The 121896-nt window shown below is 41.4% G+C and overlaps 4 protein-coding genes across 6 annotated transcripts; all 4 read right to left on the bottom strand.

The window, feature by feature from the left end:
• Positions 1 to 15631: 15631 nt before the first annotated feature.
• Positions 15632 to 34979, bottom strand: nfatc2a (nuclear factor of activated T cells 2a). Of its 3 annotated transcripts, none has more exons than XM_026368945.2 (10): positions 34620 to 34979; positions 31893 to 32826; positions 31600 to 31768; positions 29050 to 29252; positions 28779 to 28951; positions 26605 to 26745; positions 24558 to 24613; positions 24311 to 24443; positions 23437 to 24150; positions 15632 to 17488 (listed from the first exon to the last, which is right to left on the bottom strand). In XM_026368945.2, the coding sequence occupies exons 1-10, from the start codon at positions 34675 to 34677 to the stop codon at positions 17433 to 17435; spliced, it is 2637 nt and encodes an 878-aa protein (XP_026224730.1). In that variant the 5' UTR covers positions 34678 to 34979; the 3' UTR covers positions 15632 to 17432. The 3 variants fall into 3 exon arrangements, with proteins under 3 accessions (XP_026224730.1, XP_026224728.1, XP_026224729.1); XM_026368943.2 differs by lacking the exon at positions 34620 to 34979 and adding an exon at positions 33188 to 33442; XM_026368944.2 differs by lacking the exon at positions 34620 to 34979 and adding an exon at positions 33188 to 33441 and having other exon boundaries at positions 23443 to 24150.
• Positions 34980 to 40604: 5625 nt separating this feature from the next.
• LOC113167954 (probable phospholipid-transporting ATPase IIA) lies at positions 40605 to 69694 on the bottom strand. The gene is made up of 28 exons (XM_026368942.1): positions 69544 to 69694; positions 67748 to 67892; positions 64994 to 65107; positions 64689 to 64797; positions 63701 to 63759; positions 62688 to 62739; positions 61492 to 61586; positions 60521 to 60601; positions 59897 to 59972; positions 59387 to 59463; positions 59034 to 59194; positions 58804 to 58946; positions 58076 to 58188; positions 57341 to 57550; positions 54654 to 54815; positions 53998 to 54090; positions 53790 to 53873; positions 52774 to 52944; positions 51305 to 51403; positions 49640 to 49729; positions 49254 to 49398; positions 48763 to 48827; positions 47288 to 47443; positions 45855 to 45919; positions 45510 to 45618; positions 45335 to 45392; positions 43529 to 43732; positions 40605 to 42318 (listed from the first exon to the last, which is right to left on the bottom strand). Exons 1-28 carry the CDS (start codon positions 69609 to 69611, stop codon positions 42182 to 42184), a joined length of 3141 nt encoding a protein of 1046 aa, XP_026224727.1. The 5' UTR covers positions 69612 to 69694; the 3' UTR covers positions 40605 to 42181.
• Positions 69695 to 71742: 2048 nt separating this feature from the next.
• On the bottom strand, positions 71743 to 79106 carry sall4 (spalt-like transcription factor 4). Its single transcript, XM_026368870.1, has 4 exons — positions 78873 to 79106; positions 74185 to 76641; positions 73786 to 74090; positions 71743 to 73669 (listed from the first exon to the last, which is right to left on the bottom strand). The coding sequence occupies exons 1-4, from the start codon at positions 78937 to 78939 to the stop codon at positions 73235 to 73237; spliced, it is 3264 nt and encodes a 1087-aa protein (XP_026224655.1). The 5' UTR covers positions 78940 to 79106; the 3' UTR covers positions 71743 to 73234.
• An 18528-nt stretch (positions 79107 to 97634) lies between these two features.
• Positions 97635 to 104256, bottom strand: zfp64 (zinc finger protein 64 homolog (mouse)). The gene is made up of 6 exons (XM_026369033.1): positions 104035 to 104256; positions 103702 to 103869; positions 103465 to 103611; positions 103211 to 103273; positions 102862 to 103113; positions 97635 to 102764 (listed from the first exon to the last, which is right to left on the bottom strand). Exons 1-6 carry the CDS (start codon positions 104054 to 104056, stop codon positions 101338 to 101340), a joined length of 2079 nt encoding a protein of 692 aa, XP_026224818.1. The 5' UTR covers positions 104057 to 104256; the 3' UTR covers positions 97635 to 101337.
• Positions 104257 to 121896: the final 17640 nt, after the last annotated feature.

Below are 121896 nucleotides of genomic sequence, written 5' to 3'. Positions count from 1 at the left end.
TAATCATTTACAGACTGTGACAAAATGAAATCTTTTTGGACACATTCTGTCCCTTAATGAGACAGACTTTGTCTCTGAAGGATTTCTGTGTCCTATTCAATGTTCCCTGTCACTTTGTGCTTGTTTGATAGCTCCATCATCAGAGGTGGAAAGTAGCTAATCAATTGTACTCAAGTACTGTACTTGAGTACAATTTTATGGAACTACATTACAAGACTTGTACATTTACTTTTTTCTTAGTAGCATTTTATACTTCAAGGAGGTTTAGAGAGTGCACATAGAACTTTTACTTATTTAGAAAATTTGAAGTGGTACGTCTACTTGAAACACTCAGCACTGAGTTTGTGTTCTCAGATTTGTACATTGCATTTGCCTGAAGTCATGTTGTGTCCTTTAACCTAGTCAAAAATAATAGGTGTCACTTCATTCAGATGCTTTGGCTCAGGGCCCCCATGCCTGTGCCATGTAGACCCATTGGGTAATCCATCAATGATGCCATTACGATTATGCATGAATGACACATGATTAACGCGCCCATTCAAGGCTCAGTGTAATTTTACACCCCATCAATCACCGAAGTGTTTTCATACTTGTAGTGTGAACAGGGGAATGTAGGCCTATTCTTGGATTACAGTGTATGGTATAGATATCAGTTAAATATACAATAACACACTGAGCCACAGGGATTGGAAGCTCATGCACACTGACAATGAAAGGGGATATCTGAAGACCGACTTTTGTAAAGATTTCTAAAAGAATATTGTTATAGTACAGAAAACACCCACAGTCAGAATCAGCACCTCTGCTCTTTAGTTTCACAGTATGACTAAGCACACCTTTGTCTCCTCGCACCAACGCTGGTACATTTGTTAGACAGGTGAACAGACCTCCTTGGGTTCAAAGAGGAAGTTTACAAGTTTATTCCTTTTCTGAGACACTTTTGTCGACATTTCAAAATGACATCAATGAAGGGATCAGAACAGTACAGTTGCAACTGAACAACAAAAAGTGGTAAGCTGGAGATAGCAGCATCAAAAGCATGAGAAGAAGAAGGTTGACTATTCAGTCAAATGAGAAAACACTGAGTGCTGTCTGTGTAACTTTGAGTTAATAATATGAACCACACACAACTACAAGACAGTCAAAGAACACATCCAAAGTCCAAGTTCTTAAAACACTTCACATAACCAGCCAGCAAGCTGAAACTAGCTGAAAAAATCCTCCAGACAGCATCATGTGGAGGAAATCTCCAGTTGACCTGATCTCATGTAGTTGATGATAAAATGGAGTTTTTGTCTTGGGCCCACAAGATCCCAAAAAGTGAGTTAATAACATGTGAAACTTGTGCATGACATTTATGGGCATTATGGGGGTGCTCTAGTGAGAAAAACTGTGTGACTGACAACAGGTGTAAACAAAGAAGAGGGGGCCATATTCAAATGAAGTTTCACTGGTGTCCGCCATAAAGATTTTGAAGCGTGACCAGTGTAAACAAGAGACAATTAGATTCAGAGGAATTAAAGCTGTTAGTGGGAGAGGCTAATAATCACTCTAATGAACTGCAGGAATATTGCTATAACTCTCAGGAAATCACTAACCGCATTAAAATTACATTTGGCCTCATTCAGTGTATCCTGGACACACATGAAGCAGAGCCGGCAGATTGTATCAGGGGCATACCATGTGCATGCAATCACATATGCACATATCCACTCTTACATCGAGTTAATTAAACATACAGTGGCAAAAATAAATACTGGAACTGGAATTTCCTGGTTCTCTGCATTAATTTAATAAAATGTGATCTGATCTTTATCTAAAACAAGAGTATTAACAAATGTAATGTGCCTAAAATAATAAAACAAATGTTAAGGTGTGATGATGTGCTGTGGTTAATACAAGTTCAGCGCCAAATGCTCAGCTTGTGGTTGAGGGGGCACAGTAACTCATTCAGGAATATGGTCTGAGAATGTCCCCAACCCATGATGCTGTGGCCCATAGCACAACTCTAAAACTGGATCATTAGACAGATGATCCTTGTATACATTTGAATGATTTGAATGAGCTAGAGCTGAAAGCCTCTCATAAAACCGGTAGAAAACACAGTTGGCATGGTAATATCATATCATATCATATCATATCATATCATATCATATTATATCATATCATATCATATCATATCATATCATATCATATCATATCATATCATATCATATCATATCATCAGTATGTGCAGCTCCAGTATGGCACATTCATATGAGGTGTTTGTGTGAATTGATACCAAAAATAGCAAAAGGTCTTAGCCTAGCATATGGTTTTGTCAAGTTGATGCTGAATAATGATGTCTGTGTTTGTCCTGGTGTCATTAGTTGTGTTGTCATGGACAAAATATCTCTTCTCTGCTTCCTCTCCAGAGGCTGCATGTTCAGTTTGACCTGCACGACTTTACCCTTAATTCCCCAAGCAGGCTGATCTTAGCTCTTAGATTGTTGTTAAAGCTCACAATGCCATTAACAGACCGACGGTCAGACTGAGAATTCAGAACATGTCAGTGTTATTTTATCTTTCTGATTTTGGTTCTCTCATAAAGGATTTATAGGGCTGTTTCACAAATATTGCTGAATGCCTAATCAAGGAAGTAGAAATCTCCCACTGCTGTCCCATGCAGTTTTTCATTGTCATCAGCATTGATATATTTTGACACGTTCTCTTGCTATCTCCCAGTGATCAACACAACACTTAACTGTCACATTAGGGACACATACACCCAGCAACACATAATTACACCAAATACGCTATTTCTGCATTACTACTATCCTTGAAATAATAAAAAAAGGGTATTAAAATGAACTTTAGGAAGCGCTAAAGGCTAATTTTCATTTTCCATTCCTCAGGGAAATTAACTTTCTTGTGAAGAAACTGCCTTCCGCAGGAGAAGTGAGGATTCCAACTGTGCAGCCACCTTTTGAGCTTCTCATCGTGCTGACGGTGAGCAGCTGATGACCTTTGGCTTCACAGAGAGCAGCAGGAGTCATCCCTGTGGAAACACTGTCATCTGATGTTTGGGGGAGTTGTGAAAATGAGACTCACACGCATGCTGTACTGCACCTTCTTGAAAATGACATGTTACTGCAGGTCACTCTGGTGTCGAGGTTCGCGACCAGGATGATAGGATCTGTTTTTTGTAAAAGTTAAAGTTGAAGAACGAGTTCCAGCATAAAGCAACACAAAGTGCACTTTACATGGTGTCTGTGACAATCAGGAGCAGCCTATTAGTCCATGTAGTGGCTGTTTTGATTAATATTGAAATGTATGACTTTATTCTGATGTAATTATGCAAATGTCATTCTTCACATGTGTGATCCAGCTCGGTCCATGACTGGATTAGAGCAGCAGCTTCCAGCTGCATCCTAAATCCCGAGGATCAGTTTAGAAGGCCACTGGAAGAAACTTCATATATTCGGGCTCTGAAGATTAATTTGGTGGGCACTTCATATGACATCTCTGCTTTAATTGGTTTGTATTGTGTGTTTGTGTGTGTGTGAGAGAGAGAGGGAGAATGAATAACACTGTAAAGCATTCTGGGAATCAACAAGGTGGAAAGGTACAGTATAAAGTAAGCTATATAAGGGAGTGCTGACCATTTACATTTACTACAAAACACATATCAAACACAGGACAACAACACCTGAGTGGTTTACACCTTGACTCCAGTCGGTGGTTAGGTTTAGGAAACAAAAGTACTTTGGTTAGGGGAAGAGAAAGATTATGGTTGTAAAAAGAGTTTTGAATATGCAATTTTCTTCTGTATTATTAAACCAGACCCCAGTCCTTTCCTAACCTTAAACAAATGCTATGCATGCAAATATAATTGCATGAAGGCATAAAAAGGAGATGATGTGTCATTTTCACAGCTTGTTTACTACTGTAAATGTCTACTGCTGCCACAAGGCAAAAAATTCAGTGATTGAGGGGTTTTAAGTTCTCAGGTGTATGGCAGTGTGAATATTTGACCTTTTCATGCCGACTGTAAAAAACACAGCTGAGATCATCTGATATGGGTAAAAACACCATGACTCAGTTAGACCTTGTAAAGAGATTATTTGGTCAGCTGCTGTTTCCGGATAAAGAACGGTCTTTACTTCCTTTTACTACTTTATGATAATGTGTCACAGAAGCGCACCCGTCAGGAAGAGACCACAGTTACAAATCTTCCTTTAATATAAAAGTAAAACAGACGATGTAGGAAGAAGTGAATAGGCAAACACATGGAATTAGCTTTGGGAAAAAAAATCCATTCTTATTTAGAGAATTAGAGTCCCAGAGGGTAAGATAAAAATATCCTTTGTTTTAAGTTTATTCAGTTTCTATGGCAACCACATTGTTGCTATGAGCTGCGTTTGGAGAGTGTATGTGGTAAAGACATGTGATACAGACATACAGTATAAATATTAATGACAAAGAGGAAACTGCTGCTTCTTGCTCGGTATGTTCTATATAATCAATCTGAACATCATGTCAGTCTTTGGATGCTCAGTTCAGATGGGGCAGATTTCAGTGTTTGTCCTTCCTGTTAAGTAAGGCAAGTCAGTAATATGTTATCGACCAAATGCAAATACAACTGTTTTACACCTGAGATCTCATTTCTAATTAGACTGAAGTCAATAGTGAGGTGAAGTCATTCCCTGTTGGTTCAACACTGAATGTGAGCTCTTTGTCAGAGGCTTTAGATTCACTGAACACCCAATTAGCATGGGTTCATGAGCTCATTAAAGCCAGTTCCTGCTTACCTCTTGTTTTCTGTATTATTTGGAGCTTCTTTGTTTTCGTGATTAGTCTTTACAGAAGGAAAAAAAACATAAAAAAGACAAATATACTCAGAAGTCTTTTCCCTCACTCACTCACCCTCCCCCCCTTCGGTTTGGCTTCTCTGTAGACTCTAAAATTTGAGAAGTGTGAGAAGTCAGCGTCTGCTGTCAAAGAGATGTCAGCTTATAACTCAGCAGGTTTGTTAATCATTATGGCTTTGATTATAGCTGTGCAAAACAACAGTTCCCTTCTCAGTGTGCAGGCCTTCCTCTCACACTCTGTGCCATTTAATGGGGCCTCTTTGTGTGTGATAATGCATGATTATAGTGATAAATTATTGTGACTGTCAGTAAAAAATGACTTCATAGGTCGTTTGTAACAGCAGAAAAAAATTAGGAGCTAGCAGTTTATACCATCAGAATTTCTCAGGGGGAGGATAGGGTAAGTAGATGGCACAATAAAATACAAGACTTTCTGAGGGCTTTGCTGTTATTGTGACCAGTCAAGAGATGAATGTTCATTTTTAGTAACAAAGTTCATTTAGTCAACCAAATCACTTTTCTTGCACAATTGATGTCCAGTGATTAGGGTGAAAATTAGAGTTATACCAGCTGCCAATTTGGTGCCACTGCACAAAACCAGGAGATTTTGGTGCCTGATACCAAAAGAGGTGCAATTTCAAGAGATGCCTTTTTATATGTGTGCTTTTACAACAGATGCTCATATAGGTTGTATGAGTGGGTTGGGGTGAACAACCTACAGTGACAAGACAAACACATTTCTATTGGGGTGAGTTCTGGGCTCTGATCATTGTCACTCCAAAAGGTTTGTTTGTCTGAAACCATTCTGTTTTGGTCATTGTCCTGTAGCATCACCCAACTTCTACAGAGTTTCAGCTGACATACAGACGTTCTCACATTATCCTGAAGACATTTTTTAATACAGTTTCCCTTCATCTTCCCCTTCAAGCTGGCCAGGTCCTGATGCAGCAAAGCAGGCCCAAATCATGATGTTCCCTCCACCATACTTGATTATGTTTTTATGATGATATGCTGTGACCTTTTTACACCAGATGTAGTGCTGTGTGTTCTTTCTAAAAGGTTCAATCTTAGTTTTATCAGTCCACAAAACATTTTGCCCATACTGCTGTGCAGTATCAAATGTGTTCTTTCGCAAACTTCATTGTACTTCTATGTTGTTCTAAGCAATGTTCTTTTTAGTAAGCAGCAGCTTCCTGGTGTCCTGCCATACACACCCTGCTTGTTAAATGTTTCACCTACTGTAGACTAATGAACACAGATGTTAGCAAGTTCCAATGATGCCTACAAATCTTTGGCTGTCTCTCGGGTTTGTTTCTTTCCCTCATTAAAGTGTTTGTTGTGCTCTTGGGTTCATTTTGACTGGCCGCCCACTTCTTAGTAGAGTAGCCACAGTCCCAAAGTGCAGATTGTTTGCCTAACTGAAGACTGGTGAATTTCTAAAGTCTTTGAAATCTTTCCAGCTTTATTTAAATCAACAATTCTTGATCGTAGATCCTATGAAAGCTCCTTTTGACGAGGCATGGCTCACATAAGTGTATTCTTCTTGTGCAGCGCAAACTCAAAAGGTTTTTGAGTGTTTTTTGTCAGCAAAACACTTGACTCCACTTAGCTTTTTTGAGGTCATTATTCAAAGGGTCCACATACTTCTTTCACTAGCACTGTGAGGTTTTTATGGTTGTTCTCAATAAAGACATGAAAGACCATAATTTTTTTGTGTTGTTATTTTAGACACATTATATTTTTTACTCTTCATTTAGATAAAGATCAGATCACATTTTGTGACAAATGTATGCAGAGAACCATGAAATTCCAAAAGCTTTTTCCAATGTATGTGGGTGAGCGTTCTTCTCGAAGCCCAGTAGTTACGTTAAATGATTTTTGGACCTGTCACTGGGCCTTCACTCACTGGGTATCAGGTGGTGCTGTTCTAAATATTCTGGATCCCATGACACGACAAGTGACACCATCAGCCCTGACTTACAGCTACCTTTAAAGTGACCCAACATACTTTAAAGTTGTTTCTGACACGTACCTCAACCAAGCGAAGAGTAAATACTCAGATGCTTGACTCATCCTCATATCTTCTTTGTATCTGCTTCTAAGCTGGCAGTAAGTAAAATAGCAAACTGACTGAGCCACCCACCAGACCAAACGATAACTAGTGCTAAGCTAGCTAGCATGTTAGCAGTATACTGTGCTAACCAGCTTGAGCTACGATATACTATATAGATATAGATATACAGATATAGGTATAGATTACTAAGAATACAATCTTCGTAATCTACCAAATTGAGTTCAGTTCAAGTTCTGATTTTGTGTTCAACCACAAGCTATTTGCTTTCTTTCCAAACTTGGAGGTTCTGACAGTCATTATAATGTGCTATTTCCTCATGTACAAAGTTACATCCTCTGGATGTAAATTAGGTCTTAAACTCAATGTATGAGTGAGATGACTGAACAGGAGGCCGTTGGTTTCTCTTCGCAAGTGGGCAGATGGATTTTTTTCAGCCCAGTTTTTTCTGAAAGGCGATATAGACGAGCATGGTCAGCTGGATTCCTAATGAGGACAAAGGCTGAAACACAGGTATATGTTCACAATTATGATACAAATAAACACTGAGAGTTTACCTCTTTATATTATCATATATATTATTATTCTCAGTTTTCAAATGTCTTTCAGATGAATTTCTCAAATTTGAATGTTGTAAAAATGAACTATTATTTCTCATGTGCTGGACAAATTTCAGTGTAGTTATCTAAAAGATGCGCCTCCAGGTTTGGTGTTCAGTCCTTTTGAACATCCAAGTACAACAATATTACAAGATCACATGGGTGGCTGCATGTGGCCCTGTTGTCATGACAGGAAGTGACCTGTCATTGTGAATACAATTTCACATCCACTATATTAGTGTAGTAAGGCAGATCCAGTGTTGAGCCTTCTTCTGAACAGACACATCAAGATTCAAAAACAGACTTCTTTCTGTACCTCATCCACCTGACTGACTCAGGATTTGGCTCATCTGTGTGTGTGGGCAGCAATCTGTGGAGCATGTCCAGGTGAGGACGAAACCAGACTAGAGAAGGACAAAGAGAAAAGGTTAGATGCTTTTGATCAGGGATCCAGGGATGTTATTCTGTTTTGCCATTTACCAAACCTGCTAAACAAAAAGTACAGCTGAGACTAGCTTTGCAGGTATTTGATTAATTACTACACTTACATTTTATGCATTGCCACTGGTCCCAAAACATGTTTTTGAATTTTTCATTTTTCTTTTATATATATATGTATAGAATTGTCTTTTGGTTAAGTGACTGTATGATTAAATACTAGTTTAAGAATTCATAAACTGATGTTTTAGCCTGATGATGGTGTTACAGTAAAACAAATTCAGTCATTTCAGTTCTTGAACGATTTCATACTGATCCAATCAAGAATCTCGGAGATCGGTGTTCAGTGTCTTGTCCAGGGACACTACGACATGTGGCCAGGAATCATGTGCTGAAAGTAGCAGAAATATAGCACAACATTAGAAGTCACTGACACTTCTAACATGGTGGCCAGGGTGCAACTGAAAACCATTGAGTCATTTTGACAGTTTCTATTTATGTAGCCAACTAATTTTCTATGTTTTACAGGCACCTTTTTCTCCAAGTTTGAAACATTTCTGTGTGGCGGTGATGTGTGTTGAGTGTTACTTCGAGGCAGACACAGTGTTGGTCTGCAGATGGGAAAAAAGGAGTTGGTAAATGGTTTTATTTCTGAGATGAAACCACTGATGCCACTTTCTTTCTCCTCTGAGACGCCCCTGGAGCTGAGTGCATGTGAAATGTGATAGGCCATCATCAGGACGCAGTCCTGCGTGACTTGACTCCCTAGAAGCACACTGGAAACACTCTCTCAATGATAACAATTAAAAAACAGCCTATTGTGAGCAAATGCTTTCATACATTTTACACAATATTTCATCTGTGATGGTCAGAAACTAATTGTATGATTGTAGACATACAACAAAAAATACATTGGTTTCAGATAACCACTAACATACTGCTGATTTACAGCTGTACTGGCTGCATTGCGTTCTCAGAATTACTTCTGAGTGGTGTAATTTGATGAATGTTCACATAAGAGTGGACAGAAAAGTCATGGAAAGGAAATTAAATTAGTTGTGTGTGCCACAGTCATCTCCTTCTACTCTCCCACAAAAAAAAAAAGAAGCTGATGGGTGCACTTCACCTCCACCTGATCTTATGATGCTCTTCAGTTATTTGTCAATGTCAGCATATACATACAGCATGAACTGCATGGCATCATCTATTTACAGCTCAAATGGTACTTGATTTTTGTTTTTGTCACCAAGGACGGTGACTGTAACCACTAGGTTTTGCTTTAATCTAGGCACCTGGATGCTGTGACCTAAGTACAAACATGCTAACTGATATCTATCAGGTCTGTTAACTCTTGGTTTAGTGTTGCATACAATGCACACACATCAATGCATACCAGCGCAGGCCTCAAAGTACAGCCATCAACATGAAAACATGTCACACCACTCATCAAGATGCAACCAGACCAACATGCCATCTCATAGATACCATATCTTTGAATCACCCTTTAAAAAAACATTATTAGAACTCATCATTATCTCCTGTTACCATCAATAAATGCTGCTTAAATGCTGTAGATTAAGAAGAAATATATTCCACTGGACAGAATTCTTTCTGTAGTTTGTACATGTAAAATAACTGGAACCAGTGATGTTTTGTAATATGGTGACATGTTGATCACGTGATTATATACACTGCCCGTCCAAAAGACCCTAACCCTACCTGATACAATATGTCGGTGAAGCTCCTCAGTCATCCTGGTGAAGTTATCTGGAAGTTGAGTCATGGCAACTGGACTTCCATCTTGTTAGGTTGAAACATGCATCAAGCAAAGAAAACATCTAAGAAGATTGTTGAAACTACTAAAACTGGATTAAGAACTGTCCAACGCATTATTAAAAACTTGAAGAATAGTGGAAACCATCTAAACCACTGTGTAGCCTTAAGATAACCACTTGTCAGTGAGGTTAATTGGAAAAAAAGGCTTAAATTTGCTGGGGAGCATAAAGGTTTGACTATGAAGCAATGGAAGAAGGTCATGTGGTCTGATAAATCTAGATTTACCCTGTTCCAGAGTGATGGGTGCATCAGACATGAATTAAATGATGCACAATTCTTAGTGCCTACCGTACAAGCCTGTGGGGGCAGTGCTATGATCTGGGGTTGCTGCAGTTGGTCAGGTCTAGGTTCAGCAAAGTTTTTCAGTTCAATTCAATTAAATTCAATTTAATTTTATTTGTATAGTGCCAAATCACAACAGAAATCATCTCAAGGCACTTTACAGTGTAAGGTTTAAGACCCTACAGAGTATAATTGTATAAAAAATGATATAGAAAACCCAACAATCCCATTTATGTATCCCAGTTATGTACCCAAAGAATGAGGTCAGCTGACTACCTGAATATACTGAATGACCAGGTTATTCCATCAATGGATTTTTTCTTCCCTGACGGCACAGGTATATTCCAAGATGACAATGCCAGGATTCATCAGGCTCAAATTGTGAAAGAATTGTTCAGGGAGCATGACACATAAAATGCACACATGGATAGACCAGACCTTAACCCCATTGAAAATCTTTGGGATGTTTCTGTGAGAAGACTTTGTGCAGTGATCTGACTCTCCCATCATCAGTAGAAGATCCTGGTGAAAAGTTAATACAACTCTGGACTGGAATAAATGTTGTGACATTGCAGAAACTTATTGAAACAATGCCACCCCGAATGTGTACAGTAATCAAAGCTAAAAGGCGGTCCAACTCAAAATTAGTATGCGAGTTTCTTTATTTTCTTTATTGGACAGGCAGTAAAAAAGGAAACCAGAAACAGAAAGCCAAGATAGCAGAAATGAGACTGTAAAATAAGACTGTATAGGTTGTTTGTACCAGCACTCTAAAATGGCCAGTAGACGTGTACTGCGATTTTTCAACAAACTCTTCAGTGGGTTAAAGGAGAATGTAGGGATGACACGTGTTGTTAAGCTGGGAGGACTCAAAATGTTGGGTGATATTTGGTGCACTGGAAAACAGTTGTTTTGATTTTAATAGGTTTGCTAAAACTTTATTTAATTAATTGGTACATCTGAGATTAAGAGCTGTTGTTTTTGTTGTTGTTGTTGTTGTTTTGTTTTGTTTTGTTTTTTTGCAGCCATTTTAACAAAATTTAAACTGCTCAACAGAGGAAACTGGCCTGATGATGACACTAGCTGAAAAGTAAAGATCATAAAGTTACGTCTGGGGGGTACAAATATATATAAATAAGATAATAAGTATCTTAAAGCAATGTGTCCAGTTGGCCTAATTGTTGAGATATGTCACTTAAGCACACAAAGGTCTCTTTGGAACTAGAGGCAAAGTCATTGGATTTCTACATTCATTAGGAATATGAATCACATTAATAGATGTTGACATATGTGGACAAACTGACTGCAGACATATAAACCTGCCCGAGGCACTAAAACAGGGGATTACCATACTAAATGAATTCTGTGTGTTTCCATCCAATAGCGTTTGAGGTGTTTCTGTCTGGAGCAAAGTGGTGGAACAACCAACACATCCTGTCCTTAATGGCTCATCAAAGTCAGGCTAAAAAGAACAAGCTACAGACTGGGCAACATGGGCGGGTCCCAGGGGGCCAGGCCCACCCATCCAGAAGATTGGCCCTCCCACAAAGATCAGCATTATTATGGATATTATGATTAATTTAACGGTTATTATTCTAAACTTTCTGCTGCTGCATTTATGGAGGCTGTACAGTAGGATGAGGGCGGCCACTCAGCAGCAGCAGTAGCCACAAAACCAGACTCAGCTATCGTTAATAGTTCTCTGTAGACTCTAATGGAATAGAAACTCGTGTTAATGTCATTGGTAGGCCAGCAACCGCAACTTTCTTTCCCCCAACCCACATCCTGGTGGAGCTGCATATTTCCAGATGAATCGGAATGGATGAAGCTAAACTTTTCAGACCAACTCTTCTCAAGGGAGAAACACACTTTTGCCAGTGAACGGTACCAAACAAGCCATAGCTGGGTATCTCTGAAGGTGAAAGTGATGTCATGGATCATCTGTTTAAGTGAAAGCCTTCAGATTGGAAATATACCTTATAAAAAGGAAATGGCTGTTAATTAATAAAGTGAATCATATCCTATCATATTGTTAGCTTGTGAATAAATGAAGTCTTAAATTAAGCGCCACAACACATTAACCTATTCTCCTCTTTTGTTTCATTAACAAGTCAGAAAACAGACCTATGGATTTGAAGTTTCTGACACTGACACGTTATTTTCTCCACTGACAATGCAAAGCAACTACAGGATATTGTAAGTTATGAGCAAGGGCTAAGATTATTATCATTGTTGACAAACTATAGCGTATTATCACACCTGCACCCACACATTCGCCCACGTTCGACTGAAAGCCCACACCCACTGGCGGTTGCTGAAAGTCATTGTGGGAAACAGAGGAAGTGATAGTAGAAAGTGAAGACGAACATGAGGCCTGTTAAGGGGAAGTCTGTACAGCAAGCAAGAAAAAGAAAATCGAAATAACTCAGAGAAGGCACATTTATGATATATCTGAATCTGACGGCTTTACTTTAATAAAACACCACACAGCCTTTGCATTTGTCAGGGCAGCAGCTTTACAAATTCCAATATTCAACTAAGCCATACAAACAGATGAGGCTCTTATCATGTATTTGCCTTAAAATCATATTTTTGAAATTCACAGACAAGCTATGAATATCCACTCAATTACTCTCCTGTCAGAACTGGACTGCAGCGAGAAGGAAGCATTATGTAAACGCAGGAACTCTGACACTATAGAAGTTAACTATGGATCAGCATGCAGCAGCTTGGGTTGTTGGGTGGTGGGCGGCAGCTGTATTTACCACTGGAGCCTGTTGTTTCCTCTGATTTAATGAGCACCGGGGCCACTTCAGAGCTGATGTCACTGTTCACCTCGGAGCCAAGAGTGGGATTTCACCAACTGGTGATAGGAGATAATGATGCTTGGCTCTCCTCACCTTTGCTTGTGTAAAACGGAAAGTTTTTTCTGCATGAGGATATTTATCACTAAACACATTAATGTGTATATATACACTAAGATGAGTTACTCTTACTTCACAGAGATTCAGATCACTTTGCAGTGGAGGGCAGTAACCAATTACATTTACTAATGTATTATAGTGTACTGATTAGTACCAGTGTATAATAGTGGCATATTTGCACATATTTGTACTTCTCTTGATTATTTCTATTTGTGCTACTACATTACTAGATACTGCTTAGTACAGTATAATTCATTTGGAAAGTTACCTGATTTATGGAAACAGATTATTGTATCAATAATAATAATCCAGTAATACCACAATCACTAATGGGAAACTTTTTAAAATGCAGGACCTTAACTTGTCACACAATATTTTTTATATTGTGTATTGGTACTTTTACCTGTGTAAATGATCTTACTTCTACTTCTTTGTACTTGATCCATCACTTTGAATGTGCACTACCTGAGGCGCTAGTTTCTGTCGCTCTGCTTTTTCATATCTGCTTCTTTAAATTACTTTCATACTTGTTGTGCTGAGGAAGTTCTTTCCCTTTCTCTTTTTAATATGTTAATGATTTGCTCTTAAGGTGATTATGTGCTGACTTAAAGGAAATCTATTTCAGGATTTTATTACAACTTTTAAAATTAAGTAGTCAAATATGCTGCAGTTGTGCTCCATAGTGTCTTTAGAAAGCTGAATAAAGCGTGCAGCTGCTTTGTCAAAGAGGCTTTTGCAAGCTGCTGATGTGTGATTCAACCTGCAGTTCTAAAGTGACTGAATTTGCCAGTTGAGTGGTAAAACATACACTGTGTTGAAGTATTCTCATTACTCTGCAGAGGCAGCTCTTGTGTTCCATAATGCACAGCAGTAATTGCCTCTTGCTTCCAGTCGAGTGCTGTTGAACAGCTCCTTGTGCTTCTGAATTCTACGCATGACTTCTTGTCTCCCTCTGCAGGACACCAGCAGAGCTCACCACGTGCGTCTACTCTCTTCTAGCTACTCTAGTTGTCACTGTAACACAGCACATGAACATGCAGTGGACAGAACAGTCCGGCATGTGCAGCTGTTCGTCATTCATATTCATTGGGCAGGATATGTAGTGATCATCACGCTGCATTGATTTCATGCTCTGACAACATGAAGTTAGGCTTAAAATAAGGTTTCCAGCTCCATTGAACAATTGCTCCATTGTTTCATATGTGTTTTAATTTGAAAGCTAACCTTTGGCACAAAGACAACTAATTTAATTAAATAAAAAATTTTTGTAGCATTTGAAAACGTGTTGAAAACAACACAGAAAGTTGCATATTTGTCTGCTATTATTTGCACGTAATATCTTTTTATTATTTTTCCAAATGTGACCCCACCTGTCACTTTAGTTCAAATCTTTCCAGACCAGCCCCTGAAAATAGCAGATTAACAATAACATCGTACTCTACTGCTGCTTTTATTCAGGTGACATTTTCATGCGTCTGAGTGCCACGTAGTTAAATACCTACTTTAGCATTCAGAGGAGCATTTATGCACCTGAGGACCAGGAAACTGACTCATGTCTCTGAGAAAATGATGTTGAGTTTTCAGTAGTGTCTGCAAACAGACAAAGTCATGTTTATTCCACACAGACAGGCCATTATACTGCTGCTCTGCATCTGACCTTGTCACTTCTTAATATTCTGTTTTAACACAGACAACACACACAAGAAAAAGCATGCTCTAAATCTGCAGTGATGTGTGGGATCATGAAAGCAGTGCTAATGATGCGGTCAGTTAAGCTTGATGCTCTTTGTATGAGGATGATCTCAGTTCCTCTGTATTTCTTTTTTGATGAAATGACACAAAAGTGAGCTGAATGAAAGAAATGCCAGGCTCATCATGTATTACATTCTTGCTCGATTCCGCACAGTGAATCTGTACGCGGTCCGAACTCATTACACCACCGAGCGCTAAAGGGCACGTGAGTCACTGTGGCATATCTGCCACAGTGCGCTGGAGACGGCTCATGCAGAGGAGCCCACGTGCTGCTTTTTTCACCCATGGTGATGTCATAACCAGAGACTTCCTGAACACAAGGTCCATTCACAAAGACCACGGGGACCAAGTTCCAAACAAGCTGTCTCCATAGCAACTGCAGCCTCCAGGCATAGGAGTCCTCTTTCTTTTTTGTTATTTGAGGGAGGACCAGAGTTTAAAACTGTGTGTACCGTCCACGAGCACATGCACCTATGTAAATAGAACAATATTACAAGGTTTAACTTGAAGTTTTGAATATTTTATGTTGTAAAATTATAAACAAACATTGGCCTTTCCTGGCCCAGGACAGGAGGGGAGCGCTTGATGAGTCACTGTCTGCTACAAGTCGACAAATGTTCCTCTCACACCACAGGCAGAGAAGAGCCTCTACTGTACACACTGACAGCACTATCTCAGACGACAGGAGCTCAGAACATATTGTTGCTGCAGTGTAACGTGTCAAATTTATAAGTAACTAAAAACGTACAAGCAGTACACTAAAACCTGTAACAGTGGCTTGAATTGTCAGCTGTCCATCAATAATTTATTTTTCATGGAGGTCATTGAAGTGTATTAGTATTGTTAATATTATTATTAAAAACAAGGACAGTCATGATGTGCATGGTTATTATTTATTGCTACTTTTGAGGATACAAAAATAGCATGAAACAGACTTTTTAGAGAGGCACAAAGTCAGACAACATATGGTTCACAACACAGAAAATAAAATAAGACAGTGTTAATTCATTAGCAAAGGCTTCTTTAAGGATTGGAAAATAATAATAATAACAAATGCATACACAAAAAATAGAACCTATAAAAAGCTTTATGTAATCTATCATAGATCCCTTCAGAAGGAAAGGTTGTACACTGTAATACAACAGATAATAACGATAACTGGAAACTGTGTATATTATTAACATAAGCATCTGATAAAGATACATGACAGAAATCACTGTAATATAGTTCAGCTTTACCATAACATGGAAAATCATGGATCTAATATTTACAGAAAATGGGAAAACCTATTTCATATAGTTTACATTCAAGAAATGTCAAATGCACTTGTGTTGTGCTGCACTGGCTCAATGAGAAATAGCATTAATAGATCAATGTCGGCTTCATTAATATTACAAAATATAATCTTCTTTTCTTTCAAATAGGTCCATTTCAAATATAAAAGTTTTGCATTTGTTTCTATTTTTCTATTCTGTGTTTTCTACCTCATTTTGTTTTGTTTTTTTTTTATCATAACCCAATGCACTTAGTACTTTTAATGTACTCTAATTCACTCTGTGAATGATTATAAAACTATAAAAATATATTTTTATCTACAGCTTTTTTCCCACCAAGGGAAGCTGTATTAGCACATCAATAAATCATACTGTTTATCCCTATTGTGCTTACAGTATGTTAGAAATTACAGAAAATAAAATGAAAGCTCTTTACATGAGCAAGCATGAAGTTCTGCATATAGGCAGTTATTTGGCTTTAAGTATAATGATGGTCATTATGGCTGAACTGTACACAGATATACTTTGGATATTCTATGTTAGACTGTGGAAACAGCCACAGTAGTTATTACAAGGAGATATACAAATAGACTAGAATCAAATCAAAAAGGGAAACAAACAAACAAACAATAATAATACAACTTAAAATCCAGCATAGAAATCATTTGGATACCTATGCTGTCGCTCATTTGGCATATCACCTGAATATAATGCAACCTATAATTAACAAATAGAAAGCAGTATATTATTCACATAGCTCAATAAAATATAAAAAGTAAATAATATTGACCCCATTATTGAAAACAGTGCATATTAGGGGGTGTCACAATAGTTAATTTGTTTATATTTAAGGCAGCGTGCATTTCACTTCAGTTGGAAAACTGAGCCTAAAATGAGATGATCAGCATGTAAATGTAGGACAGTCTTTTCATGGAAAACTGCATATGAAGGTGCAAAAAGAAGTATTGCAGCATATTTGGATTATCCTTTTGACCAATTGATTTGTCAGAAAGTTCACTACATGTGAAACTGCTATGTAACCATGGTTTAACTGTATGAGGCAAATAGGTGTGAGTTTATTGTCTGGGGCAGTATAATCAGGAGCGCTAGCCCTGATCTAATCCTGAACAGAGAAAGTGAACGAAATAAGGCACTTTTGCCTGTTGTTTGTCAGTTTTGTTAGAAACCACATGTTTATTGCAGGAACACATCCAAAGCAAACACAGCAGCCGGGAGCTGATACGTCTATCTCAATGGGTAAGGAAAATGAGGAAGAGACGGTCTGATTGTTATTGGAAGTGCGTCACTTGAATGGAAGGTTGAAGACTGTGTGTGTGTGTCTGGGGGGCGGGGGGGTTGTGTGTGTCGGAGAGGATATGTTGTGATTTCCTTTCCAGGTCGGTCCTCTATGTCTGCCCTCTGGCCTGGACACCCGTCAGATCCTTTCTTATGATCTCATTCACTGTAAAGCAAAGAAAGACAGTAACGTAAGACGGTTTGTCACAATAAAATGTCCAAACTGTCTTAAAACAGAGCAGCTCTAAAATGACAAATCCGTTACATTCCTGAAATACTTGTCTCCTTACAGATCAGACTGATGTTTGTGTGCAGGGCATTGATGGAGGGCACACTAATGCTGTGCAGTGATGTGGAGTTACCACTAGAGGTAGAGCTAAGCCAGAGCCTGCAGGAGGAGCGATCGCTTCCTGTTGCTCAGTTGATTACAACAGTGTGTATACACATCAACAGAAGAGGAAGAGGGTTGAAATGGAAACTTTCATGGTGTCATGGTTCTAAAAATAGAGGCTTAACAAGCCGGGACATAAAACATGTGTCATTCATTTAAGCTTCAACAATACTGGATATATGAATTTAATCATTTCTATGATTTACACCTATAAAATGTAGGTAAACACCTGTAAACTATAGCTTTGAGGTATGCGGAATATTTCTGTGTACGTGTTTTTTAACACAACCACAAACCACCAAGCAGTAAAATGCAGAGAGGCGTAACAACTTGTCACTGCATGTGCTCAGTGGTGTTCGAATACACTGAAGAGTCCCACTGTCAACAGGGACCTGTGCATCGAGCATTAAGAAATGGCAGAGCTCTGTTTGACATGTCACCGCTCCAGACGTGCCACGCCGTCTGCGTCGAGCCCTGCGCGTCTGTGCACGGCGACACTCGCTTTACGAACTCGTGCCACTGCTGCCACTGTGCCTCGGGGAGCTCATTAGGTCTGATGACTAATAGAAATGTAGTGTATCGAAGTGCGCCAAAAAAGCTTTTTGCCCGTTGCCACACCATTACAGAGCATATTGTGTCTGTGATTGTGGAGCCATGGTAATAGGCTGCATGGTTCTAATGGTTTTAGTACTGGGTTATTCAACTAAAGGTAAAAATCTACATTAACAAACAGAAAAGGGTGGTATATTTAGCACTAAAATTATGTTATTTCATAATGCTTTTTTTGGAAAACGTCTTGTTCCTGTTGCCTACCTTTTCTAAATATATTTATCTGCTTTAATGCTAAGACTAGAAGATAATATTCTTACTCAGTAGCAGAAAGGCTTCTATTAACTTTGGTTAGCATTTACTGGGGAACAGCTGGCATTGGTCTGTTTTTAAAGGTTTCAGATTTCAGCTTACGTGTCAATTTTATGTTTTGTTTTTTATGTTGAACCAAATAAGAAATAGTGTTACTCTTCAGAGGTACAATTAGGTATTTTTTTAATATTTGGAAAGAGCCAGGCTAGCTGTGTCCTATGTCAAGCTAAGCTAAACTGACGGGCTGTTGTTAGCCTCTTCTTGTTAGGTGTCACTACTCATTCAATCTGTTAGCATATACACTGGAAACAGCTTGCACAGGTCTGTATAAAAATCCTATGATTTTTATTGATATTTACAGACTAAAAACACGTTTTTTTATGAACACAAATGAAAAATAGAGTGTTTGTTTGTTGGGTTAGAGAAGCTGCAGTTAGCTAAATTAAGCTGAGCTAAGCTAACTGGCTGCAGCATACGTACACATATGAAACAAAGTATGTTGAACTACTCCGTTGAACTCACCCTGGATGGATGAAAGATAAAAAACTGTTTATATTTATCAATATAACAACTACAGCAGAAATGACTGCACGGTGCTACCTCAGCACTGCATTTGTAAAAAGGTAGAGGAATAAGTAGCTTTTGTACAATCTATTTAAAGCCTTGATTTACATAGTGGCGAGTCAAAGGGTGCAACTATTAAAAGTCACGTAAAGCGAAATCAGAAACCATCTCGCCCACACATCAGCATCTCTCAGCAGATAAGACTGTTAAGGGCAGATGAGCTCACCATCAAATTATCTTAAAAAAAGTAGGCCTGATGGCATTTGATAACCAAGACGTGCAGTCAGGAAACAAAAAAAGACCCAAATCTTTCTCTCTGTCTCTCTCGTAACCTACTCCATTTGTATCTAATCAGTTGCAGATGTGAAAGAGAAACGTTACAGCAGCTCAACACTGCGCACATTTCACAGCCAGAGCAGCGTCTGAGAATTGCAAACTGGTGGGAGCAGCCAAACTGTGTGCTCTGCTGTCGTCACAACATCAGCGTCCCTGTTTGTTTTAGTTTGTAGTGAAATCCCCCCCCCACCACCCCGACACCTAATGCTTTAAAGAAACTTTCATCTCCCCAGCAGTGCCACAGGATTTTTCCTGAGCATAAAACGAGCTTAGAGGAGCAGCAGGAGCGCCGCAGCGGGGCAACATACAATGGGGCTTTACTGCATCTAATGAAGGGTTGGCACGTACTGGCTGCTTGAGGCTGGCTCAGAGAACACTCTGGCCAGTATCTTCAGTAGGTGAGTGTCTGGCTCCTGACTCGTGCACCAGTGCGCTGCACTGTTTACCAAAAGACGGTGGGAGGAGAGAGAGACACCCTGCACAGTAGCTGACTTACTGCCTGCTGTGAGCTGGAATGTGCGTGTTTGTGCGCCTGCTAGAATTTGCATATTTGTACAGTGTACACGTTCGTGTGTGGAAGGTCGTACAGTGTATTCACGAGTTATGTATGAGCAGATTGGTTTGAGTGAGGCTGTAATAACAGTGTGCAGCTGAAAACCATAGAGAAGAGAAAGTAGAGTGAGTGGACTGACAGCTAACCACCAGTCTTACCACAGATCCGATTTGCCTGTGCTCACATTCTGTCTTGAACCAATACCCCCACACCCATATGTACATATGACTTATTGGTTGCTGTTATTGTTCCTACTCTCTAAACTGGCTGCAAAAAAAAAGTATTCCAAAGTTCAGCTGCGGGATTTAGTGCATTAGTGCAAAGGTCAAAACAAAAAGGCTACGTTCTAATGTTATAGATGTTTATGATTGTTGACAATCATATTCCTTTTGTGTCCGATCAAAAAGAAACACGTCCATAGAAACAAAAAGAGAATTTTACAAGTAAAGTAGCTTTGCAAGATACACTTTTGACTTGACTAACTTAGCCTGCTAAAGTCATAGTAGCTTTAGATTAACTTAAATACATTTTAACCATGTTACGCTTTGCTTTAGAGATGACAATGTCAGACAGATAGTCAGTCTACTGGTCCACCAATGAATTATCTCAATTTGTGCATGAAATGTTGTACAGACATTTGTGTTTCATGTTTTCATCCACGTATTACTTACATTTTAACCACAGTCCAATCTCTCTGGATTCACAATTTAGCGACCATTTTTAACTCAATTCTTACAACACTCAACCTTCAATTCTGAAGGTAACTGCTGAATCCTCATAAACTCTTCCAGCTGGTCGGACTCTAAAGTGATCTCATTTGGACCTGGAACAGTATCAATTCAATTCATTTCTCAGGAATTACTTTTTTTTCCCACAAAAACAAAGATGGTGACAGGAAATGACACCATCAATAAAGGAATTATTATTTGAATCCTTTACATTTGTCTTTGTATTTACTACAGTGATTTTGTGTAATAAACATTGTCAACAATTTGTTCCCTGAAAAAGATGCCAAAATACTAAAAAATACTGTGGTCCAACTTGTGACTGACATCATTTTATTCCCTGTCACCATTTTTGTTTTTGTGTCATTCCTGTAAAATAGCCGAACTTCTCCTGGACTGATCAGCACTATTTTTGACTCCAACCACCTAAGAGTTGTGGAGGATTCAGTAGATACCTACAGCATTTGTGTGAGTGTTGTAAAAAGGACCCTACACAGTAAGGAACTGTTGCATCACTATAGCTGTAGCACCGTCTGGATACTGCTAATTTGTGTATTTGATCAAGCCTTTCGACCGGGGAGCAGGTGAACTGAGACTAATGTGTGTTCACCAGGCTGTTGCTGTGTGCTTTATCTCTCCTGCCCTGATCTCTACCTGCTGGAACAATCTCACCTGCTCCACTGCCTCTGGGCTTTATTCCACACCCACTAAATCTGTCACCCTCAGCATTTGTAAGCTATCCCTTGCTGGGCTCTTTGTAGTTTTCACAAATGATGCAGCATGCAGTGTGCTATGCCAGACAGTCTTGACCTTTGTGGTCTAAAAATAAGGCAAGTTGTATTTAAATTGAATATAGGGTAATTCAATTCTCAAGACTCAACATTCGGTCTTGCTTAAGCAGTAACAGAAGTCATGGGAACTTGTGTGAGGGCTGAACACACAAGACATCTGAGTGGGAGAGAACATGAGCCAAGTTTTGGTACAAAATGAAATACCTCACTTTCATTTAACACTCGTCACTTGAGTTGACACAGTTCAGGCACCTCTTAGATGTGACAGTTATCGACCACAGCACTGTGACAATACCAGGATGTGGCATCACTCTTGTTTCAAAAATGACTACAAACTGAAACACATGTCTCGATGAGTAATGTTGACAATCTCACTTTGGTAAAAATTTGTTTGATGGTCCCAACTTAAATGATTATTTTGTGGTCTGGATCATACTTGCACACCTTTGCAGCTGAATGCAGAGGGGTTTTTTTGACCTAACTTATCACACAAATAAATGTTTTGAATAGCGGGAAGTCCCCCATTTATTTTTCTTTAAAATCAATGACTTGATCCTAGAATTATATGGGTGGGCGTATTGTCACCTGTAGGCGTGATAAGAGGGAGGCACAAATATAGAGCAACTGTTAATGCATTAAAGTTAGCTCTTTGAATAACAGGATTAAAACTGAACAGATGCAGAGGCAACGAGGGAAGCTAACTGGTCGTCATCACCTTTCGATGATGAGAGGATCAAACAGGAGGCACATTGCTCCAACTGCTTGTTCATTCACCATCTCACAGCCCTGTTGCTGTTTACCCTGCAAGTTCCATCCAAAAAACACAAATTCCATTGCTGGCCTTTTTTTTTTTTTATCTTCGTTTAATTTTTTCCATTGAAACACACACACAGCCTCTTTCCTTTTCCTGCAAACTACCCTCCACCCTCCTGCTATCTTACAGGGATCAGGCTGGATTTCTAGAGGAGAGCAGCTGCAAATAGGAATTTCTTGTGCCAGATTGGCAGAATCCTGCTGTTGGAAAAAAGGCCAATCCTCTGGTGGGTTCCCCCCACAGAATCGAGGGGCGTAAGGCCAAGGAGAAGCCCTGGCCAACTATAACAAACAAAAAGGCTTTCCCTGCTCTCCCAGGCAGCCTGTTCCACTGTTTGACAATGGTTGCCATGGAACTTGTTTTTCACTTCATAACAGTGTCAACATGTCCAGGCAGTCCGGCGAGTGACACTTTTTTCTCCTTCTCTCTCTGTCTTTAATGCAAATGAGAGAGAAATAAAGCTAATTTCCTAATGTCTGGTGGTGTCAGACGGACCCCAGCAACCAGCTGAATTGATGGATGGAAAGGAGACTGCCTTTAAACTTTGGCTACCGGGCTGACACAGGCTCAGTGAAGGAATAACACTGCATCACTTCCAGAGCCACTCAGTCAACAGTCATTTTATTGTGAAATATAGTTTAGAGAACCTTTAACACCATAACAAGGATGAGGTTCAACCTCGCGCCTGCTGCTGAACCTGGCCTGACATTAATTCTCAGACAGACGATAATGGGGTGGACAAGCATAAGTATAAACATATGACTCACAATCCCTGTTATTTCCACCTTGAGTGGAACAGAGCTACACCTCATGGAGGGGATTGTTTGAAGTGCACGAGCCTGTTTTGTTTTGCTTTGATCAGTGTGATACTACAGCACGTAGATCGGAGTGGAATGTGTAAAAAGGAGACGTTGTAGATATTGTAAATATCCTTGAATTGTTCTTAGGAAATGTCATATCTCTGTTGGCGGATCTTATCTTTTACAAAAGGGCATTGTAAAAATCCATCACTTTGCCTGTTACTGTGAAAATAACAACATGCTACCCCATTCACACAGAATACAAAAGCATTAACTTACACTCACCATCATCTAGGTAGGCCTGGTCCAAGTTCTCCTCTTTGACCGTCACCCTCCTCTGTCCATCTCCTGGAGCCTCCATCTGCCCCGTGCTGGGCGGAGCCCGACTTTTCTGTTGCTCCTTCTGCACAAAGGGCTGCTGCTGGATCACAGTGGAATAGTGCTGAGGGTGGGTGACTGCTACCTGAGCCTGTGGGGGTGTGGGCGAATGAGCGGCAGCAGCCTGAGGGGAATACCCATCACAGAAGATGATCTGCTGAGCATCAGGCTGTGGAGCAGTGAGAGGATGCGGGTCTCCTGCCCGAAGCAGGTGGTGGTTGGTGGGTGAAAACTGGATGATAGAAGGATGCTGGCCTGCGCTGATGGGACCTACAGATTGAGCCGGGGAGCCTGTGTGGACCAGGACTGACCGGTGGGGGTCAGGCATCATCACTCCGGTTTGCTGATATAGACTCGGGCTGCCGCTCAGACTTTTGCCCCCGCGGGAGTAGACGATGGCCGAGTTCTGCTGCTGGAAACGTGCATCGGAGTTTGGAAGGCTGGAGCTGAGTCGCTGGCATGAGGACATGCTGGAGACCAGGCTGGTGTCAGGGTGGAGGACACTGCGTGGGTTATGGTAGTAGGAATGAGGGGATAAGCCTAAGATCTGAGGCATGGCAAATCCTGTGTGGTCAGCTTCATACTCATCTATGGGCTCTGTCTTGATAGATGGAGCTGTAGGAGAACAGTAGTAGATGCATGTTGACGTTTTCACAGGAAACAGCATTACCTCATCTATTAACATTTTCCGTGCACACGTCATACTAATTATTATCTAGTCATTTAGCAGTGAAACATGTGATGTGTGAACAAAGAGGCTGAGCAGCATTCTTACATGGCAGTGGTGTGTAGGTGAAATGTTGAGGCTGGCTGCGCTTCCTCTTCCCATTAATGACGTAGAAGTTGACTTTGACAGAATGGCACACAGACGTGTCTCGGTAGGATGGCACCTCCACAAACAGCATGCTCTACAGGACAGAACCATGTTATGGACTGAAACAGGTGTTTTGGTTTCTAATAAGCCACCGAACTACATGATATGAGTATTTAAGGAACAGTCTGATGTATGGTGTAATACCTACAGGCTGACTTTTATCTTTGTCCACTGTTGCTTCCATTTCCCAAATTTGCTGCCCATCTAGAAGGAAGTAAAGAGAAAGTCAAACAATGTGGCGTCAGCAGCAGAGTGACATTCAGAGTTGAATTGTTTTAAGATGTCCTGAACAGTGGGATTTTTCTAAACAATTTGAGCCTGTACATTTAGAAAATTATAAACCTTTTTTATATTTGTTGTATTTTCAGCTGTGTCGTTGTTTTTGTCAGTCCACTGATTTAGACACAGTTATACAGAGCAGGTGCGCACACACAGGCTCACACACCATAATGTGTGCCAGAGCAGACAGAGAACACCTCTTAGTGCATATAGATGATATCATCAAGCCACTTCCTCTTACACTGCCAAGCACACGTACAGGTAGAGATAATCTGCAGGTTCACCCCGAACACACCTACAGTCATCCATTAATCAGAGAGACATTCTGCATACATGCTACATCACACTTCCTTCAGATTCTCCATGTGCCCTAACACATGATACAACATGTGCTACATGTTACTCTAGGTGGGAAACCCTCATGTCACAAAGCAAATTAAAAACACGCGGCTTACGTGAGTCAGCCAGAGGAAGGGGGATTCCACACATGTTGCCAGCTTTTTCTTTTTCTAAGCTTGACTTTTTATGATCAACTCTCTCCACTTCTCTTACAAAACGTGATGACTGCTGCTTACTTGGCGTTTGCATGTGTTTGCATTTTGTTGTAACTCTACTCTCAGGGATACCCCGACTCCTGTTCTCCCTGTGGAGACAACTCTGTGTGTGTGTGTGTGTATGTGTAGATGGAAAAGGTGGAGAGAGGGAGCCGAGCAGGCTTAACTTGGCCGGGGGAAGCTTTCCTCCGTACACCCCTCTCTGTCCAAGCGTAGGAGCCAAGGCACCTCCAGCCAGAGGCAGCTGTCTCCCATTCAAAGGGATTTCACAGGCTGCACTGGTCCAGAACTTTGTGTAATACAGAAACTCTCGAAAAACAACGGCAATCCCTCTCCGTAAGATTTCTTTTTCCGCCTCTGACTTACTATCCATTACCATGGCGTGTCGTAACACAGCAACAGGGATCTCCAAAAGGAAAAAATTGTTGGCACATGTCAATGCAAGTTTTAAGTTGAGGTAGCCTGTGGAGCACATGCAGAAAAAAAAAGACAACTGTGCATCCCAAAGAACCTTCTCACTGCAAATACGGTGACGTACAGCAGGTGATAAACACAAAGCTGCCTGCAATACTTCCATAAGATCCAGTCCTACTCAGCCTTTAAATTCATTCACTCATCACTCAGTGGTAACCGCTAAGCAGCTCATGGTGTCAAAGGGTGGCTGACCTTTTTGACCCTATTTGAGCAGCACAAAGATGTGAAACTCAACCGCTTGTGGTCAATTTGCTCCATTTTAACCAATAAATTCCAACAGAAAATCTGACAAAAGGTGCTATGAATTTAGTTACACCAACTAAAATGGACAGGGGATAACAGAATACTACATATGTATTTTATTCCTATGGAAGTACAAAGCAGTTAATCCTTCAGGCAGATGCACTTGCACTGAGTGTGAACCAAGGCATCAACAAACATACATGAAACAACCTTTCATGTGAAGCGTGGAGCCACTACTCAGACAACAAAAGGCCTATCTGGGCAGTGATAACACACCACAGAGTGTGGGAGAAAAAGGCCAAAAGGAAGTCAGGCAGCACTGTTATCATGGGGATCATGCAAATAACTGATGCGGCTCCATCTCTACTATGCTGCAGGTGAAATGAGAAAGCTGTGATCTTGTTTCACAGACATGGCAACTTATGAGTCAATACTTATCACTGTTCTTGTGGTGACATTATGTTGTGTGATAGCAGAATGAACAGATGCTCAGACAATAGAGATTTTAGTGATATGTTTGGTTTAATGGTAATGTATGTCTTCAGAGTTAAAGTTGATATATGTAGTGTTGCTGAACTAAAGAAAGGGACAGTTTCTCATGAGATGTAAGTGATGCTGGGACTGACGTATTTTTGTGCAACTCACCCTGGGTTTTCTCCATAAAAATGACTTTGGAATCAGAGCTGAAGTTCTGCCCAGTCAGGATCATCTGCTGGCCACCCAGGACGGAGCAGCTGTCCATGTCCTGCTTCTCCACCATGGGAAGCTCATGTGCTGAACGCTGGGCTGCGGAGACACACAGAAGGGCGACGTGTAAACTATAAACCAGCATGTGACTGCAGCAGAACTAAAACCATTTCTAAAATAAAATAACTGCAGACAGTTGTGTCATTGATTGGTTGAGTCAGTCATTTTGCAAACACGGTGAATAGTCAGTGGAGGTTCTCTTCTTGGTTTCTCTAAGGTTAAAAATTACAGTTACAAAAAACATATTCCGCAGATTCATCAATAATGAACTGCAGCCTGTGACATTCTACAGTGGGAAAACATGTACATAACACTTCATCTGAAATGTCTTTGTTGGTTTCTTGCAAATGCACAACAACTTATTACCAAGAAGTGACAGTGCTTTACAATAAAGAGGTGGTGCTGAGTCATTCAGCCGTCACAGTCGTGCTTTCAGTTTTAATAAGCAGAAATATAAATCTCTCAAATCACAACGTAACAAGAGAACCAAGACTTTTAGGTAAAATTTGTTTGCATTTGCTAACGTACTGTAAAGGAAGGCGACAGAATAAGATACGCACCAAACAGTCTGATGCAATCTGACCAAACCACTGATGTATGTGAAGTGAAATGTTAAAAAAAAGATTAAATGCAATATTTTCAATGTTCAGTTTGACTAGTTATTGTATTCCAAGGTATTAGATTTACTTTACAGTGGTTCATACCTTTACTCCACTACATTCCTGAAGGAAATGATCTACTTACAAAAAAATCTACCTGCTAGTTACTTGCAAATGTAATTTACTAATGTTCCTCAGTGTCTTGACTCAATCAATATTTTGTGCGTTATTGTAAATATTAATATTTGTAGTAGTATTATGTTACCCTTGGTATGTTCATAATACTTCCTCTCTACATTAAGTATGTTTCTAGTAAAAAAACTTCCGTAGGAAGTATCAGAGTACTTTTTTCACCATGGTTACTGTACACACAGGAACACAGTGGCCTGCTTGACGTGATTTAAACACAGACTTTACTTTAAATTGTAGAGATTCTAAATAGTTCAGGGTGAGTTTAGGAAAAACGAGTAGTGCTGGGTTTGGACATGTCACTCAGTGTAAACATCATGCAGCTTCACATAGTTGGTGCAAGCTGATACAGAATATATAATATTAGAAGATAAACAAGCCTATGGGAATGAGTTAATGTCTAATCATTTTTCTATTACTACCTATCTGTAAATATATTGGACATATAAATGCTACCCTGTGCTCAGCCGCGCTTCCTTGTCTCGTAGCTCATTATCAGCCATTAGCTCGGCTGAAACTCCACACTCACTGACGCGTTGACAGATAACTCTGTGACCTTTGAACAGGTTTGATGAAACAAAGAAAAACGGCACCCCTGTCTCCTCAAACCTCACTCACAGAGCCTGCTCATCCACAGGCTCAACACATGTAACCCGGGTGTCACTGTAAGTCACTTTACGCTTGACTGGTTTCTTCGACAGCAATTGTTATCGAAGTTCATTTAGTGAAAGACAGGGAGCGACTATCGTTCTGCTCTGTTTCTGTGATTGGAAAACAGATGGACGATAGCTGTTCTGGAGTGATATTATATTCTGCGTCATGATCTTTTACACTGATGGGAACATATTGCATACAGCCTGTGTCACACTGATGAGTGTTACGTCTTGATCAGGGTGTTGTTCGACGCTAGATAAAGCCTTCTTGTTTGAGTTTTGATTACACCACAGGCTTTAATAACACTGTGTACACATGCATGGATGTACCCAAACACAGACTTTACTACTGTGCACATTCAAACAGGTACACAGACACTGCGACATGCAGCACCCACCTACTGGATGGAAGCCCTGGTTGTATAAAGACATCTTTGTGCACAGGACTCCAGGCCTCAAACTCATTTGAATGTGGGTTCCTTTTTTCCCTTTTTTTTTTTTTTTTTGCTTATTTTGTATTAGGTTTTGTTAACTGATGAAAACATCACCCTACATAGGACATTTATAAAGCAATCCTTGTACAATGACATGAAACTTATTTAAGGAAAGCATTTTGCATGTAGCAGCTTACAGCACTCGATGGGATGCGAGGCCACTTGGAGAGAGACGTGCTGCCCGCTAGGCTGAGGTATGTGCACACGAAACACAAGACGAACTCGGGTGTTTTTCCGTCCAACGTCAGTCTCGCCCTTCCTCAGCTCGATGTCGGCGTTCCTGAGCTTCAGGATCCCGGCACAGTCGATTCTGGGAGATGGAATAAATATGTAAGCAACAATAGCAAAAGGCAAATGTAATTATTCTTATGGGTATCTATGGTTTAATAGATGTTATGATATTCTCACACTGCTTTCATGTTGTTCTTTGGCTCCAGGGGGATCTCCAACACCTTGGTGCCATGGATAACCTTCTCATAGCTGGTGGTCGTCACCGTCTTGCCGGTGATGCGGTGGACTTGATAGAAGGCGTGGGGCTTGAGAATGCGCTCGTCTGCCGTACCGATGAAGATCTGCAGGCCAAGTGGCTCCTTGCCTCTGTATCCATGTAACTGCAGACACAAAAAGTCACAAGAAAAGACAGAGATATGTGAAGGAAATGTTTCTCCATAGCTTCTTGTTCCAACTCCACATTTCCAGATGTTGTTTCCCCGCTGTCAGACCCACGTGTAAAAGCACGAGTCTTCCTTCTGCAGCCTGGAACAGAAGCCAGCGGACAGCTCACATCCTGCAGACTCGTGCTAGCTCTTACATAACTGGATGGAGAATATTATCAGGGGTCATCTCTTTTCATTCAGAGAACCAAAACTGCCATTAATAGTGAGTGTGACACATTTGGCAATAAACTGTAGCGTATTTAACATCCTGCTGCAGAAATTAAAAATATTACAGAGGTGAAACTGTGAACTGGAGAGAAGCAGAGAAAGATAGAGTGAGATAGAGAGAGAGAGAGAGGGAGAGAGAGAGAGAGAGAGAGAGGGAGAGAGAGAGAGAGAGAGAGAGAGAGAGAGAGAGGGAGAGAGAGAGAGAGAGAGAGATGTCACTTTTAGCCTGAAAGTGCCTCCTGAGGAAACCTGCAAAAACCACAAAGCTTCAACTTGCATCTAAATGCTGTTTTTGTGCAAACAGCGTAGTGCATACGCGTTATAATAGTATGAACTAGTTGCACATGGGCAGTAACCTTTTTTTCAAGCGAGTCTTCATTATAACTCCAGTAAGCCTGAATACCTGAAACATGCTTCAAAGTTGTTGAAGCATTTCGCTACTTGCTTTGTCATTTTTCCTACAGAGAAGTTTACAGAGAGACTGTTCCTTTTAATAAAGGGTCACAAAACACCACTTGTGTACACATTGTAGTGAAATGATAATCTGAGCGAATGCAACTGTCACAGCGGCTGCCGATTGTTAGAAGAAACTATGGCAACGCGAATGAGCACGCTGGCTTCACGTCCAGGTAGCTGACACACAGAGGAAGCCGACTGCAAACACTCAACAGGCTCAACATGTGAGCAAGTCGGCCGGTTGTCATGGCAGTGGCAGGAGCGGTGAGTCATGACAGTGAGCGGTGTAGGAAAAGTAAAGTGGAGGGAATAAGGCTCAGAGAGAGAGAGAGCGTAGAGGGGAGAAGTAAGGGAAAGGCGAGATGAAGGAGTTCAGCTGTGGCTTAGCCAGGCCTGACCATCTGATTGGGCTGGCAAACCAGGCAGAACTGACTACAGGGCGAGGCCTATGGGGACGGTCAGAAAATGGAAATAGGAGCAAGAGAAGCTTTATTTCCAACGAGCACCGTATCACCAACTAAAACAACTTTGAAACATTACCACGGTAACACTGTAAAAAAGGGAAGTTGAACCTATTCTTGGACAATAAAGGAACCACACAACAGTTGTCACAGCCAATTTCAACACGCTGTATTTGAATACCACGCTGTGACTGTACGAGATATACGAGCATTTCTTTCCAAATCTATGATTATTTTGTAGCACTGGCTGTTATGCCCTAAGCCACGTTAACAGACTCAACATAATCAACAAAGCAGTGTATGAGAGGAAGTCAGGGACATGTGTTTGTGTGGTCAAAACCTTGAGGGCCCACAAGCAGCGGACTAATTTAGGCTCGATGCAGCAAATCTGACAGCCTGTGTTGCTCACTAACCTGAGTGTAATTCTGAGGGCTGTCTGTGAAGATTATCAGTCATCCAGCTAAAGTTATCTGGGAGTTGAGACAAATCAACTGAACTTCCTTCTTGTTAGGTTGAAACCTTTCACTACTCATCCAAGTAGCTTCTTCAGTCTGAAGATAGTTGGTTAGAGACCACAAATGTATGCTTCATGTTGGTTTCACTCCACCTCTGGCCTGAAAAGGCTCGTTAGGTGAAACGATGGAAGGGGGGAAGTTGCGAAGGATGCAATAGTCACACCTCTGCCCACCCCTCTTACCCCCTAAAGTGGATTGTTAGGTGTGTTCAACCTGGTGCACTTGTGAATTGGGCCTCACCTTTCTGGGGGTTGATAAAAGTTCAGCATTATAAATAGGAGACTCCTATTTATAACGTAAACCTTTCAACCTAACAAGAAGGAAGTCCAGTTGCCATGACTCAACTTCCAGAGGGTGGTTATGAAGCTACAGTGTGTAATTTCTGGGGTGGGGCGGTATTTATAATTTATTTCAAGAAAGTGAGAGAAAGGGAAGGGTGCTATAAGTGGGAAGAGTTACCCAGGCACAGTGATTTTACTAGATTTGGCCCTGGGCAATCAGACCACTGACTGATGATGAATGTGTAGGAAATACAACTGCACGCAAACCATCCAATCAAGGATGCTTGAGATTCTCAAACTGGAAGAACCTGACAACATTCATGTGTTCAATCAACCCTTAGAAATCATTTTTCAGGCGTACCTGTACAACAGGATGTCCTCCTGTGGGGGCTTTGACCGCACCCCTGCTTCCCTCTGTCTCGTAGTGAGCTCTGTGGTGAGGCTTGGGCTGCACCTCAATGTGGAGTTCATACTGGTCTGTGCGACTGGGAATCGGCCATTCCAGTGGAGGAAGAGAAGCAACAGGGATGCTGTGGAACATGAAGGATACACTTGAGGATTCAATTGTAAAAATCATTAAGGCTACAGAGGAGTTTCTTGTTGTATCTTGTAGGCATGTGTAAACCAATAGTCCTTGTTTCTTTGGCAATTTACCTGCAGATGCTGGGAACTAGTGGCTTGGGCCACATTGGAGGGATAACAAAGAAAGGCCCTTCAGCAGGTTTGGGTTTTATGTCATGATCGCAGGACACCATGTAGTTCCCTTCCCCGTGGTTCTCCGGGTACAGAGTGTAAACCTGGTTGGATGTCTTGACTATTTTAGTGGGCACCAGCCCTGGCTGACCGGTGCCAAAACCATTCATGGCATCACCGAGGCCGCTGTGTGTATAGTGGGCACCTATGTTGTGATCTTCATGACCACCGTGTGGGGAGGGACTGCGAGACCGGTGCCCGGGTACTAAGCCCGGATTCCTGTACATGTCGTAGGTGCGTTTGCCCTGTGGGGAGGTGGAGCGGGAGCCAGGTCTCGAGGAGGGCGAGCGCTGTCCCAGGCAGCCGTCCTCAGTTAGGCTGGTGCGAGGAGACGTGCCTGGGGAGGTGCGGGGAGAGCCAGTTTGGATGTTCTGTAACCGGGGGCAGAGGTCTCCGGTGTTCTGAATGCTGCTGGGGGACACACAGGGAGACGCCCACGGGGAGTAGCTCTCCGAGTGCCAGCTGGTGGAGGAGTTGCTGCTGGCAGGACTCAAGCACTGAGGTTCACGGTAGGTGAGGTTATCATGGCCAGGCACAGTGAGAGTGGGTTTTTGGCTAATGTTCAGGTGGTGGTTCTGCAGGGAGTCCTGACCATGATTGTAGTGCTCATGGGAGGGGGTGATTTTGATCCGGGGGCTCACAGCCAGGCCTATAGGCCGAGTACCGTCCAGGAAGGTTCTGGCCTCCTGGTTGTCATATCCTGAGAGTACCTCAGTGTTGTGATTACTGAAGGAGGGGCTACAGGACTTGATGCCGTATGCAGAGGCCTCCTCCAGAGAATAACCCGGCTCAGAATCTGGGCTGAGGACTTTATGAGGTGCAAGGTTGGGGTCATCTGCACGAGAGAAAAGATTCAATTCAAACACATTTGAAAATCATAAATGTCTCAGCCAGTCTTTTCCCAGTACTCCAGTAAAACCAGCAACAGATCCACCTGTTGCAATTTCACAATAAAAGTCCAAGTTCAAACAATAAAACACACCCAGGTTATCTGAACAGAAAAGCGTTTTCATGTTGACATGTTCCCTCACATGGCTGTTAGATTAGATGTCAAGAAGCCTGCCAAATGCACTTCCTGTTTTTCTTTTTTCATTCACATGAGTAAACCTGACAGACCACATATTAACTTTTGAATAACAATTAACCAAGCAGAGGCAGAGGAGACAGCTCGGGCTGCCAAAAAGCCTCGGACAAACCTTGATCTCCTCCTCCAGCAAAGTCGCTGCAAGGTGGTTCATATTCAAACAAGTCCTCAAAGTGCAAATCCTCATCAGAGCAATGGACTCGGCGGAGCTCTTCCTCCAAATCTCTCTCGTCGTAAAAAGAGCTCATCTGTCTGATTTGACTTTGTCCTAACGACTGCTCCGGGGACAGAGACGCGCGGCTCAGGTGCTGCTGCGGCGGCGCTGATGTGGATTTGGGGAACCAGATGATGCACCGGTGAGAGCTGCGAGGGGGTGGGGTGGGGGGGGTGAAGCGAACAAGTTTCCTGTTTGAGCTCGCCACAGTTATTTTCAGACGAAGGCGGGTCTGCGCTCAAACTCAATTTTCATGTCTGAGTGTGATTACGCACACACACACACACACACGCACACACACACACACACACACAATGAAAAAAAAAAAAAACACAGCCTCGCGTTGAAGGGATGGCTTAACCCCGTTCAAACTACCTTGTGGGACTCTGTTGACAGCCTGGTGCTGCCCCCGGGTGTCGGACACGTCGCACTGACACAGCAGGGCGCTGCCTCGTTATCACCTGTTTAACGTCTGGCTCCATGAAAACAGCTACAGATCGAAACACGGATAAAAAGCGGACTCGAGCTTTTATTAGATCTGCTGCCGTGTCCTCATCCAACATCTAACAGCTGTTGGTTCAGTCGGTGACAACGAGCAGGTTCTCCCAGAGGGAATCCCAAGATTTACGCACTACGCAGACCACGCAGGGAGTTCCTTCCAGCAGCAGCCGTGCCAGCAGTCTCTATATGCTCTGTCAGCAGAACTCAATGTGTGCATCAAGAACCCCGGAGCAGGCTGCACAGTCTCACTGATGTTTTTCTTCACGTGATATGAAATTCACAACATAAATATATGAAACTGGATCATTAGCCAAATTAATCCGAGTGTTATTAACAAGTGACAGCAGTTTTCTTGGAATAAAAATATATAATTTGCCTTTTTGTATGAGGTCATCTGGAGGTAGATCAATTAAAAAGTGTATTGATCTAACTAAGTGACTAATCTCCAGACAGGAAAGCTCACATTCATTGAAACTATTGAAACAGATTATCTACATCTTCTAACACCTCCGTGTCCGAAGGTGCATCCAGGTGTCATCAAGTGAGTGCAGCTGTACTGCGGACTTAAAGTGAATGTTTTATTCATCCAAAATAGACAAATAACCTGAATTACACATTGTTTGCATTTTCTGGCTCTAACGTCACACTTGAACTTGCTTTCTATTCCGATCTAATGTCTCGTGTTTCCCTTCGATCCACTAAGGCGCGACACAGCTGACAGGTCGTCACATTACATGGTTTCAGTCACAAACACTCCTATCAACGCTTCTCTATCAATTGAAAATCAAATGGGTTTGATTACCAGATATTCACAACACTTCAGCAGTACCTTGATCCATGGACCTCATGGTGTGGTACTGTGCCAGCCGCCAAGTGTCTCTAAACATCTGGAGAGGAAAAAGTGGGAAAAGCAAAAAAAAAAAACCAAACAAACCGCTGAAAAAGTCACTTTCCTCTCACGACCATAGCAGAGAGAGCTCTTCAGTTCAAAGTGGTGAAAACGAGGAAACGGATTCAAAATCAAACTCTGAAAAAGGTTGAAAAAGGCGAAGCTGCTGCGCGCAAACTCCTCTTCTGTTCAAAAACATGCGGCCGCATCAGCCACAGCGACGTTTGTGCTCTGAAGTCCACCTTCTTCGAGCTCTGGAAGGATTACTTGAGTATCAAGAGCAGCTTCCTTCCCCGCTCTGGGTGTTTATAATGGTCCAATGCTGTAAAATAACGGGATTCCCTCAGTGTTTCCTCCTGTTTGTGCGCCTTTGCCATGGAAACCTGGAGCCGGTCCATGTCGGAGACTCAGGGCTTTCCTGCAAAGCCCCACACTCAGGAATCCATGACGTCTCCGGCTCCTGCGCCAAGGCATTTCTGCGGCTTCTCTCAGACAGTAGCACACAAGAACTTCATTGTAGGAATGAAGAAATGACTGTAGGACTCTGGAGAGAGAGAGAGAGAGAGATGAAAAATAGCTCTGAGGTTAGACTACAGGATACATTACACCAAATTGACTTAACACAGTTTACCAGGCTGGTGTAGAGCAGCTGTAAAATGCCCCTTTACAGTAATGTCAGAGCCCAGAGCTGCTTTTTCAAACTACATAGAGAATCCCACTGTTCCCCTGTGAGTGAAGAAGCTACTCTTCCTTCTCATGTCCTAATGGAAATCTGCAGCATCTTCTGATGCTCCACTGGAAAAACAGACCACCACCGACCCCAGCAGTCACGTGAACTCATTCTGCACTCAGTCAAGTTATATAAGGTAGAATCCAGGGGGGAAAGACTTGATGTTCTGCGTTTAATTGTGATAAATCTTCTTATGTGAGTGAGTTGTTTTCTGTCTGACCTTAATAATACAGCGTTCTCACAGTATCCAGGTGACAATGACACTTGGTGCAGTGTAAGATTTTCATGAGTGAGTTTGAAGTTGTGATCTTAAATCACATGTGTAGTAGAGTGTTCAGTGACTGTAGGTGTTCCATGTTGCAGCCATTCATGTAACCGCAGGGGTCGCAGGGGCCCTGGAGCCAATCCCAGCTGTCATGGCAGGAGTTCACCCTGGACAGGTCGACAACCACAAGCGTTCATTTGAGGTGTTTTTACAGAGAAATTCAGTTTCTCATCAGTTTGTTTGTTGAAGTCAAGAAAGAAGTTGGTCAATCTTAAAGTAAAGTCGTGTAAAGACAACAAACCTACACAGAATGACTATAAAGACAACAACAGAGAGACAAAAAAGACTCAGATGAGACAGAAATAACTCGGAGAAAAAATCCTAAACAACAAAAAGCAGATTTATATGACCACGCAAACACACCAAACACCTAAATATAGAAGGCAGCCACAAAGGGGGGGCTCGCTCCTGTGTGAGGGGGTGGAGGGACTTTTGTGTCCAGGAGCCATTGTCTCAGAATCTGTGCACGGTTTCAGGGAGAAGCTTTTTTACTTTTCTTTCTCTCCTATTTTTAAACAAATTCACATATCCCCCAGAAGAGGAAGCTGTAGAAAGGCTGAATCAGACTTCATACACGGCAGTTTGACTGTGACACAGTGCTGCAGCAACATTTGAAAAACAGTTCAGACGTATAGATAGGAGCAGTTCAACATCTGATCCAACGGAGAATATTAATATTGTAATCAGACATGGATTAGTCTGAGTGTGGGGGCGTGCTAGACGGGCCGATGTTTTGAGGGTGACATCCAACAGCCTCGTCTAGCAGATGTAAATTCCTCCACTGCTCCGGAGCTCTTATCCAACCCAAATTATGAAATGAAGAAAGGAAAAGTGGCTGTGTCCAGACAGCAGAGTTTGTACTTCCGTCGCTTTTTTTTAAAATTTTTTTCTCAGAGAAGCCACTTTTTCCAAGAGCGTGCAGGATTTTCCATCACTGTAAAACAGCTCATTGAGCCGTCTGGGTTAGAGCGTTGCCCCTCTGCAGTTTTCCAAGTGTAACATATGTGATTGAGCTTTTAAATCCAAGCAGTGGAACTTCGATATGGAAAAGATACATTGTGTCGTGGCTCGTGAAAGTCTTTCCAAGGAAATTCAGGGGGTAAAGGGAAACATGGACTTTTACCTGCACGTGGTTCTTGTGCTGTGCTCTCTCACAGCATGTGCCAGGTTCACTGAAGTTTTCTCTTTAGCATTGACTCTCATTAAACCTGCTGTCTCTGGATGACATTAGGCGTGAACCATTCATCGTTTCACACAGTTTGTATAACTAGTTAAGATGGAGGTCTGTCCCTCCATAGGGTTATTATTCCTATATCACCTTCTTATATGTTTCAAAACAAATACATATGTTCCACTCTTATGGAAATGTATTCAGCAAATACATATATTCAGAGTCAGCTAGTAATTACTGTGCAGACATGACGATGTCTGGACAGTAAGTTTGTCCTATCACTGAAGAAGTCAGATAACTGCACACAGCTTCATCCTGCTTGAAAACATAAAGCTAGCTGCAGATGCTGAAGTCATTTTGGGATAACACCTGAGGAAGCTCCCAGTGTTAAAGACACAGAACATTTCCATCTGAAATGTTTCCTTCACTCTGGAGAGCGTAAACGCTCACGTGCTGGTGAAGTCTTCAAGCTTCTAGTTTGTATGAAAACTCCTTTTAATTGAGTTGAGTTCATTCATTCAACTCAACTTTCTTCTTCCAGTTAATGTGGTTCAGTTAACACGTTAAAAACTCTTTAAAGCCGTTCTATCTTAGTGAAAGTGCAGATATATTTAAAAGTGGCCGCAGGTTGTCTTCTACTTCTACTACTCTGACAGTGTCGTACTGGACGCTGCGTTGAATCATTAACAGTAGATGCTGCAGCTGCTGAGACCACTGCTGGCAGGATTGCAGTTTGGGCAGTGCTGGCATGTCATTGTGCAATAAGGAATCTTATTTCCTTCCTGCCACAACTTGACATCCCTGGAAAACACCCCCCCACTCCACCCCCCCGTTGTATAAATGAACTAATATGTTCCGTCACTATGTGAACTGTATACATCCAACCTGGACCAAACCGCCTCCTTATGTAATTTTGATCGATACTCGCATGTTTGTAGATAGAATTCAAATGTCTTCAGTCCAGTGGAAAAGTGGCAGCATAGCTGGATTTTTCCCTTCGCAGTTCAGCATTCATGAGAAAATCCCAAGAAACAATATCACCCCCCTCATCTTATCCAGGTTTCCAATTTTATTCTCAACTTTCACATGTCCTCTTATGTGTTCTCGGCACAATACAGATGCAAAGTCAATATTTGGTAGTCAAAACAAAGAGGAATAACCGTGCTGATCCCTCCTGTTACAACTTCATTCACAACAACAACAACAGCTACTATATTTAAGTCCAGTTGCACCATTTAATCCAGTGAGTCTTGAAGTGATTTGGGAGCATTAACTAGAATCATTAGAAATCACAGGGAGAGGCAGGGGAACACATCTTCTTTAACATGTGTGGGTGTTAAGACAAATCAAAGCATTCCAGGCCCACGGAGCTATAAATAGCAACAGAGGAGGGTGTGTGTTCACGCTTTGCAACGCCTCTGTGAGGAGCCTGTCATTGCCAAAATCCACTGTTTACACAGAGCAATAACAGTGTGTAGTAAACAGTTCATGTGCACGAGCTTGTTCGTTATTTGGTGTCGCTCCAAATCATTCATCAATGGTTTCTGTTATTTCAAAACAGCTCGCTGACAGTTAAGAAGACAAGACTAATGTGGCCGATTGGACTTATTGCAAATGAGTTCATTTGGCCTCTAACCAATCAGATGCGACGCACAAGCTGAGCTGACCTCAGGCCCAAAGTGGTGGTGTGGTGACCCCTGGACCAAAGGCCAGGTCCGGTGCCATCAGCTGCGTTAACCGATCCAGCCAGGACCCCGTGACGGTCTGTGGTATCTCATGGTGTGTGTTCTAGCACGGTGCTCTTCCATTTGGATCAGCATGTGAGACGTTTCCAAGTTGGAAACAGATTCCATCCCTTTAAGAGCCAAAGATAAAACGCAGCGACCTTGTGAGAATTAGTCTGGATATGTTATGTAATAGCTGTAAGCTGAACGTCTAAACCTCGTACAATGCAAAGTCAATTTCAAAATTTACTGCGAGTCTGATTGGATTGTGGATTTGGCCGTGGACCTGGAATGGGGGGGGGTTGTAGCTGGCTTCAAGAGGAGAGGAAAGACCTCGAATGTTGAGGTTAGCGAGCAGCTCTGTTGACTCTGGAGTGGAATTTCAGTTTTCATGGGACTGATTAGGTTAAATGGTTTCTTTTAATGGTATAACTTACGTAGGTGGGCTGTGGAACAAGAAAAAAAAAAGTTGGACATTTGCGGTAGTTTTTATTTGCACATGCTCGACTATAGGCTACAACAGGAAGGGAACCTAGAGGCCACGTCAGCTTGAACACATTCAGATTCTGTAACTCCATGGATAATCAACAAAGTTCATTCTAAAGAGTCACGTTTTTCATTATGTAATTATTTGTAATGATTTTATTTCCTCTTGTGTGTTACACTGCTGGAGCGTCTCCAGGTGTCAGGGACTCCCTCCTCTGGCCACAGACTGCTAAACATCCTCATCCTCATCCTCAGAGTGCGTCCTGTGTCAGTCACACCTCATCAGATGCTGAAGTGGAACACGACCACACTAACCATGATCGTTTCTGCACACGAACTGGATGTTTGACAAACTCGTGTTTCCATGTACGAGGACTGACCCAGGAAAAGGAAAGCGTCTTGTTTTACTTGCTATTCTAGCAGCATGACGACGGCCCCGTCCAACTCGTTCTGATTTGGTTTGATTCCACTGAACCACGTCAGACCCAATCATGCTCAGTTGGTTCCACCATGGTAATTAATGAAAAGGCCATTAAGCCATGTTAGCATCCATTAGCATGTGATTATGTTTTACAGTATAAAAATCAGTTTAGGGGTATTCTGCGCTGTAAAAAATTAAATGTTAACAAAACTTAAAATTTCATAGTAACATTTGTCAGCAAACTGGTGGTTTTAGGTTTATCTATTGTTAAGCAGAAATATGTTTTATATGAAAAACGTTTTCATTTTGAGTTTAACATACTAAGAATTACAAACAGCACCAACTCTTTTTTTTTTCTTTAGCAAAACATCTCAATTGTTATATTAAAGAGGACACAGTAACAAAACCTCTATGTAAAATTTAACTTGTGTACACAAAACTATAAAAACTTCGAACTAAGTAAAAGAACAGTGGAACTGCAGCTAACATAATGGACTGGTTTCCATTTAAGCTTAAATCTAAATTTAGCCAACGGGTACAAAACTGTCATGATCTGTGACCAACTTTTAAATTAAACTCAACATAGTTGAAGCAGTTACTTTGGTTTAGTTTAGGGTACAATTAAATACTACGTAAATGAATAAAAAAATCACAATAAGGTGAGAAATTTCAAGTTCTCATTTTTACAGTGTTTTGTTACCGTACTCAAAGTCACAGTAACTCAAATCCATGTTGTATCCACTTGAAAATCTTAGTTTACAGATGAGCTGGGATTCATTTCATCAACATCCTGATAATGGGACACGGTGGGTTACACGTTCCTCTTGAGATGAATATGAGCACTCTACTTAAAGTCAGTTCTGGTGTAAATACGGCAGCCAACACATGTTGCTTACTCCTGTTTTTCTACGGTGCCCAGCAGTTTGAACAAATGATCCAGTTTAAATACACTAAATTACACATGAGCAGCTTCTAACTGAACGTCTGGGCTTTAGTGCTATGAGAGGAAAATCACACTTCTGTAACATGTTTGGCCTTTTCCTGAGTTATGCTGACAGAAAATAAATGCACAAGAAAAGAAAACATGAGGTTTATTCATCATTATCATAACATTTATATCAACACAATTATCCCTTTTTGTTCTGTTTATCTGAGTGCAATCATTACCATTAAATAAAACATGTTAATAAATAATAAAAAAAAAAAAAAACAAATAGGTTATTTACAACCAAGCCAAACATTTTAGCATCATTCTGCACTTATTATTTAAACATAAAAAATATAATAATCTGAGTCTTTCTTAATTTGATGAGGATTAAAAGTTTAGTACAACATAATCGAGAATTGATTATTATGGCACCCTGGACACTGTTTGACACATTAAGATTCAGAGAGTCAAAGAAGAAAAAGTGACAATTCTTACAAGTAAAAGAACAAAAATAAGTGAAAATGTGGTTCATCTTATTGTGTTAATCGTTATTTACAGTAACTTTACTATCACACCACCAGTGAAATGAAATATGAGGAGAGAATCCACAGTAGTATACATGTCCCCCCCTCCCCAGTGTGCAGTAGTAATACTTATTGACAATATTAACATTTGACTAGTCTTGTGTGGTTCCCTTTCTTCTTCCACAGCTGAAATCTGGAGGTTAGTAGCAGTGAGAGGTTACGGGGCCCTGGATTAGACAACATGAAAAGAGAGGAGGGGCAGCTGGATGCTGGTCACGGGGATATTTTCAGTTATGGCTTTAGGTCACTGTTACAGTGAGTCATCATGCAGTGTTGAAGCATGGCCGGTGCTGGCCTGACCGAGCGGCCACATGAGAGGCTACGCATTCCTCGGCGGACGCACAGCCTGTCGGGAGCCTCAGCAGAAGGTTGGGCTGCAAATAACTAGCACTCCTTTGTGGCTGTTTTGACCGCACTCCACAAACACTAACAACTCAGGGTCCGTACAAAGAAACACAGACGGATTTAACATCAGACAACATGGGTCATGCTAAAATAAGCAACCACACACCACCTCCGCCGTGTCGGGATGTAGCATCAGGGTGACGCATAAACAAATACACAAACTCGCAGACATGTGTTTTATGCAAAGTCTAGCCAGTAAACCTTTTTTTTTTTTATTCAAACCATTCAATTTAGAGATCACTGTTTAAGGAGAGTGTGAATCAAGCCCTGAGTGAGAATGCTACGTCAATTTCAGTGTCCAATAATAAAAACGACTTTACTACTTAAGATGGGAATCAGAGGAAATGAGTTAATAGCGAGTGCCATCAAATGTTAGTTACTTTTCATGTGTTCATGTTTTAAAATCCTGCAAAGCAGCTTGTCAAGTTAATTTAATTCACAAATATCACTGCACGTGCTCCCAGAAAGCACATCAGTTTAGTCTTTGCATCAAACACATGCAGCAAGTGCGACACTGCTTTTTAACTCAACGCTCTCCCCCTAAGTAAAACAACCTGTTCCCTGCCAAAACTCCGTCTTTCACATTCCCAAGGAGAACTGTTCAGAACAAATTAAAGGAGATGAATCTGTGACCGATTCTCTGGTGCAAGTGCAGCTCTGCTGGATGAGGACGGGGACGTTGTAGTGTTTTCCCACAGCAAGTAAAGTTGGAGGCTCCTCTAACTCTTTTAAGAGGTCAGTTTGGAGTAGCTGGGTGGGGAGAAGCGCCTGCGCAGGTACTTGAGGATGTAAAGAGGCAGACAGCTCACCAGCGTGATGACAGTCACCTTCCACAGGAATGATACCGTGGTGATGAAGTATACATCTGGTAGAGACGAAGAGGCGAAGGTCAGAATGAGGTTGCAGAACACAGACACGCATCATTTAACAGTTTGTGTTGTACAATGACATTTGACTCTTTTTCTTTTCAATCATTTCAGTTTTTGGTTCTGACATCTGACAGTAACTTACAGTTTATTAGCCTATATTTGTTTCTGTACTGGCAAACAGCAGCATTAGAAGTATACTGAACTAACTAGCTACAGTTCCTCTTACAGTGTAAAGAATCACTGGATTTTCAGGCACGTTTCAGACTTGTAAGTAGTATATGTTTTCAATAAAACTTTAGTTATTTTCGACCTCTAGAATAGACTGTCCATGTTAAAAGTGTCTAGAAGTACAATGTAATCTCTTACAGCAGCTCTATCTAAGTTGCAACCATAACAGTCCATGCTGCTTTGAATGTAGGACACCGAAAAATGAACCTATAACCTTTCATAAAAATGTCCTTGCAAAAAGACATGTGCACATGCAAGAGAATAGCTTTTAAAATCTATTCCAGTCCGACTTCATGAGGGAAGAAAAGTGTCCAAAAAGGGTACACTGGACCACATGCCAGTCATGATTCTCAGTGGTCGAGATTGCAGGCTGAAAATGGGAGTTCCACGCCCCACATAAACCTGAAAATAAAACTTTGGAAAGCTCTCGGTTAGAGTATTGTGTATGTCACAAGTCTTAATATGGCACAACTAAAACTGGCTTATTTTTCTGCAAGCTCAAGTAAATACATTCTCAATAGCTTGGCGGCTAGCTGGTTGTGCCAGAGCAATCCAAACAATACTCTGCTCTTCTGGTATAAAACTTTTTTTTCAGACTATGAAAATAACAAACACTATGCAAAACACTTGATGGGCTGTGTTTTCTACCAAAAGCACCTTTTCTATGATAAACACACAAACCTTGGCCGTCCACAGGAAACTAACAGGACTGTTGGCATTTCCTGTTTGATACTACAGTATGCCTGAGCGCTGTCCACACCAGGACAGTTTGTGCTCACCTTTAGACTTCCTAATATCAAGCATACCATAGCTTATTGTCCACCAGAGGCTTTATATGAATGAACGGGTCTCTACTGCAGAATGCTGACGTGTTATTTCAAGGTCAGCACAATAACAAAAATAAAAAAATGAACGAAAGAGAGTCATAAGCTCAGTCACCGTCTGTTGGTTGATGTTTGTGTCTTTGTGTTCACTCACCTATGAACTCGTGCAGGAAGACGAGTGAGGCCACATAACAAGCCAAGCTCAAGAGCTCGCCAACGATCATGAGCCAGTGCCACGTCTGTATGGTCAGGGCCACCATCAGGAGCTCGGTCAGGATAAGAGAGGTGAAGGAAATGGCAACGATATGGACGAACTCTGACTCAAACAGCAGCAGGGCGCCGTACATGATGATGCTCCCTGCAAATGAAAAGTCCATCATCCAAAACGAGATCATTCAATGTCACAGTCAACATTTATTCTATGCTTCAAACACTATCCTGCAGCATCAGAACTATGGATCCAAACCAGGAAATAAACTAACATACAGTAGGGTCCGTAAGTAATGGAAAAAAGATTGATGAAACTGTACATTCAAGATGTGAGTTAAGTCAAGACGGTCTGACAAAAGTGTAACATTAACCATTCATTACAGCCATGTTCATACAGACATTATATTTAATGGAACAAACTCCAATTATTATAATATAAAACATAAGGGTTGTCTTAATGACTGGATGGAAATCTATATATCTATAATCTTTGTAGTCGGTAATGCCTAAAGTTGCCTTCAGCTGCTGCTTATATATATTTGTGAGTCTTTCTGCCTTCAGTCTTGTCTTCAGTAAGTGAAAAGTTGCTCTATTGGGTTGAGATCAGGTGACTGACTCACCCAGTGAAGAATACCCATCATTTTGGAACAAGTTAATCCTTAGTTTCATCAGACAATCTCATTCCAGAACAGGTCGGACTGTTGTAGGTGCTTTTATTTCTCATCAGGCCTTTCGGTTCGTGATCACTGTTTGGCAGCTTAGTGGCATGTGTTAAAAAATGGCTGTAATTCCTGAATGGTTAATGCCACACTTTTGTCAAATCCCTTAAACCAAAGCTGATAGTCTTCACTTCTCTCAAATTGAGAGTTCCATTTCAAATTCAATCCGGTGGTTTACAGAAGTCAAATTCCAAAAAAACATATCTATGTTCCATTACTTATGAACCGGACAGTAAAAATGAATGGGTAACCAACTTTTGTTTTGGCATTTCGCATTTTTTGGGGAGAGGCAGACACAAAACATAGAAAGCTAAAGGGTAAGACAAGGGCCTACAGCTGGAACTGGACCAGGGTCCACAAACTTTGGCACAATACTGTGCATCACCCAAATTTTATCATAGATGCTTTCTGTCTTTGACCTTTCCTGGAATCAATCTTGCAACTGACAGTATTTAATCTTCTTGAAAATACAAAGAGGAGGTACAGTAGAAGCTGTGAGTAAAGTTAGTGAACATCAGCCATCAAGTGGAAAGTTCATGTTTAGACAGAAACAAATAAAAGGTTTCAGGGCGTAGCTTGGGATGCCCCTGTAAACGCCTCTTCACTGCAAATGGCCCATGTTGGAAATTTACCTTGGGTTTCTCACAAACAAAGAGCTGAGACGTAAATAAACTCTCGGAAATCAGAAGAAAGGGTGTGGGCTGTTGAAGAGTAACGTAGCAGAGCAAGATCTACTTGTGTATTTTGTTTGTCAGGGAATGATTTATCTGTCTGCCCAACTGAAACATCTGACCCAGTTCTTAGTGTCTGATCTGAGGCCTTTTCCACTTCCAACTGACGAGTCAACCGGCTGGACTGAAGTGGACGAGTCTGAATACTCCAAAATAGTCGTGTGTGGAAAGTAATGACTGTACTGTATGTTGACCAACACGTGTAGTGTGATTATACTGTATGACTTAAGAACATGAGTGTCTCTGTCTCCAACAGCTGCAGTTAGTGACTCTCTCAAATTCATATAAACTTTTATTTACCTTGATAGATACTTATTAGGACCCATATAAGAAATGTCTTATAAGACAGAGGTCGTCCCTGTGAAAAGAAAGCAGACATTACAGTTTCCATTACAATTCCATTCATTACAAATGTGTTTTTGTTTGCTATATGGGCAGTACAGACACATTTTAAACAAGAGAAACTGTTAAATACCTTCAAGAGATCTTTATATAACTCTGGGTATAACATGGCAACCTCTGACTTAACATCTTTGTCCAACACCAGAGAGAAGACAGGGAACATGGTGTAGATGGTGGAGTAGCTGAAACAGACAAAACCATGTGTTCTCAGCATGGAGAACGTGGCTCGTGAACAAGAAGTTTCACACATTTCATTGTTGGATTTAGCAGTGAAACAAATCGGCCTCAGTAGTCAATACTTTCATATTTTCCCCCTTAATGCATTTCAACAGTGCTTTAACACAGAGGAAATACCATGGAAACGAGGCAGCCAAATGCTCGCTTGATAAGTCATCGCCATTCAGAGTTTGTATCTTACCCAATAATCAAGAATCCTTGGTAGAGGGGGACTGAAGCAAAGTAGAAAACAGAGGAGAAAACCGCCTGGGGAAAAGCAGAGTCAAGAAAGTCAGTGAGGAACTTTTTTTAGTAGTATTAGTATTCAAAGAGAATAAGTCACTTGCCAAATACTACAAACTTATCAGAATGAGGAAATGAAAGTTAGAGTATTAAACTGTCATGGTAACACACATCACAACGTAACCACCCTGTGACTAATCAATTAGATAAATCTCCAACACAAAGAGCGACACCACAATAATCCTCATTCTACCACAGTGCTACTGCCAGAGAAAAGCTAACTTCACTGACTGATTCTATTATGTGACTGTAACATATGGATGATGTCGATATTGAGCTGTCAACCAGTCGGTCTACTACACAGGCGGCACCAAAGTAGACAGATCACAGCTGCAGCTGCGGTTGGTGTTAATGTGAGACATGTGGAGGAGGGCCTCCCTAAAACCCCAAAGATCAAGATGCAGTGAGTCACGGGCTGTCCCTCCTCGGCGGGGGCTGAGCTTGGACTGGGACATGGGAATTGGACTAGGGACAGATTGGGGTGTGTGTGGGGGAGCACAGAAGGGCACCACGGGCCCACTTGTCTGAGTCATCACGCACCCCACCCTTCCATGACCTCCCCTGAAACGTCTCCCTGCCTCGCCACAATCATTTCTTCGTTTTTACTTTAGAATGTGCTGTAGGTGTTGTGTGTAAACATAAACCATATCTCTGAGCTCAGACTTTAACGTGAGCATGCTTTTTACAGTAGTGTTGGATCAGAGCAAAGAGTCAAACTGATATTAATTGTAGAAACTTTGACTGGTGCACAGGCATACAATTGTCACAGGAAAGCATGCATTTACTTCCAGACATTATTATAATGCAGCTGAGGGTTTCTTTGACATGACATTGGACAAAACTGAGTTTTGCAGGTGTTGTGTTGTAGTCTGTTTCCTCTGCAGGCAAAAGATTGTTTTAGTGGTGTCACTGTAACTTGACATAAAAATAACAATTAAGTTCTTAAATTCTTTATGCTATATTAAAAATGACAGTTAAAGTGTTGCAGTATATCAAACATTTTTGAAGGTATTCTTATGCTACATTTTTTTGCACATTCTTGATGACAATGACCACCACAAAGGGAAGGACTGTTTTGACAGCATTATTGTGATCATTTTATTTTAAATGCAACAATGTTTTAAGTAGTTAAATATACTAATTTAACAAAACAAAACAATGCTTAAGCCAAAATAAAGAGTACAACATTTTGTGGTCAACGTTTTGCAAATTGAACCTCTGTTGTAAAAACTGAATCAAAGCAATTGCAAGATACTTGTCATTTAAGGGTATAATTTCAGTATGACTCATGAACACAAACTGAAATGGCACCACGTTTTAGTTGTTCTCTACCTGCATGGTGCTGATGCACAGGCTCCTGTGGATGACAAACTGGCTGAGGGCTGCAGACCTTTTGTAGCTGTTCCGACCATGGACCATAAGGAGACGGCCTAAATGTTTGAACTGAGTCACTGAGAAGTCGGCGGCCAACGAGGCCTGTTTTCCTTCCTGTAAAACACAAAGCAGTGCAGTGAGAACACGCTATGAGAAGTCTTTGCTGACCTGAAAAGTCCTGACTGTCCTATGAATTGATTGTATGGTGAGATCCACAGTATATAGCTCAGTTATTTAGAAAGGTAAATTAAGTAAGAAAGTAAAGTAAGTTTACACACATATATGTAACTAGGAGATGGTTAGTCTAGTTAAGGTCATGACAGGTAATGGGGGAAACAGCTAGCTAACTAGACACTTCTTTTGGCCAAAACAGTTCTACCCGTTACCCCCTTTATAATCATACATTGTAGTTTTATAAGTATAGATTAAAAAGATGATGTATGTGATACATGTTAATCTGCGAGCTTTAGAGGCACTGGTAGAATATTTCTTTACCCTAGACCGGCTACCTGTTTTGTCTACCCCCTTCAGAACTTTAACTGTATTCCTTTTGGAACCTTCAGAGGTTGAATTACTGAATTACTGCTCATGAATATCGACTTGTCGATACCACCTGTATAACTCAGTTGCCCTTGAGCTTTACCTCACATACTGATGTTCCTATTCAGGATTCTCACAGAATCTATGTTTCCTATAATTACGGCTGCAAAGCATCCCCATATCAGTACACTGCCACCTCCAGGTTTGATCATAGGTCATAACATCAAACATTAACATAGGTATAATGTTTTTCCGTGAAACTTGTGTTTGGTTTACATCTGATGAGCGAGAGGTCTGCAGATGTTTTCCTTCAGTCTTTTATGACTTCCTGGATGAGTTTCTGTGCTCTAATTTTGGAAGGTCGGACGCGGCTGGCAAGATTCACTATTGTTCCAAGTCTTCTGCATTTGGATACAGTATCTCAGTTTCTCACTTTGGAGCTGTAGAGTCCCAGAGTCCTATAAACAATTAACTTGATAACATTTCCCAGTCTGATCTTAAAAAATCCAGCTATGATTTAAACTTATATTTTGTGTTTGTGTAGATCTGAAACAGTTTAGTAAGAGAATTTTTCACAGCACTATAAGCTAATGCCTGACAAATCCCTGCAACGTAACATCATAAGACCATGTCCGAGCAAACCAGCCATCTTGATATGAAATCTTGTGCAGCAGACAAGCTGATGAGAGACTCTTACTTTTACTAAAGCACCAAAGCATCCTGTAATCTTTATTTCCTTTACCCTGACAATAGATCCTCACAAAGAGGAATCATCTGTGTGCACGTCCATCTACGTGTCTCTGAACGTGAGAGAGATCTTGACAGGATGCACAAAGCGAAAATCTGTGAGAGTGGCACGTCAGTGACAGACGCTGTGATGGAGAGAGTCTTACTTTTCCCTCCACTCCCACGCCACAGTCGGCTTCCTGGATCATGCTGACATCGTTTCCTCCATCCCCTAAGAGAAAACAAACGCCATGGAAGTGTCAGGATCCACATCAGCGAGTGACTCAATACAAACTGTTAGTGAGAGTATTGTGAACATGTATTAATGAGACGTGCCACAGAAAGGAAGGTGAAATGTCTGCTTGGAATTTGCCAGATAAAGGCTGAGGTAAATAGAAAGGAGTGAAATAACATTTGGGCAATTCATGATAACACTGCAGTCTATTAATAAATCACTCATAATAAAAGAATGATCAACATTCAACTAGGTGTGGTGGTGTATGAACGCTCTGACTGGGGGTGCTGGTGAGAGCAGTAAACACAGTGACACAGGATTAGGACTGAAATGTGGAGACATTGTTCAACGTTAAAAACCCACAGTAGAAAATAGAAAACAGAAATCCAGTTGAAAGTTTGACAGTTTGCATTTTCAACTCACCTACGGCACAGGTGAGTTTGCCCGTGCGCTCTTGCAGCAGCCGGACTATCTGAGCCTTCTGAGTTGGGGTGCATCGGCAGCAAACCACAGCAGGGCACTGACACGCAAGCTCCATGAACTCATACTCATAGTATTTCAGACAGACCTGCAAGAAACCCACCAGAATGAATGGGCGAGCAACTTAGGGTGCGTAACTGATCTCAGCTGTGGATCCTCAACAGCTCAACTTAAATTACAGTTTAACTTCTTGTGGGGTTTAGAGAGTGACTCTAACCACAGAGACCACTTCCAGACAAGCTTCAGTGGCTGCGATATTATCATGCATAAGAGTTTCATAAGGAGAGATAAGTCAGTCAGATTCATACACAGAGGCGCTCAGAGTTTACCTCAAGCGAGTCACCCGATATCACCAGCGCACAGTCGTGTTTTCTCCTGAATGCGTTGAGCTCCAGGTGGGCTTCCCCTCGTGTTGTCACCTATAACAAGGGCAGCCACATTTAAAAATGTGATCAGACACGAAAACACACACAAGAAAAATGTATCAAGGATGGCAGTCTGTCAACCTTTGCATCCTGATCGTTATCAGATAAAACAATAGCAGCCTGTTTCCCTCCAGCTGCACAGACGACAAACGTTATCGCAACCAGATAACTGCCAGACACCCAACTAACTAAACGTATGGAACAAATATCACAACATCAAACTGAATACTTTTTCCACATTAACTGGGGATGCACTGATTCTGATGTAAAATCTGTGTAACACCACTTCACTTCACAGTTCTCTGTCTTTTTCAAAGTCACAGACAAAAACATCTGATTTTTGATCTAGCTCTTTTAAAGTGTGAACCTGCACAACATTCATCCAAGAAATGTAATGTAATGTGATAATTGACAACACACAATATTGTAGTGTGTAGTTTTTTTTTATATTCCAATGTAATGTTTACAACGGAATACAGCCCATTGTATTAAACATTAATTAAATAATCTTATTTGTGATTTTGAAAAAAATGATTAAACCAAAATTGTTTTTTCATATTTCATATTTCTCATGAACTTACTTTAAAGGTTGATGGTATACAGCTGTATAGTTAAGATGGCTGACAATCAAAAAAGGCATGTCCTTAGATCAACGTACAGAGAAAATAATGTATAGTAAGCTAGTTCTAAAAATATTATATAATATATGATGATTAATTAGTGCTTATACATTAAAAGTAAAGTCATAGTGAAACCTTAATTAAATCCCGAATCTGGGTAGTGGGAGAATATACTGTATTATCAAACCACCTGAGGCTCCTAACAATTGTGTCAGGTTCAAATATAGACTTAAAAATTCTCCAAAAATGCAGCTCTGACGAGGCACAGTGTTAATCTGTCAACAAGAGTTATGCTCCGGTATGAATATCCTTCAACCGCTGACTATTCATACGTCAATCCAGATCAGGCCTTTAGTGGCCACCAGGAAACTAATCCAGATGTGTGTGCGGCAGGCCCAGTCAGCACTCCCCCGTCCACTGGGACGGAGGTTTTCAAGCCGTGCCAACCATTGTTATTCTCTTCCAGTAACCTCAGTTGTACGCAAGTTGTAACCTTCCTATATGGCAGGCTCTCCTTCTGCTCTGGCACAGCTCCAGAGGGGAAGGCAGAAGGGGACTATCAAAGAGGCGAGAGAGAGCCCCAGACCTGCAAAACAAATTAGGAAGTGAGCCCTCTATGTGTTCCCTCTGGGAGTGGTTCAGCTGGTTTCTCCTCTGTCTTGCAAAGTGAAGGCTTGTTTGTTCTTTTTGACAGTGCTTTGGATGTTTTCGTTGGTAGGAGGTGATTTATTCATGTGGATGCTGGCTTGCCTTGCATGTGCAGTTATGTGGGGTTGTATTACCACTGGCTGATGGGCCTTGGTCACAGAGAATGGATGCCATTGGGTCAGCAATGTCAGGAAACTGTCAACGCTGCACTGAACTGAGCTGAACCCTGTGCTAGTGAAATCTACTATTCCGCACTTAATACACACAAGGGAAGGAAGAGGGGTCCATGTCTTGCACTTACAGGTCTGAAGATGTGGATGTCCTGGTTGCGGGTGATCAGATGGGCGTTCTTAGCAGTGCATGTGGCCGTTTCAAGTTTGTCTCCTGTTAGCATCCAAACCTAAGAAATATGTCAATAAATCAGAGAAAACATATGTTAACACATTTTAATTATGTGTTCCAGAGATCAAATACTAGAATCCCTGACTATGCCAAGAGACATATGTGCTTCAAATAGGGAACCAACACTACTTATCATTTAGATAAACTGTTGTAGGGATGATGGTTCTTTTGTACAACAACCCAGAAGTTAGAATCACATCAACAAAAAAAAAAAAATCAGCTTTTGTATTATAGTGGAAAATATGATCGGTGATAAACAAGGTCATGATACAAGTTTTGTTTAGCAAGTTAAAATCCACAACTGGTTCTATGCCTTCATTAACCAGTGATGTTGTAATTTACACACAGGTCCAAGTGAATGTTTGTGGCAGATGTAATAAAATTCCTTTCAAGAGAAATTGTGTGGCCATGCGGATGGATGGACAAAAAACCCGAAAACATAATGCCTGCAGGCCTGGATATCACCAGTGCTGAGGGTTAGTATAGGGATAAACATACACCACAGTCACGTGACTTCAGCATCACCATCAGTGAGCTTCCAAACTTTCCTTATAGTCTGCCCTGATCTGCAGGTGTTCATGGCTATTTCAGTTGTTAGTCTCAAAGTATAGATAACAGGCGTGATGACGTTTTATGTGCCTAATACACCCTGCAGACTGCAATGTTTACTGACATATTTTATGTCATAGAATAAAACATGAAAATCTCTTCGCCTGGTGTTTACCACAGGCCCTTTTTCAGGAATCTTCCAAAGAAAAACCCTACTATCTTGGGGATGAGGAAATTGGAATTGCTATAACACTAGCTTGCCTCAGAGTTTTAAGAGACACTACTACCCGATGTTTCAGGCTCATTCCTTTGGATGAAGGTGTTTTGCATCTACCTTACATACATTCACTTCTTGATGTATGTCTGTAATTTCTGCTCCTCACAGTATTAAACAGTAATGTTGCTGTTATTCTGAACGATACATACAACACAGTGCCATTAGATTTGATTGGAACAACCTTCTAAAGAAAGAGAATGTCCCGATAAAATAAACCCACTTTTGACAGAGTTTCTATATTTTCCAGCTTTCACTGACCTCCACTGTACTGGCGTGGAGACAGAAATCTGAAGATTTTATTGCAGTGAGTAATCAGTTTTCTGATTTTCATGCACATAACCAAATGCTCAACCATCAAACCAGCAACCACTTTAAAATGTTGTTGTAATTGTAATTTATATGAATTTGCTAGATTCTTGTTTTTTTTATACTTGAAGCAGGTTAGAGAAGGAGGCCTGTTTATGTAGGTAGATCTGAAAAACACATGTACTTGTCTTGTTTCTACATTGACTTTAGTGTTAAGTCCATCTACCCATCCAGACCTTAATGCCTGCATTGCGAAGGATCTCCAGGGTGGGCCTGACATCAGCCTGGAGCTGGTCCTCCACCCCAGTCAGACACAGCAGCTCCATCTCCATCTCCAGACTCTCGATCACTGTGGCCACCTTCAGAGAGCGGTCGTGGACACTGAGCTTGGCCTGGACGTACCGTGCCTGGGGAGCAGAGGAGGGGTGGGGATGTTTTGAGTGGGAGGAGATGAAATTATTGCAAGACCAAAGAAGGGATACAGCCAGGAGTGGACAGAAAAAGCACAAGCAACAACAAGAGTTCCTCACACAGCACGCATACATCAGCAGAATTTTGCAGCCTACACAGACATATAACCGTTTGCACAACACACGCTACTTAACACACATATCATATTTCTGTTTAAATAAATATACTCTCATGTATGTTCTTGCAAGCAGCCTGGAAAGTTAATGTATTTTAGAAAGCTGGAAATGTGGACACACACACAAAATGATCAATTGGTCAACGCCCATCTCCAGCTCTTCAGCTCCAGGGCACGTTGTGAGTGAGATAAAGCAAAAACAATCTGAGTGTGACTCATACAGGAACACAAACACTGCGTGTGACTCAGATGGTGACTCACTGCTGCCCACCAGCTCTGCTCACACAATTATACACCCCAGTAATGGGCCTGGGGCTGAGGACTGCAGGGGAGAGAGCCATGCCCTGCTCAAACAATGAGTGGGGCTTGGATGTATGCATGATAGGGTGGGGTGTATGGAATGAAGGGGGTCAGAGGTTAATCTAATTACACACACTTTGACATTTAGAAATACTGAACATATCTGTATGCTTTGTATTATTTGTCAGTGAACTATTTGTGCATAAGTGAAAATTTACTAAACAGAAGCTTTTATACTGTGGCTGGGTAACGTTGCTGATGAAGGAGAACGCAGCATCTTCAGCATTTTCTTCCACTTTAGGACAAATATGTCACCCAGTCTCAGCCTCAGTTCCCTATAGGCTAATCTCATGAGAGGGCGCTTACCTCAAAATCCTGATAGTGTTCCTCGGTCAGGGACTTTTTGGAGACCACAAGCACCCTCAGCCCCTCCCTTGCCATGTTCCCACACTAGAAAACAGAGACAACAACATCTGGAATCATTAGGTTGCAAAATCTAGTCTGTGAATTATTTCTAATGAGAATAAAATTGCTGTTGCTGCACCAGTGATTTGTGAAAACAAAGGAAATCTACCTCCTCTTCCAGCCAGTCATTATATTGGACGATGCCTGCCATCACCACATCAGCACCCTTCATGTAGAACGTGATCTCTCCTGTCGATTCATCCTAGCACACAAGTTTCTCTCAGTTTATTAAGTGTGAGGCACAAACTGGAGGTGAAAACCCTGATACATCATACATCAAATACCCAGTTAGAATAGAACTCCAGTATATACCCACGTGAGTCATGGGGCACATGCACTATTTTGTGATTTGGTGTTGCCTAGCATAACTTATTTTGGTAATCACGAGAGGTTTCAAAGAGTGTTTGAAAATATTAGCACAAGGAAGTCAAGTTTCAAAATCCCAGGCTTCCTGAGTTATCAGCCAGCCAACCAAAATAAAGTTAAAGGCAGAGGTTATTTTAAGGTGAGGTGTTTCTCATGTAATAGCTTTTAATAATAATCTGTTTTTCATTTGTTTTTCTTGTCAAAGCCAGTGTCGAGTCACAATCAGTCTCTTAGCAACATCGACTAACCTACATTGACTTTATGTAGTAGTGCTTCAACAGCAGGCAAACTAGGAAATGAACTGTTTTTAAGCTCATATAAAAGATACACAGCAGCTACTGCAGTTTGAGCAGCACATGAGAACACTTATCAAAGTAACTAAACTATAATGGCACTTACTCTCACAATTATGCCCATTCTCTTGCTCTCATAAGTGAAGGGGAATATCTGCAGGATGGTGAAGTTCAGTATTTGGCCAGTAGGGGTCCGCAGCTGCATGGAGGACTGGTCTCTTCCCACCAGTGTCAGCCCAACACTCTCAGTCCACTGCACCAGCGACACCTATCAACACCAGAGAGAAAAGGCTTTAGTGGGAGGATGTTGAAAGTGAAAATAGGGATAGAACGAGGTGTAAAAACTGTATGATTATTATGATTTTACGAAACAGTCAAATATAATCATCAATAGCACCAACACAACTTTCATTGTTCTCATGGTAAAGTCCTTACATCAAATTGATGCTGCACTGCCTGAATAGCAAGGAAAACGTGAAGGACACTCAGATAGCATGGGAACTATCCAACCTTAATCAATAGCTCGAGCATTTTCAGCACTCAAGTCTATTGATTAAATAAACTGGGGACATGTCCATTTGTGAACTGAACATATTCTTTTTGTGCAGTCCTTTCTGAAGGACACAGCAGATGACATCCATTAATACAACACTAATGTGTGTGTCTGTGTGTGTTGGTGAGGGAGGGAGACAATATTGCCCAATAACTTCCAAACCAGAAGCCAGATCACATACCCATTTCATAATCCATCTCCTGGCAAGACTAACAGCAGAGCAGCCAAATGGACACGGATGAGAGCAAACAACACAGATTGTGTTGCAATAGTCCCAGCTCTAGTTTTAAAAGCATACAGTTTGTGGTTCAGGAGTGACTTACTTTGGAAATACATGACCACGTAGTCTGACAATGCCTGGCCGGGAGCGTTTTAACGCCAGTCAGCTCTGACTACCGTAATATTTGTCATCCAGGTTGGGAAATATGAATGTTCTTAGTCAGAGTCTAGAAATATTCACTGTGTAGGAATTGGCGACTGCCACACAGCACCACCTTGTTATAATAGAACTGGGGTTGAGAGTCAACTGGACCGAATAAATGCTGCATACACTTGGCTTGACCCAGAACCAGCACATGGCCGACAAGTTATTTTGTGACTTGCAAGCAAAGTGATTTAGGCATTAATTCTGTCATACACCATATTATTGACCATGTCTCTGGTCATAGTTATCTGATATCAATGCATATTAAGCAAAGACTCTTGCTTTCATTTTGCATGTGGATTTCCTTTAAAGGTGAACATCGGTTTTGAAGCCAGTGGTAAAAACCACACATCTAACAATCACTGACCTTGTGTTCATTGTGCTCTCAGCCAAAAACCAGATCTATATTAGGACTTCCTGAAAGTTATAGGAAAGCAAACTGATTCTAGAGTCTAGATTGTATCAAACATCCACAAAGCTCCATTCAGGACCTAGCAACTCAAAGAAAACATGCTGCATTATTACCCAGTGTGAACTAAAACAATAGAACAGCACAAACCACCGTGCTTTAACACACAACCCATGTGGAGGCCTCTATAAATGCTGTAAAAGAGGAAAATAAAAGCGGGATAAGTGCATTGGGCTGGAGAGCACATTAAGGAAATCCGTATTTACACCGCAGGAAATGGATCGAGACAAATTCCGCAGCCCTCATTCTGATGTTCAAAGAATTCATACTGATCAAGGACATAAACGTGAACCATTATTTGTGGATGTTCCTCTTTAAGGAAGAACGCAGTGAAGGCTCACAAGATAATGGCCAATCTTCATTGTAAGTTCAGAAGTCTGTTCTCCTGTCAGGCCTTCCATTGGCCTTGAGAAAATGATGGTGGAATAGATTAAGTGCACATTTCCCAACAGGTCCAGATAAAATGTAGGCCTTTGTGTGTATGAGTGTATATTTAAGTGTATTCCTATGTGATTGATATACTGTAACTGTTTGCACAATGCCTGTGACAAGAGTACAGGTTTATTTTGGCAGAAATAATTATTAAAAATGTATTCAGTTTTGCACTAATGACACAATTCAGTGGGTGTAATATTTAAACGCCCACTGAGATGTTAGATAATGAAATAGAGGACGTGTAATTACTGACACACCAGAGACAGTAAGTCACTAAGTACATTAACTAGCTGTACTTCAGTACAAACTGATATTTAGAGTATTTCCATTTTATGAATTTACTTTTACTTTTACTCTTCTACAGTCAGGGGAAAATAGCTTACTTTTAATTTAGATCATTTTTAATTTACCATCTTACTTACTAGTTATTTTTGAAAAAATATATAATCAACTAATTAATGATGATGTGCAGATTAAGCGCAGAAATCAGCTCCACTAACTCAATAGGTAACTTTAGCCTTTTTATTTTTATCATTACTTGAGTGATGAGTTTGTTCGTGTATTTCTGCCACCTCAATGACACATTACTGACTACATAAAATGTCTCTTGCTTATGAAGGCCTTCCTCAATGTCCGTTTTGTTTGTCATTTAATACTACATATACATATTTTGTTTTAATTCAAACCAACAGTTAAAACATTTTAAAATCCGAACACATCCTTGCATGTAATCCATGTAGAGCTACAGCAGTATACCGGTTGCACAGTAGGGCAATGAAATAAATAATGGTTATCATTTTGCTTATTACAGATATTTCAACTGCACATCTGTCAGACTTTGCAACAGACATCAAACACACACATGCCGCAGAGCTAAATAATAAGCTGACATAATGTGGCTAGTCGTGATACCTCATCCGGGCTAGAGGCCTGGTAGACTCTGCAGGTGTCTTCATAATGCTGCTCAGCCTCAGCTTGGTCAGTCACGCCGTTGGACTCATATACAGGGGTGACGTTGTGCACCAGGGCGATGGCCTTCACAGCCTCATGAACTCTGCTGCTGATGGTTTTGCGGACCTTAGTGGTTGCCGGTGCCCTGGAGGCTGGAAGGTCATGTGTTGGCTGAAGACATTTACACAAGATACTGTGGTCAAAATGTGTTTTGTGCTCAAAAACAACACATTCAAAAACTCATTTACAAAATAGTAATTTAAGTTTTAGTGTTTTAGTTTTGATGTATTTTTTATTAGCTGCTTCAATAGGTCCAGTTTCAATAACAGCTGCTGTAGTGGCCTGTAAACATAAACAGATGTGTAAACTAAATATGAACAATTAGCTTTTGCATTGTGGCCTTGCTATTTTTGGAAAGCTGTGCGTTCCAGGGGTTAATGGTGGCGTCATTAAAGAAGTCCGGTCAGTGCTTTGCTTGTGGGCTAATCCTGTTTCCTGCTTCACTAACCTCTGGTGTCAAAGGGGACAAAGAGCTCATTCAACCAAACAATAATCACAAACTGATACATCTCATAAAACAAGACTTGTGTCTCGCATTTTCCCAAGCTTCTGGAATTTTCTGTGTGGTTCCTAAATGTGAAGGAGTTTGTCACACATATACAGCACTCCAAAGATATGCATGCTTGTTTTTTTTACCTGTGTGTAGGCACTGAACACATGACTCTGTACTTCATCCATTGAGTCCATCCCATATGCTACAGTTCCAAGATGGAGCCGCCGGAACACCATTTCATTCTGGGTAAGAGTCCCTGGTAAAGATTATATTGCACACATTTAAATAATAGTAATAACAATAATTCTTTCAATTCAAATTATTCAGTGCAAACCTTAATTAGTGACTTAAAACATCTATATGAAAACCAGAAGCCTTTCTTGCCAAACGCTACACAATCTCTGTATCCTCACACTCACTTTAAAAGCATTTTCTGCCAGTATATCAGAGCTCAGGGGCCTCACAGGTACATTAGCCTGACCTGCAGGCCCCTCCAACCTTATCACGGTCTGGACGAGGTAATGGCTGATCTTTTTATTGGGCGTGAGGGCTGTAAATCTGCTGCGTAACACCTCGCACCCGAGGAGGTGCACTGGTGGAGGTGTTGTGCTGGTTTTGTGTTTTTTTTTTTATGATTTAAGGGTCCAGTAAGAAGCAGGTCTTACTCCAACATAGAGCAACCCCCGCCCCCAGGGAAGCAAATAACTTAACTCCACCCTCCTAATGGATACTTCCTTGATAAATCTTATATTATTAATATAAGGTCTCATTACCGTGCTCCACATGCTGGCCTCCATGCTCCTTTTATTCACACAACCAAAAGTTATTTAAAAAAATAAGCTGGTGTCACCATTATTTTCTGCAGTCTAACCTGTTTTGTCTGTCAGCAGGTAGGAGATGCGTCCAAGCTGTTCAGGTATGGTGCTAGCCCTCACCACGGTCCCAGGGATCTTGGAGTCTTTTTTAATCATCCAGCTGAAAACCATCTTTCCCATGTCCAGATTGACACGTAAACTGCAATAAAAATATATTATGAGTATTTTTTAACTCCTTACACATAAATACAACACTGCACTTTAATATAAAGACTGCCATTCATACCTGATGGGCACGATATGAGAGAAGAGTAGCAGGAAGCGAAAAATCTGGAGGTACCAACGGCCAGCAAAATGCTGGAGGGCCACCATGACCAGTGACACCACCACCAAGGCCCCAAACAAGATCTTAGTCAAGCAGTTTACTTCCAAGTCAAACAATCCCACCTATCAGAGAAAATTATTTGTTATACAACTATAAACACAAATTATCCCTATTTGTACATAAATGTAAATAATTTTAATAAATACACTAACTCCATTCATCTATTGAATATCTGTGCAAAATCAGCAAGCAAAATACATCTCAAACTAAATGGCCCAGTCTTAGTGTTCAGGCTCTGGTTCACACTACTGTACCTTGTGCCTTGGGTTAGAGGTGTTCATGACACTGCGCAGCTCCTTTCCTGTGTAAATCACAACCCCCACCACTGTGCCTGGAGTGAAGGAGAGCAAAAGACAAAGAAAAAAACTGCCTCAGGCCAATATAATAAAGGAACATAAAACAAGATATGCCAAGAAGATGTTTCCCAGACTTATAATTTTGACATACGTAGTCTTTTTCAAATGAAGAATGTCACTTTGAATATTGGATGCAGATTTCCAAATGCTTAACGGATAACATATGGTAGCGTGGGTTAAACAGTGGATTCAGTCTCAGCCGCACACTTTACCGATATGGCGATCTGCCCCAGAGCTATTTAGAAATGACCAAAATGTTTGATTGCCTCGTTACTTTTTTGTGTGCGTTTATTCCAAGTCATCAGACAAGTCAACAGGTCAACAAGAAAGCAATGCTTCAGAGGTTAAGAGCAAAGGAGCTGGTCCTGGTTACTTCCTGGACAGCTACACCACCAGTGAGATATTTACCAGAGGCAACAACAGTGCTGGCCCACAGGGTGTTCTCAATGCTGAGACTTTCATTGACTGGAGGGTCTCCATCTTCCTGTAACCATTGAGACAATATGCAAATACACAGAACAGTGATAATTAAACAGAGGTTTGGTAAAACCAATCACACTAAAACCCCTTTCAAACATAACATTACTGTTAAAGTGCTGTTATTCAGACGTGGAGGTGCCTTTTTTATTCATGTTCCTTACAGCTTATTTCAAACAAGAGAACATATTTCTGAAATGACCCACACTGATCAATATTTGTCACGTGAGGTGAAACAGAGGAGGAGAGAAAACAGGAACCAGCTAAAAATGTTATGATTAGGAGCAAGCATGCTGTATTTTAAAAAGTGTTCACGACTATTGTGAGCTCTCCATTCTAATTCATTTAGAATCAAATTCATAATATGTAATGTAATATGTAATATCCAACATGCTCAGGCACTAAAGGCAGGATACTGGGACTGTCACTTCCTGAGCTGGATATTTAAATATTAAATCATTTGCAAAATGAACTGACTTTTAATGTATTTGTGCATAAAAGATGTAGACTGACACTTAATACTGTTACTAGCAGAAGAGTGATGGTAAGACTCACCCTGGTGAAAGTCCCAATGAAGTTATGGATGTCTATGTTTGGTTCCTCTGCATAAACATATGATCTGATTTGGAGAAGGTCCTGTAAGGCATAGAAAGCATCGGTTTAACATCACAGATAAAGGAAAGAGTAGCTTGATTAATATTAACAGAGCACTTACAACTAACTAACTAACCATCTTACTATATATGTCTCTAAGGACACTATATTCCTTTACATTACAGTGTTTGCACAATGACTTTGCATTTTACATTGACAATCTTTCCTTGATGCTATTCTGCAGTTTGTACACTACTTCCAACAAGACATTCAAAAAATAGATATTTGCAGAGTTTTCTGACAAAATGGTGGTTATTTCAGTTTTACAATCTCAGATCCTGTGACATTAAAAAAACATCCTGTCTACAGGGACTCAGCCAGCAGGAGATGACAGAAGCCACACAGGTGGAGAAAGGTAGCAGTATAGGGTTGAGTCAGAATCAGGGCAAAAACCAACAATGATTGAATTCATCTGATGATTATTGTCTTTTGAATTCTGAATGATTTGGTTTATAACATGTCAAAAAAAGAGTGAAAAAAGTGGACTGAATTTTTACTGATTTCATTCTTCATTCATCAGCAGTGACACTGCCAACTATTATTAAATTAAGGTTGGGACTAAATAAATAAAAGAACAGTATCATCAGTATTGGCCATGTCGTTAATGTAATGTTAGTAAGTAAGAAAAAGTAAGTAACAGACAAAAAAACCCAAACTGGTTGATCTTTAGCAGTTTGCGTCTGATGTGAACCTTTTAGTCATGACATTCTTTGATGACAGGCTCACCCTGACCCCCAGTTAAACGACTAATGAAAGACTCTGCTTCTCAAAGACCATAATCAGCATGTGGTGATGGCATAAACACAGCGTTACAACATTTCCAATTTTCTCCTGCTGCCTTACTACCCCTCTATCTTTACTTTTTGACTCACAGCAGCAGTTGGCAGTCTCTGCGTGCAGGCCACTGGGAGGCGTAGTTTCCAGTCTGTCTCTCCATCCAGCTGGTCAGTCCGCAGGAAACAGGAGCCTGGGAAGGAGAGGACAAGAGCTGTCACTGATGCCAGATGGAAACACACTCACCCCTAGAGGGCTACAATAGACAGGGTTTTGTTAAAAGAGGAACCTCATTCCCTCCATTCTTGATAATGGCCTGGAAGGTTTATATCTCATGTTTGCAGTATCTTGGTTTAGATACTGAAGGCTACTGTCAGCTGCTGCTAGTTTTAAGTATTTCTTGTCCTAACACTTCTTGTTTGAAAGAAAGAAGTGTCAACAAATACATAAAAACGCTATAAAACAGTGTTGTTTTTGTTTTTTTAAAGCCTGGAGTCACAAAATGAGAAATTACTTCTGTGGATAGGATTGAGCTGCATGTTACTGTGAAATCAAGCTGGGGTAGAGCTGGAGGCATCCACACAAGCCCATCCCCCCCCTCCTGCCCAAAACTGCAAATCCTGGCCTAGGCTTCTCATAATTGACCTAATGGCCTCCACATGGAAGAGAGATAAGCAAACACTATTTCCAGTAAAACAAAGCTGTTGTTTGCTATTCCCCCAACAGGAAGGGAACACAAAAACAACCTACATCTAGCCATTCTTGTAGAGTCAACATTTGGCTGTTTGGAATATGATGAGACATGACATTTGCTGTACCTTAGAGGTGGTTATTTTGAATGGACTTATGTGTCTTTTGTGTATGTGCAAATAAACAATACAATTCACCAAGTTTGTGTTATCACTGACAAATCTCGACCTAATCCATATTTGATTATTCAGATGAGGCATCCTCCTCTCATGTCTCCTTTTCTCTTTGCATTTGATTTTTGCGTGGCCCTTGATTTTCCTTTCCATTATCTTCTCATTTGAAAGACAAAATTAGTCATAGACGAAGATGACGAGACCAATGTTTTGTCTACAGTTCCCATCTCAGCATTACATGTATGAACTCTCTACCACGTGACAGTTTAGTACTGGACCTAATTTCAATTTAGACATTGTGGGACTTCCTGTCCTGGCTTGGGGCTAATCCATGCACCTCAGCGCCTTTTTAAACAAGTAATTTCCCCAGCCAGGCAGCCAGGGAGCCAGCCTGTTGTGGAGATCTGGATGAATGACCAGCAGATGTTTACCATTTCTTTCAGAGGTCCTTAAAAAGATCATGTCAGCGGGAACACGCTGGTTCTACAAAGAAAGGAAGAAAGAAAAACATGACTTCAACATCACTTCCTGATCCTGCACTTCTCCTCCTCCCTCCTCTGTACAAAAGTTAAGACTTTTAGCTTTTCATGTGCCACATTACCAGCAGCCAGTCAGTCAAAATAATAAGCCCTCCAGCAAATCATCCTGTTGTGGCCTGAACAGGACCCTGACCGGCTTTACACTCTGTCTGACCTGGTCCCTGCACTACACAAGACAGATTCCCCATTCAATTCATCTGGACAGCTCTCTAAAACTGAACTGTGCATAGATTATTGCCAAGTGGTCAACAGTCCACTAACGATAATGATTCTTCATATGAAATTTCATTTAAAAATTCCAAAGTTTTTCTTTTGCCAGCTACTGGTTTCACCTCTACTGATGAGTTGACATTTCTGAATTCTAAACCAAATAGCTCGGAGTCACTCGGTCTTATTAGTGGAGTGTGTAGGACAACATGTGTGACCTTTCCTTCAGCTGTGCTGAAATGAGTGATTCACTAAGTAGTCCTCAGTTGGAAACTGAAGACAGGACTCATATTTCATATACAAAGACCTCAGAGAATCCACTCTGTCCATGAGAGGAGCAACAGATTCCCCTAGAAACTCCAATTAAGATATTTTAAACATAAACAGCCTTTTAAGATTAAAATATATATGTACATATCAATAAATAGCATTTAATTGAATTTGTGTTTAAGATGTAATTAAATGCATTGCAGGTTTATGTCTGCTTGCATATGCATTGAGTTTGACAGGCTGAGGTTCAGCATTGATCACAAGATTACAAAATCTTTACTAACTCCTTTCACCTCAGTCACCAGTGCAGCACACACAAGATTAACAACCCCCCCCCCCTCATTGTTTGCTGTCATATAAATGGTAACTCAACAGACTTAAGAAGCAAAAGCATTCACAGATGTGGGTGGAAAAAGTCGTTAACAAACCTTTTCCACAATTATAAGATCTCCAACTTGAATCCCGCTGCTCTTAACCTTCACTGTGCCTGAAACACAGAGCAAAAGAAGAATATTAATGAAGGGTTTACTGGGCTTGTGTCTTATTTGAACATCAATTATTTGAACCAAAAATACTGTGTAGAACGTTTAGCTGGTTATAAACCATGTTACCAACTGTGTTTTTTAATCACAATAACTATAAAAATTAAATGTGTTTGGGTAAGGGGCTGTGCTGCGTGTCTCACCACTGAAGCAGGAGAATTTGGGAAAGTAATTTTCTAAGCAGATTTGAAAGAATGCTGGGGGAGTTGAGCCTTTTCTCTCATTCCATATGGAATGAAGGGCAAAATTGTTTGGAAGAGATCACTGACCCTTGACCCGAGTCAGGACCTCTAGGCTTTGCATATGTAAGACATTAAAGCACATTAATATTGCTATACGTTTAGGGTTCATGGAACTTCACATTAGTGTCCCGCTCCACTAATGCAGTGAAATGTAACACATTACAAAAGAAAGCTCAACAGTGGTGAGGAGAGCAGCTTCAGGAACGACACGCAGCATCTGTCTTACAAAGATAAACAGATGAAAGGCTCTGACTGAAAAGTCAAACAACACGCCAAATTCTGACACCAGTACCTTTCTGTAAACCATGAGATACGCACAGGCGCTGCTATCACGGAGGCAAACGGTCATTGTATTTATGGGTAAAACAAGCTGCCACATCAAAGGGGAAAAGTGATGGAAACCACAAGAGGTCTCCTGCTTTTTATTGCTGGTAGCACTTTATACCAAGGCCTCTTATGTACACTTTTACATCTCTGCTTTGAATTAGGTACCATTTCCCCTAGCCCCAATAAGTTTTAATAGGACCAACCTCCTACAGTTGATAGACGCTGATGCTGAGAAATAAGCACCATGGTTTAGATATCAACACAGCCAAAACATACCCAGTGCTTTGCAGGCTTCTAATCATTACCTCTTGTTGAAAGTTTGCTGTAAATCTGAGAGTTCATTTCTTTGTCTCGGATGTAGCATCTTATTTCTTCAATGGCCTCTCTCATGATGGTAATAATCAACACAAGGCCCTGGGGATTGAAATGACAAATTTTACAAAGTAGTTTTCTCCTAAGTGTACAACAACAAACCAACTTTAATATGCATGAGGTTACTGTGTTTGTGGGAGATTATTTAAAAAATATATATATTGTAAACATAGGCACACTAAGTAAATGTTGACTGGTCAATGCTCATAATAATGAAGCATAGTGAAGTGCCACATACCAAAGGGACCCAGTAGGTGTAAAGGGCACCCAGGCGTAGCTCATTGACAAACTGAGAGCAGGCCAAGAGCAAAAAGTACAAGTTGAAGAAGTACTTGAACTGATTAAACAGCACCTGTGAAGTTAAATCAAAGATGAACAGAGTTAGTGACATTGTTACTGTGTGGTATGACTACAGTGTATGACATTTAATGCTAGACTGCTTCTTATTATATTTAAAGCCATGATTGATGTCTGGTTTTGACAGAAAATGTATTTGACTCAACTGATTTTCACATATTTTTTAATAACACTGATTTGACATTTAGGAAAAAGACTGCCTGACTTTTCTCTTACATGAAACATTTGTTCCTACACAACTGTGTGTATTTCAGTTTAACAATGTGTTCTTTTACATAAACTGCCCCATCATACTAAACCATGAAGAGTATTTTTTTTAGCATACATGCCTAGTATGTACTAGTTGTTGCTTCTCATTGTGAATCATAGTTGTGTGTGAACACAAGGATTTTAGCCTGTGTCTTTTACACCATAGACTTTGGGAAAACAAAAAAACATTCTTCAGTTTTCTGAAAGTTTAAAGACCAAATAATGGATCAACTAATTAGAAATAAGCAAGTGAATCAAAACCTAGAATCCTTATAGATTGTACTGCAGTACTAATTGCGATATGAAATACGTTATTGATCCCCTTGGAGAAATTGTTGTTTGGACAGCTGCAGTAGATGAGGGCGCTACTGGGGGGTTTGGGTGTCTTGTCCAAGGACACCTCAGCATGTAGCCAGGAGGAACCAGGAACTGAACCAGTAACCCTGGGGTTTACAGACGAATGCCCTAATGTTATAGTACATTTTCTGGACAAGCAAATAAGAAAATGTTTATGTGAATTCACAAATTGATAAAAGAAATATTGCCAGTAACTAAATGCCACTTTGTCTATTCTGGGCTTGAAGACCTATCAAGCAGTACGAAAAGAATAATTGCTAATATATGAAAATCTACAAACAAATCAATACATCATCTACTAAAAAGTACAAAGCATTCAACCAATTATAGTCAACAAATCTTTTTAGAGTGGAACAATATGCAAAATATGTCATTCCTAAATTTAACACATATTATGGCCATGCTCTATTTCATTATCACCAATGTGCGAGATGACTACCAAGTGAAAGCTTATGTCTTCACATTGCTGCTTTTATGAATATCTTGACCAGAGGTACACACACACGAGAAACAAAGAACAGCAACAAAGTCTACAGTATGAACTAATCAGAAGAACTCCTTGACATGTCTCAAAGTAAATAAAAAGCATCACAATTTGCAATGCAAAAACACTTAGCTCTCGTCTCTTGCTTTCCAAACAAATGCACTACTAATACTACTTTCAATGTGTGCCTTCATATACGAAGAAAAAAAAGATTAAATAAGACAACTGAAAGTCAGAAAAACAAATGCATATGTAAACCAGGCCTAAAAAACACAGGAGTCGAAAACACATGGATTAGTAACTGCTGTTCGTGCATGAAATCTCGAGCTGACATCACATCCATCACTTCCATACTCCTTTAAGAATGCAAATGAGATTATGAACATTTAGTGCTATGAGATTCTGGAACATCTTGTCCTTATGCAGGTCATGTGTCATATGTCATAATTTAAAGACCTACTGTATACTTGTGTATGTATTTTGTTTTCTTTGTGTCATCCTTACATCGTCTGTATCTTGTTTACTGTTGAACAGTCCTTAAGAGTTACCAACACCCGGAAGCAAATTCCCTCTATGCGTTAGCACATTTAGCAAATAGAGCAGCTTCTACTTCTACTAAAAAGTTGAAACTTGAAAGTAATTAGTTTCTCTGTGTATGTATGACCACAGCATTCCTATGACAAAAGCTGTGCATCAGTTGGAACATGTTCTGTGGCATAAATCATATAATCAAAACAGCTAAGCTAATATGCACTTTTTAACTATTTTGACATATTATTGATGAATGTAGTTATGTAGTTAGGATACATTGAGTAATGTATAGAGATCACTTCTTCAGTAAGTTCAAATAAGCATTTTTCACTATTTCCTTTCCCTTTTGAGCAGGGGTTAGCAAGGACAGTGCTCGAGGGCCGATGCCCTGCTTGCTTTTCAACAATCCTTACCCTGCATACTGATCACTGTTCAGGTATGTTCAGTCAATAAGAAGCTGAAAAGTATCAATTTACTTTGTCTTCCTCCACTTTACCCTAATCTGAGATAGTTTCTGACTGAACACACCTGATCCTGGTAATCCGCAGTGGGTAGGGCAGGGATAACAGACAGTGGCAATGGAATTGCCCAGCCTTGATTTATAGACTAAACTATATTCAGATTTTGTTTTGTTTCTGTTTTGCATTTTTTGGAGTTGGGGCCTTTCGAAACATGTGTTACCTACTACTACTATGTGTACTGACCTGAATGTCAAATGCTGGTAGACCACAACTATTTTCGTTGTGGTTTTTGCCTCTGTTTCAGAACAAGAAGACTCTCTACTTCACAATTATTTACATTAAAAAATACTGATCAAATTATTAGTTATGGAAATTATGCAGCCATAATCAGATAGTGTGATCCACAGTAACAACACTATATCCCTATATATAAGCCTTGGCAAAAGACACATTACAAGCAACCTTCTTGAACTTCTGCTAGGCTGGGTGATAGGTGGTGGTTTGCAGGGTAAAGGGTTGAAGGGTGGAGGAGTGACCTCTGACTGACACTAACCGCAGGCAGGAAGGTGAAGAAGTTGTACTTCTGGTTGTTAATGACATTCCTTGGGTACCTCTGGTCTCTCTTTTCTGGGTGGCCCAGCCACACTGTGCGAGGACGGAAGTCACCCATGCCACAGCATCTTGACCATGGGCAGCACCTGAGATGCAGAGACAGGGAGAAAAAATTGTTTCACATATTAATGTCACTATTTAAATCAGCAGATCTGAGATCAGAAATTCAAAGACAGTTACATGAAAAACATAATTTGAATTTTGTCGATTCATTTCAAAATTTCAATTTCAATTGATTCGAATTTTTCAATTTTAAATGCATTCTGAAAAAGAGATATATTACTTTTGTCCTGGGTTTGAAGATGTAACCTGTGTGTATGTTGAAAATAGAACTAGCAGTGTGACTATAAAGCCACTCCCAGTCTCCATTTGTTGTGTAAGCTAATCTTCCTGTTGCTCTTTTTAGGTGTCATAAGTCTCTCAAGGAGACAGCTAACCAATAGTTTATGCTGCTGTACATTACAGATAATTATAGGATGTGTTGAAAGGAAAAAGAATATAAAAATTATATTTATAACAGTCGTAAATAATAAAAATAGCACCTGTAATTTGCATACAATGTCTTCAGCAAAAAAGATCGTCTTTCTCATAATATATTATTCTGCTTATTAGGCCAAAGTACGGTTGTTTGGGACGCTTAATACGTACAGTTGGAAACGTTGGCTAATGTAATTGTTTCTCCAGGAAATCTGAGTACAAAATTACAGGTGGCGTTTCCCTGGGTTCTTGCCTTGGGCCTCTTTTGTTCAACATCTAGGCCACATATTTTACACACTAGCTTAGGCTATGGTACACAGTAAACTATATTAATGTAATTACATTTATGATAAGACATGAAAATGTGAAATGTGTTAATGATAAGAACACATTTCTAATACTGGAGACTAGCAATCCAAATGAAACATAGAGGAGCAGGGTTCTACACAGCCTTTGGTTCATTTAAATCTGGGACTATATTCATATTGGGCTTTAGTTTTAACATGTTATATTCCAATTCCGCTTTTAAATCCTATTTATGTGTGTGGTCTTTTTATGTCTTGTGTAAAACTCTCCATTCAGCATTTGTGAATGATCTTTTAACGCCTTGATATTGAGAGCTCACACACAAATGAACGTCTTTTACCTGCAGTGACATATGGAGCAGGTGGAGCAGGTGGAGCAGATGGAGCAGGCCCCTGTCTCTGGTGCTGTGTTTACTACAGGCGCTGACATCACCATGCTAGCCTGTGCTGTCTGCAGGCTGCATTACAGCACTGTCCACCCTGTGCCGTTCGCCTGTCTGGCCCATTATGTGCTGGTCAAACTGGAATAAAACTCCTTAGTCGTGACATGTGAATTGAGGACAGTGGTTTTAGGTCAGGGCCTGCATTTCTGCGTGGTTTGTGCTCTCTGACAGACTGAGCGTCAATCAGCCGAGCAAATATTGACATGGGCGTCAATGCACTTGCTTCAACTACACCCCGGAACAAGGATGTATCCAGGGGCACTAGCTAGCTATTTTAAAACCACACTGAATGACCACATCATTGTAATAACATATCTATTTATCGAGTAGTCGTTGTCTCCCAACAAACCGCTATTTTCCCCTAACGTCGCCTCCGTTTAGCTAGTTCTTCAGACAATGTCGACGCGCTGCCATCAACAACTGAGCGGCTACACCGACGACCAGCAGCTAAACGCGCTAACGCCGCCTCAGCGGCTCCGTGGTCATATTTCTGTGCAGTCTGACGACCTTACCCATTTCTGTGTTTACTGTCGTGTCTTCTCGGCCGCCTCACGGGCTGGAGGGGGATATTGTCGGTCATTCCTGCAGCCCCTGGTAAGCGGGTGGAAGCTGTGGGCTGTCAGCCGGGCAGTAGCGATTCTGGGCGGAGGCTCAGCCAGCTGTCAGTCACACAGGTTGACGCTGTGCTGCCGCTGCAGCTCCACACATGAGCCGCTCACCTAACGTGATCTGATAATGTTATATATCATCATCAGACTCTTTCCTGTGGTGGAAAGTAGGCCTATATTTACAGCAGGCTATTTCCATTTTCTGCTACTCCACTACATTTATACACCACTCCATTAGTTACTAGCTGCTTTTCAGAATCTAGTCAATATGCACAAAATCCAGTATAATCATCATCAGACTTCACTGATCATATTTTAAATCATGAATGAATTTAATAGATAAGACTCGAGTATTTATACTGTCAAATACTAGTTACTTAAGTAAAAGTACCAAAAGTAAAAGTACTTTTTATGTAAAATGTGTCATTTTAGATAAATAAATATGTTAATATTCAATTATAATGAGTATGTCACTTTAATGTTGCAGCTGGAAAGGACTTTATTATAACTTCCGTATAAACTATTTTGATAATCATATGTGTTGGATCTAATAAGTACAATTACAATTCCTCAACATACCCTACTGCTGGGTAGGGTGGGCAATAAAGTCCTCTAATTATACAATATTTTGCATTATTAATCAGATTCCAATGACTAATGTGTAACTATACTTGGCAAATAATGTAGTAGAGTAAAGGTACAATAATTGTCTCTTGTAGTGAACTCAAAGCATCAAGTCCCAAAACTCAGCAGGATCACCTTAAATTTGTTTTGTAATACTTAAGTAAATGTACTTAACACTGGCAACAAGTAAGCATTACAAGTTACTGTACTACTACATAAAACATCAGCCCAACTTACAAAACTTAAGGTATAGATAAAATAACCTGCATGAGTATTTTCTGCTATTGTGGGATATTACACATGCTCTTGCTTGGATCCAAGGTCACGACTAACAGAAACTGCAAACTTATAACATGTGCTTCAAACATACGACTGCACAGACTATAACATACTTTTCACCACATCTTTCTAATTGTATCTGTGGACTCAAGTGGACTTGTCCATAGACACCGAGACATGTCGGCAGGAGGAACAGGGACTCAAGATACCAGTTATAGTGTTCATGGATGACTGGCCAACAACTGATGCCCTCCTTTAAATCTAATGCACTCAAATGATCCAGCAACCAGTTCATTTACAGGAGTAATATTAGCTAAAACTAATAGATGTGGCTTTTATGGATTACTTTATGTTAGATACATTTTTAAAGGTTTTACTGAAGGAAAGGGCAAGGGGAAAGATGGCTAGTTTGACACTACTGTAGCAGAAATATACTATTTGTATAATGTGCAATGCCCACAATTATTACATTTACATGCTGCAGCTCTTACCTAGGTCTATTAGGTAGCTGAGGCATAGCAGTTTGTATGGTTATCATGGTTTGGAGAAGAAACAATTATGAAAATAAGGTACTTTAAACATCTGGTGTTTCTAACCAGTGTCATACTTTAGCCTTTTTGCATAACATCTTGTGGTTTTAATTTATATTTGTGTTGTGGTATGTCTGGTTTTTATTATTGGTGCATAGTCTGTGTTGTCCATGGCTTAATTAAAACATAATCCTTACACCTAGTACAGCATCAAAACATAACAATGAATCAAGTCATTGCACACAACAGTAACTCTTGGCATTATTAAATTTGTGCAGCTGAAAACTGTACAAGGAGGTCGCTGTATATTTGACCTAAAACGGATTGTGGACACATGGTCAGGAGCACGCTTCAGTTGTGGATGCAAATAGTTTTTCGTTGAGAATGCAAAATGGCAAGGGATTAATGGTTACTGGTCAATCATGAGAACAGAAAAATATTCCACCGGAGACATCTGAAGGTGAATTGATGTAAATTAGGGATTTCATGGACATTCAAACTGGTCTGTGCTGGCACAGAAACGAGTGGCGCAGTAGCATATGTCTCAGCAGCTACAGCATCACCGGCCAGCATATGCAAGAATGACCTCAAATAAGTCTGATCATTTCTTCTGTGGTGGAGTGATGACAGATGAGTGTTGAAAAAGTCACCCTGATTTTATTTTTCAAAATCAGAACATTTAGGTGAAGGAAACATTGCAAAACACAACAAAAAGAAAACACATTTACAATGTAAACAGGCCAAATTGGCTAAACATTACTTGAACTGTAGAGACAACCTGAAGCAGGTTTGACATGTTTGCTCAAGAAAAGGCACAACTTGGCAAATGCATATCGATAAGGAATGTACAGCAGGGGCCAAAAAGTACTCGGACCATTCTGAGTTGTGTAAAGTGTCCAGTGATACATTCATTACTGTTCAACTCAGCAGGTTGAGGGCGTGAAAAAAGAAAGTCTTACCGCATGCTCGAGAATGAATCTGGGAAAATATACAGAGCATTGCATTGAGAGTAGGGGCTGTGGAGGACAACTAAAATCTAAACGAGGTAGAAACTTACCCCCTACACTCAAGCACTTGTGTATTTAATAAATTAATGATGCTACGAGTTGACACAAACCTAGAAAAACTAAAAAGTTGAGTCCCACACCTATTTTAAATATGGTTGCTTCCAACTAAATTTGACAGGAAGGAAAAGCTGACAAAATTGTTAATTTGCCCTTTCCCAGTTTAGCCATTATAAAAGCAGTGAAATGGATATACAGCTATAAAATGTAAATGGAACTAAAACCTGAAATAAAGTGCAGGCACGAGAACTTTAAGCATACGACAGCCTTCAGAGTTCAGCCAACTAAATGTGATTCTGTAGATTTACAAGTAGATTACAAAAACATTAAAAAAAAAAAAAAAAAAAATAATAATAATCTGTAGACAGATGAAAATATGAGTTACACTGTACAGCACAATCACTCAAACAGGGCCTTCATAACCTAATGATGCAGGAAAGGACAACAGCAACATGTACAGTTCAGATTAGGCACTTTGCAAAACGATTTAATTACTTTATCTCAGCACCGATGCAAAAAGGACGAAAGTCTAGTTTATAATCTACTGAAATGCTGCATCTTAATTTAAATGACAAGACAATGGAATAATCTGGCAGTCTGATCAAAATGAGAATGCTAATGACATTTACCACTAAGATGTACAATGTCATAAAACCTGTGGCACACAACAGGAGGGAAAGTAGTACGACACACACAGTTAACTGTACCATAACTTCTGGACACAGACATGATGTCCTTAAAAGTCATGCCCTGAAACATTTCCTATTAAAGTCAATATCCTTCAAAAAGTATCGAGGCAACAATCTGAATTAAAGCAGTTTCAAGTAAGTTATACATTCATACTTCTGGATAGACCGCAAAAAAAAAACAAAAAACAAAACCTGCATATAGATTTATAGAAAATAAAAACCAACTACAGTAGTTATATCAAGTTCCAACTAAAAATAACACTTGAGAATCATTCAGATTAGGAGGGGAGAGAGCTGCAACAAAGTTACTGTGAAAAACTCAACTGATCTATGCAGAATTCTAGAAGGTTTTCTTTGAATGTTGATTGTACCTCATTCAAAAGTTCAGGCGATAAATTGATGGCTAAAACTAATTTACTGCAATTTTTCCCTCCTCCATGAAATGTGGGAACTGTGATTTTGGCACACTGTCTGAGCCGTTCTTCTCAATTTCTGCCATGGTGGCAGGCAGGCCGGAGTGGGAGCCATCCAACTTCATGAGGCCTCCGGTGGAGCCAATCAGAGGCCCACTAGCAGGACTCCCAGGCAGCGGGATGCCACCACCCTGGATTACTGAGATTTCATTGGTCTTCATAGTGAGGCCTCCACTGAAGGCAGCTGCATACTGGTTCCACAGAGTTGGGTCAAAGTTTATCGGTGGAGCTGCAAGTTCTTTGGGGGCCTGCATAATTTCTGGCAAAATCTTAGCCTCAGAGCTCATCGCCATCATTGCCATGGGATTATCCAGAGACAGACGCTGGCCACGCCGAGATGAGTTGCTCCACATGTGAGTGCCAATATGCACCTAAATGAACAAGACATAAAGTTCATTACTATGCAATCAAAGTGCTTGATATGAACAGCTACATTAAGACAAACTACACACATAACCTATCCAAGATTTAAACAGTAGTTACTTACCTTTAGATTTCCCTTGGTGGTGAAAGCCCTGCCACAGATGTTGCAGGCAAATGGCTTCTCCCCTGTATGAGTGCGCTCGTGGATCTGCAAGGCGCTGGCGGATGAGAAGTTCTTGCCACAGACATTACACACATGCTGTTTGGTTGATCGTCGCGGCGCAGAGGGGATGGATGAGGGCAGAGCGGTTCCCTGGGGCATGTGTGAGTTGAACAAAGCATGAGGGCCCAGAGGATTATCGGCAGGAATCTTCATCTCCAGACTGGCCAGACTTGATGGTATCCTCATGAAGGGCAAGTTGCCAGGAACTGTTCATTTAAAAAAAATAAAAAGGAGGTAGAAAATTAGATCTATAAAGAACACTTAAGATAACCTTTGAAATACATTAAGTAATTAACTCACCATAGTCTCCATTTGTAAACGGTATGCCAGGTTCTTCTTTAATCGCCTTGGGGGTGAAGTTGCTGGAAGCTGTGAGATCAAGGGCTCCCCCTGACTCTGTGCCATCCTGAGCACCACCATCAGACTCTGCTTTTGACCCACTATGTGCAAACTCTTCGACAGCAACCTCAGGAGACTTGTTAATGTTGTTTACTGGTGATGATGACTGAAATGACATGGCCGAGTCAGAAATAGCAGGACTGCGGCCGTTCTGGTAGTCCTGCTCTCTGGGAGCTGACGGGGATTCTTTGGACGTTCCCTCACTCTCTGAAGTGGTACTGCTCTGTCGTTTCAATGCAAGAGCAGAGGTGAGATTCTTCAAAACATCTAAGCTGGAAAACACGGCAGGGGTGGCATTCTTCTGCGACTGTTCATCAGAGGTGGCTGGGAGGGAATCTGGGTTTTCATTTGGCTTCTCGGAGTTCAGCTCTGGCTCATGTTCTTCAATGCTTGCTTCAAAGCCATTGATGTCAAGAGGCTTCTCCTCTGGTAGGGATGGCTCCATTGCTTCTGCTGCTTCAAACTGGTTTTCTGGCATTGGGGTGTTGGGGATCTGCCCACCCATATGCATTCGAATGTGCTGCTGCAGAACCACAGCATTTGTAAACTTTTTCTGGCAGATGGGGCATGAGTGCTGCATTTTAAGAGGAGTGTTAGCCCTGTGCACTCCATAATGAGCCTTGAGATTACCTTTGGTGGAGAACGCACGACCGCAGATTTTGCACTTGTATGGCCTCTCACCAGTGTGTGTGCGATAATGCATCTTGAGTGAGCTCTGGCAACTGAGGACCCTATGGCAGATTACACACTCATTGGGGTCATTGGTCCTCTTTTCCAAGCCATCCACCATCTGCTGAAGTTTTGCAGTTCCAGAGCTTGGTTCTCCCGCGATGGCACTTCCATTCATATGATGCAGCGCTCCAAGCAGTTCTTTAGCATCCTTCTGAGTCGGGTCCAGTCCTGTCTCTTGGCCAAACACATTAGAAGAAACAGTCGGGGATCCATCATTTGCCGATAGGGAGGGTCTCTGGGAAAATGGGTCCCCTCCGAAGCCTTCATATGTCGTCTTGAATCCTGGTATGGGTGATGGGTGGAAACTAGCAGCAGGATGACCCAACATGGGTTTAATTTCAGTCATGTTTGACTCTTCCATGGGGACAGACATGCCAAATGGAATTCCACTACTGGTGGGAATATTGTCAAGGTGCTCTGGCACAGGATGAGGGTTCATGCTGATGTTAGGATACTTGTCTTTATGCCGCTGGAAATGCACTTTTAGGTTTCCTTTGGTTGTGAAGCGGTTTCCACAGATGTTGCACTTGAAGGGCCTCTCGCCAGTGTGAGAACGCAAGTGAATCTGCAGAGCACTGTCATTGCCAAAGGTCTTTCCACAGTACTTGCACTTGTGTTTGTATAGCGAGTCACCATTTTTTGATTCTGGTGGGAGGTTTAACATCTTTGTCTTCACTTTTTTGGAAGACTCCGTCCCTCCTTGGATACCGTTGAAGGTGCTCGGGAAACCCATGACACCCGGTGACTGGGGCAGAAGTGCTGGTAAACGATTGGCCAGATCAGGAATGCTCTTCAAAATGTCAGTTTTAGAACTCACGGAACCCAGTCCTCCAGGTAGTGAGGTAGAGATGCTAGCGGGCAGAGGTAGTTTACCTTGCTTCATTGTCTCCACAGAAATGCTCTGACTGCCGGTCCTTTTTCCTATCAGAGCCGCTGCAGCAGACAGCTGTTGAGAGAGGTGTGCACCAAGGGCTTTCAGAGGGTCCACTGCTGCCCCTACTGATGACTGGAGACCCTGTGGACTCATCATGGCTACTTGAATTCTGATTTGTTCTGTGAGCTGGATTTGTTGTAGCTGCTGTTGCTGAAGGCACACCAACTGTTCCAAGATCATTGGTATGGCCTGAAGAGCATCCTGTGGGGAGGCCACTGATACATTGTTTGAAGAATGCTGGGAGACAGCCACTTTAGTGTCAGACATGGTTTCGAGGGTGACATTTGAATCTTGCATTTTGGGTGAGGGATGGAAAGACATCTCAGGGCTAGCAGACATCTCTGCCTGGTCCTGTTGTCCATAGTCATCTGTATTCACACTGGAGTCTTCCTCTGTTCTTTCCAGATGGTCTGTATTAACATTTGATAGAGAGTGATTGCTGGACTGGCCATCGTCATGATCGCTGGTAAGGCCACTGGGAGAACCTTGTGAGTATTCCTCAGGCACCTCATTCCCATCTCCATCTTTCATGATGACTACTTGCTGACTTTTAGTGCAACTCCTTTCATGCTCAAGAAATTCTACTTCATCAAAGAACTCAGCACAACACTTGTTGCAGACTCTGGTCTCATCCACTCTGAACCTCTTTGCTTCATTTCCAGGGACATCAGCTTGATCATCTCGGAGAATCCCTTAAAACAAAAAGATACAGGATTTCAATAAATGCACTCGACACAGCTGATATTTGAGCAATGAAATTAGTAATAAAAGAAAAAACTGATTTAGAAATGTCCAAATAAAACACTGAGTAATACATAGACTTTCAAAAACCCAGCACTATTGAAATGTGTCAGTCAATCAGTCAAATTCTGTAGATGGATTAAAGAAATTTTTCATGTTTAGTTTGCTGATATTTTGTGGTGGATAAATGTGTCTATGGTCATTTCTGAAACATTTTTTATAAATTAACATAGATGTAAAATGTTCCTGTACTAGGCTTTGGAGCTCTTTGAATGTGTCTGTTGTCCACAGGACCAGCAGAGGGCAACCATCTACTTTTGACATTTCCAAGAACAATTTCCAGTAAGACATAAACCCATGGGACACTGAATAACATTTTCTTTAAACTAATTAACCACTTGCTAACAATCAAATCTGTTTCCATTAATATGTGTGGGGCAATGAAATATGACAAATCCCACACTGAAATCCTAGAGATAAAGTACAGATAAAGTTTCTGTTCTACGATAAGCAGCATTTTCTATGAACTTTTAAATCTGATGTTGCATTGGATATAAACTAGAAGACAAAGTGTAAGAATGGGTTTACTGTGCAAAATTATCATCAAGCATTTTCACAGCCTGTAAAAGCCTGATAAGTGTTCCAAGTGTGCATTTTAATGTGTCTGCAAACCAAGAGGCCATTTCACAACTGGGTGTATTGTTAAATGCTAATGCCCCAGAGAGAGGGGGCAGACCACCTGTTTGCATCTGCCTTAGGAAACTGTTGGGAGTTGTTAATTGCTCACCAGGAGGCACTGAAGCCATGTCACAAAAGTTGCAAACTGCATTACATTCTAATCCGTGAGGAAACAATAAGCAGGGCTCAGCCACCCACATGTAGTACTACAGCTTACAGTGCAACCACGCTTAACGTGATGGAGTTCACTTACAAAGGCACAGTACACAGAAAGTGCTACTGATGAATGTAAATTTTAATTCAAGTAATTAAAATGAAACCCTAACTAGTCCATTATGAAGTAACTAGGAGGTAACGCTGTATTGTACCACTTGACGGCGCATGACCTGCGTGTATCACCTATAGCGGGGTACATGACACGAGGTCAAGCTAAACATTCAATTCATGCACTCTTGGGTGACAAAACATCTTTCCATCAATACAAGTCAGTGAGTCTAAATGAGACAGTCACATTGAAATACACTGCAGCTCGCCCAGACACAGCTTTATCCCAAGTTTTCCCAGTGACCAAAACAAGGTGAGGTGCTGGAGCTTGCATATGGCGATAAACCAAAACGCACCCCCACCCAGTCTCCACAAAAAAAAAAGGCCACTTCTCCATCCCCCCACCTCCTCTACACATATGTACGAAAGGAAACAGTCATGCATTAAAGTGGGGGATTTATTGCCTTTAGGTCAGCTTACACAAGAGTCACATTTCATTCACTGAGTTTTGGTCACTTTTGACGAACATTTTTTAAACGAATCTCATCTATAGTATTATACTAATATCAACTTTTACATTAGATATGATGAACTTTGACTTTGATGAACGAATTTGGTTTACTAATATTGCAAAGCGATGAACAATAGCATCTGTAACAATGCTTAAATTCAAAGACCAAAAAGTAGCTAACGCAGTGATGTGACCGTGTGTCGTAACGTGATTAACTCGACCACTGAGCAATGTATGAATGAAATTAAGAAAGATACAGTGAACACACTAGATGGTGGCTCTTCACCACACAACTTCATATCAAGTGTACAATGTATAAAACAGTCCACAGGTAGTTTAAGCCACGCTTCACTGAAACCAGAAAAACTTCAAACACATTCACCGTCAGTTTAACCTGCGACGCGACTACACTGAACTCCCACAGGGAGTCCGAGTAGGGAGAAACTAGTCCATTAAAACCAAAACTGTGGCAAAACGAGGTACGAAAAAAACCCAGAAGGAGCTCCGTTTTCATCACGGAGACAAAAGTTAAAAGCGTCCAGTGTTTTAAAGCGAGCCTTGCCCAACACCTGCACTGTGTTTAAAACCCATTAACGGAGAGGGACAGCAACAGGTCAACATGCTGAAAGTCACCGTCCATCTTTGAAGGAAAAGTGTTTGAAACACGGCGCAGCGAGGCTACCCGGCCACTTTGTGTTGGCTTTTTTTTTTTTCCCAGTCCAAACTCACCGTTCTCCAGCGAACCGGGCTCGTCGGAGTTGATGTGCTGCGGTTTGGCTTGCTTACGCCTCGACATGCTGCGACCATCAGGAGCGAAGAGTTCCACACAAATTTCCCGTCCCCGTCTTCAACCAGTTCTTCGGGCTTGGAAAATGAGTCCCCCCCTCAAGTAGAAATGCGCATGTCAACGTAATTATTATTATCAATAATGCATTGCGATTTATCGCGGTCCCCTGACAGCTGATTGGCTCCAGTCCAAGTGCTCACACATTATTCAAATGCGCTCCCTATTGATGAGCGGGAGGGGGCGGGAGGAGCCGGGCGAGCGGGCCGCAGGACGGAGGCAGGCTCGACTACACCCAGCTCGTCTGCCTTTACTCCGCGCTCATGACGAAATAGATCGTCACGCACAGACGCATCCTTAACTGGAAATGACTTGAGGTGAAGTTTTCACTCACTAAGATGGAGTATTAAAATGTTAGCCTGTAACGTTGCCACGTTTTATCTCTTAAATCCCTGTGGATTCTTGTTCTGTGGGGCCTCATTGTGCTCTACCAGGAAACTCATCATATTTTAGTTTTCCTGCACTATCGCAGCTGTATGATATTAATATATGTATCATGGTCCAGTGGGTAAATACAGTCCACCTATGTAAAGGAAAAGTCACCCTGTGGTGATGTAATCATGCAAACAGGCATATGAAGCATCACTATAATATTGCCATGACACATTACCAAAAAAAAAAAACAAACAAACAAGCAAAAATAAAAACATTAAGGAATCTGACAACAAAAGTGCCGTCAAGTGAAAATGTGAACTAATGCTTAATGAAAAATGCAAAAAGATGCCAGAATAATATGGTTAGTTCGGCGTCACATTAAAATGCACCCTTTAGGCAAAGTTGGTGTACCAAGAAAACATTCCAGGAAGTTCAGAATTCACAACAGGGGGAAAACCTTTATTAGAGTGGTGCTCAGTGATCAGCTGTATAATCAAAACAGTGGTTTATTCAGGTACAACACAACAATTCAAAGGGTTATTAGCCAATCAATAACCCAATGTTAGATCTGCTGTTGACAGCGAAATCACACACTGACTGTACTTCTAGAAGCTGCTAGAGTAAACAGGGTCTTTGTCACTGTGGCTCTAACTCTATAGCTGACTTTAAACTGTTTGTAGAGTGAAAATGTGATGGACTTTTGTGGACATGTAGAGCATATAATTTGACTAATGTTTATCTTTTACATTCTCTTACATTATATTATGTAGACAGAAATGTGTTTTTGGGATGTGACATACCAAGGACACACAAATACCTATGCACAGACCTGAAGGGTCATTTAGAATCAGTCAAGTGTGGGAAAACATTATATAAATGTTTTTGATGAGCACTGATCAGCCCCAACTTTAACACTAGTCTATGGTTTTAATGTTGCAGTGGTCAGGGGGGTCTGCATGGGAAAAACTGAACGCTGGCCATGATTGACAGCTGTCAGAACACACTGTGCTCCCCGGCTCTTCATTTATGATGCCACGTAGCTGCGGAGTGACCCTTCTGACTCCGTCCCTCCCCGCCAAAACATGAGCTCAGCAGTGTATATTACATTTACAATAAGACAGTACAGAAAAACATCCTACTGATGGGTACTAAACTATATCTAACTCTGCACATGGCTTTCAAAGAGTAAACAAAAGAGTGAAAGAGACATCACCCGCCCGGGCACACAGCAGAGTTTGTAAGGGGATTAAAGAGTCCATGGAGGCAAATTAGACACACAGAAAGCTTTCCTTTCACAATAATGCAGAGACAATTAGTCTTTCTTACATGGCACAACTGCTACATCCGAGTGTTTTACAGACATTTAAACTTTAAAAGGAATTGGAAACAAATGTTAAAAGGTTGTACACACATTTGGAAACCACTCTAGTGAGAAAAAAAAAATGAACTAAAGACATAATAAAAGCAACAAACACAACGTTAGAAGGCCACTGATGGATTTGTTGGTGAGGATGATAATTAGTTTTTATTGCACTGTTTATGTAAAATATATAAAAATACAACAGTGGCAGGTTTTATGCTGGGAAATGTGAGGACCTGATTGTTTCCCCCCCTTATTTATGCAATTTTAAATGGAAAAATTGAACGTGTTCATGAAAAAGCAATTCCTACGATTAGCCGGGAATGAGATTAGTCTCCAGGTCATTTCACATCTGTTGCGTGTAAAGTTTGAGTAACCACAATAGCCATGATCTTGGCCCTCTCACCGTTCTGTTTGTGTGTTATATAATGCCACAGCTGATAAGTGCGAGACAAAGACAAGCCAATATATTCAGATAAACAAATGCTCTTTAAAGAGCCTGGCTGAAGGTGAAAAGAGAGGGGAGTGCTGTCTAGACGCTTTATTGCCCCCCAATAAGAAAGTATGCTTGAATACGCTGTTTCTTCTACGTTTCAAGCTAAACAACTCAAACTGTGCGCAGTCGTAAACCACAGTTGTGGGATCCAGAGCGTCTCCAGCTAAATCTTTAGGTAAATCAATAATGATGCTGGGATATCATTACAAAAACATTGCACTGTGAAGTAAAAAAATAAACATTATCATTTTTATGTATGCTATATGTGTAGTCATGTGAAGTGATAGAATCCATCTTGTTGATCAGTACTTGTTCTGTGAAAAACACTATACATAACACTCGGACAGATGGATCCTTGGCATCTCTCTGCCTTTTGTCTGAGTTTATTGTTAGCTGTTGAGGTCCATTGTGGTTATTTGGAGCTGGTCAGTGTCATTTCTGAGCAAAGAGAAACAAATGTTGAAGTGATATGTTGCAGTGAGAGCAGAAAGCAAACATAATACCATGTCCCTGACAATAGGGAATCTATGGTCACACATGAAAGGACTCATAAAATGGCCAACAGGGCAGACTGAAAACAGTCCCGGGACACTTACTGTTCACTGAGGATTTCCTTTATGTAAAGCTTCTTTTTTTCTGAACCCCTTTTGGAGTTTCCACAAGAGAATGTTACAAACAGGAGACATGTCGAGCTTCTCTGATGTGTCATTTGCCAACAGCTTAAAATGGCCTTGCAGTGGACAAACAAACAACAGCCCAACACTTGCTGAGGAATTTGGAATTGGATTGGATGTGTGTGTGTGTGTGTGTGTGTGTGTTTTAAGGACTCAGTAAAAGATGAAAGGCAACTTGGGGAAGCATAAACTCTTTCACATCAGTGTGATACAGTGTCTGCTCGCTCAAGTGACTGGCTGTTTGCTAAATCTTGTGCAAAAACTGAAACAGTCAGTCCTCATCTAATATGTGTATAAAAATATGTCTAGCCTTGGATCAGTTGGTGAGGTATTTGTCAGGGGTTTGATACCCAGTTCCTTGAGCAAGACACTGAAGCCCAAATTGCTCACTGTAGGTAAATGGCTGTAAATAAAAGTGTCCGCCAATGGACTCCATGTAAATCTACAGGACATCATGGATGGATTAGCAAACATTAGCATACCACACCCTAGTGCTCAGGAGTTTAGGTGTTTAGGTTTATCTAATAAATGAGTGTCAATATTTCTTGTTTGAAGATATAGAGCTGAGTGAAAAGGTGCAAAATGCGATATAAAGTAGAACAAAAGACCAACAACATGAGCACAAACAGCTAGAAAGACCAAAAAAGATGATTAAAGTAGAAACAAACAGACACAAATGATGAAAAATGATCAAAAATGGACGCACAAATTGACTACATTACACACACAGCCTCCTCTGTAGTTCCATCTCTTTCAGTCTGTGGGTCCTATTAAGTGTGCTGGGGGGCTTTTACCTGTCAGTGCCTGGGGGTCACATTTTCTCTAAATCCATCCATGCTTTTACTCCATATGAGCTCCACGATGTACGTAATATGATTTCTTGACATCACGTGTTACCAGTGGTGGTTGAGCACGTGTCGTCATGTTAAACTAACCAGAAGTTTCTTAAAACAACAAAAATTGAGATTTAAATAGTTCATGAACAACTTATTGTGCAAAACTTACCAGGAAATACTAGAACTTGTCATAACCTTTCAAACACTCGTGATGACATTTCAGCTTAATCCTGAGCTCCGTGTACTGAATCACACACTTCAAGTGTTGGATTGCAAATAATTAACTCCCCTGCAGTTGCATTTTTCTATGTAAGGACCAGAAAACAGCAGCCAGGACACCACTAATAGTCTTTTAATGCTTGACCAGTTTCTTGCTCACTGACATCAGGGTTCCTTCCGACTGTATTTCCTAGATCCTGTTTTATTACTTGATCCTCAGTTGATTTTCTTCAGGTGCCCCCCGTCAAGCATTTCCTCCCTTGTAGTCATAAATAACGCCATTAAACTCACACAAAGGACAAATGGAAAAGTTTTTTTTGCTTGCAGCACTTAATCCCTAAGGAAAGGGTAAGTAATACTTAGGACAGGCGAGCACAGATGAAAAAAGTAGAGGTGACCTTTTAGCTCCTGTGTGTATTTTTTTTTTCCATTCATATTAGTCATATCACAACATAAGCTGATATGACCAATATCACAAACTTACATAAGCTCTGTTCTGAAACAATCAATTGCACCCTTGTTTTTCTGTGAGTACACCGTTGTCAGAATATACAGTCATTTTCCTTTTGTTTTCAGTGATCGCACAATCATCTAAACGTGGCATTATCCAGCAAATGCAAGTATGGAGGCTTGCAGCAATTACTATAGTGTCAGACTGTTTTCATTATTGATCAGCAAACACCCTTTCAAATGTCCTTTTCATGTATTTAGTTCTTTTGTTCGGTAACATCAGCCTAGAATAGAGACCGAGGGCACTGAGGTGAAAGGTATTGGATGTTTGTTGTACCAATATTGTTTTTCCACTCTGAATGTTGCTCTTTTGAAAACCATTTGAGTCATACTGCATGCTGCATACGGTACATGGCAGTTTACCTACTGATCAGCTAGCCTCATGCCGTAGTGTTGCATCAGAAAGTAATTCAACCTCCACACATTTTGCAAATGGAACACGTGAACCCACTAATTTGCACACAATAATTCACAATGACATATATGAAACATGTTTTAAAATGTTTTTGTTTTAAAATCTGTGTGTCAAATCTGAGCATGTTATACGACTTCAAACATGTGACTGCAGCAAACTCTAACCAAAAAAGAACGTTTAACAGGTTCATTTGCATGTTAAGAGTCAACTGGAAATGTTTGTAACACCTGGGTGAAACAGGAAGTATTAATGTCTGTCTTAAAGCTACATCTGTGTCTTCAGAGATAACAAGATGACTGCTGCTTATTGGTCTCACACCGTTGACTGACAAAGCTTGGGGGTTGGGGGCTGGAGGAAATTATGTGCCACTGCATTCCACAAACAACTTCTGCTTTTGTCGTGAATTCTTAGAATTTACTTCTGGATTATAATTTGCATCAGACTCACTCAGGCTGCTGCGTCATTGCTGTGTTTTCTGACGTTTGCTCACAGGGTGGTGACATGACAGAAGAAATGCCGACTCGATTTGTTGAGGCCTTGGTTTCTAAGTGATGTTTAATATCCAGCTCAACTCTGACTGTGTGATCTGTGTGACTGTGTGTCTCTAGGTGCAGGGGCTGGAGGGTGAGGGGAGAGATCAGTGGCCCACACATGGCTGTAATTTAATGGAGAATTGCCCAGTGGTTCCTGTGCAGGGATAAACATAGCAATAGTCAGGCTATTGTTATTGCATGACCATGACAAGTGCCTCCATCAATAAACAATAGAGTGTTTTGGGGGGTGATGGGTGGAAAGGACTCACTGTATGAAGAGAACCCCACTGTGTGCACTTCTCACTCTCACTTCTAATCAGCCACTCGGTGAAGACGAAGCGTATGATGGGTCAGTGTAACAAGCTGGAGAGCTGCAGTCACACATCAGAGAGAAATTAACTGCAGATAGATAATTGGTAGAGATGTTTTAAGATGAGAAAACCCCAAAATCCTTCTATTTAACTCTCATTTATATACACCTCTGTATGCTTATCGAAAAATACTTGCAGTTTTTTGAGGATGAAGAGGTCAAACATGAAGAACAACAAAGGGCCAGGGAGAGCTTGGCAGTCACCATCAAGCTGTGAGTCAGCAGGGGGCCAATCCTTCAAATCTGATGAGATGCAATCTGGGCCAGGGTCATAAACATTTACAGGGTGGGAAGTGCTGAGCAGAGCGGCAGCAGGATATCAGTCCTTTCGTCTAATTAGCTTATGACAATGCACCTCTTATACAATAGTGATTTCCATGTGTTAACTGTAGCAGCAGGGTGAAAAAAATCAATTTAAAGGAATAGACGAACGTCAAAAGTCAACTAAAAACTACAAACAGTCGCTCTCTTATGTAAATATCCATGAAATATTGTCATAATTACATCTGAAGAATGGACTAAGTCTACTTTTGGAAATGAAACAAAATGTTGCTGTATGATGCAGCAGGACACATGTTGTGCTCATTCGCACTGATGGATGAGGTTTTGTGAAAAGTGCAGCCAGATGGCAAAGTGACTGGAGTAAAGCATGGCGCTGGTGAAACATTGATGACTGTAACACACCCATGTTAACATGATCTCATGCTGATACAACCACAGCACATGCACACACACACACACACACACACACACACACACACACACACACACACACACGCACACACACACAGAACGTCTGTGCATGCAATAAAGCAGACAGCGTTGCCAGATTACTGATTGATCCCTTTTATTCCAACACAAAAGAAAACAAGTAAATTGATAACTCAGAGTTGTTGCGCTCCGTGACTTCACCGTTTTGAGAAGTTATGACAGACGATTACAATAAATAGCTTTAATGCAGTTTTAAAGGGCTAATTCAGTATAAGCTAAATGCTCTTAAACGTGTCCTAAGATGTTGGAGTGGAGAAAACTTCCCTAAATACAATGGGGAACAACAGGAGCGTGAAGCACTTGACAGTGAATGTGGTCGTTCTTCTGGGCTCAAAGGCTGTTAAGACACCTGGTGGGTTTTGAGCCTCTTCAATGTAGGTTTACAGCAGCCGTTGACAAAGACAGCCACGGACCTCTGAGGTATTGACTGGCTTGTGTGAGCGCTGAAAGAAACTCCTAATCCTCACACAGCCTCTGCCTACTGTATTCAGCAGCGCTCCATTTCAGGCGCTTTGATTGGATTTGTTCATATTTTTGGAAATGTGTGAAAAATAGCAGCTGGTTGGTTTTATAATGTGAAAAATGTACATTCTTCTTCTGGTTAATAAAGTTCAAAAGAATCAGAGCTCACGCCACCATAAGTGCTGTGCATGGACATGGATGAGAGTGTATTATGGTTGTTATAGCAACCGCAGAAATGGCTTCTGTGCTGAACAATAGTCAGATGGGCCTTGGGAAGGCCCCGTTGGCAGCCCCCTCCCCACCCACATCTGCTGCCTCCACATTCAGACTCGCGGGATGTTCTGCCGATTATTTTCTGTCCTGCTTCCCCCTTTCACAAACTGACAGGCGGGAGAAAATGAGAATGAAATTAGGAATTTTGCCAACATCTGTTTAGGAGCTGCGATGTGGCGAGCTCTGTTAGCATGGTAGCTCAGTTTAGATAGGAAGTGAGAGCAAAAATAAAGAGAGAGAGACATATACAGGGGGGCCTGGTGTGTTAAAAAAATAAAAAGTGTGTGACAAAAGCTCTTATGAGCCGTGCAGAGTTTACAATGGCAAACAATTGCAGAGGAAGAGCCAGAAACTTCCAGAGGGGAGAGGCTGTAAATAATAACTGTGCATGGCAACCAGGAAGGTATGCAGAATATGCATGCTTCTAGGACTTTGTTGGGCTTGATAGTGCTGCATTTGTAGTTTTGGTAAAACATAAGAAGTCCCTAATGTGACAGGTGGATAAACAGAGCATGCAAATACAAAGACAACTGAAACAGCTAAGAGACAGCAAAGACTAAATGTCAACAAAGAGTAGGGCTTGTGTGTGATCCGTGAAGATGCATGGATGAATGTGTTGGGACAACTATGGGAATATGGACCAAATGGTTACACTGGTGTGTTTACACGTCTCTTTAGTTGTCAGAAATCCCCCAACAGCTCTGATAGCCACAGGATGTTGCTCACCGATCTGATTTTCTGTTCTAAATGTCACTGATATAATTAATTTGAGGGATGTAAACAGCTACAGCAACCTCGCTCTGTTCTCTGGAGACAAAAAACGAGCAACAGTTTGTGTGTGTGTGTGTGTGTGTGTGAATGAGTTAGAGAGCTTGGTTTACTTTATAGGAGGCACTACTGTAAATCAAGCTTGACAAAAAGGAGAAAACCCTAATAGTGCCTTTGTCGCTTGCTTTCTCGTGGACGGCAGCCACAGTGGAACTGGATTGAAGCCACCTGCCTGCGTGCACCGTGCGCGCTCAGTGAAGGAGAGAGGTGCTGCTTTCCTGCGTGATGGAGGTGATTGTTTCAAAGCGGTGTGTCTAATGCATTTAGAGATAAAACCTAATAAGTTGTATTTGTCCTCTACATCACTTCCAAAAAAAGAAAGAGACCTCAAGAAGGCAGACAACAGAGGTCACGATGACCAAACATTCAATAGATGTACAGAGCAAGCCTTTGTTATCAAGTGTCCAAACTTGTATTACTTGTTTGAATCTCTGTGCGTGTTTGTCAAGTCCTCCTTCAATCGATAACGTCTTCCCTCTCAGGTATGTGTCCACTTAGCAATGCACTCACACAGAAACCGGCTAAGTAACCCTGAGCTTCCTAAACCCATGGTGACCACTGAGGCATTTACAGGCTAGAAAAAGACTGGAAAGAAAGACTTCAGTGCGAGGAGGATATCCAACCCCCCACAATCCATATTGATTAAACAAATTTGCCACAAATCATTTTACAAATGCCCAGTGGGGGGCTATAGAGGTTGGTGGAAATACCCCATTCATGCTCTGTTCTCCCCCGCAGGGCTGGAGCCTCGACTTTTGGCTCGTTTAAGCGTGCTGACAGCCTCTGATCCCTCTGGTCATCTGCAGGGTGGGCTGGCCAGTGCTGAGGGGTCTTTGTGCTCAAAACTTTAGAAGATTTAACAGTGAGAAAAATGAAGAAGAAAAAAAAAAAAGATTGAAGGACCCCCTCATATTTCTGGCAGTAAACACACTAATAAACTTCTTTATGCTAAACATTTTGCTTGTGTGGAGGATCTTTAATAAAATTCCACAGCATCAGTTAGAACCATCTCTGCAGCACATCACAGATGCCTGTTGAGCTCTTTCATACTAATATGGGTGAGCATTAGCTCCACCTCCGTCACCACGCGTCTCTTTGTGAATGAAAATGGGAGGAGACAGTTATCTGGGGTGTATGTGTGTGTGGGCCAGTATTTTGGAAAGCGGGCACGTGCGTGCGTGTGTGGGCACATGTGCTGAGCTGTGGCCCTGCAGGGGGAAAGTAAACAGACAGTTTGTTCTGAGTTAGCAAACATACACAGCACAACATGACTTATTGATAGAGTAAGGGTATATTTATAAAAAAAAAAATTATGTGTAGTGATTTTGTGTTTGGATGAGTTGAGGACAGGATTCTCTTATTGGCCTTAGTTGTTCTTTCAGATTTAACATAATAGCTACAGCTAAATCAGATCAAAAACATTATTTGTGCCTTGACAGAAACATGAACATAACTCATGGCCCTCAGAGTCCTGACATCCGAACAGCTAGAACCAAAGACATTGCTCATATCCAGTGTTTCATTATAAGTATTTTATCCAGGTTTCAATCATGCTGAAGTAAACTGCAGCAGTCCCTGCTGAGGCCGGTTTGGCTTGGTGAAGGGTGGGGGGCAGGTGGTGCCCCTCCCCTTCCTTTAACCTCAAACACATGGTCAGCCCCTATTATTTTAACTGCTTCCAGTGACTTCAGATCTCGCTCGACCTCTGAGTGCAATCAAGAGAAACTGTGGCCGCATTAAACCTACCAGGATGGCGACAGCTTAGGTTACCCCAGTTATGATGGTTGAGTCCAGTTTAAAAGCTTTAAGCGTTCACAAATGAATTTGGGTATAAGCTGGGATAGTTATTATAGAAGGGGATTAGTGCCACTATCAAAAATAAAGAAAATAAATAAACAAGTAAATAAAACAATTTTGTTGTGACAAAACTCACAATACAAATTTTTTTCCCATTAAATTCTTTTTTTTTTGCAGAAAGTCCGACTTTAAACTTAAATTTAGTTTTTCTCAGAATTCAAATTTAAACTCAGAATTTAAATTTTTCTCATTACATTTCTTTTTTAAAGTCAGTATTTATGTTTTTCTTAGAATTGAGACAATAAACTCTGAATTATGACACTGATAAAAATTCACTTTTAAGTCTTTTTTTTTTCAGAACTCAAAAAAGTTTTTTATAGTGACCCTTGTCCTCCTGCGTAAGTTAATAATACAAAAAACTATTTTTTGCAAAGAATATTAGCTGGTACATATTAATCTCATACATTGCTGCCATAAATAACTTCTGTGTTTTCCCCTTCCACTCCTGTGGAATACATGTCTGGAAATGATCTCGCTCCCGTTCATACAGAAGTCAAAAGATGCATGATAAGTGGCCTCGGAGGGAGCACGGGAGTTGGCTTCAGAGGAGAACAGCAAACAGGTAATGCTTACAACAGCTGTGTGACTATTCATGTGTGTATGAGAAGGCACCTACTTCCTGCTGAGCCGGCTTTTCACCACTGCAACTGCACAAATATAGTAGCATTTTTATTATTAACAGTCAGACTTATGCAAAAACACAAACCAACATGTGCGCTGGATTATATTATGCATATCAAAAGTCAAACATTTACTAGGCTTTCGAATCTATTCCTGTGTTACTCCACTTATAGAACAACCCTAAATGCTTCAACAGAAACCTAATCCAACAAAACAGCCCATCGCTCATAAAGACGCCACATGAGTGATGGGAGCAGAGCAAGTTATAGTGACCCTGGGACACACAACTCTTTCCTTTTCCCAAACACACAAATTCCACTGATTTGTGCTCATCTGTGATCTCCGGCAACTGTCACATCAGTTTCAGGGTAGCATTTATAAAACCTTGTAAAAATTGTAGGGTTTGTCGGAAAATGGAAAAAACAGCGGCTTTCTTCAACCACAGGTCGCTCATTCCATTCCTCTGTCTGATTGCCACTATTGACTAGCAGCTGCCTTTGAGTTGCAAAGACATAAAATCAATTGCTTTTTTCTTGTTTGATGCTGCTGTTAGCGTTGGCTGGGGATTGAGGACTGAGTCAATAATGAGCTTCTGATAAAGGTAACAACAAAGACAAATTTCTTTGAGAATAGCCAGCTATTCCAAACCGTTGTGCAGGACATCTTGCAGTTATATGTGTATATGGTGGTTTTGATTATAAAAAAAGCAGATTGCAAGATAGAAACCACTACTAATATGTTAAATGAAGGCTTGTATATGTGCTAGGTACAGGTGATAGTATTAATGAAAACAAAAATGTGTGGATGTAAAGCTGACAACTCAGATGTAAGCACTAGTGAACACACACACACATACACACACACACACACACCCCCCCTCTGCACCAGCTCTTTCTGGACGCACCTAGTCGGAAGTTACAGAGGCTTCGTCCTCCACACAATGAGATAAATATACTACTTTGCTCTTGCCTGCAGATTTTTCTCATAAAAAAAACCCTTTGATAGTTTAGCCATCTGGCCGGAGCCAAAAAAAGTCCTCATAAAAGAGGCCCAAATAAGGTCAAGGGTCACTCCCTCCCTAGGTCAGGGGCCCTGGAAGGTTGTTATAGTGGACTTTACTAAAGTTGTCAGCTCAGATCTCCTTGACAAATTAAAGCACATTCTTCTCTTTTTAACAAGTATACCATTACAGTCAGACTTCTCGAAAGGAAATGTTGTTCATATTTAGTTTCTTTGTGGGGGGGGGGGTTGAACAGATAGGACATATGAACTCATCGTAGTGGTCTGTAACAGGAGGACAGCATCATGTAGTACCTTGACTAGTGGTGTCAGACTTTTCGACCTCACCATCATTTTCAGCAATATTCAATCATTTTATGAAACCTAACATTTGGACTTTTTTCTTTACAATGGAAAACCTTTGTCCATATGGGGATGAATAAATGGTCTTTACTCAACACATAGTACATTAAAGGTGCAATGACAGCCTGTCATTAACCCTGACCTGTCTGCGTGTCTGTCCAAACGTCCAGAGGATGAAAGGCTCGGCTTGGACTTATCGCACAGATACATTTAACTGGCTGCTGTCTGTGTCAGCGCAGAGATCTGCTGCTAACATGATACAGACACTGTTATGTTTGGTATGAGATAAAAGACGTTTCAAGCTCATGTCTCACGTTTACAGCTTTAAATGATCAAATAGTACCTTGTTTTTAGAATTAAGGAATTGTTTGACAATTTTGGAAACACGTGTATTTACTTTCTTGCTGACAGTTAAATAAGCAAATCAATACTACCATTGTAGGCTATTTGCGTTGTGAATAAATAGAGCTACAGCTAATCAGTTTAGCTTAGCATAGCAAAAACACTGCATGTACACTCATTTCTGCTAACAATCCCACAATGCACTGCTTCTTGTTTTAGAAAGAAGAACATTACAGGCTAAGCTAAGCTAAGCTAAGCTAAGGTTAGCTATGTTAAACTTTGGTGGCTGTATCTTTATATTTAATAAAAGTGATGTAATGTTTTTACTCATCTAACTCGGGAAAGATGACCAATGATCAATCTGACCATCAATCAATTCCCCAAATGCTGCATTAAGATTCAAAATTGAAAAAACTTTGCATCATATTGTGACAGAAAGGAAGAGGGGAGGAACATATATGAATAACAACCTGAGGATGAATAAAGGTCCGTGCATGAAGTGCAATTCATGATTCATGTGTAATTTACAATAGTACACATGAAAACAGTAATGAGAGAATCAGATGGGTGGTCAAAAGATGGATACCAGCCATTATAACAACAACAAACATTAGATTGATGGTTAAAAAAAAAAAAAAAGGTTTCCAGCACTGACTTTCAACCCAGCTGATTCTTCTAAGTAATATTTAGCACGTTCTGGAGAATATGAGTTGAGCAATGCCACATCTGTCTTTATACCCTGTGACTTTCACACACACACACACACATAAGAATGTGTTTGGTTCCACCCCACATGCATTCAAAAACCCATCTAAAACAGTCAAACAAATGTGTAGCATATGACAGCCCCTATGTGACTGTGGGAAGGAGTGGACAAAGGCAAGTGTTTTCCAACACACAGCTGCTCGGGTGGAAATTCGTCTTGCGCTCATTGTCCTACTCTTTAAAAGAAGTGTTAAAACTCTCGCTCCATGCTTCAATCCACGCCAAGAAAGGTGCCGTTGGATGATACATGGGCAGAAGTGTCCAGTTTCAGAGGAAATGGTGAGAGAACTGGTAAAGGACGATGAGCCCCATTAAACACTCCTGAAGAAGTGGAGCAATCAATACGGCACATGCTACAGGTGGGGTGTGGGAAGACAGGCCACAAGACACACACACACACAAAAACAATGTTACATTATCAGAGTTGTGGCCAAAAAGAAATAAGTCACAGAAATGTTTACATTTTAAAGACGATCAGATGCAAAGTGCATGTTTAGAGCACCGTCTAAAACCTAAATCCCTTCTTTTGTTCCATTTTCAGTGAACTGATGATGAAAGGTGAAAGGGGCTTAAAGAAACTCTTCAAATTCCACGCACGTCTCCAGTTTCTCATAATCAGCATGACTATGAAGGGCGAAAACAAACAAACACTTATTTCTCCCAGAATTTTGGCCCAAGGGACCTGGAATGAGCGAGGCTTCATCGCAGCACACCGTTATTAATCTTTGTTAATTGTAGGCTTCGGCACACAGATGTCCCACAGCTTTATTTTTCATCATTAAGTCTGTGTTTACTGTGGCAAACTAGTAGATAATCAAGTCTCAAGAACATCATTTGTAACCCAATGACAGAGGTCATTTATCTATACATTTGTTCAAATCTGGTGTGATTTTTAAGTCATGATACAAATGAATCACAAAATACTAATTTACTGATGCTTTTTGAAGTTCCAGATTATGAATCAATCGTTGGATTATGCGCACTTCATTTCAACACACAGCAAAAATATGGCTTTTATATAAAATAACATATGATAGTATTTACTTGATGTTTCACTTTGTGTTGCACCATATTAAGGTAAATTTGTATATCAAGACTTTCCCACAATACACAAAATCATTGCATAAATTATTTATTATTAATATTATTAAGACTTGATGCATGTGTGAGCACCTGTTTCGCTATTTTCCGACGCACAGCCAATTTTATCCAGTTTCATATTAGAAGGGAGGATGTGACACAGCTTCCGTCCCGTGTGTTGAACCGCGATGGCGTCCTCTTTTGAATAGGAATGCATCATGTGAAAATGATTTCTCTCTGGCCACTTAGTTAAAAGAGATTCAGATAGTTTTGGGATCTCTCTCTCTCTTTCTCCATCTTTCCATTACCCCTCCTCCCATTGAGCAGGGGGTGGAGATCACGAGGGGGATGGGTGTATTTGACTTGGGAGAGCTGAATTTGGAAGGGGGTGACAGCATTTACATAAAAGGCCAAAGTAAGTTTTGTGCCGTTGTTGTTCATCCATATAGACCTTTCCTGTTCGACAACTACTGCTCCAGATCTCATTTTACTCTCATCTTACATCAGCACCTGTAGATTTGAACATTCCACAGGAATTCTCAAACTAACTTTCCAATAAAACGTGACCTGCACAAACGACACGGATATTGGATTATTGCAGTGTTTTAGAGGTCACATGATCCTCTTGGATAGCGTAACGACTTGGTTTCTTGTCGCCTCTCTTTGGCAGGGCTAGGCGGCTGCTGCTGGGAGGTCCGAGTGGTCCATGCTGCAAGTGGGTGGCGAGACAGGCAATTGCATGTTGCTGTGGCTTGTACACATGTATCATATCATATACACACCTACACCGCAATCGTATAGAGAGTGGTTGTTTGGATGTGCTGGGCCGTCTTTCAAGTAATTCATAGACATTTTACTAGTGCTGCCTGGCAGCACATGCTAAGGTCAAGCACACTATGCTGACTCACAGCGTGACTCATTCATTGAAGAATTCCTAATCTGCCATATTTATCCATTTTACTACAGGTGGTCTGTTTCAAACGCATCTGTCATCTCCAACCCCTTAGTATCATGCCCCTGTGATTTTGTCAACCTTATTCAGTCACTCTTATGTTTGCAACCCCCAGCCCCCACTGTGGGGCTAATTAAAACAATTTCAAGGACCAAGGAAGGGGGTCTATTGTGTCACATAAGCAGCAGTGCAACAGATATGGTGCCGAGGGGGCACAGTTGTCAAGGATTAGCGCTCCTTCGCAGGCGCAGATGGATATGTCAGCCTCCCACCACCGCTGATGAGCGTCTGAGGAGGACAACTGTCCTACATGAGCTTTTAGCAGGAATTTAAATGCAGTGAAACCACATGAAATAAGCAGAAAATGGCAGAAAAGAAAACAGAGCAGATTCATGACTGTGGTGATTAGTGAACTAAATTATACATTAAAAGTAATATTTGTCTATTGGATCATATTTATGTGTGGTCACTAGTAAAAAAAAATTCTCCCAACACCCAGGTCTCTTTTTTTTCACATTCCTGAGCTGTGCAGAGCCCACCCCCCCCCTCCCTAAAAAACAGGAGAGAAAAGATCTGCTGGTGACAAATCTTCAAACCAACTTCCTCTCCTTCCTTTCAACTCAAGTAATGCCCCAATGAACTGGATTCTCTCTGTCCTGACTCACATCCTCCGTGCCACAATATTTATGCCGCCTATTCAGAAGCTGCCCTCATCAAATGGCTAAGTGAATCACACCGCAGGCACCGGCTCACCTCATAACTCCCTGACTAACAGTCTGAATAGTCTGGGATATCAGATGAAATAACCTAATGGAGAGTCACTGCTGCAATGCAATGCACCTTTTTACATACAATACATAACATTATGGTGTTATATTTAATCCAGAGCAGTGTGACCGGCCTGAGCCGGAACACTAAGCTGGGTGGGAATCTGACAAACAGAGGCGTTGACAGTGAATGTCCCATCTATGCTTTTAAGGCATTGTTGTTATCTGTGTGGCCAGGCCATACTTATCTCACAGGAGGAACTGTATGTGAGCAGAAACAATAGGCTTGATTGAGTGCATTCCCTAAAAGGTGTCAGGTTACATGGACCTGGTCTGTTTAATAGATGATATCTGTCTGAGGGGACTTTGGCACGTGATCTTTATCACTGAACCTTTTGAGAAATGGTGCATCATTCATAAACTAATTAATTATCTGACGGTGAGGTTGTGATAACAGGAAATACCCCGAGGCTGAGTGTGTGAGTGTGGGTCGACCCCAAACCAGGCAAGAGATGTATTTAATAACTTCTAGTACAACTGCTAGAAAATATCAATTTAAATACACATTATATAAATTAATCAATCAAACAAGCATAAGCATCCACCGTGGAAACAACTGAATTTCCATTTGAACAAAAAAAAAATCTCACCCATAAGTAATTGTACGTTCATGCATGGCCGTCATACCCCCTGCTTGATTTTTTAAAAAACCCCACAATAATGCAATTAGCCTGACAAAGGAAATGCTAATCCGCAAGCCAGTATGAGTGTATGGGTGGGATGCATCTGTAATGACCTGAGAATGACTCTGAGAAACACTTCTGAGGAATTTTCACACCAATAAGCTGCAGGAGAGCCAGACTTAAAAAAAAAAAAAAAAAGCAACACACATTCATAAAGTGCTGGTCTCTGTGTAGTGCAGCTGAATTTATTTTATTTTTTTTGTTAAGATGCACTTAACAAAGCCTCCTTTCATCCTTTTCATTGCATTGTAATAAAGTTGCAGAGCACTCACTCACACAGTCTGTATTTACAGATATCAGTAACAGTATGACACATTATCAGACCACCAGCAGATCCATAGCTGGGGGTGGAATCACATATGCTAATAAAGCAGATGTCCACAGTCCTCAACACATTCCAGGCAGCCTATAAAAACAAAGGGTCTTTCTTCTCAAAGGAGCAGAGCCCCATCTCTGACAGACACAAACCTTCATAGAAATATTTAGCGTTACAACCTGACAATCCCAGTGACATCTACAGCCATGCTAAGGTGTGCTGAGGGGGGGTGGGTGTTTGGCCAAGGTGCTGGAGGGTGTCTTGAAAACTTTCCGTCACACTGGAAGTTCCTGGGCCACATCCACGTCCCTGTCCCTGCCTTGTCCCACTGTGCCCGGCGGCTCACACTAAATTCATGGGCCATTGTTTTCTCTGCACAGGCATTTATGATGTCACCGCAAACATAAGCTTTGTCCTCAGATGAAGGATCAGTCGGGGGTTTGTGCCCTTATGGGGTCAAACAAACAGCAAATATGGACAGGCTATGACTCAGATCATGGGGTTGGGGTGGACATCGGGAAGGCAGAATTTCATTTAATACCCAACACACACACACACACACACACACACACACAAAGAATGGACAAGGATAGGGTCGCACTTTATTTTTCTTTACTGATAACAACAACAAAAAAGCCCCCCCCCCCCACTACACACACACACACACACTCACACTCTATATAACAATAACCTCAGTTATGCTAATAGTAATACTTGAAAATGCGCAGACTTAATCTTATCTTCTCTGTGTCCAACCCCCCACCATCACTGCCCCCTCCACCTCTCCATTCCTGAGCAACCACCCCACCATATCAAAATGAAAACAAGAACATTTCCTGGGTCTGCCGCTGACAGTGAGTCTCATCAACAATGATGAAAAGGAAAGCCCGGTAAGATACACTCAAAGTGCTTCCTCTCACCCTGATGAACCAAAATGACGGCAGTTATGATTGTTGTACTCAATTTGTGTCCTCGTGTAGTTTCTGATTTCAGATTTGGAAACATTTATTTTCCATTTGCACATAGATGAATTTAGCTGTAGCACTATTTTGTGCGCACTGAGCACTTTGAAAAGCTCAGGCAAGGTAAACACAGACTTAAGCACATGCGCATGCATGTGTGCAGAAACACACACACACACACACACACAACAATGGCCTGCATGTGTAAAGATCCCATTTCCATCATGTTTGTTTTCTTAGGATAAGGCATGTGTGAACAAAGAAAATATTTTGCTGGCTCGTAGCCATCTGTTGAAAGCAGTGGAATGTCAAAAATTGTAAATGGATTTGTTTGGTTATGCAAGAAGTTTAATAGCACAGATAACATGTAAGTACAGATTTAAACGTTACATGTTTAAACTGTGGGAGCATATCATCATTCTACACAGGCCTATTTGTCTGCACTGTTTAATTTAAGTTATTGCATGTTAACAATCCAATCAGTCATAATGGCAGGCCGTACAAAACCGACTGTGCTGTTCCACTAGCTGTGAGAATGCTGCGCACCGAAAGCGCAAAGGAACATGCTGACGTGTGAAAATGACCAGAGGTGGTCACAAAACCAAGCATAAAACAACTAAATCCTAAACCTGATGGCCCGTGACGAACACTTAGAGCCAGCGGTGTCAGAGTAAGTTGCGTACCAGAAAATATGACAACCCCCCCCCCCAAAAACAAAACAAAAAGAAAAAAAAACAAAACAAAAAAACAATCCAGTCATTGTTCCGATTTCAATACACATCACCATGTGCACCATCAGAATCATGCAAACATCCATTTGTTTGGGGTTAGTGGTGCAGAACCAGGATGAGAAAACAATGGCTAAATGTCTTTGTTGCCGAATCACAAAAGCTGATAGCTGCTTATTTGAATTCACGAGATCAAACTCAGCGCTCGCTGCTAAACGGTGAAACCCACATTGTCATAAAGGACATTGTTAGAAAAGTCACTGGCTCTGTGTTGGAGCGCAGGAGATACTGTAACATTCCTTTGTCCAATAAAGGACTTTTATAGGGCTTGGTGCTCTCTCTCCTGCTATGCCCATTGGCTCAGAATTATACTTATTTTTGCCCCCTGAGGACTGCTTTTAAACTGCTGCTTTTAATCTTAAAGAAACAACAACAGAAGCGCCTGTCAGAGTAATGCTTCCTGACAACCTGAGGTAGACAAAAAAAAAACACAAAGTCAACACTCGAAGCGCTGAAATACCCGACGGACATGACTAAAAAAGGTGACTGTGAGTTGAGGGAATGTCAAAAGCCTGTACGCTTCGAATGTGCAGATTTGAGCTTGAGTCGTGTGCGTTATATTAGAATAGAGAAATGTCATAGGAAACACATGCACGCAACCTAATCTTGCAACCAGAATTTGCCCTAAAGTGATGCTATTGATTCCGCAGACACTACAATAGAGCGATGATGCCTTAACAAATAGTCACTCAGGGATCTCAGGGAAGCAAATTAAAGTGTCTTTTTGTGAATGGGCTGTAAAAGGCTGATCAAATAGCTCCATCGTCTTGTATTTCTATCACACAGGCGAAAAGAACTGAATAGAGACAAGATAAAAGCCCCCAGTGTACCGAGAAATCAAAACTCACTTAAGATGTCAATAGTGTCACAGCCAAAAGATGCCTGCATCGGAAAACAAATCCATATCAATACTTTAGCAATCAGTTAATTTCATTAAGACATTCAATGCCATTTACTGATGGGACAGCAAACTGTGTGCAAAACAAAGCAAAGGTCAAAAATGTGCTGTTGAATTGAGTGACAGATCGTACCTGGAGGAGTGCATTGAGAAACACAGAGTGAAACATTTCCAACCCACTCGGATCAGAATCAGAATCGGTTTTATTAAGCAAGTGTGCACGCACATAAAGGAGCGACACACCGTTTAATGTAGCTGCTCTCTTTTGCTCAGGTTGACGTCCATCTGCCGCACGGCCCTCTCTGGATCTGTTTGTGTTAGCGTTTCTTTAAGGAACGGGGGTGGGAAGACATTTATGACCCCATTCAAAGACATGACATCTCAAACACAGGAAGGAAGGAACTGAGAAGTGCCATACAGTATCAGCAAAAAAAAAAAAAAACACAAGAGGTTTAAACCCAGTCAAGATGTACAACATACATCATCATTCATTTGTTCATCCTCATCATAAAATTTCATTCTTAGCAGTTCTCCCCGAATGTTGTAACCCAGATAAAAAAGCACTTCACCCAGCCATCACGTCACATGTGGAGGAGGGGAAAGGGGAAAAATTGTCCTCTCCTCCTCAAGGGTGCTCAGGATTAGGGCCTAGAAATCTATTAGATAATAGATCAAAGAGACACATCAGAGAGCACTTCTTTGCTTTTCCCGTGCAACGCTCACCTTCATACATAATGGAATCTCTACCTGAAGACTCGGTGACAGACTTTGGTCCTGAAATCACACACAGTGTTCAAAAGGGTCACCACTGACACCACGGATCATTTTGTCATTATAATGTTAATGTGGGCTCGAGTAGCAGGAGCAGACAATGCGAGAGCATAACTTATTACTGAGCGAGTGAAGGATGCGAACAAGGTGCTCTTTATGAAGGGATTACACACTTCCCCATGCTTCATGTTCCTGAGGTTGTGGAGTATTTGTCATAAATAGTGAACATAACACAACAGGTAAACCCCTCGCTGTGCGTTCAAGTAGTATTTTCAAAGATGCATTTTACAGCAAGACATACAGAGTTCACCTGGATTGAAGGTTTAGTTTGCTGCTATGTAACAGACACCATCTATTGAGTTTATTCCTGGAAGACGTTTGTTATAGTAGTAAGACAACAGTATGTCCTAGCAATGGCCTACTGTTCTCAGCAAAATTAAGGCTACACGAAGCATAAAAAGTTAAACGAGTCAGTGTGTGGCCGGGTGGTCTCTCGAGTGCCGCATTACACTGTTGGATTGGATGCGTTGATTGTAAGCAGCATTTAAGTGAAAGGAGTTGATGATCAACTTCAATCTGTGACATTTAGATGCTGATTTTTTGTGCAATAGTCATAAATTTCACGTGTGCATGCTTGATGAGAACTTCAATGCCACTCTCGTGTTTTCCTTATACATACATTATAAACTGAAGTCTTACTGACTGACTGACAGCTTCTTTATTTTACCTGACAGGTATGACAGTGAAATCAGTTTAGTCATTTCAAGCTTGACAAGAAAGCAAATGGCAATAGTGTATTTGTCATTTTAAACCATTTTGTTAGCTAACTACTTCTAATTGGCAGTCATAGCTGTCAAATTATAGTTTAATACAATAATTCCCATAATAAATTGAGTTAAGTACAGTATTGAGGAAGTGTACTGATTACCATTCCACCTTGGGCAGTTTCCCATCAATAAAATGTAAATGTCCTGTCACTTAAATGCAGTTAATGGGTATTTTCTTTATTAAAAATACAGGTCCACCTTAAATGTATAAGAACAAAATGGGTACTGCTGTCAATCATGCTCTATTGCTGTGTGTTTTCAGTCCCTTGCTGACAGGAGCTAGTGAGTCTTTCATCAAACAACTTCATCTAAGTTTGTGTCCATGCTGAGACAGAAAATGCAGGAGTGTGCATCAGCAGAGCCATTAGTGCTGAGGGGCCAGAGAGAAATCGATGCTCGACTGTTCACCAGCAGACTCTATTCAGGTGCAGCCTTCACTCTCTGCTAATACTGAGTGCTGAAGTGTACGGGTGAAAATGGCCAAAATAATAGATAGCCACAAGCTAAACAGACACGTTATTGAAAAATCTATTTGGAGAGCAACTTGGCTTTTAGAAACCAAGACCTTGATATGTGGCCTAATGTTTTGGACAATTGACAACTGCTTCCAAGATGCCAAACAAGACGAGGACTAGAAAATATTCATTTCCATTAAAGGTAAATGTAAAGAGTAAAAGTGCAATCAATGCTGCTGGACTGTAAAACTGCTCAATTTCAGAGTAGCCTCCGCTCTTTACTCTTATGACGGTGCTGCCACCTAATGGACAGATTGAAGAAATCCATGCAGCGAAAAGTCTATTTCAAGTTGCGTCCATATCTTTTAGACTTTATTCTTTTACACTTCAGACGATGTGGGTTGAAAATAAAACACTCTTCATTTTGATGCATCCAAAAATGACACTTGAAAATAGAGAGTATGAAATCTGATTCACCTACATTCTCAAAAGTAAAACAGCGTCAACATTCTGAATTGATCTAATGTGCTACGACAACAACGCATTATTCCAAAATCTAAAAACTAATTATGTGTCTGAACTTAACACAACTGTTACTTCTGTTTTACTAAGGACTAGATTGCTAGAAATAGAGGCTGTTACTACTAAGATCTTTAGGCCTTGGTGTTCTTCCTATTAGAAATAGCTTATGAGACAGTTACAGTCGTTTCGTGATCAGGAACTCATGGCGGGATTCCTTCCAGTGTGTGTGAATCTGAGTAGAGTGTGTGCGGAGAGAGCTGTTCTATTGCACTCTGCTGTGGCTGAGTGGACACAATCAGTGGAACGCCGTGGATGACCACATTCTGGCCTCCCAGGCTGATGTTTGGCACCAGTAACGCACTTTCCTCACATTGTAAGGCACTCTCGTCAACCCCAACTGTCCCTGCTGGCTTGGGAATGTCCTCCGACGCACCACACACCATATGGGATGGAGTGGACGCAGTAACCATGGAGGAGTTCCCTTCTGTCACCACTGTGACCTCTCTGCCACCCTCCTGGATTAAGGCGTTGAGGCCCTCCAGTTCAGAGCAGGTGGTAATGAAAGTCTGTGCGCTGCCGCCGGACTCCGGAGTGGTTATGGCCGTCTGCAGCAGGGCCTGGTGGAGTGGATTGGTGGCGTCTTCAGGGGTAAGCTGCGTCAAGAGGACTGTTTGGGGCTCAAGGGTGGCTTCTGTAGTCTGAGATGATCCCAGCGTTTGCATTGGAGCCAATAGGTTGACCTGCTGGATCATGGAGTTGACGACCATGTCCTGGTTTTCTGGTCTTAGCAGGACCATGCTGGTCTTATTCTCACTATCTAAACCAGCTGGGATTAAGGAGTTCTCTTGGCCCAGAGGATGGGATACAATGATTTTGAGCTGCGCACTGCTAAAAGGAGCCATTGCATCAGACGTGATGGGGACTTCGAGCTGGGTGTTGCCCTGCGATGCTGCAACAGGAACCAAGCTGAGGGCACTGGCTGGAGTCGACAGCTGGAGCTGCAACACGTTCTGAGCGTCCCTATGTTGCTTCTTGTGGCTCCGCAGGGAGTCCTCCCTGACGAACGAAGCATCACACGAGTCACAGCAGAAGGCTCGAGCTGCATCTAGCTTGGCGCGATACCTGGAACTGACAGATTTTGGAGAGTCACTGCCTCCACTTTTGCCTCCACCTTTCCCACCGCCACCTTTCTCGGGTTTGTCTGAGTGACACTTCTTTTTGTGAATGACAAGGTTGCTGCGTTGCTTAGAGTCAAAGTTGCAGAAATCACATTTAAAGGGACGCTCCTCTGAGTGGATCCTCTCGTGGACCTTGAGTGCCCCTTTGCTGGAGCAGGAGTAAGTGCACTTGGAACACTGCATGGGCTGTACCGGTTCGTGTTCGCGCGAGTGTTGCCGCAGAGCGGTTTTGTTGCCGCACTTGAAATCACAGTGCGCACACTGGAAGGAGTTCTCTGTGCCGTGTTTGATCTGAACGTGAGATTTCAGGTTGCCTTTCATGGCGCAGCGGTACTCACAGAAGTCACATTTGTAAGGCTTTTCCCCAGAGTGAATCCGGATGTGCCTCTTCAGGTCCGAGTTGATTTTGAACTTTGCGTCACACTGCTGGCACTGGAAAGGTGCATCCCCTTGGAGAAAAACAAAGAAAAACACAAAGTGATTTGTAGCACAACCAACCAACATCACCCCACAGATGCTGATGAATGTGGACTTCTGACATCCTACCAGTGTGCGAGCGGAGGTGCACGGTGAGCTGGCTGGAGTTGCGACTGGCATATGGGCAGATCTGGCATTTAAATGGCCGCTCGTCATAGTGGATACGCAGGTGCTTCTTCAAACTGCTGCTGTCCGCTGCTGCGTAGGGACAGTGTTTACACTTGTGTGGCTTCTCACCCGTGTGAGAGCGGCTGTGCATGTTCAGCTTGTCGCGCCGGCTGAAGCGCTTGTGACACAGCTCGCATTCAAACGGCTTCTCACCTGGATGGTAGACGAAGACACGACTCGTGTTATGATCTAGTTCTTAAAAACCCTCTATCAACAGACTGTCATTTGTATGTGCAGAGCATCGACATACCAGTGTGGGTTTTGAGATGGCGCTCCATGTCTTTTTGACCATACTGCGTTTTAAAAGTGCAACCTGTGGATCACAAGAAATTGAACCTTTACAAGCTGCTTGAACCCCGTGTGCTCAAGTCTCAATAATCCGAAAGTTCTCTGGACAAATAAAACTAACGACTGTGGACTCGGCTGGCAGGAAGTACAGTTCTCCTTGTTTGACAGCCACAAAGGAGGAATGTGTTACCATCATAAACGACAAGAGGCACCAACCTGAGAAACAGCAGCTGTGTCTCTTTGAAGTCAGGGCAGGCTTTAATTTTTTGGAAGGTGTTTTCTGTGCTTTGGTCAGGATCTTTTTGACACCTTGTATAACACAGCTCTGGTAGGTCTCCTCGAAAACAAACCCTGTGCTGGAACCTGAGGAGGACAAGAAAAGGACAGGTTGGGAGAGCATGGGACAAGCAGCCTGTGAATGAACGCTGCAACAGAACCATTGTTTCACTGTACCTGCCAGAGTGGTTGTTACAGAGGAGGCTGAAGTGCCGGAGGTGGGCTGCGAACATCCATTTTGCTTGTGTGCAAGAAAGACCTCGAAATTATTGTACTGCTGCTTGCAGAAGCCGCAGATATGAATATCCGGGCTCACCTCCACCACAACAGAGTGTCCTGCAGCGACTTCACAAGGTAGAAAACACAAACAGGGACTTCAGTACAGAAGTTGAATGTGTGTAACGTTATGTGTGTAAAACGGGCAACAACATATTTGCACTAACACGATGCAAAACCACGCGTGACATGTTAGTTGTTGAGCTTGTTAACAGCTGTGTGCCTTTAACATACCTTCGGTGTTGTATGTTGCCATTTTTCCAGCTTGTTTTGCTGGAGATCAACTCATCTTCTGGCTCCTCCAGGTTTACTCGACATCCATCGTGGTCTTACTGAACCGTCTGGCGGAGACATGCAGCCAGCATCACCATCACATATTGCTAAACATGAAATCCACCGTGGTTTTTTGCTTTCTATGGTAAACAGTTGACTTCCCTGACAACATTGATACTGATCGGTTTTACGACGTGCTACGTACGGTTTACGGCAGCGGGATATGCATGCGCTTTTGGCCGGGTGACGTCATGCGTTGCTTTTAAGGCTGTGGGAAAAATAAACAAAACTTTCCGACAGGAAATTTTGCTCCCGGTTTTATTTATTTGGTGTCCTTTGTGTTGTTTATATACTCACAAATCAAAATGTACAAGCATTTACTCGCATCGTTTACTGTCTTAGTCTGTATATGAGGAAAAAAAGAGAGGGGTCACACAAACACACTGTAAACATATCAAATCAACAGTTTTTATTGCACATTTTCATAACGATTGGTTGATAGCGTATATTTTAAATGGTCTAATATAAGAAACAATAGCTTTTGAGAGACATATAACCGATCAATCTGTGTAGCTCAGACTCCTGTGGCTTCATATTAACTCCAGATAACAAACACCCTTTTTGAATTTCGGCCCCATTACTGAATTTAATTTACAATTAGAATTAAGGTAAACAACACCTATTAAAAATATTTTTCAAAATTCGAAAGGACCACTGGAACATTGTTTTAAAACAATCTAAAGCTGCCCTCCATCACATAAATGCTAATTTAAGTAGCACAACACGGGAGCTGCTAATGAGAGTTGGTATTTAGGAGCACCTGAAAGCCTCATCACTATTGTTGTGACGTTAAATGGTGTGAATCAGAACAAACGGGCTTTGCTCTTCTTTTTTGATCTCTTTCTTAGTAAAAAACAATAAACAGAGATGCCTTCTCTTAGAAGACTTTAACATGAAACCTTAACAATAGTTCTTGATTTGAAGAGACAAAGCGGCTGTTTTCTAATGGTTTTTCTTCGTTTCTCAATAAGCTAACAAAGCCGTTACCGCCACCTGTCGGTGTGGAAGCCGTGTCACAGTGTCACAGTGGTCCACCGTGCACCGTCAAACTCCGTTGGTTGGATTCACATGTTTCACACCATCGCTCGCCTAAAGGTCAGCTGTTAGCGTCACTGCTTGCACAGTAAGCTGGGCTGCGACGTTAGCACCTTTCACAATAGCTTTAGCATTTGTTATGCACCTGCAGCGACTTTAAAAGCGCATTTCTCCTGTGACAGGCAGGCTTTCACATGGAGCTGTTGTTGTGTGGCACTAAAATACACACACTCGATCATCTTTAAAGTAAGGGTAATTCACTGGGTTGTTGGGGTGAGTGAATGGAAATGCTTCTTTATATGCCAAACCACTAGTTGTGCGAGTGTGAATAAGCCATGAAAGTGAGTGACACCCAGCTCCATTTTCTGTGGCAGGTCCTTAACTGCCTGATTGCCACTGTGAAGCTCAGGAATTTCCTTACGCTGACTTTCCTGCATGGCAAAGGCACAGGACTGATTCCAGCTCTGCTGAAACAGCAAATCCCTGAGACAGACACGAGGTGCACACACACACACACACACACAGTTGCAGGGGCTCCTCATGGCCTGCCCACATGCATGTGACTAGTTGATTACTGCTGTCTTTGAGGTGGTTTCTGTCGGGATTGTCTCCTCACATTCAGCTAAACGTATGAAAGCCATTCATGTCACATCCCCCGGAATAAACCCTGTGTTCTTGTGGGCCTTTTTGAAATTTGATGACGAGGTCCGAATGAAGAAAAGACCTGAGGAGTGGGTGATTAAATAAAAAGATCTGACCTAAGAGCGGGAAAATCGTATGCACATACAGTGAATCCTCCCACAAACACACACCCAACAAAACATTGCTGTTAAATATACATCTAAGGGACTAATGACAGATACGTGGTTATTAGCTCCTAGTAGTGGCCTCTAAAGTACCAGGAAGTACTGAAAAATGCCCATCATGGCTATCCAAAATGCAGGTTTACATATTTATAAAGCTTTTAAATATATATATATATATATATATATTCAGTTTACTATCATAGAAAACATTTTAGAAAAGATTTTTGTTTAGGTAAAAATGACTAAAATGCACCTTTATAAAACATAAACTCTTCTTCGGTTGTTGTTCTCGCAAACAAACTATCATTTGGACATCCAGCTGTGCCGGTTCTCATTTGTAGACGTGCCCCCTTTCTCATTCATTGAGATGCTCGACTATTCACCGAGTGATGTAATGTCCCTCTTTTCCCCAATGAGACAAGGGCAACAATAGGGGGGAGTGCCTCTGTCACATTATTTTCCCCCACCGAGGCACGCCAGCTGCTTACAGTTGCTTAATGGCTACGAGCTGTCACAAGGCATCACGGCCCGCTGCCACACAGGAGCGGCAGATGCTTTAATTGCACAATGACTTGTAGGTTGTCAACAGCAATTATAGTGGGCTTCCACCTGAGGGCACCCAAAGAACGCCGTCAAGATGCAGGCATCTGAAGCTGGCTGCTGCTGCTGCTGCTGCTGCTTCTTCTCCACACATAAATCTGATCTTGTGTCCAGACAAGGGCCGCAGACACATTCCAAGTCTCTTTTTAGCTTAATGGTTTAACCGTGTGCTGCTCAAATGTAGGCAGGATTGTAAAGACAGCAAGCCCAGGACCCCAAAATCATATTTAGAGATAAAATATTTATCCAGCTTTGTCACCTTTAGGCCTGCTGCTCACCGTGCTGCGGCAAGTCGTGGTGTGTAGAGCTTGAGTAATTTTGCTCATTATTAATTCATGTGTCTCTTTTTTTTTCCCCTTTTCTTTGTGATTCAGGGGAGGCTCATTCACTGCTGCCAGCTCTAAGATTATTATCATTAAGAGGAACCAAATAACATGGTGAGTTCAAAGCTGTGCTGTAACATGCTTCAGCCAACATTTGTGCAAGTATCTTGATGGTTTGTTATTTATATACACAGAGAAAATACTGTGCAATGTGTTTCGATTCATTCTATTTATAGAGCCCTCCCCCCGAAATTATAATCAAGCATCTAAGAAACCAAACACACATCGTAACCTCTTGTTTGTATCATGTCATATTGAATGGGTAAAAGATGTCCCGTGTTTGTTTTGAGCCATAAGACAAATTATACACACATGTATGAATTCCTTTGGTCAACAGCTGCCATCCTCAGCGTCAGACAGAACCGAGCCAGATTCTGGGGACCATCACATGACTCCCAACACTTCATCATATTAAAAATAAATATCGCTGTAGCACACACGCACACACACGCACGCACGCACTGACTCGCACACGCAGGCGAGTGCACAAAAGGCGCACATGCTCACACGCAAATCAGCGCTATGCTCTTTGTATGTGCTAACTGATGCAGATGATGGGGCTGCAGACGAGTGCGGACTAACCAGAGACTAGAGGGTACATGTGGCTTCATAGACAATAGCTGGCCTTAGGAGGACATTATTCAAGCCTGACACACATGCTGAGATGGAAATGAAGATAAAATAAATCTGTTTTTATGCAGTATAACATTTACATTTGGCAGACGCTTCTATCCAAAGCGACTTACAGTGAGGTACAAAGGCAGGGTAAGTGTTAGGAGGTCTTGTGTAAGGATCCCTATTGGAGGACTGGGATTCGAACCCTAGTCTCCCGCCTGGTAGGCGGCGATCTTACCACTAGACCATCCAGCTGCTTTTGATGCTCCTAATACAGAACTTTTCATGTTACTAATGTACATTTTGCCCGGAGGATGGGAAAATTAGCTTCCTTCTGTCCTAATTCAAAGCACATTTCTATGAAAAATAAAGTATTTTTAGCAGGATGGTGCTGTAGGTGCCTTGTATTTTGCTGTAGTGTCAGCAGGGGGTGTCCAAAATCAGGCTAGAGAGAGAGAGAGAGGCAGAGAGAGAAAGAGAAAAGAAGAGACCCTGTGTTTTTGTTTGAAGCAGCTCACAAGGCTCCAGTGCTCCAGTTTGTAGTAGCTGACATTTTGGAACCAGTGGGTCAGCAGAATGGAGAAACCATGGAGATGCATCAAAACCAGTGAGACTTCCAATCACAGGATAGTTGTGCGTAATTTATTGCAGCTCTTTTGTTTTATTTTTTTCCGTCTTCATAGCGAGTCCTAATTATGGCTGCCGGGAGGTGACCATTAACGTTATTGCACAAGCAGATTTCAAGAGTTGCTCCACTCCAAGCAGCAAGAAACGAGGCCACAGACCAAAATCCAAACAAAAGACACGTGTGTACGTGCACACATTAAGTGCAAATGCGTGTGCACTCATGTTTTTTTTTTTTTTTTGCATGTGTGTGTGTGTGTGTGTGTGTGGGGAAATTGTCAATGATGTCATGACGGAAGAGGGAATCTTGATAGTTAGACAGATAACAATGAGGCTGGCTTATTCGTACCCTGCACACACACCCATGGTCACACACACGGCATCATCATCGTCACAGAGGGAGCAAGGCTCATAATTGGACAGAGGTGTCTGTAGATAATGAAGCCAGACCTCACACCTGCCAAACCTTGGGGATTTCACTTGACTGGCCACTTAAATCTTCCTCACTCTGCAGGTCTGGAGGGCAAGAGAGTGAGTAAGGAACTAATGGAGAAAAAAAAAAAAAAGCATGCACGCTACAGGGAGGATCCCTGTCAGCATGAGTGTAGCGTGGACCCCCCCTCACCCCCACCCCACTGCACCCACCACCTAACTCAGCCCCCACAGCTCGTTCCACACGGCGCACCACCTCACTTCACTTCACTGTAAATCCTCTGGTGTCAAGGATTTCAGACGGAAACGGGGGGGAAATGCTGCACCAGCTATTTTGTTTCAAACTCTCAAAACACTCGCTTCTCCCCGAGTCGTCTTTGGTGACAGCGTTGTGTGCGGGAAGCGTATTGTGCCAGCTTTTAGCGGGGTGTCATTCGAGGTGCTGAAAGGGAAATCAGATAGATGCTTCAACGGAGAAATACTTCTATATAGAAAGTTTACCTGACAGTCATCAGTGAAGATGTGACACTGTATCAGTGGTAGCAAAAAGGTACACCAATTAGAGGCCGAGTTTACCCTGGGAAAATCTCAATGATTTATGACAAACAAACTGAAATTTCGCTCGTCTTTTGTTGGCTGAGTTGATCCATAAATGAGGCCTGGAAATCACTCTCCAGTCATTGTGGGTACAAGTAAAGTTTAGATACAACACCGGGAGAGAGAATCTCTTTTTTTATTCTATTGCATTCTACTCTATAAATACACAGATGGGAGGGAGAGACAGCAGGGGGGTATCACTCTTTGTTAGCTTGTCATGAAGTCAACCATGTCAGCCTTTACATATGTGCTTGTGTCTGCTGTCAAAAGGTTGTGGCTGTAAATGGTAAGAATCAATAACTTTGTAGTGTTAACAGGCACAAATAGAGACTGGTAGCTTGTGCTAGTGGGTTAGCTGGATCCAGGTGGCCTGGGTATATCTGTCATAATACGTTCTTTATTCTACACATATTGGATAAAAAAGGATAAACAGGCGCTTGTCAGACTCTGCTGTCTTGTGGAAGTTGTTTTGTGCCTCCGCTGCTACTCGATGCCGAGCCATGCATTAAAGCTTTGACTTTGGGGCTAAAGCAAGGTTACCTGGAGAACCTCAATCATAATATTTCTCAGTGCTGGGAAACACATTCAGAGGCAGCAGTGTTTCTGATGGAGATTTACGTCTGTATATCCACAGAACAGCTCAGTGAAACTCCACATGATGCACACTAACTGGCAGATTTATAGCAGGATAACCACAATGACCAATTTACAACTGCATGAAAAATTGGAAACATTTTTAAAATCATCCTCTTTTGACCAGAACCTTAATTCAACATTGTAAAAGCCAGAAAACCCAGACCAGGGTAGTTTCATTCCACAGTGTCCAGGCCAGGTGGGAATGTATAAAAGCCCACGTGGCATCCACACATAGTGTCACATGTCCACCACGTGTTTGTGCTCCGAGTGCTGCTGCTGCTGATAACTCACCGTGATAGACCTAGACCTAAACCGTGATAGATTACAGATAGACAAGAAGCTGCGTGAGCGCAACCAGTTTTGGGAAACGCGCTGTAACCGTAGAGCCCAGATCATCACAATCCCATCTCTTACCAGCCTAAACCGCCACACGGAGGCACTTTAAGTCGTTGGGCAACGTGCGCTAATGTGGATCTTCTTTCCAAATTGCGATGATAAGCAACACTGAAACACGCCATGAAATGAAATCACGCGGAAACCGAAAGCTTATCAAGATGAAACCGTGCAATAATACAAGAATTATCCATCACCATCCATCATGTATTTGTTTGCAGGAAACAGATTACATGGATCTTAATTGAAATATTATTTTACCTTCAATTGAATTATTTATGTGCTTGCTGACTAGATTCATACCTCAGAGAAAAACATGAACACATTACGTGATGCAAGAACGTGTGTGTATATTTGTGAACATTTCTCATATATTATTCAAAGTGTGGAGTCAGAGTATGGTCTTGTGTAGCCATATGAAGGATATCAAAGGGGCCTGTCTTTGATACAATTTACTTGAGATCCACTGGCCAGAGCCGAGCTGTCCATTGGTCTACCATTGCTAATGAGATCGGGGGATAAAATTGAGAGTGGTGGGCTGGCTGTCATCCGCTAGGTGATGGTTTTAAGACTAAGCAGTGATACTTCATTAATTAACCTTCACATTCTATGTAGATCTGCTCATCAAGATGCAGTTAATTAAAGAAAGGTCATTCCAAGGGCTGCTGGGAAGCGGCATTATTACAATGGAGGGATGGCACTGCTTTGAGCGAGATAACACAGGGGAGGGGGCAGGGAGGCGGCGATCACCCAGTCACTGCTAAAATGGCAGACGACTCGCCAAAGCCCGTTTCTGAACTCCTGAGTGTCCAGCGCAGATCTAGAAGAAATATATATATTTTTTAGTTGTTTGTGCATTTTATTTCTTACACTCCCTCTTTTTTTTTTTTTTTATTGAAAGATACTGTCGAAAAGCTCTAATGGAGAAAGCCTCAGTAAAATATTCATTACACTCAATCGACAGCATCTATCTTTCAGCATCTCTGTATAGTTTTTCTACTCTCTTTTTGCAGCCCTGCCAATTTTGTGGGTGAATTCTGCTCTCTCTGACCTTGCTCAGTGCACAGAAAAAAAAAAAAACTTAAGTAAATAAAAAGCTTTGGAACTCAACGGGATATAAAATAGTTATGCGTCATCTGTAAGTGAAATCCACTTCTGGGTGGTGACTTATTCATTTTGATTTCTGCCAATCTATCTATACGTCTATCTTTGTCACCGGCTGCTAAAGCACGGCTCCAAATACGTCGTCTTGTTTTGTGGAGTGGATGAAGCAGATACTGTGTTTGCCATCAAAACAGCAGCACATAAAAATGTCCCTATTAGGCTCTTATCAATCAGGATGTGCTTGTTTTTGTGCAGACCTGCATCCTGACATAAGGACAGAGACAGCCAGTGTGTGTCTGTGGAATCGCCTCTCCTCCAATCGCACAAGTGAGATCAGACTTAGTGTTACAAATGGCTTTCTGTAATGTTTTTGCCAAGCTTTATTTTTTGATAATAACAGCCCTCCTCTCCAGCGCTGTCTTGTTTGGATGCTCGGCGTCACTTTCTCAAAAATGTTGCTCCGCTGCAAAATTGTAGCGAGACATCAGCGCCTCCCCTGTGTCCACTCAGTCCTCCAGCAGCCATCCCTGAGTGTCTTTTGGCATTGCTTCCGATGGCAGGTGTAGAGACAAAGCGTGTTTATATATATATATGTGTGTGTGTGTGTGTGTGTGTGTGTGTGTGTGTGTGTGTTGTGTTTATTCCTCCCACCCTGCTACAATACAGTAACTGCTGACCCCGGACACAGTGCCATTATGGCAGACAAGGCAGGGCTCCCCTGGCAGTGGCTGGGGCGGCTGGTTGCTAGGTGGAGAGACATTACCGCAGGCCTCTGCAATAATTTATCCTAAGAGCGCGGCGAGCCGTCATGTAGCCCCTGACAGAGAGCTGCAGTACTTTATCAGCCTGCCTGTAAATCAGCCATGTGTGGGTGCAGACGGCAACATTGTTTGATCTCTTTCAGACACTCTAATAATCTGCTCCCCTCTGATTGATACCTTCACACAACAAAGCACATTACACCAGCAAACCACAGCAGCCATCAGCGCGTGTGCGTGTGTTTGTGCGCTCATGTGTATATGTGCTAATGTCTGTTTGTACAGAGTGTGTGTGTGTCCACGCGTGTGCGTGCCTTTCTGGTGGTCATCAGTATTACCAGTGGCCTGGGGAGGAGGAGGAGGAGGAGGGAGGGGATGAATGAGTCTTCTGCAGAAACACAGGGTCATTTGGAGTCTCTTAACCAATGACAGGCTAACGGGTTCACAAAACGATCACTGGATGAAGGGAGGGGCAAGGAGAGACGGAGAGAGAGGCAGTGCCACCAAGCTCAGCACAACAAATCCAGCAAACTGATAAAGAGCTATTGAAGCAGTTATTCTTTTCTTAAATGGTGGCGCTTCTGTAAATGTGAGTATTATAAAGAGGCCACATCAGGAGGAAAATAGGCTCACTATTGACATAAATACATGTAAACATCACAATTTATTTATGTAATAAACATGTCATTTATCATTTTTGTGCTAAAATCCCCCACATTCCTGTAGGACAACAATATTTCGGTAAAGCTAGAATCTTTGGAATATGTATTCCACACGTTGACAAATACAGCAACACACTTGAACGCTTGTATCTTTTCTTTAAAATGCTGCTTTCTTTCCCCTATTCATGGCCTTCTATCAAATCAAAGTGAATTGCATCCTTTCCGAATTGCCTCACAACTCCTGGCTTGATATGGCTCATATACAAAGAAAAGCAATGTCCCGTCCAACAATACCCATACCATTTGTGCCGCTCAGCTTCAGAATGTCATTGGTTTGAGTGTGACAGTAAAACATAACTCTACCTTTTTTTTCTTTCTTTTTTTTTTTTTTTTGCAGCTTGCATTGGAACATGGCTTCCAATTATTCAGCTCCAAATTCAATAGCAATTTTCTGCTCAATGAAATGGTGGTTTCAATCTCTAGAGTAATGTCACTTTAGAGAGATTTCCAAAATGGCATGTCTGTGAGTGAATAGATGGACGCGGGAGGATTCATTTTGCTTGAGGAAATGATACTTGTCTGCTGAAGCTTGTCATTTATTGATGAAGAGAAAACCTCTTCAGATACTATAGAATCTACAGTGTGGGATGTAGTGTTTTCACTCCAGTCATGAAATCCTTATTAGATATAGATGCTAGATATGTTTTGTCCAAATTCCTAAAAGGATAAAAAAAAAAAGCCAACCGATAGCATAACCTTATGATTGTATTTGGTCAGATGGAGCCCATTTTTCTTTAGTGCAGCATTAAAAGTAGCACTGAACAACAACAACAACAAAAAAATGCAATTATAAGAGTGTTTGTGTGTAATGTATCAGTAGCCCATCCAGGGCCCCATAATGAATGCAATGCAACGTGCGATCACTGAGCCGTGCGTATGCCCCGCTCAATGCATCTCTGAAAATAAACAGAGCAATGGAAATGGTTCTCATTAGTGTTGTTTTCATATTAAGTCCCACAGACAAGGTTGACAAACCCAGCTCCCTGTGCCAGGCTCCTCAGGGACCATCGCTTCAATACAGCTAGGGCAAACAACACCAGCCGATACCAACACCATTACCACCTCCTATAGTTACTTATCCTCTCCTTCCTCCCTGTGGAGTGCTCTGTCTACACAGACCAGGGGAAAATGCATTAAGATCTTCCAGCAGCACAGAGAAAGAGTCCTGCTTTCATTTATCACCATTGCTATTGGCCCTAAAAGGGACAAATGTCTGTTCTCCATCTCTGTGCTGTTAGAACGGGGAGCAATGTGTGCTGCGTGCGTCGAGTTGGAAGTTATTTTGTGCTCCAGAGACGATCCGCTGTGAGGCTGTTTAGCAGTACGGGAACAGGTGTGCTCAGCTTCTGGCTTCCACCATGTGTTCCAGTTGTTTCATCTGCACCTGTTTCCCAGGTCCTATTTATGATGATCAAAACACTTTATTAACCATAAAGTGTTCTCATATGTATGCTGCAGTCTCTGCATCTCTGAGTGCTTCTTTCAACAGTTGCACATTCAGAATGAAGTCGTCAACTCATGCAGCAGAGGTTATTGTGTCAAAAGTCACCTGATGTTAACCTCAACCAAAGAGTTGCCGGATTTTTAATCAAACCTGAAACTGTTCCTCATACACGCAGATACTCGTAGATGTGTCTCTGGCGAAGTTTCGCCCTGTTCCTATTGCGCAGGAGCTCCTTGGCCCACCTGAGCTTGTGATTTGGCAGGGCACATCACACTGCTGCAGGCTGCTCTAAATATCACCTTTCTTGTTATCTCCAAGACCTGCTTTTCCAGTAAATAGACGAACATGAAATCCAATATACTGTGTCGGGCCATTTGCTTTCAGAGGACATCTAGGTGACATGACTTAGTGGCCTCGAAATGAACATAAAGATTAATAAGTAATGGCCATATAAAGATGATATTTGCACTCAGATATCCCCTTTTTTTAGATTAATGCTTTTGATCACAGGGAAACTGGTAATACAAAACGAGCAGCAGACAGCAGAAGGTATGATATCTCAACACAATCTGGCACAATAGGATTGTGCAGTGCCTTGCAGTTAGTTCAAACTAAATTTGGGAGCTGTTTCTATTTTTAGTTCCACAAATCAGTCATTTTGTTTGATTGTATAATATTTCTAACTGTGCACTATTGTGAATTATACAAGTTGATCAGCAGCTACCACATGATTTGATATATAACACTGTGAAGCGATGACTTCACCTAGTGATAACACTGAACTGCATGTCCCACACTCTAAAATGAAGCGGTATTTGTTGGTCCTCTGCAATAGTGCTGTTGGTCCCCCTGGCATTTTGTAATTTGTTGCAGTGTTTGTGTTCTCTTTCACACTTTAATATCACATTATTGCTTCAATTTGAGCTGCAAGATAAAGTTCTATTTCATTTTGTTGGATTAACTTACCGGGTAGCAAACGTCTCAAGGTATTTGTCGTGTTTTGTTTTATCCATGAATTATTTAGAAGCCTCAAAAATAGAGAATGGGTTAGACGGCTGTACGTCCTGTCTCTCTCAGCAATCTGAGTCAGATGTTTAATTTGGTCTGCTAGCGTGGAATAGCACTCGCCGCGACTGGGATTAGCTGGTTTGGTTGTGTAATTTCCCTGAAGGAGGAGCATGTTGAATTGGAGAATAATGATAAAGAAAAAAAATGAACAAAGAAATATTTGTCATGGATTTTGGCTTGAAATACTGTGCAAAAATAGACACAGTTATGAAATAAAAAAGCCACACAGTACAACTTGTTAGTCAGTAGATGGTGCTTTAAAGTAAAGACTGTGGCGACGGTATTATCATCCTTCATCAGGTCATTTCTCATAATTTACAGAACATGCTAAAGTTCACAAGGTCTATTAATGAAAGATCCCCTGTTTTTCTTTACAGTCTGTAGCACTTTTTAAAAATGCTAATGGACTCCAACAAGCACCTGAGCAAGGATGAAAGTGCCCTAATTCCTGCTCAAAAGGTCACTGAGATGAGTTATAGTGGTATAAGCACCTGAAAGCTATTCCCTTGTTAGGTTTGACAAAGGGAGGCTGCCATTTCCCCCCTTTAAAAATAGTATTGTGTAATAAATGATCATTTGTGGAATGCGGTTGCTACCGGCACTGACTTTTCCTGTGACATAACTTTACTGCTGGCTGATTTACATCCCAAAAGTTGTCCCCAAAAATATTTAAAATGAGCATTTTATTCATGATGCACAGCAGACGGCAGTGACACACACAAGAGCCCTTATTGTGCTTCTTAGGGGAAATGGCTAATTAGTTGGCCATGAAAAATGCAGGCGTGCCTGTTTTGCTATCATCCTCTATTTGACTCAACAACACTTTGGGCTTTTGCAACAGATTTTGCAGTTAATACACCCGGAATCAGCACAATATAAAATATCTGCACGCCCACGCTTTGCTTTCGCATCACCAAGTTACTGACACATGCATGTTACTATCAATTATGAAACATATTGGTCTCTGGATAAACATGCCTTCTGTACAGTGGGTGCTCTGTGCACCTCAGCATATGTGATAGTCCTTCTCAGCAGCCCTTCACAGGTCCCTGAAAGGTGCTCCTGGTGTGGATAAGGGGCTGTAGAGCACGGATCACAGTGACAGTTTCAGGTGGAGGAGTCTATTAATAGTTTACCTCTCAGCCAAAGCATTTCATCATTTTTGGTGTCTGAGGGCTTCCTGCTTCAACAAAAGGGGGTGAAGTTATGCATCTCAATCTACCCCTTCATATTTCACGCTGTTGAGGATTATAAATAAAAGGACAGACTTTGACCTGAGCTATTAGTTACTCAGGATCCTGTGGGTGGATGGTGCTTTGTCTTCTGTCAGCTTGTGGTGTTTTTGTCCCTTAGAAAACAACAGGATTACAATCAGAACCTTTGGGAAACAATATGAGATATGATCCCCGCTGCCTGGAAGTGAAAAGACGGTACCGCTCAGAAAAAGCAAAGCAAAACAAAACCAATCAGTCGAAATCAGCCAAAAGGGAGCATCAGAACGGAACAAGGTGGGGAATTTGACAGCAGGTCAAGCTATGGGTCAGTCTGAAGCACCACTCTGGTGATTGCTGTTTTCCCCAATGCGCGACTCTCTTGTTTTGACCACACAAACTGGCTCAAAGCCTCAGGAGACGAGCCCTTCTGACAGAGCGATGAGGAAAATAGTAAGCTGGAAAGCTCTCACTCTCTCACCTTCCCCATGGTCCAATAGATGGGCCCAACATATGCCAAAGCAGCCTGTCAGTGCTTTTTGTTGTTGGACAGACCTTTGTTCTTGAACAAATAGAAAGAGAAGTCTTTGAGCGTTTGCCTCAGGGCATAGGGAAATATGGGCATCACAAAGGGTCAAATTCTGGAGGAAGGGAGTCAAATTAAAACCTTTATTGCCATCTTTATGGCTTTGCTCCCTATGGCAATTACATTATCTATGGAAAATGACAGAGCTTTGTTCCTATTACCAGTGAAATCTCTAGCAAGGAGTGCCTGATGTACTAAAAATGAAAGTGATAGATGCCAGTCTGAATATATCACAGTGAACCTGTAATGCTGTGTCAAAGTGCTGCTGTTCAGCAATTTAAGGTGAAATTTGACTGCTTTATAAATAAGCACAAGTGCTTTGATATCGACCTCACAAACAAACTCGGGTTTTTTGGATCTCACAGTGTTTCTATCAAATCTAGATTGACATCCCTCATTTGAAATTAATGATTTTGTTTTCCTGCGACCACTCAGTCGCTAACCACCTGAAACCTCGCACATTGACTTTTCTCCACAGATTGCAACTCATCCATTTTTTTTTTTTTTTTAATTGTGTTCATTTTTACCTGGGTCCCACTGGACCTGCAGTGCGTGGTGGTCGCTGTCATCCGTCTGCTCTGACAGGAAGGGAGAGCAAGAGAGTAGCGCCATGCCACTTTCCACCCCAAGCTGATGTGTCAGGCTTATCACACAGCCGAGCGATCCTGAGGTGACATCCTCCACTGAATCAGTGACATTTCACGGACGGTGCAAATCTATCCATCTTTGTCAAGCATCCGCCTCGATTTTAGCATTCCCCGAGTTAGCATATTGATCACTAAGAAACGCATGAGTGAGGACTTCTTGTTTTCTGCTCCTTAAAATGGGCATTGTGTCCACTGGACTCCTCTGTCAAAGTCTGCTGCTGTGGGCCTTAATCTGCCCTCGTCAAAGTTGCAAAAAATATGGAGGACATTTGTCATTCAGAACCAAGAACTCATCAAAGACTTTCTTTGTGCTACTTTGCATCAAAAAGTTCTCTGATGGAAAGTTTCAACAAATACTAACTTAATATAATTCCACTGTACTTCACAGCTGATGTTAGTATGTGGTTCCCTTTTTAATTGCATACAGCCATACATAGTGATGCATATGCTTTTTACTCAAATCTATAGAGCTTTAAATACTTTCTTCTTGTCATTGTAAATAGGTGCTTGTCACCATCGGGTTAAAATCTGTTGCTTTCTACTTTGCTTTAACAGCTTCATTCTGGAACGAGCTGTTTACTGCCAACCACATAAAAGGATGGTTTTCCAACTTGTCAAAATGGTGTAGGTGTTTAGGCACATATGTGTTCAATAAGCCAAGGAGCTATGCTTCCTTGAGCTGCTTACTTAACAACAATAGAGCTTTGTTTGCATCGGTTAAATTGCTGCAGCCTATAATAAAGAAACACACACAAGAAAGAAGCCTGTTTATGATGGAGAAAGTCCTAACCACCTGGGTCCAGTGGTGTGTAAACCATATCAACTTCTGTTATTTGTGTAAGGGTGCGCAATGTAATAATTGATTAATAATGCAAAGCTTTAGGGAAAACTATAACCCCTGAAATGAGGGTGATGATTGTGCTTGCGCCGAAGCAAATCAACAACGACAGAATAGCACCAGGGATTACAACATCTGCAGTCTGCGGTGTCGAGGTTAACCTATCCTGTGATTACAAAACGCATTTCCCGGGAGCAGGTGTTAAATTGACACCATGGCGATCATGTATGAGCAAATGCTGGTGCAAACCGAAGCACACACACACACACACACACACACAAAGTGAAGCATCCAATCACACAAAGAGGATGAGAGTGCAGGAAGAAAGGAATGGCTGCTTCCCCAACCATATGCGTTTGCCCTCTATGCCTGTGAGACCCGTGTGAAAACATGAATGAGCAGCCTGCAAATCGATAGGGACAAGAGATCTAGTGTCTAGAAAATCCAGTGCAGACTGACATGTTCTCCATGTAATCTCCTTGCATTGTGCTGCGAGGAGAAAGATTATCCTTCTTTGACTGGCTAGTAAAAGGTTGCTTTGCTGTAGTTCATGTCTGTCTGAAGAGAGGGAGCATATGCCTCTCTGTAAACGATGCTGGCTCCCCCTCCTCCTCTGTCAGAGGCTGGATTATGTCCAACATCACCCCCCCCACACACACACACACCCGACTCCGACTCTCCAATAAAGGGCTTTCTCTCTCTCTCCCCTTCTGCTTTCAAAAATCATCGGATTTATGACAGTGGATTTTGGAAAAGTTCTGCGCCAGTTTTGATGCCTGCTAAGCACCCTGGCGGGATTAGAAGAGGCCTCTTGATGTGTTCACTCCAGTGTGTTGAGCAATGCATTGTGGTCAGGGCTATCAACTGAGGAAAAGCATTAGTACATAGTGCATAATGATAAGGCTTGTTATGCCCATCAGTTGCTGAAGGCAGAGAGTGAGAAAGAGTGTATGCATTTGCTTAGAATCAATTGGTGACACTATCACATTTAATTTGTATGGTACTGCCTTTTCCACCTATTTGCTTTACATTCATAAACTGCAGATTGAAAAAGATGGCTAGCTCCAGTTTAAGAGCTCTATTATGGCAAATGCGAAGGAAACAATGCAGGACCTGCTTGAATGTAATGATGGCATACATCGAAAGGAAATTGAAACTTAACGCCGCCGCATAATTTACAAAGGCATAATAAAAAAGCAACAACTTTCTCATGGCAGTATGCATGTTGTAAATTGTAATGACATACAGCAATGACTTTCTTCTGATCTAGACACAAACAGGAAAAAAAAAAAGTTGCCTGATCTCTGATGTGGGATTTATTGTGTCACGCTTCCATTGGCATGTGTGTGTTCCTCAAGTCTAGACACCTGCGGCAGACAGTCACCTTCACAGCCAGCTATACCTCCGAACAGCCCGTCTTAGTTTCTGCCTGTGATGACGCTGGGTGGCCTGTGTGTGCAGCTGTAAATTCAGACGGGCTAAAAGAGTTTTGACCGGCCGCCTGCAGCCTGACCGTCTGACACAAGGTTCTGGCTTTGGGCAGGTGTGAGACGAGGAAGAGCCAGGTTAGACTCAGTTAATAAAGCCTCAACCAGTTCCTCAGTCTGCCCTTGGAGATCGCTTACATCAAAGCACCAATCAAAAACTGGTGCAGATATAATTTGTCATCAGGGATTTCCTGCTGGAGAATTATAGAGAAGATACAGTCCGATCAATACTATGGATTTTCACTGCAGTGGCTGATTGTCCAATTGCCGTGAAACATGTACCGAGATAAAAGGGCACGCCTGCCATTTTGTAACAGACTGCAGAGTCAGCATAAGGCTTGTCAGATACTTATAGGCTGCTGTGATAGAAAATTATCATGCTGCAGTGTCCAAGTACTATTTAACACATTTTCCCTCCATGGAGCGTGATTCATTACAGATTTCCCCTCTCTCTCTCTCGTGCTTTTGAGGGGGCATCACTCTGCGTCATTGTCAAGTGTGGCTCTGGCCACACATGGATGGTGTTTAAAAGGAGCAGACACACATGGATGTCAGTGCAATACAATCCCTCCACTGGAAGATGTCGACTAGAATTAAGAAAGACGTTGGAGGAATATGTTAAATCCCCCAAACACCCCACAACGCTGACCACTTAAAGCATTTACTACTGACTTCAGAAAATTCCTTCATCATTTTAGATTAACTTTACAGAAGTGATGAATCTGTGTATTATAGCAAATGTTGCACAGAAATGACACTGGTCTCTAGTCATTACATGTGTACTGTAGGTACGGTAAACCAGAACAAATCCCTTAAGCTTTGAAATATCATTAATAAAGGTGCCTAACCTTGCCACCACCACTTTGCCATAGATCTTTTTTAATCTTAATCCTGTTCTAGTCATCATAAAAACTGTTGAACATGATCCAAATTACTGCCATGTGGGCAGCACTTAGGTTCAGTTAGGTACATAAATGTTGGCGTTTGCTGGGTAGTCTTAACTGAATGTAGTAAGTGTTTTTGCCATTCTAGCAACATCATTTTAAGGGTAACGGTGGTTTGTCTGTTGGTTGGTTGGTTTACCACTGTTGTCTAGATCTATATAACAACCAACCAACAACCACTGCATGGACTGCCATGAAATTTAATTCTTGTTCTGAAAAGGATAAACAGGAAGCTTCTGTGAAACTGTGGCTTGAGTGAAATATTTACATATATATGTATATATCTATCTATATATATATCAATTATAGATAGATGGCCATGATTGTTGGTTCACATGTTAATGTCCTTTTATAGGATGAATTTATTTAGGTGAGCTGTGTTTTGCATTTTGTGTTAATTAGGAAATTAAACATTAGCAAAACACACACAAACGTGGGAATATGGTGGTATTTAACTCAAAATACCTCTGTGCCTGAGCACTGTCTACTGTGTACAGCCCACTGAGCTGCTTGCCAGGCTATAGACTCTTACTCTTGTTTATTGGTACAGAAATGATAGGGCTGATCCAGCTGTATGGTGTTTCACTGTAATGATACTGTATATGCTGTGATAATGCTAATTAAAATCTGATTAGAATTTGTTACTGTTGTCTATACTATAAACTATTGCTGGTGGACTTTTTCTGTAGTCAGAATGGTTCCAACAGAGTGGTAGAACGTCTCTGTAGCCAGTTGCTTAAAGTGAATTGCAAAATGCATTCTCTCAGGTAAATGTTCAAATCATATCAATAATTTAATGTACAGTTGTGAAGCTTCAGAATTGTTTCAGTTTC

This window comes from Anabas testudineus, chromosome 7, assembly GCF_900324465.2.
Source record: "Anabas testudineus chromosome 7, fAnaTes1.2, whole genome shotgun sequence".
NCBI lineage: Eukaryota > Metazoa > Chordata > Actinopteri > Anabantiformes > Anabantidae > Anabas > Anabas testudineus.
This window is presented reverse-complemented; position numbering and strand designations above follow the sequence as displayed.

Coding starts and splice junctions, on each gene's coding strand:
- nfatc2a (XM_026368943.2), bottom strand. CDS start 33,323: ATGAGCTCTTTTTACGACGAGAGAGATTTGGAGGAAGAGCTCCGCCGA. Junction 29,253..31,599: donor GAGGACATCCTGTTGTACAG/GTACGCCTGAAA, acceptor TTGTGTCTGCAG/TTACATGGATACAGAGGCAA. Junction 24,151..24,310: donor CACCTACACACCACTGCCAT/GTAAGAATGCTG, acceptor GTTCTCCTACAG/CTCCATCTATCAAGACAGAG.
- LOC113167954 (XM_026368942.1), bottom strand. CDS start 69,611: ATGACCGACAATATCCCCCTCCAGCCCGTGAGGCGGCCGAGAAGACAC. Junction 59,973..60,520: donor TCATTGGGACTTTCACCAGG/GTGAGTCTTACC, acceptor CAATGGTTACAG/GAAGATGGAGACCCTCCAGT. Junction 54,091..54,653: donor GAATGGGCATAATTGTGAGA/GTAAGTGCCATT, acceptor CTTGTGTGCTAG/GATGAATCGACAGGAGAGAT.
- sall4 (XM_026368870.1), bottom strand. CDS start 78,939: ATGTCGAGGCGTAAGCAAGCCAAACCGCAGCACATCAACTCCGACGAG. Junction 74,091..74,184: donor GTTTACAAATGGAGACTATG/GTGAGTTAATTA, acceptor TTAAATGAACAG/TTCCTGGCAACTTGCCCTTC. Junction 73,670..73,785: donor CCACCAAGGGAAATCTAAAG/GTAAGTAACTAC, acceptor TTGTTCATTTAG/GTGCATATTGGCACTCACAT.
- zfp64 (XM_026369033.1), bottom strand. CDS start 104,056: ATGGCAACATACAACACCGAAG. Junction 103,870..104,034: donor GGCAACATACAACACCGAAG/GTATGTTAAAGG, acceptor TACCTTGTGAAG/TCGCTGCAGGACACTCTGTT. Junction 103,114..103,210: donor CCATCTCAAAACCCACACTG/GTATGTCGATGC, acceptor TCTACCATCCAG/GTGAGAAGCCGTTTGAATGC.